This window comes from Xiphophorus couchianus, chromosome 24, assembly GCF_001444195.1.
Source record: "Xiphophorus couchianus chromosome 24, X_couchianus-1.0, whole genome shotgun sequence".
Taxonomy (NCBI): domain Eukaryota; kingdom Metazoa; phylum Chordata; class Actinopteri; order Cyprinodontiformes; family Poeciliidae; genus Xiphophorus; species Xiphophorus couchianus.
The window spans coordinates 16035037-16177738 of NC_040251.1; the positions used below are offsets into that span (position 1 = coordinate 16035037).

The window sequence follows — 142702 nt, forward strand, 5'->3', positions numbered from 1 at the left end:
CTAATCCCAGGAAGACTTCTGATCCGTTTTCAAAGCGTTCTGTGATGCAAGTTTCCATCAGGAAAAAGTGAAAAAAGTACTTTCTCTCTGCATTTTTTCTCCACTTCCTTGAGCCTGAATGAACGTCTCTTTGACATCTGATGCTCGTTCAGCTCGTGGAATATGAGTTAATTGGGAGTTGGGTTAATTAAACGAAGAACCAAATTGCCTCCCAACTCTCTGTCAAGGTAAGTTAGTCATTTTTAAAGGTTACATTTTTGCCCATTTATTTTAGCTAGAGAACTCATATAATTTTATAACCAGCTTTATTTGTAGTGTTTTGTTTATTAGTTTATTTTGCCATCAGATCTACTGTCAAGTTGCTCCGGCCTTAGCTAAGCAGATGTGTTCATCACACTGTGACAGATGGCCAATTCTGATTATGTTAATTCATAGGGGAAAATGGCCAGTTTCTTTCTAAAAAAAACCAAAATAAAATAAAAAAGTCGAATTAAAGAAAATCAGAAATACATTGTTATTTTTTGGCTCATATTTAAGGCTTTTCTTTCACCTAAAGTTAAGTTTTTTTTCTTTTAAATCTAAAAATGTATTTAGTTTAACTTTGACTTATTGTGTATAAAAAGCTAAAAATATTTCTCAATTAGCTTTTTGCTTCTAAAGCATAAAAAATTAGGATTTTTTTTCAAGACAGGAGAACACCCACTGAGCAAAGTTCCCTTGAATAAAAGTAGAAACTGTTTCCTTTCGTTTAAAAAAGGCCAAAATATGACTGAAAAGTGAAAGTTAAGAAAACTTCTTTTAGTGTTTGAATGTTGATCATTTTGTTTAAACAAACTTGACTCTGAACCGGGTTGAATTTAGTCTAAATATATATTTATTTAACATGTTAAATAGTGATAAAAACACGTCCACGTGTTTGGGAAAGCTTTCCTAAACTTTGCTGTAATTCGTTTTTCTGATATTAATCTGATAGGAATTGGATTAGTAAATGTTCTGCAGCATTAATACAGTGATTACTTTTTTAGAATAAACGCTAAAACATTACGCTAATTTAAATGTATATATTATTTAAGTAGATTTTATGATATTATGGATGTACGGAGGCCCGCTGAGAGATTTCTCCACTGGGGCCTCAATGCTAATTAATTTCTATATTAACCACTGTTTTAATTTGATTTATGTGCTTAGATTCTTTTCGATAATTTTTTACTTTTTCCTCCAGGTTTTCCAGGAGGATCGCCCGCCAACACTCCGAGCGTAAAAATGATGCTGAGTCCGGATCAAGCCGAGGCGGACCTGTCGTGGACCCAGTCCGACCCGGAGTCGATGCTCAACGGCCTCAAGTCGGCCGGCTGCACCTCGGACGAGCCGACCGAGGGCGAGGAGCAGCGGGCCAAATGCAAAGCCGAGCAGCCGCTGAGCAGGGAGGAGAAGAGGAGGCGGCGGCGGGCCACGGCCAAGTACCGCTCCGCGCACGCAACCCGGGAGCGGATCCGGGTGGAGGCGTTCAACGTGGCCTTCGCGGAGCTGCGCAAGCTGCTGCCCACGTTGCCCCCGGACAAAAAACTCTCCAAGATCGAGATCCTCAGACTGGCTATTTGTTACATCTCCTACCTGAACCACGTGTTGGATGTTTGAGTGGGAGCGGACGGGCGGACTGGTGCGGCAGATTTCTACAGAACGCGCAGTATTTTCTAAGCCTTTCACAGATGATACTTTGGGCAGACATGCTACACTGAAAAAACCCAACTTAGAATTCAACCAATAAAATTGGAGAGACTATTTAGTTGGGTAGAGTTATTATCACTTCTTAGTCCAAATTTTTTTTTTAACAATGATTAGTCACTTTGAAATTCTAACTAATTAAATTAATTTACCTAATCTGGTGGGTCTCCATGTTAAAAAGAAACCATAACATAGCTAAGATACCGTTAGCTGTTATGGTGGCAGCTGTGTGGCAGCAACCACCTCACTGTTAAAAAGTTCAGCTTGCTAGCAAGTTTGACTGTTGAATATAAACTTATTAAACATAAACGAATTTTTTGAATCAACCATAACTCCTATGAGAGTTTAATTCAACCCATGATAGCCTTACTGGTTTCTGCGCAGCATGCAGGACGAATAAAAAGGAGAAAATGTATGTTTGAATTCAACAGGTATTAAATATTAAATTTGAAACCACATAAGTTGAATTAATTTAATTAATATCCCCTAAAATTAATTTTCCCAGTGGTAGAACATTTACAATCTTAAAGAACTTTTGGCCTTTTATGTTTTTGACAGTTTTCCACTCAAAGGTGTGAAAGTCATCTTACACCAGTTACATAACCATCCATTTTTTTCACTAGGTTTTTTTAAATTGTCAAAAATAGGTTAAATAATAAATATTTCCTCTCAGACTTTGTTTGATGCGTTAGGGAGAGACCAGAGCTGAATATCGAGGCCTTTTAAGCTCTGGAATCAATAAAAATATAATGCATAATTCTGACAAAACAAAACTGTACAAGTTAAATGAAATTGGTGCAATTGTTTGGATTTATATAGTAGATAGATTTTAAACAGTATTTCTGTTGGGAAAATGTATATTTACCACATAAGTTAAACTCTAATTTAGCTTTTAAGATCATTTTGGTGATCTGATTAAAAGTTGCCCTGAAAACTACAACTGCCTCAGGTTTTCAAAACTCCACTTGCTAGCAACTTTGACTTTAGCATTAGCGCTGTTGCTCAACTACCTTAATCTGGACACAATTTTACATTTTAAATTCCTGCTTGAAATAGAACGTAAGCAATAAAACTGCTTAATTAAACTTTAAAGAATTTGTTTTGAAGCAAATTTCACTTTTTACAGTACGCGTTTCCCGTTTTTCACTGTGTCAGGCTGTGGGGGGGCATTTTTCACATCAAAATGAAGGGATGTAAACAAGATAGCTGCTTTAGATCTTATAGTTTAGAAGATGTTTTCCGTAAAAGGAAAAAAAAAAATAATTCAATGCGTCAAGTGCTACTTATGACATGAGAAATTGTGACCTTAATCATTTTAAAGTGTATTTATTTATTTATTTAATTGCGTTAATATTATTGCTTATTTATTTATGCGGATTACAGGTCTTTCTTTCTGTATAAATGTATATTGTTTGTTTATTCAATATATTTTTAGGCTGTGAAATTGAACGTGGTAAGTAATGGTGTTTTCCTGTTTAAAAAAAAAGAAGAAATATGGCACTTTCTGTTAATCCACTGCGTCTCCTGTTTGCTTTTAATGTATGTTGGATGTCTCCTTGTTTTGCTTTGATAATATCTGTTATCGATCGATGGCAACGATGAGCACTTGAACTGTGGGGCCCCACGGCCCCGTAGCTATTTGCTTCCCTAAAATGTTGTGTTGGGACGTCATTCAGTTTTCAGATTAGCCTAGTTTTTCTGTCAAGTTCATGAAAACAAGAGGTTCTGTTGCGATTTCCAGAATGAAACCTCTTCTTTTGCTGTGACCAAAAACAAAGTCTGAATTTACTCTCTTCGATGTGCTGATGTTAGGCTCTTATTTTAGAAAACATTTATTTATTTGTCTCTTCTTTGTATCCTGAAAATTCCAATAAGTAATTTTATAGCAAAAGGAGAAGAAAAACATATCCTCTATCCAAAGATTTTTTTGTCTCTTCAGGGTTGTGTAGGCTTGTTGCTTTATGCAGATTTTTTTAGTAGAGTTACCGTGTGACAGCTGGTTTCTAATGGACAGACTTTTTTCATATTTTCCGGTGTTATTTTTAATTAAAAACAAATGCTGAAGAAAGACTCCCTTTCCTATGTTGGAATACATTTAAAACGTTTCAGTTCATGAAGGTCCATTAAATATATAAGCTAACACCATGTTAGCGGAGACAACAATGCTGTATGGCAAGCCATTAGGGACAAATATTGGTACTCCCAACCTATCTGTTGTAAAACAACAAATTTAGTACGTCAGGACATCCTAAAAACCTCATTTGTAACCCTGTTTTGTGTCTGTAAGGGGTGCTATGAATGCCTTCTTTTGAAATTTGCAATATTTTGTTCCATAAAGGCCTGTTTATGAGTTGCAAAATAAGTGGCAACCAATTCAAACCCACTCCTGCTGGCAGAAAATATTGATTTTTTGCAGCATTTTAACTAAAGTCCCAATTCACTGAACTGCAGTTGTTGGAAAATAGCACTAAGGATTTATTCTCTGAGCCTTTAGTGAAGCTACACTTGTTTTGTCTCAACAAGAAATGCAAAACTACTGATAAACAGTTTATATTGCCAACTTTTACTATGATTTACATGAGCTGTAGTAATATTAAATAATGATATCAAGGTCAGTTGATGACGTTTACCTTTCTAATCATAATTCTGGCTTTTGTACTTGTGCTTTTGCTGAACTACAAACATAGAAAACCAGAATATAAACCAGAGTATACATAAAATGCACACACATCTTCACAGAATGTGAGCGGTTTCAGGTTTATTTTATACAAGCAAACAATAAATGAACTTGGAGATCAAGATTGAATGAAAATTTTATATTTTCATTTCTAAAATGTTACATATAAACTTGGCATCCTTCTTAAAAAATGTCTTCAATCATAGAAAAATAAAAACAAAATGCAGTTTTTATATATTAATCAAACAGCAACTACCATCAGCTGTTTCTGATAACTGCTAATAGATCATAACTGGAAAAAAGTTCAATCTTTGACTAGTCCACACCAAAGCCTTTTTTCATTGGATAAAAAAACTCCTGGACTTACTGGCGCATGTTGGATCATTTTTCTGCTTCATAACCCAAACCTGCTTCAGTTTAAGGTGGCGAGCATAATTCATGGTTCCACCTATGACTGCTGGTTATCCAGGTCCCAAAACAGAACAGTAGCCCAAACCATGACACTTGCACCACCATGTTTGACTGTTGGGAAAGTCTTGGATATTAATATGTTTTTCTAAAATGTGAGATGGACCTTTCTGATGTTTTTGGTCAAGAAAAACTATGGATATCATTTTTGACAAGTTGCTCTCATGAACCACATGGTCTTTTGGGGTTTGACCTCTTGGATGAGTTGTGGATGTAATCTTGGAGTAATGTTTTTTTTAGGATAGACACTCCTGGAAAGGGTCACCACTGTTGCATGTTTTCTACAGTTATGTATAAAAGTTGTCACTCGAGTCTAAGGTCTTACGAATGGCACCTGATGTTGTCAGATGGGTTTTTATTTAGGTTGTACTGTAGGGGGTTAGGTTTGGTCCAACGGGGGACTGTGGTGTTATTATTTTCAAATGGTTACAGAGTTTCCTCCAGAAAACTTGCTAAACCTGATTGTTGGAGTGTTAGGGCAGTCCACCATCGTCTCATTGTGTTTTTGTCTTATAAAATGTTCAAAGTCGACTGGAAACATATATGCTCTCAATGCACTCTGAGCCTCTAAAAGCAAAACTAAGCATTTATAGTTGCACTTTGAGGTTTGCATACGCGTCAAGGTTCCTTGGTGCAATTCTCACCAAAAAAACAGCCTTCAGAGAGGAATCAATGCAGGTGAAGCTGTTATGCAAGAAGGCTTTCCAAACAGACCATTGTGAGTGAAAGATGATTACAAAAATTCAGAGGTACACACCTATACGCTACAAGTGTGTGTAAGGACAGAACGATCGATGCGCCGTTCTTGCACGGTATATCAATCGCGTCACTTCAGTGTTTTAACTATAAACCATCTTTGCTATCATTGTTACTGGTAAGACAGATTTTTAAAATAAAAAAGGAAGCAGTGCTTAGCCTGGCTGGTGGCAAGCAAAGCCTGGTGGCCTGCCAGGCTTACAATACACAAGTGGAAACCCTGCGTATTATAAATCTTAAACCAATAAAATACCAAACCAGAACATGTGATAATAATAATAGCCCAAAACCCTCCTAATGTCTCGCCCAGCACACTTACATTCGGCAAGACGTGCAAACACACATGCTGAAAGGTGGAATAAGTGCTTCACATTTTAGCATACTTATGATGCATCACCCCTTGTTCACTCTACTGTCCAAACACACATTCACAGCAAGAAAGAAAACCCGCACACACAAACCCACACTCAGTGGTCAGCAGCTAAAGGCAGTGGTAGGCTACATATATATATGCTGCTGGCTGAAAGGCTCTCTGCCTCCCCAGAGAGGGGGCAGGTGTTACTCCAGACGAGCCAAGACAACCAAATTACTGGCCGTCTGGCACCTCCCGTGGGAAACCCGACGAGGAAGAAGGGATGGGAGAGATGGAAATTTATGAGAGAGCGAGAGCGGAGATGTAATATTGCCAAATGGTGTGAGCTGCAAAGATCCAAATATTTATAATGATTTGTAAGATATCTACACGCCTATTCTCATCGATTGTGCCAGAAAAGGCTTGTTGAGTTAGACTGAAAGAGATGTGTGAATGCTTTTATCCAAACTACATCGGATTATCAGGAGTTCAACCTTTTTTTGTGAAGCTTGGGTGGCCCAGTGGGAGCTGAACCTTCAACCGTGGAAATGCCACAGGCTGCCTTAATGCAACAGAATGCATTATATAACAAAATATGGGATTGAAACTGCATCCATCCATAAATGTACTCAAAAAATAGGTTAAGTTTAAAAATATTTACAATGTAGAATTGTAAAATGTCAAACCTAGAACAGAAAAATCAAAACAACTCAAAAACCCAAAACATTTAAGAGAATGAAGAAATACTCTGAAATAAACCCACTTAGCTTTCACACTAAAGATTCATATTAAAAAATCAGAACCAAATCATATTTGTGAATTTCTTGCTGAAATTCTTTAGACATTGTATTAATTTTATTTCCTTTATATATATCAAAGCATTTGGTCAGTTCTACATGACTGACCAAAGTTATTTTGAGCCAATTTGAAGGACCTAAAGAGCCACATGTGGTTCCAGAGCCACAGGTTGGAGATCCCCTGTTTCATTGGACAATCGTTAGGTGTCAGTTTTTACATGACGGATTGAACTGCTTTAGTTTCACACATTTACACTGAGATTGAGAAACTTCTAACCTCTGACGAGTGTCACAACTTCTCTGTTGTGTTGAGCTGTACTTCGGGGTCACAGGTTAAAAAGGGCAAAATTCAAAGGCAAACAATGTATGTGCAGCTCTGCAGTCCTGGTTTGTGACTTTCGGTTTGTGACTCATCTGTCTCGCTTTCTTCAACTTTTACCTTCATCTGTTGCAACGCCTGCTGTGAGCACTTGCTGGGCAGTAGCGCTAAAACGAAACCAATAAACCAATTTGATCTTCCAAAATACAAAACCTCTTGTTAGATGATGAACTTAGGAGTGTTGAAAAACCTCAGTACTGGTAGCAGGATTACTCAATTTGTGTTCAAAGTTGGAAAAGCCAACTGACATGACCCATGGAGTCAGAATTCCTAACCTTAAAGTTAAATATGGCTGCTGCCTCACATAAACAACATAGGGTGTGTCCAAATTCAGTTCCTGGATCTTTCGAAGGCCACATTTGAAGGCCGACTACGTCACAGCGATGCAACGAAGGTTGTCCAAATTTGAAGAGTCTTCCAAATGAGACCAACAATTGTGTCCATGTCCCCGTATTGGTGGTCTAGTGTACCTAGTGTATTAAAAGTTGATGGAGGAAATCAGTTTGAAGCTCTTTTAATTGGAGTTTTTGTCTATTGTGATCTACGGAAATATTAGGACAACCTTTGTGGTGACTGTTTGTCTCTCTCTGGTAGATGTGAAAACTGCTGAAGACGTACCCAAACCACTTGAAAGGTGGATTATTGTTTTGTTTTTTTAGGAACATTTATAAAATATTCTCTTGCTTCCATTATCATCTGCTTCTTTGTAACCTCCTACCTCATGTTTTTGTGTTTAATTAGTATAAACCAGATTTTACAGGCCCATTGTTCCGACCTGACAGGTTCTGTATTTTAGGCGACTTCTGTCAAAGAGAAAGAAAAACCAGTATGTTTTATCAACAGATTGTCCTCTTCAGAACACAAAACAAGCGCTGTGATTCTGGCATGGCGGGGTAGACAGACTTCTGCTCAAGCTTATTGAATGGACGGGTCCATCTGTACGCTGCGATGGAGCACCACCAGGCCCATTTGTCCCGTTCATCCCAGAAGCTTCCGTAGCATCGGTACTCTCCAATTTATTCTTTAGAAAGACCCTCAGAAAGAAAAGTGACAGGCGAAGCCCAGAGCGCTATGGGCGCTGAACAGCCTGGCCGACAGTGTGGCCTCTGTGTGTGTGTGTGAGAAAGTAGCACGTTTCCACCCCCTACCCCACCCTGTCTGCGCGGTGTGGCTTATGTAATGGTGGAGGCCGAGGACTGACCATATGTCAGGAGGTGTGTGCAGACGGCAGGGGATTATACATCGGCCATTAGCAGCATTTGGACATCCTTCTCCTCATAATCATTCAGGTACAGGCCCACTCAAAGCCTGGAGGAGAGCGCACACACATTGATCCACGCTCATTTGATCCTGAGTGCTCTGTGTAAATTGGACAGGGAGAAAGAGTATGACAACAAACAGCCATATGTTCGCAGTACGAGCGACAACATTCGGGGCTTTTTGTGTTTCCGCCCTCTCCTTTATTCTCTGCGTCGCTGTGTATTATGGAAGCAGGCAAGAAGTCCCCCGTCAATATCGCAACTCTGTTTCCCTTCTCTGGCGCTCACGCCCCGGTGTGTGCGTTTTCAGTTTGAAGGGTGTTCGTGCTGCAGAAGTACAAAGCCAGGTCCATGTGTTGAAATGCAGCCCGCGGGATGGGCCGTATTATCCCTGCCTACTTCACCAGCAGGGTCCCGGGGCTCGAGCTGGCTCGTGGCCCTTTGTCTCCAAACAGATGGAAATGGGCAGAGGAGGGAAGAAGTGGGGGAATCAGGAGGTGGAGGGGAGAAAGAGTCAGTCTGTTCTCATTAAGTGCTGCATTGAAGAAGACGTCCCCCCACAATGCGTCAGCAGCCGCGGATGGTCCCCCTCTCATTCAGCCTCACGCTCTGACCATCTGTATCGCATGGGTCTGTCATAAGGTGTGCGCACGCATGAGGACCCGGCGCACGGCCCAATCTGGAGAGTTAAAACCGAGATATTCATTAGGTTTCAATTTGGTTAAGATTTTTTCTTTTAAATCCAATTGTTGGAGCTTTGTTGAGGAAATCCCACTGGATGCGAGTCACCATGAGTCAGAAAGGGAGTTTATTCAGCATCCTGCTGTCCCTTTTTCCAGTCCCAGAGGACAACACACGTCCAATCAGGATGTAGAACCAGAGTTAGTCAGTCATAAAGGAAGAGCTGTTTCAAAATGCATGATCTTGAAAGGTATTAAATGCTAACCATTAAAATTACTCACGTTTTATATAGCATAGTAATTTAGATGTTCAATAGTAGGTGAATCTTTGTGACCTGTTACACTATTACGTCTTCATTTCTGAAACTATTTTAATTCAGAAACAAGAAAACAATGATTTTACATAAAAATAAGGATGTAAATTTAACCAAATTGCTTCAACAGAGAATTTGTTTAAAAGTGTGACATAAGTTTTAAAGTAAAACTTTTTGAGAAACATTTGTAGAACATAAAACTGTCGCTAAATCCAAAATGTTAAACATATGCACAGGTATATGTGAGTTAAGCGACTGCTTAGGGCCCCAAGCAAGCATAAAAAAAATATATGTATATAACATTGAATAATAAAACTAAATGGTATAACACATGGAAAAATTATTTCTATATATATTTTTATAGCTGGTACACAAATAATGGATTAATCTTTTCCTGCTAAGATATCAAACTATTGTAAATTATTGTTTAGCTGATGTTAATTTGAAAATGGTACTCTTAAATACCACTCTGAGACTCAAAATAAGTTGTTTTTTTTTTTAGTTAGCTACTCCTGTAAGGTTAAAATTGATAGCCAAATTAACACTGGCTTAAAAATGAACTAGAGTCATTTTTAATTGAAACGAATAAGTAATGTAACAACCCCTCCCAACCCCACTAGGGACAAGGGTGTACAGAAAATGGATGGATGGAAGTAATATTACACACTTAGAGCAGCTTAAGAAAAGTATTTGCTGTTGATATCTTGGTATGGGGGCCCCCAAATGATATTCTGCTTAGGGCCCCAAAAAGGCTTGGTTCGGCCCTGCATTCGGCCTGGATCATGATGTGAAAACCAGCTGTGGACCCCCTCCCTCTGCATGTATGCGTGGGGTCTCATAAACTCCATCTCTTCCCACTTTGTCTTCATTTTTACACGCTTCCATTTTTCTCCCCTATTTACCCAAAAACCCCGCTAAACTCATAAACTCCACGTCGTTGAGGGGGGATCCATCCATCTTCCGGACACCAAATCGAATTGATCTCCGGAGGGGGGTGGGCGGCTCGGCAGCGCCTCGCTATCTCAACACGAGCCATCTGCGCGCGCTTCCCGCGTGAAAAGTGACAGCACGCGCTCCTGCTTCTGCTGCCGCTGGTCGGATGTCGCTCGTGCCTCCGAGCCTCGCGTTTCCATTCAGTTGCTAACAAGATTTCAAAGCTTTCACTACAGCTAATCGATCCTCCCTTTTCTTTAAAAATAAATAAAATTGATATAAAACACACAAGGGATAATTTCAACGATAAAAAAAATAACAGCTAAACGTCAAACTTTAAGACAGATGTCGAAATTCTATCTACATCTGTCATCCGCTTCTGATGCAATGGCGGACTCTTGCCACATGGTGGCACGCTAATCTTAAACTAACATCCTTTGGCATTCATTTTTAAAGCAGCAGTAACTCTCATCTAGAATCTCCATTGTTAAACACTTGAAAAATTAATAAACTAAGCAAACATATTCCACAAATATAGCTGAACTTTACAGTGAAAATGGGAAAGAATTGCTAAATTGTTACAAGAGTAACAAGTTAACAACAGTAACAATTTAATAAATAAAATTGGCCAATTTACCTAATTTCTACAGTATATTTTAATCTGTTTCTGAGTTCAAATTGTGTAACTTTAGGAACTTAAAGATATTTAATAAATTTTGTTACATTTAAGCCAGTTTTTGAAATGTACCTATGGAGAAAAAATACTCAAATGTTTACATTTTCTCATATTTTACTTCATTATTTCAAATTGGTATGTTTAACATCTAAAAAACATTTAAATAAATTAAATTGTAACCAGTTTTTTAAATGTACTTTAATAAAAATTATCAACGTTTAAGTAGAAAATCAGGATAAACGGCTAAAAGATGCTTCAAAATAATTACATTGAAATACATTTCAGAGCTAATAAAACAGCAATATATGATTTTACTAAGTTAATGAGGAATGCTCAAATTTTTAAAGACAAAGTTAAGTGAATTAAACAGCTAGGAGATGCTAAAATAATTGGTTGGAATTGGACAAATGTATTAAATTTTAGTAAACAAACTGAAGCACAAAACATTTCACAATCAACAGTTTGGACTGAACAGCAAAATTTCTCAATCCAGAATAATTTTTCTAAGTAAACATTTAAGCTTATATCAATATCACAAATAAGGATTTTTGGTTAAAGAACCATGACTAGCAATGGAAAAACTGACTAACCTGTAATAGTCACAAAATTAGTTCTAATATGGAAGTCAGTCTCTCACCTTTATATAAGATGGGTGTCCTCTTGGGAATATAAACATGGAAGGTCAAGGGTCATGTTCCAGTCATGACCTCCACTATGCTGCAGCAGATCAGATGTATTGAAGTGTTTGCTTGTGAGTAATGGTAAAGAGGCAGTTCAAAGGAGGAGAAAAAATTGATTTTTATACAGGCATGTAAATGCTGGAGGCATCTGTTGTCTTGTGTTTTATAAGCAGGCTGAGATTTGTTTATTTTGTGACAGAATAAAGAATAAAAGAAATATGAGAAATTAAGAAACGTCAGATTTGTAGTGTACTCTTGCACAATCTTCAGGATTTAGTTAGGCAGATGCAAAGTATTCAACAACAGAAAAAAAAAAGCTAAAGTAAAAAGTTAACTGAAACAGCGACTTAATTAGTCTACTAAGAAGTACAGCATTCTGTTTATCTTTACTAACAGGAAAAATCAAGCAGAATATTGACATAGTCAGATTAAAGTAATGCTACATCATCTCAATTGGTTTTAAGTAGGAACTTTGACTAGGCCATTCCAAAACCTTCAGTTTATTATCGTTCTGAGGAATTACTGGTGTGCTTTGGATCATTTTTCTGCTGTGTAATCTAAGTGTCCCTAAAATGGTCAGTAGGCAAATGGATCAGAATCCTGAGTGAGAAAACGTACAGTCCAGACTAAATTGGGTCAAGCGGAAAAGCAAACATGATGTTGGGCCAAGTCAGAATCCCCATCGTCCAAATGGTTAATCCAGTCGTAGCTAGTACGAAAAAGAAAGCTTTCTAACTCACCCTTGTATTTTATCACTTCTACCTACTTGAATCATGTATATTTAAAACATCTGAATGACACAAACATGAATTCAGAGCAGAATCTTACACAATGTTGCTGTTTTCATACTATCAGAGGAGGAGAATAAAGACTAATATGTTAGCTCTTAAGGCCTCGCTGGCTTCATTGTGTCTCTTTCAGTGACTGAGTCCAAGCCAGATTGTTATCGCTCAACTCTTTGTTGTGCTGCCGTGGAGCGAGTGTCAACTGTTTGCTTTATTCTGCCTCATGGACTGTGACGAAAACATGGAAACATGATACATGTGGATTGTTGCACTTAAGATACAGTTCCTTGGAATGCATTTATCTTTGCATTATAGTTTAGTTTTGTTGTGATTTTTAGTTAGTTTTTAGAGTGTGTTTGCTAGTTTTTATTACTTATTATTTGTTACATATCGTTTAGTTTTTATTAGTTATACTAAAAGTTTTTAGGTTTTCATACTTTGGTTAAATTTTAAGTGCAGAATTTATCTGTTCCAGTTTTTAATTTTTATTTGGAACAAATGTTAAATATTATTGTTTTCCTCCCTCTTCACAATTATTGTCTACTTTTGTGTTGATCCATCACTTAACATCCACCCAAAAACGCTTTAAAATTTGTGTTTGTAATGTACCGTCCTGTAAAAAATAAAATTTGGAGGTGGATAAAGCACCCAAATATGGCACTCAAGTAAGAGTAGCACTACTTCAACATATTTTTATTCAAGTAAAATTAGAAAAGAATTTGGTAAAAAGGCTACTGAAGTAACTGATTGAAACATCAGTCATTTAATGTTTAAAAATTACATAATCAAACAGACCAAAATATAAAGTTATGTGGAAATTATGTTATTTTAAAGACCAAAATCTAAATAATTCATTTATATGACATAATTACAAAAGGTCTATATAAGGCAAATGAAACATAAAACTTATAAAACCTTAAAAACTGCAGGCGTGTGTCTATGTCTGGTGTATTTCTAGTTAAAACATGTTTGTTTTTCATTCAGTGGGTAGAAAATCCAGAAATTTTACTCAAGAAAGAGTAGAGATACTTCATAATAAAATTACTCAAGTAAAAGTAAAATAATTTGTTCCCAAAAGTTACTTAAGTAAATATAACTGGTTATTACCCAACTCAGAGTATTAGCTGTTGGCGTATACGTGAAACGCCCCCTACCGCCGTGTTGTGTTACTGCACCCCTCCGGCTTCCCGAGAAGCTCTGCCCCCTGTGAAATTCCTGACTGCCAGGGTGATTCCTGGTTTCCACGGGCTGCTTCCTACTGTACCTTACCGCGAACTATTTTTTACAACCACTGGATACATTTTTAACTACGGCACTGATATGATATCTCCGCCGATAAGGGGTGAGTTATGTTTTTATAGCAGCTGATTTACTGTCAAGCGTGTTCCTGCAGATGTGTGTGAAGCTCAGCCTTGTGTGTTATAAATGTCCATTGTTAATTCCCAACGCGTTTAAAAATGTGGGATAGCTCGACTAGCTGCTTGTGCTAACATAACATTAGGGTGAATTTAGGCTCAGTGTGTGTTTTTAAAGGAAAGACTTAGGAACACGCCCTTGGTGTGTTTTCCTACCTGTATGAAAGGGAATGCTTTCAACTTCATGTGAATGCCTGAAACTGGAACAGAGCGCACAGGCAGCGGCGATTAACCGTATTTATTCACATTTAGACACATTGTTGAATGTCTTGCTAACACAATATGTAGGTTTCAAGCTTCTAAATCGAGAAGAAAGTGTTAAAAGACACTACGACACTAGAGGAAAAGTGAACAGTGCTTCTTCTTACGGTTGAATGGATCCGCATAACCCCGGCTGGTGCGCCGCAGCTCTGCTGTAAACTGTAACCTGCGGCGGCGGAGTTGACGCTAACTAACGCAATGTAGACCTCCTAGTTCCCGAAAAGCAGCTCTAAAACAATTTGAACACGACAATGTGATGTAAAATATTTTTTAAAATTGTAGTTGGTGTTATAATTGTGTTATAAAGAAAAAAAAACATGTTTGTGGTGAGAGAAACCACGAAAGAGGTGACGGTGGGGGAGGCGGAGGGGTACCGGAGGCCACGGTGAAACCGGGGAGTTTCCTGCCTGCAGGTTCGCCCGCCACCGGGTCACAGGTAGGGTAAAGCAGGGTTAATCTGCCCCGGTTAGACAGTTCAACTCTTTAAAATCCATATAACTCACCTATAATTTGTTTGTAACCTTTATAACTACACATCATGGTCAAATTCTCAATGTATTTAGTTATAATTTTGTTCATATAAGGCGTAATGCAACAAGTGTTCTTTCTAAGTAGTAGAAAAGTCACTAATCGAGTCCTTATCTAGTTTGTATAGCTTCAAATCTTTAGGGTTATATAGTGCTGTGAAAGTATTTACCCCTTCCTAAATCTAGTTTTAATCTAAGTAAAGCAGTTTTTAAATTATTAATTCATTTATAAATGGGAATAGGATATCCAAACCTAACTACTGGCCTAGTGCTCTGTGTAGAAATTATTCTCCTCCTTTGTGAATCATCAACTGACCTAAATTATCCAAAATGTTTGAGTTTAGTCTCACAAACCACACGCAGATCTAATGAATCAAAACCCATCACATAGAAACACGTTAGTGATCGGATGAAGCTGGCAAAAAGAAGCCGATCTACTCTGATCTAAACGATTGGAAGGAAGTGACACAGAATTTTCTATTTTTCTTTCTGAATATATTTACAAGTGTGACAGGCATTTGTATTCAGTCCCTTTTCACTCTGAAACCCTCAAGCAGCATACAGTGCAACCAGTTGGCTGCAGAAGAAGTATAACTTGTAATTTATAATCCGTCAATCTGAGAAGTTTTCCTACCAATGTTAATGTCCATCTTAGATTTTGTCAATCTTTTTTTTTTTTACCTGAAATCTTTCAAGACGCTTTTGTTATCTGATAAAAGTGAGTGAATATGTGGATTGCGTTGGAAAATCAGTCAATCACCCTTCATTTTGATTGACACTTCACAATTCAATTACGCTGCGTTTTCAATGCTCTTGATTTTAATTTCTTTTGGTTGCAATTTAATATATTTGCTCTGAAAAGAGGAAAATACATTCTCTTTGCCATTTTCTTTTAAACACTTGCTCATGCAGTCATCAACATCCGACCTCTGAGCAAGGATCAGCACTCACTAGTTGCCTAGTAACGGCTGAAAAATGCAACAGGTAGAGGCCGACTGTGAATGGAGCATCGGGTTTGGATCGAGTCGCCGTGACATGGCTTTTGCTCGATCTGTAATTAACATTAGCACAGGTGCATGATAAGGAACAGGCCTAACTGGTCAGATGTGGATTCAGAGTATCCAGTGTGAGCCCCTGCTCTCTTTGGCTTCTACAGCTTTTAATCTGGTGACACTGGAGAATGTTGATTGAATTCCACAGAATCGGCGGCCTTCATTACCTCAGTGTCCCGTAGAGCATGTGACCGGGTCAGGACTTCCACAGTGACTCGTCCTGGCATGTCTTGTGACCGCTGCCGTTGGTGAGTTACGATCTCCCCCCGCCGCAGCCCCCATTCGCTCAAGTGAAGGCGTTGTTTTGCATGTGCTGGTTGTGTCCTGTTACAGCGTGAGGAGATGTGTTATCGGTGTGATAATAGAGGCAGCGCTATGAGGGTGTTATGGGGGCAGGAGGTGAGAGGGAGAGCTGTCACTGAGACGGGCAAATGAACTGCATGCTGGGAGCTTAGAGTAGAGTCTTTTCTCACATCGGGTCCTAATTATTACGCCAGTCAATAACTACAGGAGAGATTTTTCAATCATTTTGGCATTTTACCAGCTTCCCACAACTAGAAACTGCATTTGATCTGAGAGTTTGTTTTATAAACGCAATATCAATATTTATAGATCATACGTCCGATAGAACTTTCCATAATTTCACTGAACTCCAAACCAGAACCGCACAGCATTCTGGGAGATGAAGGCAGAGGAAAGACTTTAGCTGCTCAACCTCTCAAGCTAGGGTGATGGAATCAACTAAGGCTACGTTCACACTGCAGCATTAAGTGACCCATTTCTGTTTTTTTGTCAAATTGGATCTTTTTAGTTCGGATTTTGGTTCTCCAGTGTGAGCTGAAAGGGTCCCGCATGCGCAGTAGAGGACGCAGTATCATCACACGTGGAGAGCGTGCTCAGTGTTTTGCCAACCGCCATAAAAAAATGTAACGCTCAGTGTTAGCGTAAGTAAACATGGATGCTAACGATGGAGCATAGCTTACGATTTTGAAGTTGTTGTCCGACTGGAGCCGTCATATTAACAACTCAATCCTCATTATAGTACGTTATGATTGTTTTCCTTCCCACTTGTGTGCATCAGGAGTAGGGACATTTGTCGAATATCAATGACTTTCCAGTCTGAAAAATACAACTTGGACGTTCAGATTCAGGTCACATTTGAGAAGATTGCATATGAATCGGATATCCAAGTGGCCTGGGGTCGCATTCGAATAAAGTCCAACCTGTGTTATGCTTCATGCATATTGGATGTTTCCCTTTGGGGAGTTCGAAGACATGCTGTTGTAAAACGCCAATTTTGTTTTATTTTTCTATGTAGTTTCAAGTAATCCCACACTTTGACACTTTTTGTCACGGTTGAGTGGCTCATCTGGTTCGTTGGATTCCTAATATGCCACTGTACACCAGAAAACCGGAGGATCTCTTCCTGTCCTTTCTGTGACTCCTTCCCAGTTAGAGTGTGCACCTTCAAATGTTTAGGACCGGGTCAACTTCCATGGTTCAGTAACTCCCGATCATGTGACCTGCACTGCAGCATGAGCGCTGCATCTCCTGTCTAGCCTGTAAAAGTTCATCGCTGCTTTTAGGGAGTGTGGGTCAGTAAGTCCAGCAGGGTGTGACCGAGCCATGTGCCTCCTGAAGTTTTCCCGGAACGGTCTTTGGAAAGGTCATCCTCGTAAATTAGTCCCAATCAGCTCAGTCCGAAGTGCTGCCAGACACATTTAAAATAACAAGGATGTTTGAGTTTGACTATTTTCTTGGTTCATGTTGCTGCTTTTGTCATATTTGATTTTGATTAGAAGAAATAAAATAGGGTTCTTCTGGAGTTAAATGTTCAGCTGTAATTTGTTGCGAAAGCATAAGAAAGTCATAATTGGAGGTTTCTTTACAGGAAGATCAAACCGGTTCTTCATTCCAGAGAGTTTACAGCTTGAGCCTGTCGTAAAGAGCATTTCAACCAAAAATCTCCGAACAAGTAACTGGTCCAACACTGAAAATCACTTTAGAAACTCTGCACTTTCTTTTTAATGTAAAAATCATCAAAAGTGCTGGAAAGATTTGTATTAAAAGTCAGTTTTAATGCTCTCTTGTAGCATCACTTTTTAAGATCTGCTTTAGATTTATTTAAATCCAAACATACCATAAATCTGCTCCGTTTTGTTTGATAGAAGTCTCCAGTAGGGCTGCGTCAAACAATTATTTCATTAATCGATTATTCTGACAATTAAATGATTAATTGAATAAAATAATTGACAAATTTTGCAGATTTTTCATTGAACCACCCAACTTTTTTCTGCAAGATTAGAAATATATAAAAAGATGCAAATAAAAAAATAATTAAATTCCATTTTTAATTAAGTAAATAAACATTTTATAGCCTAAAATGCAATTCTTTGATTATTTGTAGCAACGGATGCTTCTGCAGCTAAAGAAACAAGTGGTTGTATTATCTTTGCACAGTTTTGGCTTAATTACTGCTCTGTAAATAGGAATTGTTTGAGTCTTTATACTCATATTAATGATTAATTGATTGCTAAACTAGTTGACAATTAATTCAATAATCGATTAATCGTGATTAATCGTTTCAGCCCTAGTCTCCACGTTCCGCCGTTGTGTTTTGTTGTTTTGGGGGGGGGTGCAAATGTCACCAGATTATCAATTTGAAACATCTTGATTCTATATTTTTCTAATCATTAAGTCTGACAAGCTTCCCCACCCTATCACACATCCGACACCGGACAGGAAAAAGTAACAATTAGAAACATGTGCACTAAGTCGTTGTTTCACTACCTCCAGGTATCAGTCGGATTAGTCTCTAACTCCACTTATCTTCAGGTCAGTTGGTTTGAACAAGCCGGAGAAGATCCTCATCTCTCGTTGCAGCAGTAAAAGTAGTCAGACTAATTGTGTCTGATTGAAGTTGCATGACAATTTGCCAGCATGTTGAGGTGTAAGGTGAACTCAGTTACATGAATCCACTTGAGCCGCTCTAATCGGACCTGCCAGCTGCTTTTATTCGTAAAGTGAAGTTGTGCAGGACTGTTAGTTTACGGTCGCTGACAGCAGATGGCCCGTGGCTCTGGTGTTGTTTTCCCTCTCAAGATGAAAGTATTTCCTTGTACTTCTGTTAGTGGAAGGTTTTCTGAAGGTGAGAGAGAACATTTTCTCCAAAGAAAGTTTACCCAGAATCTTGAGCCTAATGTTGTGATTAAAGTAGGGCGTAATTAAGTGTGTTTCAACATTTTTATAACAAAAAATCTGCTCCCTTTTACTTTGGATCAACTAGTAAGATCCAGCAGGATCGCTCAAGCTTGATATCTGGCCAATCATTTTGCTAGTCTCCTTTTCCTCTACGCCACATTTGTCAAACTCGAGGCCCGGGGGCCAAATCTGGCCCATCAGAGCTAGACTCCAAATTACATCAATAATTCCCTCCAGTTTTTCAACAAATCACAGAATCCTGATCAGTGGGAAAAGAAACACATATTGAATGCTGAAACAAGCAGTTATTTACTAATATTTTAACAGTTTAATGGGTTTTATCAATACATTCTGGCACAACCGCCCCTTTAAGAACATTCAGATTTTTAACACGGCCCAAAATGAAACTGAGTTTGACATCTCTGCTCTACAGGCTGCTGGCGCTACTCTCCTGCAGCTCAGCGGGGGGCCTGGGTTGGTTCCAGGAGAAGGAGATTCCCTTTTCAGCTCCCGATTTACCAACTTGAAGTGGTTCCACTTACCAGACCACATGTGAGAGCTCTGCTGTATCCTGTTACACTTCAGTGTGAAGCTCACAGCCAGATCTCACTGCATTGCCGTTTGCAGAACGAGTTGAAGCATCTAAGATGGTCAGCTCAGGAAATTCATCGTGGCAGATACAGAACCAGCTTTTAAACAAACTGCTATTGTTGACACATGATCCTGCACTTATTTAACCTGAATAATCCCTCATTTAGAGGTGTGTTCTTGCTTTTAAAAGGATTAAATCAGATGTTTATATTGGAAATTGCTTTGATTTAAACTTTCACACCAAACCATGGGCTCTGGGAAGAGTTTTCATTTGGCAATTAAAAAGCTATCGTTTTAATTCCAGCTTGATGGACTCCATTTAAGAATGTAAGAATGTGTGATCATCTTTGAGTGTGAGTGGGTGACTGCGACTCTCGTCTACAGTGCTCTGATTGGACCGACTTTGGGCGCCCCTGGTCTAAACACTGCAAAAACACAATCTTGCGAAACATTTTTGTCTAGTTTCTTGTGAAAATATCTCAGTTCCCTGTAATAAGACAAAACTGACTTAGAAGCAACTTTTCAGCAAGATATAAGAGCTTGTTTTAAGTAAATAATTCTCTAATATTGCTTTTGTAAAACTACTAGTACCACTGGCAGATTATTTCACGAGTATTAGTACTTTCAGTAGTGAAGATTTATTGACTTAAAACACGTTTCTATACCTTGATGAAAAGTTACTTGTAAGTTAGTTTTGTCTTGTTCCAAGTGTATTAAAATATTTGCACTGAAACTTAACAAAATTTAGTGCATGACTGGAGAGAGAATATACAAATTCAGTCCAATTACCAGTAACTTAAGATCATAACCAGATATTTTCTTTGGACTGATTCTTTTTTCTCACCCTGAACCCAAACTGATCTTGAAGTGTACGAAGCTCTGAGCAGGACTCTCTGGGATCCCCAGTGAGACTGCCTGTTAAGAACCAGTTAAGGGTGGATTTCTAAACATGTGAGCATGAATCATCCATCCATCCATCCATCCATCTTCTTCCGCTTATCCGAGGTCGGGTCGCGGGGGTAGCAGCTTCAGAAGGGAGGCCCAGACTTCCCTCTCCCCGGCCACTTCTTCCAGCTCTTCCGGGGGAATCCCGAGGCGTTCCCAGGCCAGCCGAGAGACATAGTCCCTCCAGCGTGTCCTGGGTCTTCCCCGGGGCCTCCTCCCGGTGGGACGTGCCCGGAACACCTCACCAGGGAGGCGTCCAGGAGGCATCCTGACCAGATGCCCAAGCCACCTCAACTGGCTCCTCTCGATGTGAAGGAGCAGCGGCTCTACTCTGAGTCCCTCCCGGATGACTGAGCTTCTCACCCTATCTCTAAGGGAGAGCCCAGCCACCCTACGGAGAAAACCCATTTCGGCCGCTTGTATCCGCGATCTCGTTCTTTCGGTCATGACCCAAAGCTCATGACCATAGATGAGGGTGGGAACGTAGATCGACCGGTAAATCGAGAGCTTCGCTTTTTGGCTCAGCTCTCTCTTCACCACGACGGACCGGTACAGCGCCCGCTTGACAGCAGACGCTGCGCCAATCCGCCTGTCGATCTCCCGCTCCCTTCTTCCCCCATTCGTGAACAAGATCCCGAGATACTTAAACTCCTCCACTTGGGGCAGGACACCCCCCCTGACCCGGAGAAGGCACTCTACCCTTTTCCGGCTCAAGACCATGGCCTCGGATTTGGAGGCACTGATCCCCATCCCGGCCGCTTCACACTCGGCTGCGAACCGATCCAGCGAGAGCTGCAGATCACGATCTGATGAAGCCAAAAGGACCACATCGTCTGCGAAAAGCAGAGATGAGATCCTGAGGCCACCAAATCGGATCCCCTCAACACCTTGGCTGCGCCTAGAAATTCTGTCCATGAAAGTGATGAACAGAATCGGTGACAAAGGGCAGCCCTGGCGGAGTCCAACTCTCACCGGAAACGAGCCCGACTTACTGCCGGCAATGCGGACCAGACTCTGACACCGGTCATACAGGGACCTGACAGCCCGTATCAAAGGGCCCGGTACCCCATACTCCCGGAGAACCCCCCACAGGGCTCCCCGAGGGACACGGTCGAACGCCTTCTCCAAGTCCACAAAACACATGTAGACTGGTTGGGCGAACTCCCATGCACCCTCCAGGACCCTGCTGAGGGTGTAGAGCTGGTCCAGTGTTCCACGACCAGGACGAAAACCACACTGCTCTTCCTGAATCCGAGGTTCGACTATCCGACGGACCCTCCTCTCCAGGACCCCTGAATAGACCTTGCCAGGGAGGCTTAAGAGTGTGACCCCTCTATAATTGGAGCACACCCTCCGGTCCCCCTTTTTGAACAGGGGGACCACCACCCCAGTCTGCCAATCCAGGGGAACTGCCCCCGATGTCCATGCGATATTGCAGAGTCGCGTCAACCAACACAACCCTACAACATCCAGAGCCTTAAGGAACTCCGGGCGGATCTCATCCACCCCCGGGGCCTTGCCACCGCGGAGCTTTTTAACCACCTCGGCGACCTCGCCCCCAGAGATTGGAGAGCCCAACCCAGAGTCCCCAGGCTCCGCTTCCTCAGTGGAAGGCATGTTGGTGGGATTGAGGAGGTCTTCGAAGTACTCTGCCCACCGGCCCACAACGTCCCGAGTAGAGGTCAGCAGCACACCATCCCCACTATAAACAGTGTTGGTGCTGCACCGCTTCCCCCCCCTGAGACGCCGGATGGTGGACCAGAATCGCCTCGAAGCCGTGCGGAAGTCTTTCTCCATGGCCTCTCCAAACTCCTCCCACACCCGAGTTTTTGCCTCAGCAACCGCCCGAGCCGCATGCCGCTTCGCCCGCCGGTACCCATCAGCTGCTTCCGGAGTCCCACAGGCCAAAAAGGCTCGATAGGACTCCTTCTTCAGCCTGACGGCATCCCTCACCGAAGGTGTCCACCAACGGGTTCGAGGGTTGCCGCCGCGACAGGCACCGACAACCTTGCGGCCACAGCTCCGATCGGCCGCCTCGACAATGGAGGCACGGAACACGGTCCACTCAGACTCCATGTCCCCCACCTCCCCCGGGACGTGTTCGAAGTTTTGCCGGAGATGGGAGTTAAAGCTCCGTCTCACAGGGGATTCCGCCAGACGTTCCCAGCAGACCCTCACAACACGTTTGGGCCTGCCAGGTCTGACCGGCTTTCGCCCCCGCCACCGGAGCCAACTCACCACCAGGTAGTGGTCAGTGGACAGCTCCGCACCTCTCTTCACCCGAGTGTCCAAGACATACGGCCGCAGATCCGATGAAACGATGACAAAGTCGATCATCGAACTGCGGCCTAGGGTGTCCTGGTGCCAAGTGCACATATGGACACCCTTATGCTTGAACATGGTGTTCGTTATGGACAATCCATGGCGAGCACAGAAGTCCAGCAACAGAACACCACTCGAGTTCAGGTCGGGTGGGCCGTTCCTCCCAACCACGCCCCTCCAGGTCTCACTGTCGTTGCCCACATGAGCGTTGAAGTCCCCCAGCAGAACAAGGGAGTCCCCAGGAGGAGCACTCTCCAGTACCCCCTCTAAGGACTCCAAAAAGGGTGGGTAATCTGAACTGTCGTTCGGCCCGTAAGCACAAACGACAGTCAGAACCCGTCCCCCCACCCGTAGGCGGAGGGATCCTACCCTCTCGTTCACCGGGGTAAACCCCAACGTACAGGCGCCGAGATGGGGAGCAACAAGTATGCCCACTCCTGCCCGACGTCTCTCTCCCTGGGCAACTCCAGAGTGGAAGTATGTCCAGCCCCTCTCAAGGAGACTGGTTCCAGAACCAGAGCCATGCGTCGAGGTGAGACCGACTATTTCTAGCCGGAACCTCTCGACCTCACGCACTAGCTCCGGCTCCTTCCCCACCAGAGAGGTGACATTCCACGTCCCAAGAGCCAGTTTCTGCAACCGAGGATCGGACCGCCAGGGTCCCCTCCCTTGGCCGCCACCCATCACACAGTGCACCCGACCCCTTTGGCCCCTCCCACGGGTGGTGGGCCCATGGGAGGGGGGGCCCATGTTTCCTCTTCGGGCTGAGCCCGGCCGGGCTCCATGGGTAAAAGCCCGGCCACCAGACGCTCGCCATCGTGCCCCCCCTCCAGGCCTGGCTCCAGAGTGGGGCCCCGGTGACCCGCGTCCGGGCGAGGGAACACCAAGTCCAAGGTTTTCCTTCATCATTGGGGTCTTCGGGCTGCACTTTGTCTGGTCCCTCACCTAGGACCTGTCTGCCTTGGGTGACCCTACCAGGGGCATGAAGCCCCAGACAGCATAGCTCCTAGGATCATTGGGGCACTCAAACCCCTCCACCACGATAAGGTGGCAGCCCATGGAGGAGGAGCATGAATCAGGTAGTTAAAATGATTTACAAGTACAAGGATCCCAGTATGCAGTTACACAACCCTCAAAGCCCTGTGATAACCATGAGAGCGACAGACACAGAGTGACTCAAATATCTGAACCTGCACCAGAGTCTTAACCCATGCTCCCTGTACTGACTGATTAAGGTTTGTTTTTGGGACTAATCGTGGGACTAACTCCAGGGTGCAGCCGAAGGAAGGCGTATCTCTGCAGAAACTGCATTCGGTTCTTATTTTGGTTGGATTTTAACTACCTCAGTGCAGTAAGAGGCTGTGATTATGTGTGTGCATGTGCGTCCCGCACCCTCACTACATCAAAGCATGCCTCAAGGTATCTGTGACTCACGCTTTGCCATCCCTCAGAAATATGCAGTTAAATTTGACCCTGAGCCAAATGCGCCACTCGAACACCTCTTCCCAGCTCTCATGCTGATCTTAGTGATTTACAAATCATGTTTACCCACTTCCTCTGATTGCAGCAAAACCAGAGCACTCCTTAACATAGTTTTGAACACTATGGCGAACAGAATTAAGGTTCTGCTTTGAGTCTGAGTTGTTTAAAGCTGAGGTGGGGCTTCTGGAGATCCTGTCTAGGTATTGACTTGTTGGAGATTTAGACTATTTGGATACGAAGGTTCTGGCATAATTTTTCTTGAATATTTCTTTCTAGTGTTGGGCAAGTTGATTTAAATTGTTTAGTATCTTAGCATCATAAGAGGCCTTCACACCAGTCAAACGCTCGTCTGTTTGTCAAGAAAGTCTTGTTTGTTTGTGGAAGCATGAATTCACCATCGAACTGCTGTGAAAACTTGGTTTCCATTCGATTAAAGTGAACTTACGCTCCAAAAGCAGGACGTGAACTACAGCGCAGGACAGGGTCAACAGAACCAAAACTAATGTGAGACTTTAGCGCTAGCAGGAGAAATGGGTCGGGGTGTTTTACCAAAGAGAAAAGGGAAATCTTACAGCTGCTAAATTTGGACACCACAGCATTTTTGTTTGCATTTTGTGTTGCCTCTTGTCTTCAGAGGTTGTTTGTGTCGTTTCCGTTGGTAGTTCTTGGTGCAGCAAACTGGACAGGAGTTGCCCTGTGCAGCTATCATTGCAGATTGATGATGGTGGTTGAGATGATGTGGTTGACGTTAATCAAGAAGACAGTCAATGAATGCAGGCTGCTGCCATTTGGTCCGGCTTGTACAACCACTGAAGTGGTTTCAAATAAAAGGGGAATAACAGCGCAGAAAACAACGGTGCTTCATATTTAGAATATAGACTTGTTAGAGTTACTGCAGTGAAGTTGTGCCTTAGATTTTACGTACAGTCGTCCGTTGGTCCTGATTGTCTTCGTTTGCATGAATTGGAGGAACTTTTCTTTTCTTTTCAGGACTCGAGTGTTTATTTTATCTGAAGTGCTCAGCTGGAGCTGCTGTAACATTTCTGTCAGAACAGGAAACGCTGATTGATAATGCAGCTGCAGAGCAACATCCTAGCGTTTTGCATGAGAGGGAATAAACAGGCGTGATGTGGACAGATGTGAGTTGAATGCTTGATTTCATCTTTACTCCCATCGGACGCCGTTTCCTCCTCCTCACCTCCCTTAGTCTCTGACGGATTCTTTTCGCGTTGTGAATTGAAATTTCCCCCGTCCTGGTTTTCCCTCTCTGCAGGTTGATGTTTCCGCAGCGGGCGCCCGCAGGGTCGCTTTCCAGCCTGACCGCTGCCACCAGCTCTCCGCTGCCGAAGCCGCCGGCCTCCTGAGCGGGTCGATCGATCGCCTCGGAGCTTAACGAGACGAGCGCGCCGGGTTCCGCCGCGTCTGCCAGCGGTCGAGCGGAGCGACCTCCGCGTTGCCTGGAGCCGGCCGGCCTCCGTTGCCATGGATACGGAGTCCACCTACTCCGGCTATTCCCATTACTCCGGGCGCTCCCGGGGATCGCACAGGCACGGGTAAGACTAAATCCTGCTGGTTAATTATTTACCTCCAGAGAAGCTGGGACTGATGAGCTTTGATTTGGCACTGATGTTGTTGACAAGTGATTATTTATTATTGATGAGGGGGGAAAAAAATCCACATTTCTTCAGCCATATTGATGTTTGGGACATAAAACAACCACCAGGTTCCTCTGCAGCCTGGAAAAGCCTGGAATTTAGTTTGTAGTTCCAGGTCTGGTAAATGGAAAACAAAACTGTTTATGGAAACCGAACTTTCACTACTGAGAGAATAAATGAGTTTTTAAAAATTAGAAATCTTTCTCTCTTTCTATTAACGATGTCTCTCCTAGTGTCCTTACTCATTTTTTTCAGTTCCTTGTTTGTTGCCTTTCTTTCCTTTCTTCATTTCTATCTGTCCTTACTTTCTCAGTTGTCTTCATTCATTCCTGTTTCTTTCTTTCTGTCCTCTGATTGTCTTTCTTCATTTCCTTACATTTATCGTTTGTTCCTCTCTTCATTTTTTCCTTATCTGGTGATGTGAATCTGAAAAAATTACAAAGTTATAAAGAAAACACACCAAAGTCATACACATCAAATATGTTGGTCAATGTTTAATATATTATTAGAGGTCGCGCTGATTGCAGTTTTCTAGCCTATCGCCAATTACAATCTTCAAAAATCTTGACCAGCCGATTCCGATTTTCACCGATACTGAGATTTATTTTTGATATGTCGCTAAATATAGCAAGACAGTCGACGGACTTGCAACAGCAGGGTTACTATTGTTAACTGCAAACTAACATTCAAACCTCTCACTGCAGAAGAGAAGATGACAGCGGTTGATTTTAGACCTTTAATGAGGTAGAAAAGATCGGCTTCACATCTAAGTATCGACCAATCACCGATCTCCCAAAATGAAGGAAATCAGCACTGATAAATTGACTTTTGAACCCCTATGATGATTCAGAAGTGATTCTATAAACAGGTGGATTTTTAGTCTACATTTAAAGAAACTCAGCGATTCGGCTGTTTTGCAAAACTAACTTACAAGTAACTTTTTAGCAACATATATGAGCTTGTTTTAACTCAATAAAATACCTGTTCCATTGGCAGATTATTTCACTTTTAACAAGACATGTTCCCCATGTTATAGGAGAAGTAGCCTGCAAAAAGAACTAGTAGTTTTTCATCAATATTAAGAAATTATTTACTCCTATATCTTGCTGGAAAGTTACTTGTGAGTCAGTTTTGTCTTATTTCAAGTGTACAAAGACAAAAATACTTGGTAAGATTTAGTGTTTTTGCAGTGTAATAACTAAGCAGACCAACCAGACTAGAATCAGAGATAAAACCAAGAAGTTCTTGATGATCAACCAGCCAGAGTTTCTACTTCTCCTCCTCTCTCACGTCTCTGCAGACTCATAGTCCCATGAGGGACATCAGTCTGTCAGAACCCAAATGGACGTGGTTGACAGGTTTGGTGGGGGGGAACAGGGAGGACAGGTGCGGAGGAGGCCTCACTGACTGACGGCGCTGCCGGATTGCCTGTCGCATGCCGCCCTGCTTCCCTCCCTCTCCTACTGCCACCTGTTGCCTCTCATGTCGTCTGCAGCTCCTCTTTCTCCTGAATCTCCTGCCACGTTCAGCAGGACAGACCGGGTTGTAGTGGTTTTGGGTTTTTCATTATAGTTTACTTTGTTGTGACTTTCCAATTAACCAAATCATAAAAACACAAAAAAAACGACTAATATTAATATTTCAAAAGCAAATCTAAACAGGTGGATATTGAGTCTGGATTTATAGGAAGTCAGTGTTTCAGCTGTTATGCATTTTTCAGATTTGTGGAACATAGAAGCTGAATGCTGCTTCTCCATGTTTTTGTCAAATTCAGTTAGCTTTACTTTTTTTGTGTGTTTTATAGCTATTATTGGTCAAATATTGTTTAGTTTTAGTTCAGTCCTTATCAGTTATATTAGTAGTTTTATTCCTTTCATACTCTGGTTCATTTTTATGTGCAGAATTCAAACAGGTGAAAGTATTGTGATTATGTTTACATTGATTAGATAGTGAATACTCAACAGACGATACCATTAAAATATATATATAACATGTGATCAATTATTGTTGAACAACCAACTGACTCTGGCGTTTTATCCCAACTTTTGCTGTCGCCATTTTGCAGACTAGTTTAAATGGTAGGATATGGAGAATATGTGCAAATATGTGTGAGAAAAAATAATAATTTTACATCAGTTCAAAAGGCTAATAAATGGATTCATAAACACAAAAATGAAGGATGTTATATCTATAATTTCAGTATGTTTTAGATCCAGTTAGTTACACTTTCCCCCCATTAATTACCAATTAATTAAAATGTTTTCTCAATTTCAGTTTTCATTATTTCATTGGTTTTAGTTAACTATAATAACTTTGCTGCAGGTGTGTCACTCACATTCCCCAAATACAAGTTTTCCTCTGAAGGTGCCCTTCCTCTCACCTGAAAAGAGCATATGGGCCCCACATCCAGGCTCCATCGCTCTCCTCTGTTCTTCCTCCCGGTGCCAAAACCTCGGGCTGTCCCCTGATTTCATAAACAAAACCTAGATTGTTTCCTTTGCTTGCTCTTCTGAAGGTAATCTCTTTACACTCCAGATTGCTGCTGTCTAATTACTCTGATGCCAGATCCCGACAAATACGAGCTGCTACATTTCTTATTTCTCTTTGGTGCCTTTGGATGTTAAAGTTTTTCTATATTTTGTCTTTTTACAACCACAGCCTATTATTTGGAGCATTAAAAAAACTAATGTAGGTTTTTGTTTTTTGAGTCCTTTCCTCCTTTCAGTAGTGACTCTTTAAATAATTGGTTAGTTGAACATCTCATATTAGCAGCTGCTCATGTGGAAAATTAGTTCATTTCATTGGTATTAGTCCAATTTACAGAGCAGGACTCAGCGTTGAGATGGGGCCGGGAAGCTGTGGCTAATTTATGCATCTGCAGCTGTAATGGCACCTGCAGGCTGAGGAGAACCTGTTTTTAAAAGCTAAATGTTTCAGTTGGTTGATTTTTAGTTTGGAAGCAAATTGAATTAAAAACTCTCTCTAACTAAAGACAATACGTAAAGAACAGGGACTTCTTTGTGTCGATAGGTAACGTCTCATCTGATCAGATAAATCACATGTTGGATTCCACAAGGTCCAATCCTGGCATCCCTCATATTTAATATCTACATGCTCCTGCAAGCCCCTGTTATAACAAAAAGTTTGATTAGTTACCATAACTACGCAGATGCTCTACATCCAAACACTGAACTGATGCTTAGAACAAATCAGAAGAGAAGCAAAATTGAAGGGATGATCTACAATCAGCTCATAGTTTTAGTTATTACAGCTGGAAACTAAAGATCAGGTCTGAAATGTGACTGGAACCTTCAGGGACACATAAAGACAGTTACAAAGTCGGCCTTCTACTACCTGAAGAACATTTCTAGAATTAAAAGACTTAATTTCTAAGCAGAAAGAAACACATCAATGCATTTATATTTAGTTACATTGATTACTGTAACAGTGTTTTCAAAGGTCTGGCTAAAAAAAAATTAATCAGATACAGAACACTGCTGCTGGCGTTCTGACTAAAACCAGGAAGATGGAGCACATCATTCCATTTCTAAAGTCCTTAAGCTGAAGAACCAAACATGGTGAAGCAACATTCAGCTTCTATGCAACACAAGTCTGGAAGAAACTTACAGGAAACACTGAGTTCATGTGAATTAAGGCTAAAAACCCACCTGTTTAGAGATGACTTTGATTCATAATAACTGGAACATTGATCAATATATTTGCTTGATGATTGTGATGATGGTATTAAACAAAATGAAATGTTGTTTTACTCAATCTTTAAAAATAAAAAAGAGAGAAAGTGCCATCATTTCCAAAGTTTTCATTCAAATTTACCCAAATGCATGAGTTTAGATGATTGTGTTGCCCTCCAGTTCTGGCTTGCAGGTGTCCTGGTTGCAATGCCAGAGAAGAAGAGATGGACATTTTGATCCACAGAGAGTCTGGCATGTCACCCTGGTTGGCCGCGCTATTTCAGGAGTCGGCCTCAGATCGTGGAGGAAGTGATGCTTCTTCCCCAGTTTGCCAGGTTTTTCCAGCTCTCGCAAAGCCCCTTCTCTAATTCTTCCACTTTAGCCTTTCCAAGAAGCCACAGTCATTTCCGGGATCCACGCCGAAAAGTCAGGATCCATTAATCAAACCGGAGCTCGGCATGGTGGCAAACCAAAGCAGCCAGCTGCATGCTGATGAGGCTGTGGGAAAGGTGGAGAGGTGATTTTATAGAAGAGATTAATATGCGCAGTGGAGAAGGTGAAGGTGTGGCAGATTGTTTAGGCAGAACAGGGTGTTTTTAAACCGTGGTGGTGGGCTTGTTTTTATCAGATGAATCATTTTAATACACTCATCTGAAAATGCAACCCAAAAATGACTCAACAGAAAAATTACCTGACGTTAAGCTGTGTCCTGCTGTTCAAATCGTATCTGAAGCATTATGCTTGAAGGCCAAACTATAGACCCGTTGCAGAGTGATGTCACACATGCACAAGATCTCCATCTTCCTGCTGGAGGCAAGAAGCTGCTCGCTAACAATGACTAGCATTGGTTATAGCTGTTAAGTTGCCAACAGAACATGCTAAATTTTAAATGTACATATGATATATAAACAAAAAAGGGACAAAGTGCTTTGCTACTAATTGCCAACACTACAACAACTAAATAACAAGGTCAAGAAAATGTTTTAATTCAGAAAACAATAGTGAGGAGGAGGGAAGTAGCTCACTTATGCTAGCTTGACTATGACAACCTTAACATGTAGATGTGCTGTGGAATTCGGTTTCAGTTCAGTTACAAAATAAAAAAAGATGACTTAAATACACCAACTATGACAGATCATCAGTAGAGCAGGTGCTTAAATTAGCTAGCCTGCCACAGCAGTGTTATATTAGCTAATAGCAGCGGCAGCTAATCTACCACCGCTGTGTTAGTTTAGCTATAAGTGCGCAAATATAGGCTGCATGTGTATATGAAGGTTTTATAAAAGAAAAACTTCATTCTGAAGGTGTTTTGACTTTTATTTTGCGCCTCGATCAGTTACATGCAGAAGGCCAAGTTGAATCCTCTTACTCGGGTATTTTGAAGTGTCTTTTGTCACTTCCTCCTCCCTGATTCTCCTTGGTAGCAGCTTCCTGATGTTCCCCAGCGTTTCTCCTGATTTTCATATAGACTTTGAAGTCTTCAGCGAGCGCCGCTGCTGCTTCTTCCACAGCGCTCCGCTCCAATTAATCAGCAACAATCAGTGCCAGCGTTTGACTGATGATCTCTCCCTCCAGAATAACCATCACCACAGTGATTAGGGCAGTTGTAATAATATTTAAAGTAATAATGAAGGTGGTAACGTATTTAAAGGCTTCCATCACCGTCCTAATCTGCTGGATTTATATGATAAGAAAATGTCAGTCCGCAGCTGCAGGCTGTTCAAACTCTGCTCCCTTTTTCTTTCTTTCTTTCTGTGTGAATGTATAACAGCGGCTGAGACTTTCTGTAGGAAACCAGGAGCGTATTCATAAGGAAGTGCAGGAAGAGAGGCTGGAAACGCCCTGTAGTCGCTTCCAGAGCGGCTCTGGTGAACTGTTGTATTTCCACTGCTGTCAATCACCCGGCTTCCTCCACTCTCCCCTGCAGCCAGGATATCCTGTGTGCTTTGGAGACTCTAGATGTTTTTATTGATGGTTGCTGTTTACAGGCAGCTGATCTGATTATTTTAATGGGTTTTTCAACTTTGACCACAGTAATGGCTGCACAGGCTTTCATAGTCAGACTTGATGGTAAGCTAGGCTACGTTCAGATTCTCAATTCAGTTTTTTTGTTTTTGCTCAAATCCAATTTTTCTTCTTTTATTTTCTGCAGTTGTTCAAACTACTACAATAATTAAATGCGACCGCAATCAGACTTCTGTTACGACCCCAAAGGACGGTGGCCCTGAGGTGCAAACCACTTCCACAAATACTAACTACACTAAATGTTATTGTGTTTTTGTAATTTGTAGATTTATTGATTTGTTGAAGTGGTTTGAACCTCAAGGCCACCGTAGAAAAAAACCCATAAACGGGGTGTTTACAAAATGTTTACAAAATCACTTTTATAATTATATTTATTACGATTTACCCAACACTCATAGTATCTTGTTTATGCACTTGTTTTTATTTATAATTGGGGTTTTTTTCTTTGTGTTTTACAATTTCTGTTGTAGGAATAGAATGACAAATAAAATGAACCGATGTTAAAGTTTCAAAGTAGCGACGGAGGAAGCTATGAAAAAGAAAGCTCAACTTCTTTTTATAGCAAAGTTTGACTTGCATCTTTCTGCAACTTTTGTAGAAAAGTCAGAATCAGCAGTGACATAATTTCAGTTTCAAAGTATAGTTTTTATAGCTGCTGTTTAAAAGCAAGTAGCTCAATAATTTCCTTTTAGACTATCGGCAATTTTGTTTAGGGAGAGATTATAATCCATTTTATTTATGGTTTTGGTTGTTTGTGGATTTTATCTTTTGTTTTTTGGTTGTTGTGTTTTATTTTAGATATTTAAAAATGTACAATTTTGGATATTTAAAATCCAAATTAAATCTGGATTTGGCAACAACTGGATTATTTTCTAGCTCCTGCAGCTTTTCAAATCAAAAGCATCAATCCACTCTAAACTGCATTCGGTTAGGTAGAAATATGGCCACTCAGAGAAACGCTTCATTTCGGTTTCACAGAAGTGAAAAAATATCTCAAAAGATTTTAAAATATCTAAAAAGTGTGGCGTGCTTTGCAGAAAATTTTAATTTACAGCGTCTAGCATGTCTCAGGTCAATAATGTAAAAGCCGGATAAAAAGCGACATGCCTGTTCAGATCGTACCACAGCTGGACAGTGGTGCAAATTTCTTTTTTTTTTTATTTCGGTGAAAAGATCACAATTTGTCACAAAAAAAATCATGCTGGATGATTGTAGCTGTATCAATTTTTCCTGCACTTATCTCCGTTTTCCCATTAAATCTGATGAAGAAAGGCTTCCCTGCACCATCATACTGCCACTTCCGTGCTTCACTGTAATCCTTTTCTGATATTTGGTGGTTTAGTTGGTCAGTCACATACAATTCCAGAAAATTTATTAGGATCTGTGGTTGTAATGAGACATGGAGCATATACTGTCCTACTCAGACAGTTTTTTAGTTTATTCTGCGCCGTAGCTTTACCTTAGAGCCTGCAGGCGAAGGAAACAGATGAGGGATTAGCGAGGTTTTCCTCCGCTAATGGAACAAGTGAGTGGGGGAATCGGGCCACGTGGGGATCAGGTTACCTGCCGTTCATGCTCTATGCTGGATTAATGACTGGAGAGGCACAAACTCCACCAGAAACTGTATTTTAATCATAACTAATTAATTCTTCTAATAGGAAGACAGATAAAATAATATTTAATAAGGTCATTTTCTTTCATTTTCTGACAGATTCTAAAATCTGGCTGCCAAAGAGAGCAGCCTTGAACGGTTTTGTTCCGTCTGTACTTTTAAATACGTAGAAGAAGAGCACTTGTTGCTTGTTGTGTCTATTGGGCTCAGCACTGCCCCCTATCAGTGAGGCACGGTACTTTCTGCCGCATTTAAATATGTCACACACATTCATGAAATATATCAAACAGACTGGAATGTCAATGTGTAATTAAACAGGTACACATGTACCAAATGCTTGCTTCATTCACTTGTGTGAAACAGCACCCCTAGAGGTGAGGCACAGTACTGCACTGGCTCATCTCGGTTTTTCCAACACAAAATGCATAAATTCTGAAATTTTGACCATAAAATTGTTGAAATTACCAATAAAAAAAACAATTGATAGAAAGTTCAAATTGATTTTCTCTCATTGTTGTTAGCATCTACTTTGCTTCTCTCGTTGTTATTCTTACTCATCGGGGTTAAAGGTCACACAGATGGAGTGAAACAAGAGGAACGATGGGGCCCAACAAGATTCTTTTGTTTTTCTTCTTCCAGGGAGCGAAGTCGGGACCGGCACAAGTCACGCAGCAAAGACAGTCGTTCGGAGAAGTCCGTCACCATCAACACGCCGCCCGCCGAGCCGCTGCTGGGCGATTCCTCGCTGCGGGGCGAGCAGGTCCAGGTAAGATGGCGCCGTTCACCCACCAACCGCTGTAAGCTGCATGAGCCGGCCGCTCTGATTTAGAGGGGATTTGAGGAGATTTATCGGTTAAATGAGCTGGAGGGAGTGTCGGGCTGCGACGGGCCATCTGGTGCGTCGGGCCGGCCCACTTTCCGGTGAACCCAACAGGAAGTCTGGAGCAGACAAACGGGATCCGCAGGCAGAACGCCGCCTCGGCTGATAGCAGATCTCTGCTTGATCCTGTTTGTGGACTCAGCAGATTCTGGGTTTAGCTGCAGGAACCGGGTCAGTGTGACACCAGGCGACCAGTTAGAACCCCTGTAGAATGGACCAGGCCAAGCCAAAGCCGAAGCTGCAGCTTTTTGCCATCAGTCTAATAGAAAAACCCTGAAATCATGTGGACTCGGGTGTCTGCAGGCGCAAATGATGGATTATGTGATGGATTATTTGGAAAAGAACACGTTTAAGGTAGGATTCTGGATGTTTGGGATTGGCATTTAGTTTCTACCTGCTCGTGTTTAAACTTAAAATCTGGATCAGATTGTGTTGCTTGGACTGAGATAAAAGCCAGCTGACAGGTGGATCAGAGAGCAGCGCCTCGGCCGGCGTGTTGAGACGCGACTGCAGAGGTTTCACTGCAGGGCTACAAACAACCTCAGTCCAACAACAGCAACTCTGCAAACCTGAGAGCTGCTAGTCTGTCCTGTTTTCAACCTTTAAAGCGCTGCTGCTTAGACACATTCAGGTATGATGGATGGGGAAAAAAGCTTTTAGAAATCAGAATTGTGTTTCTATTTCAGTTCAGTCAGAGTTTAAGCTGACCCAGTTTTGTTGCTGCTGAATAATAATCTTCTGATCCTGAATCTTAGATCAGTTACACTCACGTTGTTGTGGCTGTTTTAGTGATAGTTGCTCCTGATGTGATGGTTTTTCTAAACTTTCCTCTCACTTGGCCAAAATAAACAGACTTTCAGATCCAGGGATGTTTCTGACGTAGTTTGGCCTTCATGACCTGAGCAGTGGAGAGAAATCCTTCCTTTTGTTCATTGAAATTAAATTCTTTCTGAGATTAACTGTCTGAAATTGAATAATATTAATTTTATATTTTTCTCAGTAGTATTCTGTCTTTCTGACTGTCTTTACTCGTCTTTTTCTCTGTTGTTTTGTCAGCCTTTCTTTCTCTTTATGTCTTTCTTTGCATTTCTCTTTTCTTTCTGTCTCTTTGCTCATTTCTCTTTCTCTTCCTTTCTTTTCCTTTGTCTTTCATTCTGTCTTTTATTTCTGCTTTTCTGTTTTATTGTCTTCCTGTCTTTATTCAGTTTTTTCTCTTTCTTTTGTTTTTTTCATTTTTTCTTTCTTTTGTTTTTTCGTTCTTTCTTCCTCGTCTTTCTGTCTTTTTCTTTCTGGTCTTTTTCTCTTTTTTCTCTTTTTTCTTTATCTTTTCTGTCTTTTTCTTTTCTGTTTTTCTTTCTTTCTGTTTCTTGTCTTTCTCCCTTCCTTTCTGTCTTTTTTCTTTGTCTTTTGTCTTGTTTCTATCTATCTTTCTGTTTTTTTCTCTTTTCTTTTTCATTCTCAAAGCATGATGCTGCCACCACCGTGTTTCGCTGTAAGAATGGATAGCATCCAGTCAGCGTTATATTTCCAACACACACAGCATTTTGCATGTTGGCCAAAATATGCAAAGTTTTATGAATTGGTGGTTCCATCTACCTCAGCATCTGGTGCCAAACTTAAAATGATCATCTTTTAGCAAATACTTCACTCTTCTATATTCTATATAGACGCTGAGTTTGCTGACAGATCCTTCCACTTGAGCAGTACATCTCAGCAGCTCCTCCAAACTCACTATTGGTTGTCATTATTATTTTTTTCTAAAAATTAGCCCCACCTATGTGCGCTTGTTTCATGTCTAACATTTGCTGACTCATGCGGTCTGTTTTGGATGAACATCTGCTTTCGAGTCAGTCTGATTAGTAACAGCGTCAGCAGACAGACTCCCACACAACATTTAAATAAGACATGACATCACTTGTGTTCATTTTGGCAACTGGAGGAAATATTTTTTATCCAGAATCAACAAATGCTTTAGTGTGTCAAATAAAAAAGTAGAACAGCTCCATCCTTTTCATCAGACTTGTGTCTACAATCATAATAAACTAAAATCCTTGTCTGTATTCACAACGATTGCAAACTTTACATTAACAGACCTGACTACTGGTGGTGACTGGAAAAATATTTAAGATCGAGAGTTTTGACGGTTTCTGATTTCCAATTTTTTTTTAAATCTTTGACCTGACAGCAAGAATTTAATTAAGTCTGATTTAAAAGCGTTTAGATTATTTACCTTGACCTTCTGGTCATTAAAAGTTTAAAGGTAGATCATTAATGACCCACTTCTAGGTCAAAGCATGAAATAGGTCATTACTTCTAGATGATGTCACACTGTGTGTGTGAGAGAAATTTTTGCTTAAAGATGCAGTATTTTGTGTTTTCCAGCCAAATAGTGTCATTTTATAGTATAATCAAGTGATTGTTACCTTCACTTGTTGTAAAAATGTTATCAATATCAAATATGTCTTCAAAAAGATATTTTACTTCCTGACTTGCTACCTGAAAATTGGGCCTCGGTTTGTTTAAAAACTCCAAATTTTTTTGAAACTCCACCTTCAGGAAGTCACCCCAACATGGCTCCTTTATTAACTCTTTAACAATGTTTTTACCATTGAGACGTAGCTCCTATAATGAGCTCAGCAGTTCCACCAGGTGTTTGCTAATGGCTGCTGGCTAGTCTGAAGGAGCTGAGTGGGGGAGGGATACTCTGTGAGGCGGAAGCTTTGAAACTTGAAAACTGCCGCTCTGAGGAGGAGCTTCATCTTGAAGTTTGGGCTAGGACCAACCAGACGTTTTGTACAACTGATTGGTTGCCATGGCGATTAAGTAATTCCTCAAACATGCATGAAAGAGTCAAAACAACTCTCCATGTGTTTTTTGATAAGGGGATAACATAATGACATGATGTAAAACTGAAACATAGTTTTTCTGTTTTAAACAAATAATTCAGAGATTTGACATTTTAATAGGTGTTTAGCATCCTATGCTAACCATTAGCACCAATGTTAGCATTCCTAACTGAACTTGATCTTTTCCCAGCAGGCTTCCATCAAGTGTTGAGATGAATGGACTGTTGAGAAAACATGAGGTTTACTGACCCACTTGGCTCACTTCCTCTTCATAGTAGATTCTTTGTATGTGTGTCGAATTTGAACACATAACAGGATTTAACACACAGCACAGACGTCCTTTATTATTTTATTCATCATGTCTTATTCACGCTGCAGCGTCTGGGACTCGCATATGCTCCAGAATGCTAATGTTTCTCTTTTGGTCCGTCTGATCTCAGCGTCTCGCTGCTGGGTCTTAATCAGAGTCTCGGCTGACAAAGCATCACGTTGCTTAAGGCAGGGATGTCCTCACAATCCGGCAGAGAGCGTTCTCATGACTGTGTCTGTGATGTTTCGCCGCCGGAATTGTTAAACAGACAGAGATGGGAGGGGACTGCATGGGAATGTGTCGGCTGGGGAGTGAGTTTTTTTAACACCGGGCGTGCTTAGATTTTGGGAGGATTTGCTTGTAGATTGGTTAAAAAAAGGAAATGTTGGGAAAAAATGCTCAGCTAAAATACATTGACACAACTAATATACTTTAATTTTAATGTCTCCAATTATTCAACTCCTTCCTGACAAAGCATCTATTTGTTGGAAGGAGCTGCTGCAAACTTACAGCTTTCTTAAAAACTCCTCCAGGCATGGGCAGTCCTAGAAGGGGGCCAACCGAGGCCAATGCCCCAGTAGAACTGGTTCTGAACTCAAGAGAAAATACTAAATCAATTTGTTATGATGATATGCGCTGACACAAAAACCATAGCTCATTGGTTCCTTTTGATAAATATGGTTTTTTACTTTATAAATGAATAAAAAAATTAAGGTGTGGCAGTTTTAGCTTCTGCTCCAGAGCAACATGTAACTCTTTGCCTCTGTGGCTCATTTAATATATTAATAAAATATCTTCCTGTAATTTTTTTAATCATTAATTTGTTCTGAATCCCCATGAAAAAGCAAACACTGCCGCCTGGTTTCTCTCAGAAGCTGCAAGTCTTATGGGGAATAACGACATCAGCTTTTTACATGTAGACTTTACATTTTTTGCCTGTTCTAATTTGGAAATTAGCTCCATTTCCCTCAGATTGGACCATCTATGCACATCCGTTTCCAAGTCTTCCCAACTGGAAGTAGGTCCAGATTGTAATTAGGCCACTCTATTCCATCATTATGCTCTGATATAAATCAGGGTCAGGATTTATTTAGCTCCTTTCCTTCTTCTAAATAATATTTTTAGATACCTTAAGGTAAACTTGTACAGCAGTTTCATCTGTCTTGTAATCTTTAACAATCTTTCTCATCCTCTATGTAACTCTATTCATCTTTTCCATCTTCTGTCCATTTATAACACACTCTCCGCTTCCTAAAACGGTTCGATCCGGTAAACATTCCCCAACATGTCACGTGTAAAACAAACAGCAGCCTTCGTCTGGACCTCCATGAGGGGAAAACATCTGATACTGTTAAGAGATGATGAATAAACTTGAATAGAGCTGTTCTAACAGGTTCCTCTGTTTTCAGGATCCGCTCCAAAGCCCCAAGCTGAATGCTAATGTGTGTGAGTTTGTTAAAAGACTCCTCAGCAGCAGAACATGTTGTTCAGTCTGTGGCGCAGCTAGTTGGATGCTAGCAGACGTATTGACTCTATTGATGAGTTGATAGTCAATCTATTGCCCTGTTGTTGCTTGTTTTACTGGAGATTTGATTTGGCGTTAAGTGGCGGACTGGCAGTTCCTCAGCTTACACTACAAAAACACAAAATCTTAAGTATTTTGGTCTACTTTCTACTGCAAATACAGCTCTGGAAACAACTATGAGACCACTTAAAATGATTTGTTTTTCTGATGTTACTTTTTGTAAGTTTATGTTTGACTAAAACAAACATTGTTCTTTTATTCTATGAACTACTGTCTACATGTCTCTGAAATTCCAAGCAAAATGTTGTTTTTATTTGTAGAAAATGAGAAATGGTCAAAATAACAAAAATGTACAGTGCCGTCAGACCTCAAATAATGCAAAGAAAACAAGTTCATATTCATTTAGAAACAACAATACTAATGTTTTAACTCAGAAAGAGTTTAGAAATTAATATTTGGTAGAATAACCAGGAGGTTTTCAATGCGGTCCAGTTCAGTGGTCTCTTCATTTTTTCAAGAGCCGCATCTTAGTACACTTGAAATAAGAAAACTAACTAACAAGTAACCTTTCAGCAAGATATATTCTTAATATTGGCAGATTATAAACTGTCGTGTTTTAAGGGAAATAATTTGCCAATGGAACAAGTGCTATTTACTTAAAACAAGCTCTTATCTCTTGCTGAAAAGTTACTTGTAAGTTAGTTTTATTTTATTTCAAGCGTAGTAAGATATTTGCACAAGAAAGTAGACCAAAATACTTGGTAAGATTTAGTGTTTTTGCAGTGATGTGAGTAAGAAATGGGACTAGAAGTAGCAGATGCAGAAAGGAAACATCATGCTAAGGACAGTCATGCTTTTGAGTAAAAATCTTTTTTAAATTGACAGGAAATTTGAAAATGTCACAAGGTAATTGTGTTATTGGAAGACATTACTAACAATTTATTAGCACTAACAATAAAGCCTTAAATTCAAGCTTAAAGAAAAATCCTTAGTCTGGTGGGAACTCAAGTACAGCCTGATGGCCCACCAGGCTTATAAAACACTGGGGGAAACCCTGATGTTGTATGAAGCCGTGTTATTTTACTCATTTTCTTTGTTGCTATTTGTGGCAGTGATCAAATTTGGGGGCAATCTGGTTTGAATTGCTTGTGTTCTTTGAATTGCTTCCAACTCACATTCTCCAAAGGATGAAATCCAAATCATATCCTCTCTTACTTTCTTTCTCGCCAATCTCCATTGAGTCCCATAATTCCCAACTCTGCTTTCTCGTTGACCTTCCTCCCACCCTGCCTGCAGTTCAGTTCATTGTCGCTAATTAACCTCAGCTGCTCTGTGATCTCAGCTGTTTGCCAACTAGAGCTGAACGTTGCACATGGACCATACGGTACAAGCAACACAAAGCGCCCTGCACTCCTCTGCAGACGGCCGCACAGGTAGGTTCACCTCCGTACGCTGGAAGAGCGCAGACACGGACGCAGAAATGTCCAGGACGTGGAAGAGGCAGAGAGCTTGCGTTCATGTTTGGGACCCCTTCTTTCTGGTGAGTCTGACCTGGCTCTGATGTCAGAGCGTTTACGGATAAAGCTACACGTAATATCGGGTCTCCAAGGTTTGTAGTTAAGTAGATGCCACGTTTCCCGCTTTTTCTTGTCTTGGTTGAACATAGTTCAATGAGTTGGAAGGAATATTGAGTCAAGGTGGCTTTGAATGACTTTGCCTTTTTGGCAATTTCTCCACTAACCTTGCTGTTTTGGGACTTTCTACATCCATCTTGAAACTACGCGAGATCATCTATTAGGAACATTTTGTGCGATGTCCTACGGTTTTCCTCTATTTTGTAGCCAGCTTCCGTAGTACTGAAGCATGAATCAAGCTATTATTGTACGGTTAGAGTGCAAAGAAATATGCTCCTCAGTGTTTTTGATCGGAATGGGATGCCATATAAGAAGAAGCCAACCATTAGGGCCATGATAATTGATTTTCCTGGATGATAAATTGTCCTAGAAGTTATTCCAATAAACAATGATATTGTTGCTTTGAGACCATTTTAGAGCAAGATCAATAAACTTCAAATTCTAATGAACATTGAACATTGGAACTGCAAGACATTTGAAATATCCAGAATAAATAAACTAAACCACAGAAACAACAAATAAAATTAATTATGAAGTCTCTGTTAACAAAATTGTCCCTCAAAATGGAGCTAGTTGAGACCAAGCTGAAGAAGAAAAACGATAAATCATGACCTTCTTATAATTTATCATTTGATTAATTGATTTATTAAGCAGAGCCATGAGCCACGAGTTTTTCCAATCAGATTTAAGCAGGAGAAGATGAACTCTAACTTTGCACAAAAATGAAAATGAAATTAGTGAAAGGTGACAAACAAAACAAGCAGAAATTGCGCTTCCCTAGTTTTTAGAGTATTTGTAACCTGATCTGAACTCTGGTTGAAACTTTGAGAAATCTAAATAGTTCATAAAACAAGAGACCGCGACCTGACTCTGATGACATCGAGCGTTTGGAGCGGCTGTGTTTTACCTCCCCAGAGGCACACACACATGGACACGCACGAACACACGTGAACATACATGTGACGGTTCTCGTGGCGGCACGGAGACGCCGCGGTGCTCACTGGGTCAGAAGCAATAATCGTAGAGTGGTGCTGAGGAGAGAGACGAGCGCAAACTGTGATTGGCTCTTCACCCCCTCCATCCCAACTCCTCTTCATCTCCCCATGCTCCCTCGCTCCGCGTCTTTCCTCACAAAGCCCCTCACATTATGTGCCAAGTGAGCGCGCCGTTCCATACAATACCTCCTGAGGCATGATGGGAGAGGTTTCTATATAAAGACGGATAAAGCGAGGAGTGGGGGGGCGAATGGACAGTCGGTGAGGTCACACTCCGGGATGAATCGCCATGGTTTAGTACCGGCTGGAGCGCCAAGCTGAAGTTCAGAAACAAGATTAATTCGGATGCTGTCGCCAACGGTGATGGAGGAAGGGGACGAGGTTTTGCAGGTGCTGGAGGTTGGAGAGGCAGTAGAGGCAGTAAAGGAGGTGATCATCAGCACCATAGAAGAAGAAATCCGCAGGAGTTCACCTCTAAACTCTAAAACGAGCCAGGTACGATTGACACGTCGGTTGGGCTAATCTGATTACCGCCGTAGCGACCGGAATACGCGCTGGCTGTTAATTCGCTGCCAACAGATGTTGACTTTTAATTTTCAGAGTTGTTTTAGTTCCTAATGAAATCATCTGCATGATCTGGAATGCATTTGCTCTCAGGCATAAACTTTAAACGACTCTGTTCACATGTGGCGCTCTTAGATCCAACGCTGCTGCATCACAGGATGTTTACGAAAGCAGCCAGAGTGGAAAGAAAACACAGGTGTCTCCTGACGACAACCCATAAACATATTTACAGAAAATGTATCAGGTTTTTATTTAATTTTTTCCAGTATTTCTCGTCCCAACTCTCCAAACTGTTTCAGTTCTCCATTGTCTATCTGAACGGTCGTGTTTTTTTCTTGTTTCCTTCCTTGTCCTGACACGTTCCTGGCAGCCGCAAACATCATCCACTGTGTTGAAGCTGCAGTGAGGAATGCATGTTGCTATATTTTTCACAAACAGACACACACACCTTGCCGGCCTCCCAGGAGTAAGCAGCGTTCCTGCACTTAGAGCTGAACAACAGAAAACAGGCTTTTAGTGGACGCTTCATTTACTGTGGCGGACAATAGATGTTATTTATTCTCCAGCGGAGAAAGAGCCATCTAACCCTTCATACATATTGGTTTTTTAAAAGATTTTCTTACATTATGGTGACTATTATTTATGATTTGTGTGAAATAAAAACATAAACGCTTTTAAAAAAAAATTGGAGTATAAAAATTATACTTCAGTTAAATCAGGGGTGTCAAACTAATGTTTGTTTTGAACCAAATCACAATCATCAATGCTCTTAAAGGGCCGGTAGTGCCAGAGTGTATCAATAAAACCTGTTCACAAACTGTTAAAAGATCAATTAATTCTTAAAATTAAATAATATTATTGAACATCTTTCCAGTACCTCCAGTGTTTTCTGTTGATTTTGTGTGATTTTTTACAATAATTCTCAAGAAACTGGAGGGACTGATTGTTATAATTTAGCAGGAAACAGATAAAACTGCATTAATTTGATTTATGACATAATATGTAAGCACAATTAGTGTTTAGTCTAGAATCTAGAGGGCCACTTAAAAGCTACAGCGGGCTGGATTTGGCCCACGGCCCTCAGGTTTGACACATGTGATGTAAATGCTATTTGGAAATTTTCTGGATGAGTTTTTGCACATCTAGAAACTGAAATTTCCCTCAATTTTACTCAGATTCATTCCTCTGCATCTGGAAACATGCTTTTTTTAAAAGTCAGTTCAATCTTGACTTTGACTAGGCCACTCTAAGCTATGGATCTCATGCAGGTTCCTCTGACCTGCTGTCCTGTCTCTCTATTAACTTGTTATGTTAATAGAATAGAGGCAGTTTAAAGTTCACCCAGATTAAGATCTGTAATGCAGAACAACTGAACAGTAAAAAAATCACACAATTCTTAAAATAAATAGTGACAAAGCTGTTTTTTTAACCAAAAAACAACATTTTACCTAAATGTTGTTTAAAAAGTTGCTTTTCTTACATTTCTGAACAACTCGAGTTTTAAACGTTCGCATGGTTTTTGATTTGAGCTTTTTAATGTAGCGTAAAGTTGGTTTAAATGAGTGTTTAACGCTCAGCATCAAATTCCCCATGTTGAAGCATTTAGTTTACAGTTTTTAGGGATTTTTATCAAAGAACCTTTTACATCTAATCTGCCCCCTTCTGTTATGCTATTGCTCTGACGTTGGAACATAGTCTCTTGTTTTTGTTATGGTTGTTTGCCTCTCTGCTGAATTAGAGACATTTTTTATGCCTTTAGTTTGTAGAATTTGTCAATCCTGCGATCTAAAGATATTCTGGCATGTGGTCGCTTACTCTGAACACTTTTTCACTGAATTTAAGAAAGAAAGTTGAGACAAAGGTGACATTCTATCATCTTATAGCATGCAAAGTTTATTCTATTGATAAATCTTTTGTTTGACATCATCTGATTATCATTATGTAACATATTTTTCAATGTTTAAACGTTTAAAAGCCTTAAAGAGGCTTTTTAAGGCGTCAGATTGTGTCATTAACTCTTTAAAAACCAGAATCTAAAACTGAAAACTGTTTGACTTTTCATGGCTGAAGCAACATCTTCACCTCTGTTTGAACTGTACTTATCTAGGTCTTAATCTTCGTATGATTAATGCTGAGTAAATCGGTGAGGCACATTCTCTCTCTTTCTGTTTTTAAATCTTTTTATTCTTCCTTTCCTGTTGAATATTTTATTTAATTTCAGCTCCTTCCATAATACGAGCTGCTGGGTCAAATTCCTCACTGCAGCTGTAGAACAAGAGCAGATCTGACAGCTTCTGGGTAGCGGTGTGTGTTTTCACATGCACAGTGTGTGTGTGTGTGTGTGTGTGTGTGTGTGTGTGTGTGTGTGTGTGTGTGTGTGTGTGTGTGTGTGTGTGTGCAGAAGATTTCTCATGTCTGTACTTCCCTGAATCAATTGCTTTTTTGTCTTTAATTGGCCGTCTTGTTATTGAACATCCACACCAAACTAACAAGCGCGCAAACAAACGAATAAAATGAGCGTTGAGACAGGGCCGAGCAAAGCTCTTTTGGGGCGCTGGGCAGATTTTCATTTGGGCCCCCTATGCCAACATGTCACCACCACAGTTGGGTTATGACTCATTACATTTACTCAGTTACATTTACTTGAGCAACTTCTATGACTATTTCTGGATTTTCTCAGATTTTTATTGAAAGACATTGATTTGCAAAAATGTTCTTTTGTCTTATGTTATTTTTGTTATTTGTATAAATTATTGTCATTTTAATCCTGAAAATACCAACATTTCCACTTAACTTTATGTCTTGGTCTGTTTTTTTTCTTGCATATTCTGAAATAATTATTTGGTTTAAATTGCAGCATTTAGTTAAGTTTAATGACATTTAGACAACTTGTCTAAACCATGAAGAAGAAAACGACAGGAAGTAGTTGGAGGATGACGTTTTTTAATCACTTATCATGTGAACAAACTTATTCATGCCGCGTTTATTCTTTGATAGAAACACAGCAATCATGAAATAGTGTTCCCTTGACATTAGTAGAATATTAACCAAAATGTTTTTCCTGTTTTTAGGAGACGAATGGCCAACATGCTGCATGAATCTGGCTGATTGCTCTCTCATATTGTTCTCTTCTGCAAACTCTCTCCTCCATATTTGGCTCAAGCAGAAATAATTTATTTGCTGCTTAATGAGATCTCCCTTTGCCTCGCAGCTGCAATTCCTCCCCTTATTTGTTGAATCCTATGAATAAATTGCATGTTTGGCTTAGAGTTTAATGGGGCTGAGGTTTGATTTAAAACGGCCAATGTCAGGAATGTGGTCCCACGTGAACTCTGACCCTGTGAACCCCGGTCCTGCATTCCAGAGCCTAGTTCAGACCTCATGAGGTCGGTTGGTGGACATTTCTCTCTCTAGAGAAATGCAGACGGTGACACGGAGATTTACAACCGCAGGTGAAAACCCAGATGAATCTGAGGTGAAGAGCCGACATGTCAGCAGCTCTGACTGATATTCTGCTGCACCTATAAATGGAATAAAATCCTCAAAATATTCACAAATCTCAGAAAACAAATATATATATATATATATATATTTAATTCGTACAATCCATTGTGGGTTTTGTTTCTCTCTTTCTGCAGGTGTAGAAGCAGACCTTTCCTGTTTCCCTCTTTAACTTTTAACTTTTTGCTCCAGTCCTTTCATAGAGCATCAAAGCAAACGCTGCAATGCTCCACTTGTGAAAGTAAATCTCAGGACAACAGACCATACAGATGCAAATTGGCTTAAACTCTAAGTTTGTCTTCTTTTTTGTTATTTAAAACAGAGACTGAGTAACAAAATCAGGTTTAGAGACTCAACTTGACATCATTTTACTATAGTACATATTGTACCACATGTCACTTTTGTTTTTTCATTTAATGTTCCATTTTCAGCCGCTTGCAGGCCTCCATTACCCCGTTTTGTGGTTGCTGTGTAAAGGTTCCTTATCTCTGTTGTTTTAAGCGTCGTTATCTGCGGATGCAGTCAGACTCAGACGTCAGCGCACGGCCCACTTGGCAGCTCACTTTGGTTTTCTTTTTCCACGTGAACCACATTTCTCCTTTCTTTCTTGTAGGCTTGGATATATCTTAACGCATGTCGGCTAAAATGGATAAAGACACGTCTTAATGTGTAGAAAATGCATTTAAATTCAAAATAGCTTCTTAAAGAGTGAATCAATTCCAATAGTTAATTGTTTTCTGTAGCTAAAATTGACTTAAAATATCTAAAAACAATAAAATGTTGTATCTTTTACTAACAATCATTATGTCTGACGATGAATTGTTCCAGAAATTACTGCGATAAATTATATAATATTGTTATTTTGAGACCATTTTCAAGTAATATAACGGTAATGGCATAAAAATTGATTCTCAAAGATGAATAAATTTTAAATTCTAATGAACGTTTAACTCTCCAAAATAACCAAGGCGGTGATTCACATCATGAAACACAAAAATCAACTATTTAAACATTAGATTTTGCTAAATGCTGTCATTGCACATCAAAATGTTGGTTAGTATTTTATCTGTTATGGTTAAAAAGCAAATCTAAACAGGTCTAGATTTAAAGGGACTCAGTGTTTTGGCCGTTTTACAGTTTTCTGGAAGTTTATGTAAATAAACGAAACAACAAATAAGTCTCTGTAGACGAAATTATTGGGACTAAAGCACCAAACTGAAGACTTTTGTATCCAGTCATTGTTAGAAAGAGAAAAAGCGATAAATTGTGCAATTAATTGATTAATTGATTTATTGATTCAGGATGATAACTGGGGGGAGACCACCACCGCCATCACCGGCACCTCGGAGCACAGCCTCTCCCAGGAGGACATCGTCCGCATCACCAAAGACCTGGAGGACAGCGTGGGGCTGGACTGCCGCCGCTACGTCGCCCGCTCCATCGCTGTGATCCTGGGCCTGCTGGTGTTCTTCACGCCGCTCGCCTTCCTCGTGTTGCCTCACATCCTCTGGCCGGAGAAGCTGCAGAGCTGCGGGACGGCCTGCGAGGGGCTCTTCATCTCCGTGGCCTTCAAGCTGCTCATCCTCCTCCTGGCGGTCTGGGCGCTCTTCTTCCGGCCAGCGCGGGCAGGCCTCCCGCGCGCTTTTGTCTTCAGAATCCTGCTGGCGGTGCTGGTGCTCCTCTTTGTCATCTCCTACTGGCTCTTCTACAGTGTCCGGATACTCGACTCACAAGTACGTGAAAAGACTTACAGCTTTCTCTGCTAAAACTAAAAAGTAGATCTGGAAATGGATGGTATTCTTCAGAGACATTTTAAGAGGTTTGATACGCTGCAGACATATTTATTTTTAATGCCAAGCAAAACACAGATTTCTGCTCCCTGCAGTGATGTTTATTCTGAGTCATAATTTTAAATCCCATTTGGTGGAGGTTTAAAAGGCTGCAGATGCTCTACATCTAGTCTTACACCGCTTCTTCTTGTACTGCATATTCAGACATTGATTATCTGGTTAAAAGTGAGCCATGTTTGTTCCCGTAGGACGAGAACTACCAGGGAATTGTGCAGTACGCGGTCTCCCTGGTGGACGCTCTGCTCTTCATCCACTACCTGGCCGTTGTCCTGCTGGAGCTCCGGCAGCTCCAGCCATGTTTCTCCGTCTGCGTCACGCGCGCCACAGACGGCGAGACGCGGCACTACAACCTCGGACAACTCAGGTGAGGAGAACACCTGCGAAGAGTTCCTCTGCTTTTCTTCCATACCATGTGAAAACATAACTCACACTCTTCTGAAATTATGAAATAACTATAATTAGGCTCAGTTTTGCTAATCGAACTGATCGTTTTTCACACCTGTACAATCAAGAAATCACTTAAACATAACCTGGCTAACAAAACATTGTTTTCTGATGAGATGAGAAAGGATTAACATTTATACATTACAGGGTTACAGTGTTGGGCACTGTAGCTAAAAAACTAGTTGTGCTAACCATAAACAGTAGTTATGCTAAAGCTAAAGTGCTAATTTGCATTAGTTACGCTAATGCATTCTTGCATTCTCACTCATTAGCATTAGTATGCTAATGCTAGCTAGCATTAGCAAGCTGAAGCTAACTAGCAATAGCATGCTAGTACTAATTGGTCATATTCAACAGGCTAAGTTCAACCATGTAGATAAGAGTACCAACAAAATGGCTCTCAAAAAATTAATTTTTTTATTTATGTAATTAACATCCTTTGTTATTTTTTCATGTATTAATTTGTTCATTTATTGTATACTTGCCACTTGCTTAATAGTGTTTTTTTAAAAGAGAGAATATGAGGAGAGGAAACAGAACTGTCATAATAAAAGCATGACTATAAAGGTCTAACTGCTTGAAGAGTTCTTAGCAATCAATAACCAAAACTTCAACACAAATAAAAGTTTACAAAACCCAAAACTAAATTTAGAGTTTAGAGTTTATCTGGAACCTTTTATTTAGTTATTTCGGAGAAGCTACGTTTGTGCAAAGCTAGCCAAAATGCAAAGTGAAAAAATAGCTACGCTATTAGAAAATTAGCTGCTTTGGGACTCCTGTGGACAATCAGTGTTAAAAGTTGAACAATTTTTAAATAAGATTATGCCCTTATCTGAGAATAAAACATGTTATTTTAAAGAAATTTTGCATTGTTCACTTATTAACATTCTGCGTGTGCTCAGATAAAAAATCAACACTCTATTTGTCTGGTTCACATCTGTACAGATTGGTTTGGATAGCTTTCTATGTGAGAATGTATTTTCTCAGTTAGTGAGTGAGAGGCCTGGAAACCTCAGGACTTCCTGAAACAACAAAATAGAGGAAGAGAAGTGTGCTAATATCGACGAGGAGGCAAAAACAGAAAACATGTGAAGGAGACGAAGGCAGAATAAAACCCAGAAACTGGGACACCTCAAGTCAAAGATGGTTGAATATTCCACAATGAGAGGAAGGATTTCATCGGGTTGAGCCTCAGAGACAAAATGAAAAATGAATTTTGCAGTTCAGGATGAGACGGGAAGACTTCAGAGAGGAAGAAAGAGGAGAAAACACTGGAGGAAGTTAAAGGAGGGTGTAAGAGAGAATAGAAAACAAGAGTTTAATAGTTAATGCAGGAGTCATGTTGAAGAATCCAGCAGAGTCCCGTTTGTTGAGCTGGAGGAAAGCAAAACCTTGTTTATGTCAGCTCTACATGAAAACAGCATTTTTAGCTGAACGCAGCAGCTCTGGTTTCCAGTTTCTCACGCCCCTATTGCTGATGGCTTACAATAAAACCTGATGGATTTATAGATGAAGCTTCTTTTTATGACGGCAACGAGAAATCTGACCCGAATTCTTTGCTTCATAACTTAAAGCGAACATGCAGGTGCATTTCTCATGTTGCTTATTCGTTTTGTCACATTATGAGCATTGCAAAAACATTCATGCCTGTTGGAGATTCTAGTGCAAATATCTTAAATAAACAACTTAGAAGTAGTTATTGTTTAAAGTCAATAAATCCTTAATATTGATGAAAAAGAATCTTTTCAATTGGCAGATTATTTCACTGACAATATAGGAATAGTGTCTTGTTATTAGTGAAATAATCTGCAACTGAAACTAGAACTTTTTCATCAATATTAAGGATTTATTGACCATTATTAAAACAAGCTGAAAAGTTACTTGTAAGTTAGTAAAAAAACACCTGTCCATTGAAAGCCTCCTGGGTTTTCCACCAAATATTGATTTCTAAACTCTTCCTGAGTTAAAACATTAGTATTGTTGTTTCTAAATGAATCTGAACTTCTTTGGGGTCTGAGAACGCTGCATCTATGTTGTTATTTTTCTGCAAATAAATACAAAAACATTTTTGCTTGTAATTTCGGAGACATGTTGTCAGTAGTTCATAGAATAAAAGAACAATGTTCATTTTACTCAAACATAAACCTATAAAAAGTAAAATTGGAGAAACTGATAATTTTAAGTGATCTCTTCATTTTTTCCAGAGCTGTATCTAAAATAATTGAACTAAAAACTAAACCAAAGCTACTTAGACTTTTTTCTAAGTGTTTCTAGGGTATTTCTAAGTCTGAAATTTAATCAGATTAACATTTTTGTTTTAAAACATTTGTTTTAGTGATTTGCCTCCATTTTTTTGGCTCCTCTTTGTTAAACTGACACTGAACGCGACAGAAGGAGTGAGATTGTAATGTTTGTGATGCAGTAAATGAGCCGTCGCTGAAAGCAGAAAGTGGAAGCAGAAGGAGGACAGAACGCGGATAAAGAGCCTCCATCAGTGGATCAGGGGTCACGCTGTTATCCTCATATAGGATAATAGGAAGCGCATGCTGCAGGCTGGTGATATTAAGTTAGCAGACAAAACGCTGAACAAAAACCTCTGCATAGAGTGTGTGTTTAATATCTGGACTAGAATAAAGGCGGTGCAGCGTTAAGCAGTCAACTTGGATGGAAATTCCTCATCCAGAGCCGATTTCTACTGCTTCAAAAATGCACAGTCATCTTTTGTTTTGTGTTGAAAGTTTCCACACCAGCCCACGAAGCAAAAGAGCAGGATTCTCTCATTTCCGTTTGGAAAGGGTGGACCAGGGTTTCCTGTACTTAAAGGGGGTAGAAAAGATTGAAAGTACTTCGCCTGATGGGAAAGAGCAACACAATGTGGAGCATTTGTAGAGAAACTCTTAATGGTAACTTTACTGTGTGAAACATGCCTCAGTTTGGTGCTCAAACCTTTTTATATACCTGTTTTCCGTTTGGCGCTTTTGCTAACTTTGAAAATATTTAGCGCACTTGCATTAATTTTTCCGTATCAATTGTGAAATGCTAATTTATTTATATTTACATATGAGTTGAAGTTTTGGTTACCAAATCTTAGGAATTCTTTGTTTATTTTCATGCTCTTATTTTGAAGTGTGTTTTTACGCCACAGTTCTGTTTCCTCTTTATTTCAAACTTAAAGGAACCAAATAAAACAGACAGTAGAAAACATAACGTTAACATAAATACAATATCTAATATAATCTTAATTAAAGTTAGCACTTTAGCATTAGCATAACTTATGTTTATTATTTGTGCTTTAGGTTTAGTGCAGCTAACCTTTAGGTAACTGTTTTAAATACTACAATAACAAAAACTAGAACATTTAAAGCAACAACATTTGTATTAAACTCGGCTATTCAGAATTGTCGAAGTTCAGCTACTAATTATAAACTGCTGCTGTTACCAGTTGGAAGTGATTAATTGCGCTTCCTGGAACATGAGGCAGCTTATTACATTATAAGAGCAGATGATTTATGGAATATAACATGTGAAAACAGCCTGCTTGTGTACAGTCGGTTTAATCGTCCTGGGCTGTGAAAGACAAGACCTGGCACGCAGCGACGCCGATCCAAGCTGCAGCTGCCGACTTCTTTCTCCTGTCATGACATCAAGTTTCACGTTTGAAAACATGGAGGGTCATCCTGTCATCTGGGCAGAAAGTAGATTCACAGCTAATTCCAGTCAAATCTTAGAAGAAGAGCTTGTTATTTGGAAAAGTTAATGACTTTTTGAACTACAGCTCACCTGTCGCCAACCTGCGTTTTGTCAGGAAGTGCTGCGACTGCGACCTTCATTAAATAAATCTAGAGAAAATACATGAATCGGTTTCCTGTTGATCCTTCTCTTTGAAATGTGACAAACATGGTGGTGCTCTGCTGCTCACAAAGTCATTACTTTTAGTGCTGCAGCAGCATCAATCCACTCTGAACACGTCCAGGTTTTATTATGTTACAACCATAAACTAAATATTTGATACAGGCCTTTTGATTTTAGTCTTTATTCTCACTTAGATATGTAGATAAATATCAGTCAAGCTTATTTGTAAAGCATGTTTCAGCAACAAGGTGGTTCAAAGTGCTTTACATGATAAAAACACAAAAATCAACAATTCAAACATTACATTTAGCTAAATGCAGCCATTACACATCAAAATTTTTAAATAAATAAAAGTATATTTAGAATTAGTTGTTCTTTTAAGTCCATATTTGTGGAGAGCATAACTGATTGTTTACTTTCCAGTAAAAATTATAAATTATTTTCCAACCACTTGCACTGAAAAAAGTTTATTTCTGTTCAGTTTTTTTTCCAAATATCTTTGTACGCTTGAAATAAGACAAAACTAACTTACAAGTTACTTTTCAGCAAGATATATTAGCTTGTTTTAAGTAAATAATTCCTTAAAATTTGGAAAGAAGTTCTAGTTCTATTGTTTCATTTATAATAAAACATTTTTGCCTTTTCATAAGTGAAATAATCTGCCAATAAAACTAGTAACTTTTGATCAATATTAAGAATTTACTTACTTAAAAAAGTTAATAAATCTTGCTGAAAAGTTACTTCTAAGATAGTTTAGTCTATTTCAAGCGCAACAGACAAAAATATTTTGTGTTTTTTCAATTTAGGAATTACACTATATTTTGTGTTTTATTGAAGTTTGTATTTTTTTCACTGATTAAATGTGAAAAGGTTGAAGGAGTGCGAATACTTTCTAATTTGTTTTTCTTTTCGTGATTCCTCCGTTAGAAGCAAACATCTCTCTTCATGCTCACTGCTTTCTCTTCTTTGTGTGAGTGGCGCTTGTTATCCTCAAGAAATGCTTTTTTTTGAGTCATAAATATTTGAAAGTGAGCCAAAATCTCCTCCATCTGTTATTTCGTCTTCCTCTGGAGCATTTTCAAACCTACAGCAGGTTTTTAGAACCTTACACAGAAAGAAAAATGTCTTGTGGCTTGTTTTTCTGTTTCCTTCTCCATCAGTCCAGAGCAGCTTTGGGCTACAACGCCTCTCTGATTTGCTTCCCCTTGTTTCCTCCAGTATTCAGCGGGCCGCCCTGGCCATCATAGAGCGCTACTACTGCGACTTCCCCATCCACAACCCGGCTCTGCTTTCTGCCTCCAAGTCCCGGGCGGCCAAGCACCTGGCCGGCCTCAAGGTCTACAACGTGGACGGTGAGTTCCCTGCATGTCTGCTGTGTATTTGGGCTTTTTCTAATACTCCAGCACATACGTGTCAAACTCAAGGCCAGTGGGCCAAATCTGGCCCGCTATGAGGTTTTATGTGGCCCAGAGGGACACGTAAACAGAACCTTGAAATTAGCCATTGTATGCTTAAATAATATTTTAGCAATTACATGAACGCCATTTTCAACGGAAGACAATTAGGGCCTCAGAAATTTTCTTATTATTATTTTTTCACAGAATTCTGACTTTTTTCTCAGAATGTACCAGAATTATTCTGAATTTAACTTTCTAGGATTAAAAGTCAGAATTCTGGGGGGGGAATCTGATAGAAAAAAGTCAAAATTTTGAGAAAAAAGACAGAATTCTGGGAAAAAATCTGAGAATAAAAAGTCAACAGTCTCCCTCTAGACTCTAAAGACACATAAATAGAACCGTCAAGATAACAGCATACTCAAATATTATTTTATCAATCAATTCAAAGCTGTTTTTATCTGTTTGCTGCCAAATTACATCAATCAGCTCCTCCAGTTTCTTGTTTTTATTGTGGAAATTCACACAAAATTAGCAAAACTGTTTCACCTTTTCGCACTAATGCACAATTTTGAGTTTATTGCAGATGTTTTACAAAAATTATGAAAAAGTTAGGCTCTAAGTGATAATTAATTCCCACCTGCAGGTGGCAGTATTTCTACTAAACACTTTAGGTCAAATGATAAAAACTCACATTTACCATTATATTAAAAAAATCACAAAAACAAGCGTGAAATCCTGGAGTGACTGAGAATATGTTCAGTATTATTTAATTTTAAGAATTAATTAATATTTTAACAGTTTTATCAATACATTCGGCCCTTTAAGAACATTCATCATCTTGATTTGACGCTTCGGCTTTAAAGCAGTTCTGTGCTTTATTTTTAAACACATTTATGCTGTTTTCCTCCCTCAGTAACAACTCCCACGCTGAACAGTGTTGCCAGCACCTTCTGTGATAAACTCACAGTTTTTGATGAAAAAAAATATTAATGATTGCCTTATCAGCTTGTATTAACTCATTACAGGACATTTGGATGCTGGAAGGCAGAAATCGATTTCTTAATGCAACATAATTGTGAAATTGTGGACAGTTGCATGAAGCCCGGATGATTTATAGTTAATGTGCTGCAACGTGTAAAAACTGCAAGCAGACTGAGTTGATGTCCTTCATAATAACTTTATTTCTCCTCATTTGCCCCGACGCTAACCCCTTTAAGACGTCTTTGAGGCTAGACTGAAAGCCTACCTGTGGGACAGTAAGTATGTGAAGATGTTTCTGCTGCTGATTGAGTCACTGGCTAAAACACACAGCACTCTACTGTCTGCATGCCACAGGTTGAGGGAAAAGTTTCACGCTGGTGTCAGCTGGCAGGAATGTAACACAACCCATCGATTAAATTATTGCCGTTCCTCAGGCGTACTCAAGATTCATTCAGGCGCTCAAGTTAGCCGTTTGTCTTCCACCTTAAGTCACTAGCTGGATCGCCGACAGTTGTCGTTCCTCCCTCGAGTGTCGCTATTCTTCATTTTTATTCTGCAGCAGCTGCTCAGAGGCTTCCTCTGCTTCTCTTTCTGCTGCATTTTGAGAGAGAGACCATAATCTCTGCTTGATTAAATGTTGTTTCTAAGCACCCAAGTGACTTCAAGTGATTTTTACAATGTCTGACGAGCTTTTTCTTTGACTTCTCTTCAAGTCTGTTGATTTCTGCTGATCTCAGGTCCGGGGAACAACGCCTCAGCGGGAATGGCCCAGTCCCAGTCCAGAGCCATGATCGCAGCTGCAGCCCGGCGCCGCGACACCAGCCACAACGAGCTCTACTATGAGGAGGCCGAGCACGAGAGGCGCGTCCGCAAACGCAGGGCACGGTGAGTGTGGAAGCCACGGAAATTAAATTTATGCGTAAAAAACGAAGAAGGAAAACATACTCTGTCTGAAATTTGAATGCAGGTATTTTTATATAGCTTAGGGTTCTAAATACCTGATTTGAATCAGAGGAGGAAAGTTTGGTGGAGGGAAAACAACTCTCCCTCCATCAAAGGAGACAGGGAGAGTTAGTGAGTAGTAGTAAATCTTAACCTGTTATAGAATGCAGGTTCAACGAATAATAAAAAAACAAAATGATAATAATGGACTTAATTTTTTTAAGTGTGGTAAAGTTCAATATAAACAGCCAGACATAACAGCTTCAGCGTTCTAAACATTGGTTTTCACAATCTCAGGAAAATCATCTGGAGGGAAAAAAATATTTCCGCTTAGTTTAAAGGAACAGTATTTTTTTTTTTTTCAAGACACATAGTACAGCATGGACAAGTAACTGTAATATTCAGTTGTTCTAAAAATGCTTTATATATCAAAAATGACCAAAAGAAATTGGACTTTGTAATTTAACACCTTGTATTTGGGTCTCTGTCTCTTTAAAAACGCCTGCTCTTTCTTTATGACAACATGGCTCCTCTATTAACCCTTTAGCAACATTTTTAAGCGTTGCTCTGAGAAGCAGCTCCTATAATGAGATGCGCAGTTCCACCAGGTGTTTGCTAATTGCTGCTGGCAAGTCTGAAGGAGCTGAGTGGGGGAGGAGCTTTACCTCCAAGGCGAATCCTTTAATTTCCAACCAGGCGTGGAGATTAAAGGATTTCTCAAACATGAATGAAAGAATCAAAGCAACACTCCAGTGAATAATATAATATGATGTAAAGCTACAAAAGTCGATTTTACATAAAACTGCCCCTTTCAAATGAAGTCAGAGTTGGAAAGGTGTGCCATGAATGTTCCTCATTTGTTTGCTGTGCTTCCTCCTAGACTGGTGGTGGCAGTGGAGGAGGCCTTCACCCACATCAAGCGCATGCAGGAGGAGGAGCCGAAGAAGGCCCCGGGGGACGTGATGGACCCCCGAGAGGCGGCTCAAGCCATCTTCCCCTCCATGGCGCGCGCCTTGCAGAAGTACCTGAGGACCACCAAGCAGCAGCACTGCCACAGCATGGAGAGCATCCAGCAGCACCTGGCCTTCTGCATCACCAACAACCTGACGCCCAAGGTCAGCGCCTGAAGTTCTGAGGGTCCAATCAGGGATAGATATCACTGGATTCATATGTTACGGGATGTATCGCGCGCCACACTAGCAGGAAAATTACACAAAGAATCTAAAGAAAGGATGCAATGTCTTGTTATAAGTTTTCAGGTTTGATGTTTATTTTACAATTATTAATGTGATCGCTGTTAGATCAGCTACTGCTGCTATTAGCTAATCTAACACAGCTGCGGTAGGTTAGCTAATTTAAGCACCTGCTCTACTGATGATCTGTCACAGTTGGTGTGTTCAAGTTGCCTTTTTTAAATTTTCTAACTGAACCGAAACACACAGAATTCCACAGCACATATACATGTTAAGTTGTCAAAGTCAAGCTAGCATAACTGAGCTGCATCCTTCTCCTTTGATATATATTTTTTTAATTAAAACTTTTTCTTGACATTGTTAACTAGTTATCAGTGTTGACAATTAGTAGTAAATCACTGGGTCCATTTTTCTTTTATATATCAAGTGTACATTTAAGATTTAGCGCGTTATATGGACTACTTGCCAGCTAGCAGCTAGTCATCGTCAGATAACAACTGATGTGCGCTGCATCGGGTCAGTATTAATGTTTTCATTACTCCTGCTTTGTGCCGTTTTCCATCCAGGCATTTCTGGAGAGCTACCTGTCGCCGGGGCCCACCCTGCAGTACGGTAAGGACCACTGGCTGGGCCGCCGCTGGACGCTGATCAGCGAGGCGTCGGTCACCAGCGGCCTGAAGGACGGAAGCGTCTTCTTGCTCAAGTGTGTGGACTTCAGCCTGGTGGTGACGTCCAGGAAGATCCCTTACGTCCAGATGTCGGAGGAATACATCGACCCCAAATCTCACAAGTTTGTCCTGCGACTACAGTCTGAAACCTCGGTGTAGGACACCAGCTATTTTTCTGTTTTGTTTTTTTTATTCCTCACCATGTCACATTGCTTTCAAATGTTGCTAATTAGGGTTTGAAGTTTTTTATATGTACTTTTCTTTGTTTTTAATATATATGAATATATATATAAATGAATTTATATATCACATGTCTGAAATTATTGCTATTTTAATGTTTGACTTGGTGAAAAGAAGAATTGTTGCAGGATTTCGCTCACGGGTTTGATCGAGATTAGGTTGTGCACAATACTGTATGTATGATTATACAGTCCCTTTCAAAAGTATTAAAGGGGCAGTATGATGTATTTCCAGGTACATGGAACCATTTTATAGCACAATCTGGTAACTATGTCACCTTCAGTTGTAAAAATGCTTTACATTTCAAATATGATGTAAGAGAAATTGGATTTTGCAAACTTGGGATTTTATTTGACAAAACCAACATAAATAGGGCATAGAAGGAAAATCATACAGATATTTAATTCTGAAAAATATACACCTAAATAGGAGAATGAGTAAAAGGGGCTGAAAATAAAAGCACACCACACTTTTCAGCTTTGTATCGGTTAAAAACCTTATTTTGTCCTTCTGAAAAAGGAAAAAGATTTTCAGGACATGGACAATACAATCATGTCCTCCTTCATGTTGGTTTACCACATAAAGTCCTAGTTAATGTAAAAGTTTGCGCTGTTTGTCATGTTTGATGTTTCTTTTTTGAGAAACCGAAGCCAAACGAGTCTGGAAAAATTCACTCCAAAGTTCCCAACAGAGACTCAGAACTGATGTCTTTGTTTGGAACTGGAAGACAGACTTAAAAGAAACAGTTTTGAATTTAATCTGCAGTTCTCCAGGTGCATCGACATCATCATCATCATTGGCGGCGGCGGCGGTTTGGATAACCAGGAAGTGAAAACGAACTCGCGCCCAAAGACGTGAACTCTTCCACAAAGGTTCAGTAATCCTCTCAGGGCTTTTGTGTCTGCCGCATCTGCCTGACACGACGAGACAGAGCTGCTGGTTCTGAAATATAGAAATAACTACTGATTTCTGCAGAGCGGCTCTGCATCACGTAGCAGCACATTCTGTCAGTTCTACGTCTGCTTTGCCCCTTCCAAGCAAAAGTTTCCAGACTTTAAATGACAGATCTTCATGTTTTTTTACACATTAAAAGCGCTTTTATAAAGAACTGGTTTCTATTGTGAATGAAAATGGCGGCAAAATGTAGCAGTCTTCTTGCTCCTGTAACATTTTGTCCAGTTAAAACTACAAACCGGAACATTTTATTGGTATTTTATGTAATTAACAACAGAGGAAAATCTGAAAAGTGTGGCATGCACTTATTTTCCACATCTTGACCGTTATCCCTCTACAAACTGAACATTTTGCACATTCTGATTTGGTTATTAGCTCCTTTTTCAATGGAGAGCTTCAGTTTGACTTATTCTGGACTTTGACTGGGCCATTCCAACACAACAAAATTCTGACTTTAATCTCAGAATTACAAGTTTTGTTCTCAAAATTCTGACTTTAATCTCAATTATAATTGTTTCTCAAAGTTTTGACTCACTTCAGAATTATATTTTTTTCCTCAAAATTCTGAGTTTATTCTCAGAGCTTTGAGTTTAATCTTAGTATTATGACCTGTTGTTTGTGACTTTAATTTCAGGAGATTAAAGTCAGAATTCTGATTAAAATAAAATTCTAATGATGGAAAACAAATTCAGTTTTTTTCATCTATCAGAGTTTTTAAAAAAAACTATACGCCACACTTTTCAGATTAAAAAAAAAATTATTTTTTTTTTTACTAAGGTGCGAATACATTTCCACAGTAGTGTAAAACGTTTTCACCCATCCTTTGAGCTCAGCAGTGATTTCCATGTCAGCGCTTCTCATCGCTTCGTTGTATCAGACCAGGAATCGGCGGAGGCGGATCAGCAGGGTGGAACCGCCGTCCCAACTGGTTTTTTCTTCTACCGCCTGACGTCTCATAAACATCCAATCTTTGGAGGTCAGTCCCTTTAAGTAGGACTTGTGTTTTGCATAATAACAACAAAAATACTCCTATATAAGCTAAAAATCCCAGCAGCACTTTGCAGAGTGCAGCAGGCACTCTGCAAAGTGGCACAAATCACAGAGGTCAGGAATCATTGTGGCCTCTACTGCCCCCTGGTGGTTCCACCAGGATTGGCACAGGTGTATAAAGCTGAAGAAAAACAAAATCTGTATGGTTTACCTTCTGATCGTAACTTGACGGTGCCTCATGTTTTTACATTGTATTTATGTAAACACGCACATCTGTGTGTGTGTGTGTGTGTGTGTGTGTGTGTGTGTGTGCACTTACTTTTATCACCATGGAGGGTCCCAAGCACACTATGGCGTCTAGAAAGGGCGGGCCCCACAACTCACTAAGCTACCTTTGGGCCCCCTGAAGGATATTAAGGCTGTGTGTGTTTGTGTGTGTCCTGCCTTTTCTTCCCCATCTGTCCCACTGTTGCCTGGTAACGGCCCTCTCTGTCCACAGTCGGGCTTCTGACTATGAATTTTCAGGTCCTTTTCAGTTGCACAACATTAATATTTGTAAAAAACTTTATGAACATTTGTAAAACTGCTGTGATGCTGCTTGTTATTTAGGATTGCAGCTTCGCTTCAACCAGTTTTATTTTATGCAGGTGCGTTTTATTTTTGTAATTCAAAATTTCCACTGTATGTTGGGCTGTTTTTGACTGGAAAACGATGTGTGGCAGAGTGGTGCTCAAATGTCCTGAAGCAACAAACGCACCATCTGGACAGCTGCAGGTGCAGCCTGGTGTATTCTGATTGGCGCCACTTTTAGGAGAAAATGACCCGAAGAGGCCGTACAGAAGCTTTTTAACAATAAAAACATTAACAAATATGGTCTGTAGCCTTTATATACTAAATGATGTTTTATAGTAGAAGGAGAATAAAGTCAGATGACATTAAAAGCTGAATATTGCGCGACTAAAGTCATAATATTAGGAGAACTACAATAACAAAAATTAAAACAACTTATCAAAATTTTAAGATTTTCTTCAAGTAAAATTAGGTCTATAATCTGCTAATATTTTGACTATTCTCATAATTATTCCATCGTACAAATCACAGAAAAGATGATTGAAATCAGCCACTTTGTAACAATATTTTCTTCTGTTGTGAGATAAACAAACATCGCTTAAATGGCATTTAGTTTTTGCTCTTTTAAAGTTGACTGAGCTCGTTGTTTTCCAGAGGACGGAGTATTTTCACGAAGGTCGTTCACTTCTGCTGTAAACTTCAACATCTTCCCTTAGAGAGTTTGCTAAAAGGAGAAATTGGAGGATTCCTGAGTAGTATGCAGGAGTCGGAGCATTTCCTAACGAAGCGACCCGTTCTTCCACTCATTTGAAGTCGACAGATAACGGTGGTCAGACGTTCAGGGAGGGAGGGAAAGGCTACAGCAGCAGAAGACCACACCGGGTGCCACTCCTGTCAGCTGAGAACAGGAAACTGAGCACCTGTGACTATTTTTAAAGTGAAATTAACTAAATAAAAGCAATTTTTGTCTATCTTTATACTGGCTTTAAAGGTTGCATTGGTTGTTTTAACGTCCATCATAGCAGAGTTCTGGAGAGCGTGACGTCACGTGCAATCCGTCACTCTAAAATAGGCCATTGTTTAGCTAATCATCGTCTCCATACGGGTTTACTTCCTGTCTGGCTCGCCAACTCTCTCCGCCTGTCGTTGTTTGTTAAGCGTCCCGCTCTGCTGGATGACACGTCTGGACCAAACATCCTCTTCTGTCTTTTTTTTTTTTTGTGGTTTTCTCGTCGTCATGGAGCTCAGAGGTAACTGGCTCGCCGCCGGCCCGTCAGAGCCGCGCGGCTAAACGAATGTCGGCTCTGATTGGAGAATTTGCATCTAAATGGAAAGCTGCCTTCCCCTCGTTTCCATCTCTGTGATGACCTGGTTATGTGGCGATTGAATCGAAACAGGAAAACCCGCCGGTTTTTGGTTTGGAGCAAAAAGCGACTCCTTAACAAATCTCACACACCTCGTTTCTTTTAATTCCCACAAACGTCAGATTTAGATTTTATGACCTCAGTTTCCTCTAGAGAGAGTGTGACATGTTTACTTGCCTTGTCTGAACTAACATCCTGTTTATCACGCATAGCGATTCTTGAGTAGCTTTGCATCTTTTATTCATGTGGAGTTTTTTTTATTTTTTTTTTATCTGTGGCTCTCATTATGAAGTTTTCCGGGCCCCAGGGGCCTCAAAGTCCAGGTGTCCACTACCATTACAGAGCTGAATTATTTACCAATGTTTGAATAATTCAGCATGAAAATGTTCACTGAAAGAGGAAGAGATTCATTTTGCTTCAATTAGGACTAATTTGTGTGTGTTTGAAAAACAACAAACACACTTACCTTCAGAAATTATTTTTTGTGCTTGACAATCTAAAAAGTGTGGCATGCATTTACGTAAATTCAGCCCTTGTTAGCTAACATTGCATAAAACAAATTGTTTCCTAATTATTTCAGCATAATCTTGTCACAGGTTCTTAATTGATCTGAAACTATTTTAACATAGAAATAAATCAGAAGTTCCTGATCTGAATTTCAATGCTAGTAGATAACTCGAGTGGCGTGAGAGTTAACTAAACGTTCATTTGTGGTTTTAAAGCTAACTGAACGGTCAGCACATCAAGAAAATAGGAGATTTTCTCTTTTATTTTGGTCGTTTCCAAGGAAATATTAAGAGTTTGATGTGATTGGAGTCGATTTATTAATGATTACTTTTGAAACAGATTGGATGTTTCGGTTTTTACTTAGGGGAATCCGACTAAATGGGGCTCAGTTTTAAGTGGTGCTAGGTGGTATAAATTCATGAAATGTCATTCATTGAAGAACGATATTTATTGGTTAGAGATAAATATACACAGGCTCGGTACGTCATTTCTTTTATTCTTCTAAAACTTGTTTTCATTTGTTGCACAAAGAAATTTTTGTCCTTTAAGTAACAAAGAGGAATTAATCAGAAGAAGAACTACAGCTTCAGGCATCTACCATCTACATATTTAATAAAGCCACTACCTTAAATGTTTCTTTAACGATTGAACCCAAACTTTAACTCTTGCAGGCTAATAGTCTCTATCATCTCCGTCGTTCTCGTCTTCCGGATTTCCGTCGCCGTCTTCTGAGACGTAGACCTCGTCTTCCCGCTCATCGGCGAATTCGTCGTCGTCTTCGGTGTTCACCCTGCCGGACAGGACGTCCTCGATCCAGTCCTCCAGCTCCTCCGCCGTGGGCAGGTCCTCGTCGTTGGACATATCCAGCCAAACGCTGTCCGCCTGCAACAAAGGCCACGCCGTCTTACTAAACGTCAACATTTTCAGTCGTTCTAACCTGAGCGTTGCTTACGTCTGTGACGTTTACTACGCCGATCTGGGGCCTGAACAGATCCAACTTGAAGGTTTTTTCCCAGTAAGTGGTCAGCTGTAGGGACAACACATGTCAGGTTTATGTTTTATTTCACGTACTTTAGGGTTTTTGTGGAGGAGAGGAAATGCGATGGTGAGGCAGAACCAGAGGAAAGTCGTCAGGATCGATCCAGACGATACTCAGCTCCGGATTGTTGGTGTTGTCTCTCGCCACGTCTTTCAGGATCTCCAGGAACTCGTAGCCATCTGAAGAAATGAAGCTCATTTTACAAGGAAAAAGATACACAACTCAAGACTTTAAACTTTTACAAAAATATGTAAGGGATAAAACACAAACTTTGCCTCGCTGTGGAGGAATTTTGTTTCACTCTTCATTGCAGAAATGTTTTAATTTGGCCATATTAGATGATTTTTAAACATAACTGGCATGTTTAAGATTTTTGTATAGCAAATAAGTTTGGACCTTGATGAGCTATGTAGTTCTGAAGCCTTAAAAATTCCTTTGTAATGCTTTCTAAACTGATAGATAGTTTTCATTATAAACGTGCGAAAAACTTTCTTGCCATTCTACAAACGTTAAAAAACATAATTTCACAATGGTAGTGTTTCTATTAAATACAAAACGTAATTAAAGTTACATATGAATAAGTTTGTTCACATGATAAGTCATTAAAAACATGATTCGCCATGATTATACAACCACTTCCTGTTGTGTTCTTCATCGTTTCTGCCAGTAGTAACATCCAGTTGTTGATCACATGGCGCAAAATAATTCCTTTGCAGTTTTCTAAATTACACTAATTTTGAGACAGATGACAAACTGTCTTTTCATGAAAAAAGCCCTTTTTAAATTGACGTGTTTTCATTAAACAAATTTATTATCGTAATTTAAATTGATGAAATTATGTGATCAAAGGAAACGCAGCTACTAGAGATTGGAGCAAAATTAGTTGCCTTTTGAGCTCTTTCAGCCTACTTCGTGTTGTCATACAGGTCTTGTGGATATTGTTTATTGGTTTTAGAGTTCTGGCAGTAATTAGGTCTATTTGAGGCTAATTAGTTATGTGCTTAATACATTTTTTTTCACCTGATGCCAGGATCAATCAACATTTGAAAGCCAAATTTAGCGATTTTATAAAGTGTGATGAAAAAAACTTTTTCCCACAACCCTGTGCAGTTTGAAACAGTACAAATCTTTGAATAGATGAATACGGACCTGGATCTTCCTCCTCGGCGAAGGCAACAATATGTATCCCGTCCATATCGTCCTCCTAGAGAACAGAAGTAAAAACGTTTTACATCAACTGAGGCTGCTATAATAGACAAAAAAGTTCGTTTAAATACCAAATATTTCATTGCTCACCCAAATCTCAAACATATTCTCTGCCCGCAGCTTCCTCAGTGTAGCCCTGTTGCGATAACACTGTAAGTCACGCTTTACTTCGTCTGAACTCTGACCTCTACAGAACTTACCTCCTGTGTTGGTTGACAAACTCAACGATGTCCAGCTCAGACAGAGGTCTCCCAGGCAAGATGGCCGGCTCCTCCATGAACGGTTCGTAGAAATTCACTTCATTCATCTTTAGGGAGAGATGTTTGGCAACCTAGAGCAACGCAATGCTGTCAATGTAATACGATTAGAAGTTCTTCTAATGCGTTAAATATGTTAATTGCGAATATTTTTCATTCTACTGTACTAAAACCCCATAAATATTTTTGTGGAGACAATTGAATGTACATTTACATCTTAATTCTTCAATAAACAATTAAAGCAGCTGGCATAAAAGGGAGTCTTAAAAAAGCTAGCGAAAACAGGTAACAAAAATGGGTAAGTTGCAACTGCTGAAGCTACTTTAAATCCACTGGAATAAGATTATTATAAGGTTTTAACTTCAACTTTAAAAGACAAATTGACTTTTGAGTTGTTGCTACATGTTTGATTAGCCTTAAAGGTGCTAATAATCTAATTCTTTTTGAGAAGTTGAACATCCAGCAGTTTTTTTTTGTTTTGTTTTGTTTTTCCAGGCCTTCACTCACATCACTAGCTCTAACTTTAGCCATTAGGTTAAGGCTAAGTTTAGGTACTGCATCTGCAGTAAGATATTATTGAATTATTTTGTTCTAGTCGTTGTCAAAGCAAGCTAGGTTTCTGTTAGAAGAAATAATGTACTATTGCTAACAGTTGCTTGTTTGGTTCCTGAACAAAGAAATGAGCAATCCCACTAAATCAACATAGATCTGGAACACAGAAATGCTGGCTGTAGCATGAGAGGAACACAGCAGTAATGTAAAGAAGAATAAGAAATATTAAACATTTTAACTCCAAGGTAATTAGTGATTACTGGTAATTAAAAATAAATTTTATTGGTAAATTGCGGCTCTTTTTATCCAGGGTTATCATACTAGAAAAACAATATTTACTCTGTTCTGCTACATTTTTCGCTTACTTCTGCTATTTTGTCTCAGTTTAAATTTGTAAATCTGAAACATTTCAGTGCAACAAAAAAAAGATCAAAGAATTAATTTTAAAAATCCACAGAGGGAAAGAACGGCACTATTATTACTTACAGATTTATCGAATGTTGCAAAGAACTTGATGTAAGGTTGAAATCTCTCTGAAGCTTCCTGGAAAGCTTTGTAGTCTGGCAAAACAAGTAACAGAGAAAAATTAATTAGCTAAGAATAAATAATAGAAGCATAACTAAAAGAAGCCTTGATGTGGGAAGAAAGTAGCAAACCGCTTCATCTTTGCTCAGTTTTCTAAATTTCGGGGTTTAATAAAAATCTGTGCCAGGATCATTTGTCTCTCTCTTCTTTTTTTGACTATAATTGCAGTTTGACCTACTACATGAAAAGCTGGGCGCTATTAAAAGCGTCTCCTGGGACGAAGTGAGAATGTCTGGAATCAGGTTTCTCTTTAACAGGCTTCATGGTGATGTAGCATCATTAGCCTCTGGATCCATTAGCATCTCAGCGGCTCACTGGGGCACCAATGAGACGCTGGCTACTTTTTTTAACCCACTCAACCTGCAGGATGCTAGTTTTATACAAAATATTTAAATATATATATATATTGATTAAATCTGTCACCATATAAAGTTCCCAAAAATTGTACTTGGATAAGACTAGAACTACTTCAACATGCTTTTATTCAAGTAAAAGTAAAAAGTAATAGTAGAAATTACTCGTGTAAAACGTCTGCTCAAGTTCTGAGTAACTAATCAAACTATCAGTCATTTAAAATTTAAAAATTACATCATCAGGCGACCAAAAATATAAAGTAAAGTGGAAATTTTTGGTATTTTAAGGACCAAAAATGACAATAGTTCACATAAGTAACAAAAAAATAACAAAATTAGGAAAATAAATTTGTCCAAATCAATAAAAAACTGATTAAACTTTAACAACTTTAAGCACATTTAGCACAATGTTGATTGGGAGCGTTAAGCCCCGCCTCCTAGCTCTGATTGGTTGTTTTTGATCGGGTGTTGCAGCTCAAGGAGACATAACAAGGCGACCGTTTGAACAAGTAAAAGGTACGAGCTGCAGCTTTAAATACGTCATTTAAAACGTGAATTTTCTCAGAGTTTAGACGGACTGACAGGAGTCCTCTCCTCTGAAGTAGCCGATGAGGCGGATGTCCTCCTCCATCCTCTCGAAGGCCCGCAGCTCCATGGCGTTGTTGATGATCTCCACCGGATCCTCCAGAACCTGGAAGCAAAGTGTGACAGTTTTCAGTCCAAATATGGTCTGAATACTAAACATGGTGGTGGCAGCATCATGATGCGAGATTCTTTTCTGGAAACTCAACCAAATGGAAAATGTGCATTAATTATTGAAAATCCAACAGTTATTTACGTATTTATGTTTATAATATCCCAATAAAACACATTAAAATGTCATTTAGAATTTTTGTGATTTGGACAGCAACGTTTTCTTTAACGTCCTTTAAGTAAGGAATGAATTGTTTAAAACTTCTGTAGTTCGGTTTCACAACCCTTTCAACGTAAGTTGAGTGTAAATTAAACTACTTAGATCTGTTATTTTATATTAGGAAGCAAAAAAGTTGTGTTTTCATGGACTAATCGTGAGATAACTGCCGTATTTTCCCACTTACATCCAATAGAAATTCCACTAAGGTGTCTGCTGAAAGCTCCCCGTCGAACTCAATGACGCGGTCGTCCTTAAACACATAAACACTTCCGACTTCCTGCAGACCTGATGGGGACCAAGGGCATTATTTAGCCACATAATCAATGATAATCATTATCATCAGTGTTAGATGCTAAGCCGTACCCAGTTTGTTTGCTACTTTGGCGTCTTTCTGGGAGTCCACCATCCCAAAACCAATGTCCCTATTCTCCAGGACTTGAGCTGTGAGCTGGAGAGTCGGAGCAAAAAGAATCAGCAAATAAAATGTGAATTTTTAAATGGTTTTAAGAACGATTGTAATTAATAAAATGACGCAGAAACAACAACTGAATGTGTTCAATCCACCGGAGATCACATAATACGTTTAAGTTAAAAAAAAAAAACAATTAGTGAATTAATCAAGTTGACAATATTAAAAGAATTTCTTCAGGTTATACGAAAGCAGACAAACACAAGGATAAAGTCACATTTTGGTTTCAGCTGTTTTATTTTTAAGTAATATAACGCTAATAATGCAAAAATCAATAAACTTTAAATTCAGATCAGTATTTAACACTGGAAGACATTTTAAAAATCCAAAATAAATAAATAAAACTGTAAATAACATGAATTCTCTGCCTCACCTCCAGCACCAGCTCCGTCATCTGGAAGCGTTTCTGCAGGCCCTTGTTGTTCGGCACCGGCTCGTGGAAGAACAGGCACAGCAGGTCGTACCTCTTCAGGGCCTTCTTGTAGTTGCGCTCGTTAATGTCCAGAACCCGATCCTTCCCGTCAAAGTTCGGGAACTCCAGACCTTCCTCGGCTCTGCTGTGCAGAACCAGTCGGAGGCTGAGGCCGGACCAAAGAACGGCCAGCAGGATGTGCTTCATCGCTGAATGATGTTTAGTTGAATAAAAACGTTTAATTTTTTCGCTTCTCTGTAGCTCCAGCTCTTCTTCTCTTTTTGTCCTATGTCTCCTCCTCTTCCTCACCTCATTCCAGTCCAGATCTCAGGAGGATTTCCTTTTCCCCATCCTCACTAGAAAGCTGATTTGACTGAACTCATTTACAGAAGATTCACCTGACATACATATTGTATTAATAATTTGTCAGCCATTAGAGCAGTGATGTTCTTATACATTTAACATAAGGAAAACATTTATAAATCCCTTTTCATAATTTTTAACACAAAGGACGCCTGATTGTGAAGTCCACAAAACTATTTTATGGAAGAATGGTAAAAATAAAGGAGAGGAAATAGCTTGTTTTATTTTTAGAATATATGGTAATACTGCTTTCCGTTTTCATTTGTTTCATATATTACTGGTAACTGTAGACTGATGATGTTAATTGCTGTACTCTTCCTATCGCCAATTTAGATCTTTCTTTTTTTAGCACACCTTATTCTCTTTTACTTTATTACATTTTTTTGTTTTTCTTTTAATTCGGGAAACCAACATTCAGGACTTGAATAAATCTGAAGTGAACAGGTGAAAAAGGTGTCATTTAAATCTACAGAGGCTTAAAAGGGATTAAATTAATATAAATTGTCTATAAAAAATAAATTCTAACATTTGTTTATTTAATAATTGAGTGATTTAATAATAATAGATTTTATTTATATCTTTAGATCTTAAAGAGCAAAAACAAAACAAGGAATTGCAGTGGATTAAAAATAAATGAATTAAAGAGATTAAAACCCAAATAAAAATAAAATTTTGCTTAAAAGAAATGTCTAAATGGTGTATTTGTTTTATTTTGTCACTTCTGACCCTCCATATAATTCATGCATCGGCATAGTGAATAATGTGGGTATGTCCCTTTAAAGCTTCCTTCTTCCAGTGCGCGTTACCATAGTGACCGTACTCAGGCAGAACTAACAGAGCGCAGATTGCTGCTTTGTTCTCAGACAGAGCTGGAGGATAGCGGGAAATGGAGCGCTGGTTTCTGAGAGGCTTTCTGTTGCTGCTTCAGGTTTACGGCTTCTGTTCGGCTGGTAAGACGCATTTAAAGTTACCGTAAAGACAGAGAAAAGGTTTGGACAGTCTCATTTAATCTCGCTGCGGCGCCTCGCGATAACTTTTGATCACGGAGTCATCGATCAATTAGCATAGGAAGCTAGCTGCCTGGAAGCTAGCTGTTCGAGCAACTTTGTTGCTAAGTTTGCAGCAAGTATTTCCACTATAAATTTACCTTTATTACTTTGTAGTATTTACTTAACATGTGGGAAGGTTCTGAATATATTTGATACATCGAGGTCTGTTGATTTTAATTTACTTTTCATTCAAACTGGATTTATTGTAGAATAGAAAAAAAGTCTGTCCTGAAAATCTGTATTTTAAATGAGGAAAAATTTAAAGGTTCCGTTTTTACATCTAGAACAATCTGAGTTTCTATTTTGATAGCTACTATTAGCATATATTATTTGTGCTTCTCTCTGACTCTGCTCATATTTCTCTCTTTTGAAATTAGTTCAAAGTGTAGAAATGAAAAATATTAGCAGTTTGAGAACATATCTTTGACTATTATAAAGTTTTACTGTGGTGGCTGGTTTAAACATTTTTCCTTAGTTGACTCAGGTAATGTAACGTGGCAAACTGGGAAATCACGGAACAAGAATACAAAAGTTAAAGTGTAAACTGACAACATCGGCCTCAAATTTCTGTTTTTTTTTTTTTAGAAAACAGGTGGAAGGAAATACAAGAAAAGGTCTCAGAAGCTGTTAAAGGATACAAAACATGTAACCCTGTTAACTGCAGCTGCCATCTTGGGTGAGTAACATCAATAGAATATAGATTTATAAATAAGGGAAATATATAAAATATGTGGTGTGTTTCCTTTTTTCCCCTAACTTGTACCTCAGTGTCCTCCATCATGACCTGAAGCCTTTTGAAAGGGGAATCTCTCAGGATGTCATGGCAACCACGGTTCAGAAAGGTGTGGGCACCCACTACCAGGTCATCGGACACAAGCTGTACCGAGAGCACAACTGCATGTTCCCTGCAAGGTGCATGAAAAGTGTTTGTTTATTTACATAAATACTGTGTTTTAGGGTTTTATTAATGTGAAAACTTTCCTAAATCTGGTTTCTTGTGTTTTTTAGGTGCAGTGGAGTGGAGCATTTCATCCTGGAGGTTGTGGACAGGTTGCCTGACTTGGAGATGGTGGTGAATGTGAGAGATTACCCTCAGGTGCCCAACTGGGTGCAACCGATTCTGCCCGTCTTCTCGTTCAGTAAGGTCAGTATCTGGCCAGTGTTTGTGGTTTGAAGACGCTGAAGCGTTTGTGAGTTAAACATGTTTTGTTTTTAGACGCCAGACTATCTGGACATCATGTATCCGGCGTGGACGTTTTGGGAAGGCGGGCCCGCCGTGTGGCCCATATACCCCACCGGACTGGGCAGATGGGATCTGATGAGAGATGATCTGAAAAAGTACGATAAAACACCTTTTATTTTGAATATTAAACTTAATATAAAGAAGTTTATGATTGTTTTGTTAGTCTATCAAAAAAGCAAACCTTGCAAATGCGGTTTTACTCTTAGACCTGTTCAAGCTCGTAAATATACAAAAAACTAAAACTATTTTGGGCAAAAAAGACAGCAAAATGTCTTTGGAGTCCTGCTGAATTTAAACAATAAATTAATTAAACACATGAAATGATAAAAGGTAAATATAATTCACACAACACTCGCTCATTTATTCATGATCATTTAAAAAGGGCTCAATAATTTCCATTTTTATGATTTGTTGTTTTTCTTTCTCTACCAAAACCTGGATGATAAAAGTCTTGAATCTGCTGCTTTGGTCTCAACTAGACCTTTTTTTAAAGGACAATTTTGTTTACAGTGACTTCATAATTAATTTTATTTGTTGTTTTATTTATTTATTTTGGATATTTAAATTTTTTTTCCAGTTCCAGAGTTAAATGTTGATTAGAATTTAAAGTTTATTGTTCTTTGAATATGCGTTCTTTCATTATTAACATTATCTTTCTTAAAAATTGTCTCAAAACAACAATTGAAAAAACTTCTGGGACAATTTATCACAAGCAAAAAGAAAAAGTCATATCAGGTCTATTGACGTTAATTTTCGTACTTAAAATACATTAAATATAAATGATATTTTAATTTATTTTAAGTTCCTTGAGATTGGTTGTGTCTCAAATCGGCCACTAGGTGTCAGTAATGTGCTTACTTAAAAATCATAGGGAAATGAGACCAGCTGCAGAATAATTTTGGTGTTTTTGGAAGCAAACTGTGTGTTGTTTGTTCATTTTCCTGAGATGCGACACGAAACGTAATTCTGACCTTTAGGTCTGCAGCTCAGTGGCCTTGGGAGAAGAAAGAGACCAGAGGATTCTTCAGAGGCTCCAGGTAAGGAATATTTGCTTTCTCCATCCAGGATGCTTGATGGTTTTTTCAGGAGCTTAAATTTAAAACGTGTTTGAATGTATCCAGAACAAATTTGTGTTTGTCTTTGCAAAATAAAATCCAAGGAAGTTTGTGATTTCAACATGGAAAGAAAAGATGTCCAAGTCATCTTGTGTTTTGTTTTTTTCTTTCTGTAGAACCAGCGCTGAGCGCGACCCACTAATCCTTCTGTCCAGAGAAGCTCCAGATCTGGTGGATGCTGAGTACACCAAGAACCAGGCCTGGAGGTCCGAAAAGGTCCGACACGCAGCCACACCGAATCCGATGCCTCTGCGTTAAGATCTGCTGTTTACCCTTTAGTTTTCTGTGTTTTAGGACACACTCGGCAGACCTCCAGCTAAAGAAATCCCTCTGGTAGATCACTGTAAATACAAGTAAGCATCTTTTTTTAAGAGCATAAACGGTACAATCACTGAAATAATTGTCTGAATGGACGGTTTGGTGTTTTCTGCTAGATATTTATTTAACTTCCGGGGTGTGGCGGCGAGTTTTCGCCTCAAACATCTCTTCCTCTGCGGCTCGTTGGTGTTTCATGTGGGCGACGACTGGCAGGAGTTTTTCTACCCTCAGCTCAAACCCTGGGTCCACTTCGTCCCGGTCAAACAGGACTTATCTGACGTTAGGTACTTTGTTATTTTATACATATTATTGGGGAAAGAGACACAAATACAGTAAAACTCTCTTTAATAGTGATGTCACATCCTGTGTTTGCAGAGAGCTGCTTCAGTTTGTCAAAGAAAACGATTCTGTCGCACAAGATATCGCCTCCAGGTAACTGAAAATGTTTGATAATTACATGTGGGTCTAATTAAGGAAATACGTATATTGAGCAACTTTTCTCCTCACAGAGGTCAGGAGTTCATCCTGAACCACCTTCAAATGCGAGAAATCACGTGTTACTGGGAGAAACTCCTGACCGAGTTCAGCCAGCTGCTCACCTACAAACCCAAACGGAGGAGCAACTACAAACAGATTGTCCAGAAATCCATCAAAACGGAGCTTTAAACTCTGATACGAAGGAGAATCAACAATTATGATTGTATTTTCTGTGGTACGAATTTTTATTGAATTGTTTATTTGTATTGATTCTCATTTTTGTGGGACAAAATCACAGTTTCAAAACTTGGTCCAGATCTTTCATGTATTTTATAGACAGTTCCCTAAACGGCCAGTAGAGGGCTTGCACATCTACAGTATATTTGAGATAATTTTCTGTTTTCTATTTCTAAATTTTTAAATCAAGTTTATTTGTGCAGCCTATTTCTGCAACAACAGCTCAAAAATAAAAAAATAAAAATGAAAACACAGTTTAGAGACGAAAAAAGCAACTGTAAACAGGAAGTACTTGATCTCAACGAGGTTTCTCAAGCAATTATCAGCATAATGCTGCCACCACCAGGATTCACATTGTCGTGATCTTCAGTGTCTGTCTTGTAATCAAAAATGTGAAAATGTGGAAAAATGAAAGATTTCAAGCAAACTGTTGATGATTTTTTAAAATGAATCTAACTGCTATTTTTGGCAGGTTTTTAGAACTTGAAGAATAGTGTTTCCTTTTTCACAAAGTGTCAAAAGATACCAATAGTTTCCATATTGGCATTTTTTATAACATTTTAGGTTTTTTTTTAAATAATAAACAGTATCAGGGTTGGTGTTTACCAGGATTTTACTGAATATGTTGTAGTATTCGTACTGTCCTGTCAGCTAAACACACGTTAGGTTAATTAGTTTGTGAATTTGTTTTACATTATGGCTAATTTGTGATCAGAAATCGCCCTGCGACAGACTGGCGACCTGTCCAGGGTGTGCCCCGCCTCTCGCCCGGAACGTAGCTGGAGATGGGCACCAGCAACCCTCCCGACCCCATTAGGGACAAGGGTGAACAGAAAATGGATGGATGGATGGATGTGATCAGAAATCACTAAAGATGCTCTGATTATGGTCTGAACATAATCATGGTTGGCTTCAAAGTTTCTTTCATTACAATAAAATATGAAAAACAACTTTCAACCTGACTTTGCTTCTTTTATTTCTTTTTAGATTGGTGTCAAAAATCACTTTTCATTTCACTTTGCGTGTTATTTGTTTTATTTATTTTTTAGGCAAAATAAAATTTCAACCAATCTGCAACCACTTAAAATATACTTTCCCATCCTCTGTTTTGAAAGTTGTATCATGACTAAAACATTTTAAAGTGCTGTCCAGAGCTTTATTGAATATGTAAAAATTAGTCAAATGGCCAATGTTTTTTCTCATGATGTGTTTTTAGTGAATAAACTCAATTATTTAAACAGGATGTTGTAAACTTAAACTGAAAAAACACAATATCTTACAGAGAATTTTTATCTAGATATCTTAATACACTTGAAGTAGAAAGAAAAACTCACTCAAAGCTAACTTTTCAGAAAGATATAGGAGATTGTTTTAAGTCAATTCCTCAATATTTATTACAAAATCAGTACTGGCCAATTATTGCTCTTATAATATGGGAAAGATGTGAAATAAAGGAATGAAACTGGTGCTTCTTTATTAATAAAAAGGGATAATTTACATAATGCAAGTTTCTGTATCTTGCTTAAAAGTTAGTTTTGTTTAATTGTAAGTTTAGTAAGAAATTTTAATTAAAAACTAGACCAAACTATTCTAATATTTTATATTTTAGCATGAAGGTTGTTGCTGCGGTAGGGATTTAACACTCCGGCCACCAGGGGGCGCTGCTCTCCGGTCACTGCATGTTTCTTGAGCCAGAGTCAGAGGTTGTTTTGCTGCTGTAGTAGTTGAGCTTTCAGAAAGTCAATGTGAGATGACGATGACCGTCAGAAGGACACATGTGAGAGGAGAAACACTGTCATTCATGTTCGTGTTTTCCGGGCGTCTCCAGTAAATAAGACCCACATTTTCCTGCTGCTGAATCCCTCCGCGGCCGCATCTCAACCTTCATAGATGAAGCTAATGGGAAGCTAGCACCCAGATAGCTTAGCAGCGCAATTGGCTAGACTATGTAAGTGTCTTATAAAAAGTTACGAATTAAAGCATTTATGTTTTTGTTGTAAAGACAAATTGTGTTTTTACGTTACAATACGGGAGAATGTAGCATTTTTCTCGCGCAGCAGTTTGACCTGGTGTTGATTAGAAACTGCTACTGTAGCTAAATAGAAACACAGAGGTAGAAATATACTGAAGTAGCAAAATGAGATTTAAAATGTATTTAGAGTAAAAGTGGATTTATTTTCTTAATTGTAGCCGTTCATTTTTATGTAGTGGTGGAATAGAAATATAATAATTTATTGTCCCAAATTGGGGAAATTCAGGTGAGATGAAGGTAAACCAAAGCATTCATATTTAAACTAAGGTAAAGTAAAATAATAAGAAACTGTACAATAAAGGTAAACTTACCATTTATAGAAAATATTACTATACAGTTCATAAAATATTATATGCTAAGAGAAATGTGAAATTTTAAGAAGTGTACAAACTGTATTTTTCCATAAATAGATTACAAGAAATTGGGGCAGTTAAGGAGTAACCCTGGTAACAACCGCAAGATGTGAAGACCTTTTGAGTTTGTTACTAGCAGTAATGGTTACAGATTTAACAGCTGCTGGGAAGAAGAAAAGTGTCTTAAAGAAAAATGTTACATTTCTGAATTTGAAAAGTGGAAAAAAAACTTGAAAATTTCTGAGTTTCTAAAGTAGAAATTATGATAGCAAAAAACCCCTCAAATTTTGAGATTAATCCCAGAAATTTTCTATTAAAAACATGGAAATTTTTGATTTTCAAAAGTTTAAAATTAGCTTGGAAAAAAAAACCTTACAAATTTCTGAGTTTCAAAAGTTGAAAATTTGCTTGAGAAAAAAAATACTTTAACATTTCTGAATTAGAAAAGTGCAACATTTGCTAGAAAAAAAATCAGAAAATTTCACATTAATCTTAATTTTTTTTTTTACATACGAAAGCCTTCAAAATTTCCAAGTTTCTAAAGTTGAAAATCTGCTAGAAAAAACCCCTCACATTTTGAGATTAACCCCAAAAGTTTCTTGTAAAAACAGACATTTCTGAATTTAAAAAGTTGAAAATTTGCTAGGGAAAAGCTCAGAAATTTTGAGATTAATTTGGGAAAATGTCAAGAAAAAACAAAAACATTTCTGAATTTCCAAAGTTGAACATTTGCTAGAAAAAAACTCATAGACTTTTAATATCATACATTTTGAGAAAAAAACTGGGAAATTTCATAGTTTCAAGCTTTGAACTATTTGAAGAAATTTTGTTGTTTTTCTAGAAACATTTTGAAATTAATCTAAAAAATGTTTAATTTTGATGGAAATTAACTTATTTATTTATTTATTAGCACAGAGCGAATTTTCTGACTAGCTTATCTAAAATTTTAAGCAATAAAATAGCTATTTGTTATACTATTTACTATTTATTTTGTTTTCCTTTATGTTTTCAAGTTACAACCACAAACCTTAATGCATTTAGCTGGGATTTTATACAATAGAGAAACATAAAATATCATATTTTAGGAGAAATGTGCGGGAGAGTAATGTTATTCTCTGTGTAAGCACACACTAAGGAGCAAATAATGTTGAACCACATATTTTTAAAGCTTCATTAAGAAGCGCTAATGTCTAAAATATCCGTTTACTGTCCACTTCTGCCAGTAGGCTTGGATACATTGCAGATTTTTCATGTTTTCTGCTCTCATTTAGCTCGTTCTCGTTGCGTAACTGAGTGTTTCTGGTTCTGCTGCAGCCAGAGATCGAGCCTCATCCTGCTCAGACAGACTCCAGCCTCCGGGGCCTGATGAGCACCGGCCCGTTCCAGGGCCTCGTCCAGACCGCCATGCCTCGCTTCTTCTGCTTTCTGCTCCCCAGGGTGGATGCAGCTGATGTGGCTGCTGGGCAGACGCCCCCCTCCTCCTCTTCCTCCTCCTCCTCCTCTTCCTCTTCCTCCTCCTCCTCCACTAGTCCTGCAGCCGGTTTTCTGCCAAAGATCATCGGCAAGCCAGAATTTCCAGATACGGGATGGCAGCGCATCAGGGACCTCTTTGATCGAGAGTCAGTCTGTTTTCACTCTGTTTGATTATTTTGTGGTTTTGTTGTCTGTTAGCATTATTTAAATGGACAGGACTCTTTTTGTGAATTCATAATCATAAAATAATCACATCAGGGTTTTCAAAGAAGCTTACCGAACATATTGGGTTATTAAGAAAAACACAGAGAGACTTTGTGTTTATAATAAATAAGGATTATAACTCTTATTTTAAAAATCACTTATCATGATGCTGCCACCATTTTTTAATGCTATTTAAGTCATAGATTTCCTTTCTTCCTTCGTTTCTCATGTTCTTTCTGCTTCCTGTCTTGCCCTCCTTTCCTTTCTGGTATCTTTTATTCTTTTCATTCTTCCTACATCCCTCTATTTTTATTTTGAACTTTCCTTCTGCTTTTTTGCATCCTGCATGTTGCCTTTCCTTCCTTATTTGATTTCTTCTATCTTTTCTTCAACTCTTTTTTTTAATATGGAGGAGAAATTTGACTTTTTGAGTTTAAAAGATTCTGGGGAAATCTGGTGGAAGGTTATTGATTATTCTGACGATTAATCAGAGAGCAATAAATTGGCACATGCTACAGATTTTTCATTAATCCTTTTAAAGAATGTTGGAAATACATTAAAAGATGTAAATAAACAAACATGTCATCTCATTTTTTAAGTATTGCCCACATTTTTTAGTGAATTTGAACCAAGTTTTCTTGGATAAAATGGATTTGCAGACAAATATGTTTTTCTCTTTAATGCAAAATATATATATATTTTATTTTTTTAAAGTTTTCTGTTCTGAATGTGTAGTGTCTTTAGGTCTCTATACTCTATTTAGCGATTAATCAATTACTAAACTAGTTGATTATTATTTCAAGAATCGATTAATTTCTGGACGATTTTTTCTTTTCTGATTGTAGTGAGAGGCAAAGACCCCCAGAGGAGGTGATCACTGTGATGAAGTGTGGCATTCTGGGAGCGTTCACCGGCTTCCTGTACGGCGGCCTGCCAGCCGCGCGCCTCGCCAGGCAGCGGTACATCCAGATCAGCCAGGCGGAGCTGTACACGAGTCGCGTGGAAGCAGTGGTAAGTGTGTGAACCATCCTGACTAATCGGTTTTGATAATCTGAACATCTAAAAACACTTTAGGGGAGATTTTATGAATTTCCCAACTTCCCCACATAATTTTGCCAGGAAATTGCTGCAAGATTAATAAGAAAGTGTATTTTTAAGACGTCATAATCTGTGATTTTTGCACTGACGGGTAAAAAATAAAAGCATCGTTGTTGTGTTTCCTCTTAGCGCTCCGCTCACAACGCAGCGATCCGAGGTTTTCTACGGTACGGCTGGAGATGGAGCTGGAGAGTTTCTGTTATAGTCACTTTGTTCAGGTGAGCAGAATAAGTGGATCATTTCGTAACACCTGAGGGTTTAAAGAAGGAAATCGATTTTTAATTAAATCCTGCAGGATTCTTCTCCTTTTTCAGTGTTTATTAAAATCTACCTCGAAAAAGTTATTTTTGCAAACTTCAATGTATTTTATTGAGAAAACAGAACAATTATGTTAATTATGTAGACAACAAATGGTTGCTGGTTGAAATAAAAAAATCAAGCAAGAACAATTAAAGTATCTGTAAACATTTGTTTCTCTAAATGAAACAAAGTAGGCCTGTTGCGATAAATTAATTAATCGCATAATAAATTAGAATAATGTCCATAATTTCCAATTGCATGATTTATTTTTTTTTTCTTTTTCTAAAAACTGGGTGATAAAACTCTTCAGTCTGCTGCTTTAGTCTCGGTCGTTTTTTGAAAGACGATTTATACTTTATAACTCATTTTATTTGTTGTTTTGTTTATTTATTTTGGATATTTAAAATGTTTTCCAGTTCCAGTGTTAAATATTCATTAGAATCTAAAGCTTATTGATCTTTGAGAATCTGTTTTACTTAGCATTATATTATCTGAAAATAGTATCAAAATGACAATATCATCGTTTATCGCTGTAACTTTTGGGACAATTTATCGTAATGAAACTTGCAAGCAATTTTTCTACAAACTTCACCCTTTTGCTGCAAAACTGCTGCATTAAAATTACAATTAAATGCATTTTTTGTTGTATTGCGACAAAATATTGAAAAATCCAAGAGCTGTAAATGCTTTACCAAGATGATGTGTGATAAATAATGAGGAAAACTTTCTAACTGATGGGTTATAACAGACATTTTGTGTTCAGTTTGTGACTCTGTTCACTCCTCTCTGCTTTAGCTCCGTCAGCACCGGCCTGTCTGTGTACAGAAACAAAGACGCTGTCAGTAATTACGTTGCAGCTGGAGGTGATTTGCTTCGTTTATCTGATCTAACGTCAAAATAAAACCGTCCACTGTTGCATAACTTCATATTGAAATCAGTTTTTACATCACTGAGGGTTTAAGTAAAAGAAGCGGTGACTGATGATGAAACTCTCTCTCTGTGTGCAGCTGTCACGGTCGGCCTCTTCAGGCTGAACCTGGGCCTGAGAGGCCTGCTGGCTGGGAGCGTCATCGGAGCCATGCTGGGGTTAGAGCCGCTTCCCGTTTCACAATGTTTTTAACTTGACACAAAGAAGAAAGGACAAATAATTCAGTCTGTAGATGTGAAAAATGTGTTTCCTCAAACAACCAGCAAGAAAACCGTGTAGCTGTGTTTACGTTTACTGTAAAAAATGAATTTGCTTAAAGAAAACACATCAAATTTGAGACTCCTTTTACTAAAATGCACCACAGGAAATCATCAGACTTTTAGTTATTTATTCTTCTTTTCTGGTATATTCTTTTATTTATTTACTTATCTATTTATTCTCTCTCTCCCTCTCATTTTTACTTCTATACAAAATATCTGTGTCCCCAGGTTGATCCAGGAACATTAAAATTGGAAAATAATAAAGGAAATCAAAAATAACTGCTAAAATTGGAGGAAATATGCACACATACACACATACATATAACTCACTTATGTTAAGTAATTTAATTGTTTTTGTTGTGACATAATTTGTGTTCTTTCCCTTTTTTTGGTTTTATTTTATTTCTGTTTATTCTCTTACTGGTTATTTTGCACTAATTTGTTGGAAAGTAATATTTGTTCTGTGTGCACTAATTGGTGCTAAAAAACACAAAAACCAAACTTTACAACGCAAAACTCAGAGCAACTTAAATCTTCTCTGCACTATTATGCAATTTCCCCTTGAGATCAATAAAATGTATTATTTTCTGTTATTCTAAAAGGTTTTTGAGAATTTAGCTGTGTCGTAGTAGATGTATTTCACAAAACGGCGATTGAAACTCTTTTTGCATCACACAAGTCATGTGATCAACAGCAGGATGTTACTACTGGCAGAAACGACAAAGAAGACGACAGGAAGTTGTTGGATTATGAGGCTTTTTGTCGCGGTTTATAAAAAGTTGAGTTGAATCCAGCGCTCTTCTGTAAAATGGCCGACTATAATTTCCCCAAAACGCTTGTCGCTCCAGCGCCTCAATGTTTTCTCTGAAAATCTCATGTAACTGTTTTTAATAACGTATCACATTTAATGTAATTTCTTATTTAATGGCAACACCGCAACTGCAAAACTGTGTTGTTCTTGTAACGGAGACGCAGCGAATGTTTTCATCCCCGTACTTGCTTGTCGTATTTCCACTCGCGCTTGTGAACAGTTTTTGCTTGAGAGCAGACGGCGCTCTGGCAGCCAGCTGCGCCCCTCGGCAGCCCTCTGCTGCCCAGCTGCAGCTTTGCCTCCATGTCTGCTCCCGCTGCCAGAGGGACTCATCTGCACTGCAGTTGGCCATATTTTTTTGGGTACTAGAGTAAAAAACGCCAGCCAAAGCATCATCTGCCCCCTCAACATGGACATCATTAGCGTATCCTCCTTCACTCCCGTCTTCTGATTTACATTTTTGTTGCCGACTTCACTCAGGTTGAAGCAGGTTGTGAATTAAAGGTTTAACCGGAGGATGGATTGTTTGTAGTTATTGTTGCGTTGGCTCAGGCCTGCTGCGTCCTCGGCTCTCTGTGCCCGAGCGGGCAGCCACCTGGAGCGTTTGATGTGAAGTAGGTGAGGTGGAAACGGGGCTGAGGAGTTTATGGGAGGTAGCCGACTGCATCGCATCACGCTCCAGAGCTCCGCTTAAAGCTCCCGACATTCATGGTGGAGAAGGAAGAGAGGAGAAAAGAGAAGTCTGGGTGTTTACTTGCTCTTATAATGAAATGTTCATTTCAAATTCATTGTTTTAATATGCGATTTTACATTGTTTTGGTTTAAACGGAAAGGAAACAATAAAATAGGTTTCTTAAAGGGGCAGTAAAAATTTTTTAAGTCATGTTTCATATATATAACATTTTCATAAAAGCATGCAATGTAAATAAAAAGATACAATGTGGCTGGAAAATACATAATTATGCCCTTTTAGCACTGAGTTTCCTTTTATTATTTTTTCTACAAACACACCATATCGTTATTCACCATATGTTAATTAAAAGGCATCTCTCCACAGGATTCCTGCAGGTGCCATGATCATCGGCTTGCAGTCTCTGACAGGAGAAACCTTTAGAGAGCGGAGACGGCGAGAACGACGAGAGCTTTACGAACTCAAACTCACAGAATGGTAAGGAAAATATTCACACATAAGAGTGGATGAAGATTTTCACTCTTGCGTGGCCCAGTAGGTTGACTTCACATGCGTACGAAACCTTAAGCCTGTGTTTTCTGTGTTGACCCGATCAGGTCGGCCCGCCTGCAGCTGACCGATGAGCTGATCGACAGTTTGAACGTCAACGTTCGGCCAGAAGAAACCAATATGGACCAGGAGAAGATCGAGGAGCTGCTCGGTTTACCTCGCAACGACGACAAAGACTCAAGCAGCCAATCACAGTAGCCGAATCACTTCCTGGTATTTTCCACTCTTTAAACGTTGGACATGTTCTCAGTGAAGCGGTCAAAGGTTCCCTGGACTCTGGATTTGAAGAATCAACATGGAAAACTCTGTCCAATGTAAAAAAAAAAGAACATTATGGTTTAAAAATCCTTTACATACACTGGTGTAATTAATCACTAATAACTAAGAAACGTCCAACAAGATTTCAAAGTAAATGAATATATTTACTTTTGCATCTTAATAAATTATTTTTAATATTGTGAGAATCTTATTTACTTGTAAAACGTACAACAGTTTACGGTCTTAAAGTTTGTACTTGAAACTCTGGCTTTGCTTCACAAAACATTAGTCGTTTCATGTTTTCCTTCCACTCAACTTTCTTTTAATGTATTTGGAAAGCATAGCATCACCTTTTAGTACCTTAATCTCCTCGTGTTAGATCAGTAAAAGTCAAAACTCTGATCTTTACTACAACTGTGTGCCATAACTTTTGATTAGCAAGAATCTATTTGGGAATATATTTGGAATTTCTTGTTTATTTTAAATATTTTCCTTACTAACTTCTTGATCAGCGTCACTGCGTCTCATAACTGCTTAAAACTTCATGCAAAGTGAAAACTGTGGATAAAGTAGTAAATGTCAACCAACAGTTTGGCAGTATTTTAGATATTTAACACCAAAAAGCTAATAAATAATGTTGTGTTTGTCAGCCACATCGTCCAGCCTTCTAAATGTCAAATTAGCTCATTTTTAGATTTCTGATATTTTTTAATTAAATTTTGCTCATCAATCATCATATTACTGTTTTTAAACAATACGCAGCTTTTCCTGAAACATTTGTTTGGTCTCTTCTTTTCCTTACGTGTCTTAAAACCTTTGTAAACTCATGTTTTCGCAGTTCGCTTTTCTTTCCCTCCTGGGCTTTTTTAGCAACTAGGTCACACAAATCTTCGGCCCCTGGTGTAAACAAGATGCGACTAATCAGCAGCTGTGGCCCCGGATGCAGCGGCAGCAGCTGACGGACCGATGTTTAAAGCTTCATCTGGATGGAGATGTTGACGTAAATCCTTCACACAGCAGGTATTTGTTTATTTACATCTCCTACATATAGGAACCTGTATTCACTTCTTTTGTCTTTTAGGATTATAGTAATAATTAACAAACTACTGTTGTTTTAAAAAAAACATGATTCTTTGCATAGTTTCCACCTCTATTTCATTTTAAACCTCGTATTTTGAAGAACATTTGAGGGAAAAATTGCAAAAAGTAGCAAGAGTAGTTATTGTTGATAAATTAGCAATGAGCGCCCTCTGGTGGTGGTTCTCTGGAACTTGAGCATCGCTTTAATTTAACTGCTTGTTAATGTGGTTAAATAGAGATGCGTTTGCTTTCTAATGAATGAATTAATTTGTACCTTTGGTATAAAATTTGTATCAAATCTTAAAATGCTTTTAATGCAGTGAAAAGCATAGAAAATCCCATTTTATCCCAACTTTATTCTGTTTTTATGACTTGGGACATAAATTATTACAACACAACCCATTTATTTGAAGACTTATATGGATGGATTTGTAATATGTGTAATTTTCAGAACAGTCAGGGATTTAAAATAAAATCAAATCTACTTTATTGATCCCAAAAGGAAATTAAATGTTGATGTAACTCGAATTAATTCAGATTCTTCAAAGAGTTATTATAGATAGCAATGGCTTTTCTCTTGTAGCAGTCGAAAAGGTTTGTTGCTAAAGAAGCTACTTGTTCACAAAGTGCTGACATCCACCTTATTATAGAAAGTTGAGTGGAAGAAAAAAAATGTGGTTTAAAAAAAAAGAAGGTGTGCCATCATCCAAGAGGCTTCACCTGGAGTTAACTGAGGCTGGAGTCGACGCATTAAGAGTTTTGAAGCCAAATGTGACGTTTCCACAGTTGGTGACGGACTGGGTGCCGGATCATCTACTGGTTCTGGTCCACTGGGTTTTCTGAAATCCACAGTCAACTCGGACATCTACCAGGACATCCCAGAGTTCTTCAGTCTTCCTTCTGCTGAAAAGCTTTACGGAGATGCTGATTTAATTTCCTAGCAGGCCCACACTGCCCAAGATACCAAGAGCTGCTACAATAACCTTTCAGTTAATTGATTGATCGGTTGATTGATCTGACCTGAACCCCATAGAAGTATTATCAACAGGAGCAATGCAGATGACCTGAAGGCCGTAGTCAAGGAAACCTGGGGTTTAATACATAATTCTCTCGTGACATCACACTTCTGGGAACTTTTTAAGTGGCAGCCATCTTAGTAGGAATTTGCTATGGAGCCACAAGCTTAGAGCTAGTTCTCACTTTGTTCCTATCTAACTTACAAAGTAAGCAAGTGTAACCCAGGGTAAAAACTGCCTTAGTCCCACCTTTGCTACTTCATTGGTTAGAGTGACAGTCAGTCACACAGTGCAATCAGCCAATCACTGCACCTGAAGTAGGTTTTTCAGGCCTGCTCCAGCTTTCCCAATCAGCTGTGAGAGGGAGAGCTGGAGACAAAGGAGCTGCAGGTTTGTGCTGTCAAACAATTGGTTCTTTCTTTGTTTGTATGCACTTTGTTTAAAAAACTCACAATATAAACCATGTAGATCTGAATATCCAGTGAGCTTGGAGCCATGAAGCTACCATGCACTGATCTTTAAAAGGAATTGGTGAGTAGTGAACATGAATGTTTTGTTTGTTTGACATATTGATGGTGATAGCCAAATTGTGTGATCATCAAACACACAACCTAACTTTTAAATGCAATATATGTGTTTAAGATGATGTGATAAATGTTAAATATCTTTGTCTTAAATAATTGATTGTAGATATAATTGCATTTATTTATGTGTACAACTGAAACAAGTCTAGTTAACTAGCAGGCTGGTAAATGACTGGTCCTGTTTATTTTAATACAGGCCAGGTGATTTCCCCTTTTTGGGGTTAAAGGATGGCGAGCTTCTAAGATCTGGCTGGAGCCAGGAGAACCGAATTTCACTCCATACTGGTCTGGTAGGAGTTTGATGGTCCATGAACTTTCCCCTCCTTCTCATTACACAGACACACTACCCATTATTCACCCTTTCCATCAGAGCTGAATTGCGCTTGGACATTTTCCCTTAAAGTTTCTGGATAAACAAACTATGGACTTTTAAATGTGTGTCGGTCAGACACTGTGTTGACCAAGCGGGGAAAAGTGAAGGACTCTGTGCACATTAGAACATCAACTGCAGTATTGTGTATATATTTATTGTATTTTGGTTTCCATGTATGTTTTGTATTGTTTATTTAATTTTCTTCTTTAAAAAATACATAGTATTGAAAACAGTTACTCTCTTGTATTGTTTTATTGATTTCTGACGACAGCTCCAGCAGACGAATTTAGTTTTCTGATGTCAGAAGCTATTTAGTCCTTCAGTGCTTTAAGTACTGCTACATTATAAACATCAAATAGTGCTACACAAGGTAAAACCTTTACATGAGTGCTGGTAACATTTATGTTTTCAACTAATACAGTTTTGTAGGCTTCATATATAAAATAAAATATGAAAAGTCCCTTTTGTAAGAATGGCTATATATTATTCTGTGGTTCCTCCTCAGGACAAAATGAAACGTCTAAATCAAATGTTACATTGTAAAAACATTTTACCAAGTATTTTTGTTTAGTTTCTACTGCAAACATTGTATTACATTTAAAATGAGAGAAAACTAATTTACAAGCAACTTTTCAGAAATAAACAGGAGCTTGTTTTAAGTAAATAATTGTTAATATTGATTTTTTTTGTTTCACTTATAAAAAGACATTTTCCCGTGGTTTTCCAGGCAGGTGTTTCACAATATAAAATTTTGCAGGACAATACATTCTCCCAGAAGTTATGATAAATAATATGGTTGTTTGAGATCATTTTCAGGTAATATAAGGAAAGAAAACATTCTAAATAAACTTTAAATTCTTATGAACATTTAACATTGGAACTGGAATATATTTTAAATAAAACAATAAATACAATGAATTATGAATTCTCTGTAAACAAAACAGTCCTTCAGATAAAGGTTCAGTTGAGACCAAAACACCAAACTGAAGAGTTTTATCATCCAGTTTTGGATAGAAAGAGAAAAACAATAAATGGAGAAAATAGAAATGTTTGGGTTTCTTTTATATCAGTCAGTCCAACAAATCCCTGAACTTTTTTTGCGCCAACACATAATTTCATGCTTCTACTAAGTACGATTGTCAGAAATGTCAGATTATAGTCCAGGATCTACAGCGAGTAATAAAGTCAAATTTACCGTAATAAATAAGCACAAATATTTGAAATATTATAGTATCAAACACTTAGATTTTTTTATTGTAAAGATCCCAGAGGAACTGAGAAGATGTTCAATAATATTTAATTTTAAGAAATAATGTATATTTTAGCAGTTTGTGAACATATTTTATCACAACCGGCCCTTTAAGAGCATTCATGTTCTTGTTTTGGCCCAAAACGAAAACACTTTCGCTATGGAGTCTAACGGGTCACATAAACACCTATTGGGGGCCGAATTTGGCCCCTGGACCTTGTGTTTGCTACGTTTGGCTTATAGTGACAGACTTGATCAGAAGATAAAAAACTGTGTTGATCTATAAATGAGAAATACACAATTAGCTAAATTTCTTTGGACTCTTAATATTTTCTTCTCCTCGGTCAACAGTTAAGGGAAATTAAAAAAAATAATAAATTATATTCTCTCACACAAAATCCCAAGTAAAAAAACTTTGCATTACCAAAACGTTGAATCCTTTAGCCACAATAAATACAGTTCACATTTGGACTCATTTACAGGGAAATAAGATTCCTGCTTCTGCCAGAGAGAGTAAATTAAACGCTAAAGTAAACCTGGTAATGACAGGAGACTAAACCGTTCTCTTAATATTTTGTTTTCAGCTTGTAGAGACGTTTTCCTGAAGGAATGGAGCGTCTCGTACGTAATAAAGTGTTAGGACAGAACCTGCACTGCAGGTATTTCAGTTTGAGCTCATTAAGACGTCCTCTTGTCTTAAAGTCACATTACATCAGACCTCACAGAGCTTTATATGTCACAACACATCTGCTGTAATCACTCCTGGCTTCCTCACGTCAGGTTGCAGGTATTTGCTCAGCTGAAGCGGTCGTGGCGATATGTAATGCCTCTATGATGTTACAATTGACTGACGCAGTCCTGTCATTTTATTTTCAGAAGTTGGTTTTGCAGGACAGTTTTGTTTTCTGTCTCAACCAGAACCAGAACCAAAGTAATATGGATACATTTACAGACAAATGTTAAATAATCTCAATTCGCATTTGCGATGTTAAGCTGTTATATTGATGTTAGCAGGACAAAACTCCTGCTAACAAGAGATTTTTCACTTTTTACACTTAAAATAAAACAAAACTAACTCACAAGTAACTTTTCTGCAAAATATAGGAGTTTGTTTGAAGTAAATAATTCCTTAATATTCAGGAAAAAGTACTAGTTTCCCAGCAACCCCAGCAGAGCCTAGTCTGTCACCTAGCAACCCCGGTGGTGTCTCTAGCACGTTTGGTCAGCTGGTTTTCTGGTAACCTAATCTACACATAAATTAGCTCTGCCTGTACAATATGTGTTTTAGTCCAAGAGCCTTTTGGTTACTGCCAATGATGTAAAGTTAATTATTGTTCTAAATACATCAGCCTTAAGGTGTAAAACATATTTTCTGTTTCCTGATTTTAATGTAAAATAAGAAGAAAATTAAAACTACGATTATTGAAATACCAGATTTGTAGCACGGCTGTTAGTGTTCTGAAAAGGAAAGAGAGACAAATAGCATTTTTAAGATTGCACCTATATTTATTTTCTCAATTGACTTTTTCAAATCTCAGAATGGCAAAAATCTATTTTTTTGTGGCTATCCCTGTGTGTTGTAATTGAATAACCAATGTGAGTGATTGTTTAGATGCTTCTTGTTTAGACTGCAGTCATATTTGCTAAAAGAAGCTTTGATCCCATTTGGATATTGGAAACCTAAAATCAAAAGTCATAACATTGATTAGCTCGTTTCAGTTGCAGCTTTATGCATTTTTAACGCATTTTTGTTTCATTGATGCAGTATCAATCAATCAATCAAATTTATTTGTAGTTTCAGCAACAACTGTCAACAAAACGTAAACATTTGGAGCGTCTTTTGTTTAATTTTGTTACTGCTATAAATTATTGTTATTTTTGTCCTTGTCAGGATCTGCGGCTTCTGCAGTTCCTCTGGTTTCCTTCTAGGTGGCGTTCGAGAGCTCGCTGGCGTATACACACCCACTCCACAGGTGTGTTTCGGCGCACCTGTCGATCATCAGCGGGAGCGTAATTGGAGCGGGTTCCCGGTACTTCGTGTTGTCGCCTTTGTGGTGCGTCTGGTTCTGAGATCTCTAGAAAGACATCCAGTCTGTTTCGCCGCTTACCTGTCCTGTACCTTTCTGTGATTCCTGGGCTCCTGTTGTCTGCACTCTCCATAAGAAGTACGGGGTTTGCAGTTCCATCTGAGGATTCGGTGAAACCCCTCGGCTCCCACTCCGCTGCGCTCCCTGACGAGTTACGCCCACCCTGATCACGCTGATCCGCTCACCCTGCCGGGCTGACCACCCGAATCCCGCTAATCGCTCACACGCCCGGCCCGGCTCCCGCTCCTGATCAGACGCTCCTGCATTACACGCCATTTAAATAAATCTTTAATCTGATCTCCTGACAGTATCTTTGCATGTGGGTTCGGAGAGTTCAGCACAACATGACAGTCCTTGAAATACCAAATTTCCTCTTAACTTTATATTTCGGTCTGTCTGGTTACGTAATTATATATTAAATGACAGTTTAATCAGAGTACTTGAGTAGACTTTCTACCAAATACTTTTAGATGGTTATTTTTTTACTTGAATTAAAATATGTTGACGTAGTGCTACATTGTTTTGCTGCGCTATCTGTGTAAAATATTCCTTTTCTGAGCCGGAATTTGAAAAACTCAAACGCGGTGAAACGTTTTTCATGTGATTTTCACGACCGCAATCATTGGCTGGATTCGGGTCACGTGATAAGAAATATGTAAACACGAACCCAGAATCCATAGTTCGCTACAGAAAGACAACCGACAGTGAAGCTAATTGAACTATCTCACTTTCCCTTCCAGCTTTCCTGCGCCATTTGCGCACCAGCTGCAGCTGCGCAGTTGCAGCTGCGCAGAGTCCCCGCCTGCCTGTCCTGTCAGCGATTTGCTCCAGGGCCGGACATTAGCGCAGCCTGCTGAGCCGATGACAGTCCGAGCATGGAGAACCCGGAGAAAGGAGGCAGGAGGAACCCGCTGGCCACCGCCAGCCTCTTCTCCAAACTCTTCCTCTGGTAAGAGAAGCAGCGCGGCGCGTTACTGCAGCCAGGAAATGTTTAGATGTTAGTATTACTGCAAACGAACCGTGGATCGGTGCTGATCAGTTTTGGTTCTGCATTAAAACTTAGTGAATAACTGCAGACATTTTCTCAGGCCGCCGCTAAAAATATTCCAAATGAAAACAAGACTGTAGGACTGACGGCTGCGCTGAACGTTCCGTCTGTACATGACGGATCTTTGTAAGAGATTATTGACTTTTAAATCTGTATTTAATTTGATCAAATGAAAAAATGGCAATACTTTTTGCTCATTTTTTTCTGAGCATATTTTGGTAAATTGTAATATCAGGCTAAGATGATGTTAAATTTGATTTAAAAAGAAAAAAGTCTCTTAAATAACTTTATTTACGTTATAAATGTCCTCTACTTTTCTAAAGAGGAATTTTTACAAGCTCGTGCAGGAAAACTATATTTTGTCCCCTTTATGTGTTTTTGAGCTTCTTTCATTTTACTCTACTGGTCTCATAGTTACTATTTTACTTAGTTTAGATGTTTGTTTTGGCTTCGTTTCTTAGATTAATATTTTTTAAAAGCTTGCATTCAGTTATTGTTTTTGCTGCATATCCCAAGTTTGCTTGAGCTTAAAATCAACAACTTATTGATTTAATTTGATCAAAGTTTAGACTTTGGTTTCTGGGTTGGATGTAAACTCATAAGTCTAGTTTGCCTCTCAGGATCCATAAAAACTACATCTGAAACAATTTGTCAGATTAATTGGGATGAAGTGATTAAGTCATTCAAGTTTATTTGTAGCTCATATTTCAGCAACATGGCACTTCAAAGTGCTTTACATCATGAAGACATAAAAATAAAAACATCACACAGTCAGCCATTGTGGAAAAACAATAACAAACGTAACATTTTGTCAAATAAGGTCATTAAAATCTACAATAAACATCAAATATGTTGGTCAATATTCCATTTATTGTCAATCAAAGGCAGCTCTGAACAGGACTAGAGTTAAAGGAACTCTGTGTTTCAGCAGTTTTGCAGTTTTCTGGAACTTTGTTCCAGATTTGTGGTACGTAGAAGCTGAATGCTGCATCTCCATGTTTGTAGATTATTGGAATAACAGTCAACTAATTTAGTAATTTATTAATTGTTAACTGGAGTAAAATGACTCCAAAAAAAATTCTAATCTGTAATTGAGCTGAAACTGTACAAAAAAGTGGCACAATTCAAGTTTTTATCGCATTTTAGGCAATAAAAATGTTTATTTTTTATTTAAAAGGAGGAATTTGTTTATTTGCCTTTTTTAGGATATTTTTAATACTGTATTACAAAAACGTAAGAGGTTAAATTAAAAATTTGCAGAATTAAGATAAATAGTCAGAATAATTGGTAGCTAGTATAGCGGTTAGTTGCAGATGTATAAACAGCTGTGGTGGTTTCGGTGTTGCTGGGTTGATTTGGACTCTTTGTGGTTCTGGTTCAGTTGGTTGACGCCGCTGATGCGCCGCGGTCGCAAGCAGCGACTCAACGAGAACGACATGTACGACGTTCTGCCAGAGGATCGCTCCGAAAACCTGGGAGAAGATCTGCAGAGGTACGCAGACCCGGTTACTTCACTAATGAATCTAAACCACTGAGTCGGTTCAAAACGTGCGGAGATTTATGGGTGGGTCCAAAATGGAAGCTGAGTTTCCACCTGATCTGGAAGATCCGGACAGGTTTAATCTGGATTAGTTTCGCTCTTCAAACCGTCCTGTGGCTCTGAAAGTTTATCTACTCTTGTTTAGGGATAATAAAATCCTTTTTCTTGATGGGTTTTAATTTAATTTGTTTTTATCTTTATTCTGAACAAAACCCAGTAACTGAAATATACTTCACCCTCCCAGTATAACACACAACTGTGTTTGATTTGTTACGGCTGCAGTGGGTCTCTGCCCTTTTTCCTTGTAGGGTTCTGGATCCAGGCCTTCTGCAGGTGTTATGTTTTTCCCTGATTGGTGCTCTGCTGCTTTAAAAGCTGCCATGCTGCAACAGACTGGAGGCTTTTCCCCTCTCCCTCCTCAGAACCCCATTTGGTTTGGTTTGTATCTTATGGTTGAGATTTGTTAGGTTTGTTTTGCATTTGCTTATTTCTGGTTGCCTATGGGTTTTGCATTAATTTATTTTGGTTTCTCATTTCAAGTAATTCTCTTTTCAGGCTTTATTTCTTTAGTATAATTTAATAAATTCAATTTTCATTTAATCAGAAAATCTTTGTGTGGTTTCCTTTAATGTTACCCCACCAAACGAGCCTGGTGGACGTAACAGATTGAACCACGCGTAGCTTTGATTGCGGCGTACGTTTTCCCTGGAAATGTTTTTGTTGCGACACAGAAAGTCAAAGCTCTCATTTCCAGTCTGAGTTTTAGGATTGTTATTGGCAGCTTGTTCAGGAGAAGAGATGAGCTGCGTAAAGATTTCTCCTTCTTAACTAGATCTGATCTCTGTGGTCATGCTTCCTGAAGCACTATTTCTATAATAAGAGTCTGTTAAACTCTACTGTTGTCATGCCCTGTGAGATGAATCATTTATCCACCATGTGACATGAATAAGAAGCAGTTTATTGTATAAGTTTAAAGTAAAGCACTAGTATTTTTGCTCATTTAAATCCGTCCATTTGGCCTAAATATAGGGAATAAGCAGAATAGCTGACTGGTTGCAATTGAAGGCCTATTTCTAATTCTCCCTGTGTGAAGCTGAGCTGTTCTGGTAACACCTTAGTTATTTTGTGAGAGAACAAATGGCCTCATAACAGACAGGTCAGGGTGAAAGATAAGACGTTTAAACAGGATTAGCTTATAAATATTAGCTCAAGCTCTGAGCAACTTGCAGAGTTCTGTTACATCCTTTATCTGAGGAGGCAAAGCGAGAACAAATAGTCGATTAAGAGTCGATCAATAGTTATTATCGATTGTTTTTTTGTTTTAAACAGCTTAAACGAAGCCATACTGGTGGCCTGACCTTTCCTGTTTTCACTCCACAACGTTAAGTAGTTATTAGGCACAGTAGCAAAACCTTAAAATGCTGCTGCGCAAGTTACTCAACAGGTTGTTGCTAGGTAACCAAAGAATTAATGGGTTGCTAGGTAACCAAAGAGTGAGCGAGGTAGTTGACTAAACCAACCTAGCTTAGCGCGCTGTGAGAGTTATGTATTATCTATTAATACTTATTGCGTCCAGCTCTATGTTTAAGATAATTGGAGGATATTCTAACAAATATGTGCCCTTTTACTGTTGCATCATAATTATTTTTGTGCTGATAAAATGCATTGAAGTTTATTTATTTTACTTGAGGAACTGTGAAAGTTCAAAAGGATTTAATAATTTTGTGTGCTGTGAAATTAGCACACCAACTTCTTTGCCTCGTTTTCTTGTCTGGGTTTGGTCAAGAGTTGTACCTCTGACAAAAACATTGGGGATCCATGCAGGCATCAACAGTGAGCTGCATTTCTACTGCTTGATGTTCTGTCAGACTTTGGACTGCAAGTCGAGCTAAAGATTAGCTCTATTGCTTAATGCATTAATTAAGCCCTAAGGTGAGAATCTGCACTGCTCAGGAAAACCTCCAAACACTCAACAACTAATGTCGCATCAAACATTTCAAGCTTCATTTAGCGCGTACAAAAACCTTTGAAGAAAGAAAACCAGAACAATTATTTGTTTATAGGAGAAGACACAAGTTCACATACTCTGAAAGACCACAAGTTGTTTGGAATATTGTCTTTGGAAAAAAGTGGGATGAATGAGTCTTGGCAATTGTTGGTTCTTACCTTTACATTCCTACATTTACATTTTTATGTCCAACAGCCGTTTTTACATTTTGACAGATGAGTGAGCTCTCGTTTTTCTTGTAGATCCAGTTCTTGACAACATCACCAACGTTGGGTAGCCCTGGTTAAGTCCAAAGATAACTGAAAACAAGCTAACATAAGGAACAGGTCTTATCTTGGTGATATGAAAACTGGTTAGCACCTCTATTAGCGTCTCTGTAAATCATAGAAATGCCATATTGGGAGAAATTTAACTTATTTTTGACTATGTAAAAGCCAAGACAGGTAATGGAGTGAAGTTACAAATATGATCTGATAAGACTGGTGATATGGAGTTTGTTTGTTCTTGAGGTGAATCTCCAGTCTAGTTTATTTGTATAGCACATTTTAGCAACAAGGAAGTTCAAAGTGCTTTACATGATAAAGATCATTAGATGATATTTAAGCCCTTTAGCTTGTGTGAATGATAAAGTTGAGATGTACTCATTCAGAAAACTTTTTTTTTTCTGGCTGAACAATCAAAACAGATTAATAAATTTAACTGGCAGCCAATCAGAAAGATATAATAATGTAAAAATAATGTTTTCCTAAATTTCCTGTTTGTGAGATAATAAAACATATTTCTATCTTCTATTGCCATCTTGCAGAAGAGATTTGAAATGTTGTCTAATTAGATCCTGGTATGTTAATGTTTGACCTGCTCTGAGTAAAGATTGACCAGTTTCACTGTTGCTGCATTTACCTCAGGACTTAAAACTGGACGCTGAGTCAGCAAATAAACTCACATTTATTCACTCTATGTAAACATGAAAGGCTTTTGTTGGAGACTTATTTATTTTAATAAAATATTAATCCATTTGTTTTCTCCTAGAATTTGGACCCAAGAAGTAAGAAGTGCGAGAAAGGAACTCCGGGATCCAAAACTGACCCGAGTTCTCGCTAAGGCTTATGGGAAATCTTACGCTCTGGCTGGACTGTATGTATTCTCACTGGTATGTTCTGGAAGTTATTTATATTTTATTAATAATTGAATCACTTCTGGACTTATATTTACACCATAAATTATATTTTGTGTCCTAAATCACAGATTGAATTTAAAATGTGTTATCAGAAACAGATTTATTTATTTATTTTAGTTGGATACGGTCGCTAAATTAAATTCTCATGTATTGTTGGGTTCTAAACTTTAAAAACAGGTTATCACACTTACATGTTTAAGATCATAAAACCAACTTTATTCTCAGACTAAGATCAGCTGGGTAAATACAGACAACAGCTTTTAAATGATGATAAGTTAGAAAGCAAGATTCAAGTCAAAATGGCTTCTTACATCTGGCACCAAAGCTTTTTATCAAAAAAACCTTTTTTTAAAAAAAATATATATATTGTCTTATATTATAAGGCTTATATTGTACGACAATATAATTTCACAATTATATTTTCTTACAACTTCTGGATCCGTCACTGCATCAACACACCTGAATTAAAGATGTGGTTGACCAACATTTAATCTAAAGGAGGTAAAGGAGCCAATTGATGAAGAAAAGGTGAATCCAATGTTGGTACTCAAGAACGAGAAATGGAGTAATCTTTTAAATAAATGTTTATGTCATTAAGTGGATACATTTTTATAGATACAAGGCTGTGAGAACAAATGTGTCTAGAGTTAATCTCCAAATTTGAACCATTTCACAGCTACGCTTCTGATGCGTTCAGCGAAACAGATAAAATCCTATTTATTTTGTGTTACATAGGTAAATAGGGTTAATATTACAATGTAAATAAATTGGAATATTATCATAAATTCTCTCTTTTAATACTTAAATGTTTTCCCATTTTAGCTTCAAAAGGTTGCATGTTTAATTAAAAACTAACAGCTTCTTTCTTTCTCTTAAAGGAAGCCATTAAGGTCGTCCAACCTCTTCTTCTGGGGAAAATAATTGAGTATTTTGAGAACTATAACCCAGACGATGCTGCTGGTCTTCACACGGCGTACGGCGTTGCTGCTGCCATGTCCATCTCCACCTTCGCGCTGACGATCCTCCAACATCTTTACTACTATCAGGTTCTCCGAATTGGCATGAGGATTCGAGTGGCCATGTGTCACGTGATCTACAAGAAGGTCAGTGAAATATTCAGACAATCTGCAACAGAAATAGTGAATTAAATTGTTCCAGTTTCCGTCACCTGACAGTAAAATTTCTCTCACCAGGCTCTGCGTCTCAGCAGCGACTCGATGGGACGAACAACCACCGGGCAAATCGTCAACCTTCTTTCTAATGACGTAAACCGCTTTGACGAGGTAAGCTAATGCTAAGCTAAGCGGTCCAATGTGAATTCATGTTTTCGCTCACTAGTGTTGTCCGTCCCTGTAGATTATACTGAACCTGCACTACCTGTGGGTTGGACCGCTCCAGGCGCTGGTCATCATTGTTTTCCTGTGGTCTGAAATCGGCCCTTCCTGTCTGGCCGGCGTGGCCGCCATCGCCCTCATGATGCCGGTTCAGACGTGGTTCGGAAAACTGTTTGGCATTTTCAGGTGAGAAACAGAAACACTCACTCTTCATACCTATAAAATGTGATTTTAATAGTTTAGGGTTTTTAGTTTACTTTTATTTTGTTATGACATTTTTGTATAATTCAGTTAGTTTCATTTTTTACAGTGTGTTTTAGTTTTTTCATGCTTTGGTTCATTTTTAAGTGCAGAATTCAGCTGTGATTATGTCTCAAGGTTTCCACGGTGGTTGGGCGCTAGGGCGGTCATTCATCCAGCGGTTTGTCCTGTTTTTGAGTTAAAAAATGTTTAAAGTTGACAGGAAATTTGAAAATATCACTTGATAATTTGTTTTTTTGGAAGAATAATATCTGAACACCAACAATAAAGTCTGAAAAATGAAAGCATTTAAAAAGAAACTTACATACATAAGCAATGCTTAGCCTGGTGGGGGCACAAGTAAAGCCTGGTGGCCCGCCAGGCTTATAATACACTGGGGGAAACTCTGTGTTTATATCAATTTGGTTATGATTGCTCAACAGAAGATAACATTTTGAAAATAATCCTTCAGTTATTGTTGAACAGCCATCTCCCATCTTTTGCTGTCGCCATTTTGCGGACAGCTGACGTAAACTGCTTGTGTGGAGAAGAAAAATAAATTTCACATCAGTTCAAAAGGCTAATAAGGCTAGTAAATTAATTACCGCTTTTATTTCAGTTAATGAAAATGTTTTCAGTCACTTTACTAAATTATTCAACCTCCTTTCTGTCACATTACAACTGAAAACCTTTTGACATCTTATTGGGGTTTTTGCAAATGCGAACCGGATACAAACGTACGCCACACACACATTTTAAAGTTAAAATGTGATGTTTGTAAAATCAAGATTAGCATTAACCATTAAAACCCTGAGAGCCATTTTCACTTTCAGTTCTGACAAATATTATTTCTCTGGAGCCGCAAAAAAGCTACAATTCCCTTAAAAAACTGATTCTAGAAATATCAACTCAAAAAATTTGTATTTAATGGTTTAAAGGAAACGACAATTTTAATATTATTGTTGGTTTTTAAGAAATTTTCTATTATTTCAGGAGATAAGAAAAAACAACTGCAAACAGTAATAATTGTAGGAATAACAAATATTTTTCTGAGCCTGAAAAGCAGCATATATAAAGGGAAACTACAAACTCAACATAGTTTTTGTGGAATCCTTTAATGTGAAGCTTTCTAATGTTTTCTTTCTCTCCATTTTTGTTATGCCGTGTTAAATCCTGGCATTGAATGTGGACAAACTCGCTTTAGAGGTTATTCCCATTCAAATGTTGTGAAACTATTTTGTTTTTCTGTTTAATTGGTCGTCGCTGCATAATAATGAGTCATAATAATGCATGTTGGGACTGAACCGGATTCCTGTAAACACCAAAGAAGCATCTTGGGAAGTTTTCTTTTTTTCACATTTGAAATGGAAGCATTTTCTTCCTGAGGAACCTGAAGAGCTTCGCGTTTCCGCAGGAGCAAAACGGCCGTCCTCACCGACAGCCGGATCCGCATCATGAACGAAGTGGTGTCTGGCATCAGGATAATCAAGATGTACGCCTGGGAGAAACCGCTGTCGGCTCTCGTCACTGAAGTCCGACGGTAAAAATCGATTTCACGGTGAACGGAGCGGCTTTCGTAGAAGTTAATTTAACTGTTTTCAGTGTGGAATTAAAAAATTATGTCCTCCTTTTATCTCTTCACACATAAACATTGATTTGAATGGTTAGAAATGTTTTTATGTAGACTTCCTAATAAAAACAAATTCAATAAATTGGATTGTAGTGAAACAAGACGAGCTTTAGTGTTACGATACGATGTTTTAGTCCAGAACGATTTTAATAAGTTCATGTTTTTCACTGGAGTTTAAAGACAAAAAAACAATTTCTACCCAAGAGCTGTTCACAGCAAATCCATCTAAAACCAGGTCTTTATATATGTATTTGTTAAACTTTTAAGTTTTATTTTTATTCTTAACATCCCAGTTGTTCTGTGACTCTTTGAGAAAAGCTATTTTTTATTTTTTTGTGCTTTATTCTTGCACAATGACATTAAAAGGAGTTCTGACTTTGAATTTTTTGTAATATGTATTTTAAGATATAACTAATCAACAGCGTGAGTTAAATATCTTAAATGAAAGATTCAACATTGTCACCTAAAAAAAAGTTATTATTTTTATCATAAATCACTTTTGGCAAAAAAATGATTTCGGCCATTGTTTTAGGAAGGTGATCAGAATAAATGAATATATCTACATGTTTCAACATTGGAATAATTGATTTAATCTGTAGTTAAGATGTTTGTTGCCCTAGTTTTGTCTAATCATCCCCTAAATCTTTTAGACAGAGCCTCAACTTTGACCTCTTGAACTCATTGACCAACATTAATTACTAATTAACAGAAAAACTCGTTTTATGAAACTCAGATGATGTGAAATCCTCCACGGTTGCTGCTGACATTTGAACTTTTACATCTCCTCTGACCTTTGAACCTGTGAAATTCTTGCACAAAACTAAAATTCCTTATTTTCATTGTATCTGAATGCGATTTAATCTGCAGTAACACATAAAACTCTTGTGAAGGTGCCACTTAGAAACAATACTAATGTCTTTTAAAGGAATGATTAATACTTGAGAGGAATTTCACTTTGTGTGTTTACTGGGAGTAAAAGTACGTGAGGAATCCTGAATGTTCCTCTTTGTTGTTTCATTTTCCTTCACCCTTTAGATCTTCTCAGACGTTGCCGGAGGAAATCTTCAGTTTCTGTCACGTAGCTCAAGATTCAATAGAGTAAAGAAGCTTCTGCAACAACAAATTGTTTCCATTTATCCTCAGGAGTCTCAACCAGAGTTGATGGAAGTGGAAAACTTGATAAGAAATCTGTTTTGTTAATTAAACTCTTTAATTAGGATATTATAACTTATTTGAGTGATTATTGATCAAATTTTGGCTGGACGTTTTTTCAGAAAACTGGATTTAGAGACTTTCTCCTGAGCAAATGAGAAAAAAAAAAAATCAGTTTCTAGATGTTACAAATATGATGACAACCAACCAAAACATACCCTCATAATAAAATCATAAATGCTCATTTTTGGCATTAATGGATGTAAGTTTATCTCATCAGAAGCTCTCTCTCTACAGACCAGATATGATCCGTTTTAGATCGGAGGCTCGGTTTTCTTTAAAGCTCCAGGGAAGGAGAATAAATCTGTCCTTAGATCTGTGCTTTACAGCAGATTTATATTTGAAATGTGCAGGATTTGTTCCTGATCTTATTTCTGAGAAACAGCCTTGGGTAAAGCTGAAAACTGAAGCCTGCAGAATCACGTCAGATTGTTATTTATTTAGTTGAGTTCACTTTAACTTCTGGTATCTACCAGCTGAGTTTTCCAGCCTTCACTCGCGGCGTTCTGTCCAATATTTCCAGGAAAGAAATCCGCCAGGTTTTGAAGAGCTCCTACCTGCGAGGACTCAACATGGCTTCCTTCTTCGCCAGTAGCAAGATCACGGTTTTTGTGACGTTCACCGCCTACGCTCTGCTGGGGAACGCCATCACCGCCAGCAGCGTGTTTGTCACCGTGTCGCTCTACGGCACCATAAAGCTCACCGTCACGCTGTTCTTCCCTCTCGCCATCGAAAAGATGTCAGAAACCATTGTGAGCGTTCATAGGATTAAGGTAATCTTCAACTTTACTACAAACTGGATTCAAACATTTTATTTAGTGGTTAACTACACCAGTAGGTTGGTTAAAAACATGTAAAAATCTGTTCATTCAGGATTTGAGCAGCTTGGATCGTTTATATCCCCTTAATGCTGATTGATGCATATTCTACACATACCAAGGATTAGAAACACTATTCCAGCCATCTAGTGATCGATTTTATACCCAGTCATGCTAAAATTAGCATATTTTCAGATGAAATACCTGCATTTATGTCTGTTTTGGGTGCAATAGCTTGTGCCATCCATATTAATGGATATTATTGGATTTGCAAATCGATTTAGGCAGTAAAGGGTAATTTCTGCTCACTAAGATAAATTTAACAGTGCAAATTAATAAACATGATTTTCATCTCTACTAAGAACTGTAATCAGTTGCAAACCAGACGTGTCTGTGACATAATATTTTTAAAAAAACAAGATACTTTTAAGACTCAACATTCGGGTATCGGGGTCAAAAGACGGCGCAGTCGATGTGAGCAGGGATCCGTCTTGCTTTGTATTAACAGTTCAGGCTGGTGGTCGTATTTTTTTGGGCCCCTTTGCAACAATGCAACTTTGTTAAAAGTCAACAGGCCAAGCCGTGTTTTGTTGCAGACCCGGTCCGTCCCTTTAAATTCTCCTGGTGGCCTACGCAAATCCCGTCACAAAGCTTGAACATGCCGATGACCCGTCTGGACTTCATTGGCTTCTGCAGTCACGTGATTGGATTTAGTGGAACATCAGATTTGTTTCATATATCTGCACAAAGAAATGAGGCATTTCTGAACGCAAAGACTTCCATCCAATCAAGTTTGGTAAAACAAACATTTTATTTACGTATAGATACACATCAGGAAGTTGGCTCGCTCGCAAGAAAATGTTTAAAGCTGTAAAAAGCAAAGAATTGGTTAGTACTTTAGTTAGAAACCTCTCTCAATAATTTAAAACAAACTCAATCATTTCCATTTGCACGATTTACTGTTTTTCTCTTTTTCTACCAAAAACTGGATGATAAAAGTTTTCAGTCTGGTGTTTTGGTCCCACCTTAGCATGTTTTATGAAGGAAAAAATTGTTTACAGAGACTTTATAATTCATTTTATTTGCTGTCTTGTTTATTTATTTTGCATATTTGAAATCTTTTCCAGTTCCAGTGTTAAAACATTCTTTAGAATTTAAAGTTTATTAATATATTACTTGAAAATGGTCTCAAAACAACAATATTATCTTTTGTCATAATAACTTCTGGGACAATTTATTGTCCAGTATGATTGATTATCGTTCCAGGCTTAAAACTAAACGTCCTGCGCAACAAAAACCAAGACAGCTTCTGGTTTCGGTGGGGATTTTCGTAACTTAAGAAGCGGGGAATAAAAAACTGGAGGAGAAAATGTCTGCTGCGTTTTGTTATTGGTGAAAATCTTCTGTTTATTAACTTCCTTCCAGAATTTCCTCACGTTACAAGAAGTCGAGAGAAGAACCTTTGAACTGCACCTGGAGGAAATGAAGGACAGCGCCGTGGCGATGGAGAAGCTGAGCTGCTACTGGGACAAGGTTGGAAAATCTTCCACAGGGATTTAAAGCTTTTAGAAAATGTTTGGAGGGAAGAAGTTCATCTTTTGTTGTTGGTTTTTCCAGACTTTGGACTCTCCGTCTCTGCAGAACATTTCTCTCTCGGTGAAACCGCATCAACTTTTAGCTGTGATTGGACCCGTAGGGGCTGGAAAGGTCAGTAATGGGGAGGTCAGAGGTCAGACGATTGGACAGGTTTTGTTTGGCCCCCAAATGCAATTAAAAGATTTTTGGCCCATGTGACAAAAAGTTTAAACACCCCAGAGCAGGGGTCGGCAACCAACAGCTCCGGAGCCACGTGAGGCTCTTTCATCCTTCTGTTGACTTTGGGAAATAGAATATTTTATTAAAATTAAATCATTAAAAAAATTATAAATTAAAATCATTTTAAAATAAATTTCTAAATCTGAAGATTATGGTAAACTTGTAACATTAAAACAAAAAGTTTTGAACATTTTTAGCACCCAAAATATACGTCATGTCCGCTGATGTGGCATTCCTGGCGAACCCCACATGTCTGGCAGACGGCGTTTTTTTATCGCACTGATTTATTGACTTTTTGATCCTTGCCTGGAAGATACATCATGAATAAATCCAAGAAAAGGAAACATTCTTTAGATGGCAGAACATTTAATGCTACGTGGACAGATCATTTTGCTTTCACCGCTGATGAAACTGGTTCACCTTCTGCTTAATATGTGGCGACAGACTGGCAAACAACAAGAAGTCAAATGTTGAAAGACATTTCGAGAACAAACACTCTGTCTTTGCTAAAAAATATCCCGAGGGAGAGGAGAGGCTGTTTCGGAGCTGATGCGGAAGGCTGAAGTGAGCAGGAGTCACTTTTTTTAATTCAGGAGGACACCGAAGCAGACTGCGCATTTTTTGGTTTGCTTGGTTCGTTCAGTGCCGGTGGATAATATTTGGATAAGTTTTGATTTTTATCTCCTGAATAAGAGGAGAACAGGTGACTGCATTCTGTTTCTATTTTTCCTTCAGTGCGGGTTGGGTAAGTTTCGATTTTTATTTCTTAAATACAAAGACCCAAATAGACAGAGGGTATTTTGTTTGAAATTGAGCATCAACAAAGTGTAAAATGCGTTTTGTAAGACGCAGAAATAAAATTTTGTGTTCTCTGAAGCAGTTTGTTGATTTCATAAACGCAACATAGTATCGATTTTTGTACATAGCATATAGGTTTTATATATATGACGTCAAAATAGGTTGTGGCTCCAAGTGCTGTCTTTTTATTGGGAGGCGGTCCCAAATGGCTCTTTGAGTAGAAAAGGTTGCCGACCCTTTCCCCAGAGTTATTTGGTCAAACTTTTCCGCCTTCCTGTTTCTAACTTTTTCTTCCTCACTCAGTCTTCGTTGCTGAGTGCCATCCTGGGAGAGCTGCCGCGCGACACGGGCGCGCTGATGGTCAAAGGTCAGCTGGCCTACGCCTCGCAGCAGCCCTGGGTTTTCCCCGGAACCGTGCGCAGCAACATCCTGTTTGGGAGAAAGCTGAACCCGAACAAGTACGAGAAAGTCCTGCGCGCCTGCGCTCTGAAGAAGGCGAGACGCGTTCACATGTTTGCATGAGAGTAACAGGGTTTTATTTGAACAATACTATAGATGTGAAGTATGTAAGAATGTATTGATTATTCTTTGAATTTCTTTAGTTTAGTCAACAAGTAGCTTCTCTAGACAGTTATTTCTATCTGAACAGAACTGTAATACAGATTTTTGGCCGTCTTACAGCTCAAACCTTTTTATTTTTTAAAATCTTGTTGCTTTTTAGGATCTGGAGCTTTTTTCTGACGGAGATCTGACTCTGATCGGGGACAGAGGAGCCACTCTGAGCGGAGGACAGAAAGCTCGGCTTAACCTGGCCAGGTGTGGAGACAGTCGCTGACATCATCAAGCTTCATAAAGAAAAAGAAACCATATCAGACGAGATATTTTTTATGTTGCATTTAGTTTCACACAGAAACCACAAATTGCCTCATTTCCTAATAGGAAGACTGGACATTTCATGGATACTTTCTCTTTAAATCCTTCTGATTCAAATATTTGTTGATATTTTTATATATTTGCACTAAATTGATGGAGTAATTAAAGCAAAATGTTTGTTTCAGGGCCGTGTATCAGGACGCAGACATCTACCTGCTGGACGACCCTTTAAGTGCCGTAGACGCAGAAGTTGGAAAGCATCTTTTTGAACAGTGAGTGAAACTTTCTCTTTTATTCATCAATCATAAATGTTTTTAGAAGAAGCTCCAATTTTCTTATGGAAGAAATAGGTTATTAAAATTCAAAATGAACAGTAGTTGACAGCTATTAGTAAATCATTCCTAGATGTTTGATTTTTCTGTATTAAAAAGCATTTTTTGTGGTTTTATAGCCGAGTTTTAGCTTTTTTTATGTTGACTTGTTGCAGCAGAGTAACAGGAAATGCCGGAGGGCCGGATTATGACTTGTCTGTGTTTGTTTCTGGCTGCCACGCTCCTTCGCCCCTTCAGGGTGAAATAAATACACCTTGGTTCATTTCTCTAAATCGCTGTTAATCGGTTGGCTGTCGACGGGCAGGTGCATCTGCGGGCTGCTGCAAAACAAATGTCGTGTCCTGGTAACGCACCAGCTGCAGTATCTGAAGGCCGCAGACAAGATTCTGGTCCTCAGGGAGGTAAGAATGGTGAAACCACTGCTCTCTTTTTGTATAGATCCGTTTCAGTGTGACGTCATGCACCCAACTTCCTGCTGGAGGGCAAAAAGTTGCTCACTAACGATCACTAGCATTGGTTTTAGCCGTTACGTTGTCAACATTACACCCTAAATCGTAAATGTATAAACATATAAAAGGAAAAAGGGACGCAGAGCTTTGCTACTAATTGTGAACGCTATGAAAACTAGATGACAAGGTCAGGAAAAAAAATAGGGAGGGAGTGAGAAGTAGTTTATTTATGCTGGCTTGACTTTGTCAACCTTAGCATGTAGATTTTATGTGAAATTGGTTGTTGTGGTTTAGTCACAAAATAAAAAAGGCGACCTAAACACCAACTGTGACAGATCATCAGTAGAGCACCACTGTGCCAGATTAGCTGCTTATTAATAATCACACATTAAACATAAAGCCTATAAACATGAAACTGTAACAGACTGAATGCTTTGTTGTTTGTGTGGGAAATATTTGAGTGTTTTTTGGTGTCGCTGTTTCAGTTGCTATGGCAACGAGTCTTTGTGTAGCACAGCCGACACAGAGAGCGCGAGAAAAGAAGTGGTTTTGAGTTGTTCTTCAACTGTTTCTTTTCCCTTCGCTGTGGCGCGTAGCACGGGTTTCAAAAGAATGCGCGGGACATCTGGATGGAAACGATTCAAGGGTAAAAATGAAACGAGCCGGTTGTGTCGGCTTCCTTCCCTGCAGGGTCGCATCACGGGCCAGGGGAGCTACGGGGAGCTGCAGCGCTCCGGCCTGGACGTGTTTTCACTGCTGAGGAAAGACGAGGAGCAGGACTCCGATAAACTGTCTCTGCACAGTCAGTGGACCAACTCCTCCCACAGCTCCCACAGCAGCCTCCTGCCAGCGGACACCAGCTACTCTGACCAACCTCCTGTGGGTATATTTAAAAAAATGACAGTTTGATGATTGTATAAGGGAAAAATGTTTTTCATGTAACTTTGGATTATCGACACTTTAACACATGTGATTAATCAGCGTTAATATGACATAGCACAGATTAATCTTTGACCTAAAAGCCTCGGTGGGTTACCTAGGTAACAGCGACGAACGACAGCGATAGATGACAGCAGAAAGCAACAAAAGGTGAACATTTTCCAGCTTTCCTGTGTTTTATCACCAAAACACAAGATAATTTGGTGCCTCGTACACGTCTGTGTGTGCGAGGTTGAAATTTCACTTCCACAAATTACGGCGGTCGCTAGGCCGGATGAGGAGTTTCCAAAATAACTTCCTTTAAACATTCCTGGAAAACAGAATCTTCAGACATGTTTGGTTTGAGACAATAAAACGTTTTATTAAAAACATGAATACAGTCACAGTTTTTGATATGGGCACTTACCCAGGGCGACATCAATGGGCGGTGCATCCAAGAACTAGAAATGAGAATATATCTTATTTCCCTTGAACAATTTTGTTATTACTTGTATTCATGTGTAGAAGAGTGAACTTCCTTCAGTTCTAATTCATGGTTGCATTTTGAAAGTGTTGTGCGTCGTCGTGCAGGCGGAAGCGGCTCCAACGCTCGCAGAGGAGAGTCGAGCAGAAGGAAACGTCAACAGCCACATTTACCTCAAGTACTTCACTGCCGGCTGCAACTCGTTGGTTCTGCTGCTTATTGTTGTCATCAGTGTCGTAGCAGAGGTTTGTGTTGTCATAGCGATGCTAAACGTGATTCCTGTTGAACTACAGTATTGGTGAAAAATTCACTGTTTAGGTTTTATGGTTTGTATGTAAGCTTGGAGTTTTGACATAAAACATGGAGGAAACCTGGAGATTTGGAGTGAAGACTGAAGGAATAAATTAGTCATGTGGCAAAATACGGTTAATTTGTGAACAAGACAAGTAGGACTGGAACGATAAATCAATTATTGGAATAATTGTCAACAAATGTAGTAATTGGTTAATCATTAACTGGGGAGTACAGACTCCAGAAAGATAAATTCACCAAAAGAGCAACACAGTCAGAGCTGTGATTAAGACAAAACATTTAGTATTTTACATAAAAATAAAAAGGTTTATCTGTAAATATCTTTTACCCAGAACTCAAGTGAGATAGTTTTAGCTTCACCTTGATCAAATTATGTGTAATAATAAATAAAATCTCCATCTTTTTTACAGAAAAGGATTAGGGTCAGTAAAAATAAATAAGTCACACTTTTTCCTCAGGATTCTTACTTTAAATGCAGAATTATGAGATCAAAATCAGATTTCTGTGAAAAAAAATCCGAATTCTGAGAAACATGTCAGAAAGCTGAGGAAAAAATATAGAATTATAAGGAAAAAATTCAAAATGATCAGGAAAAAGTCTGAATTATTAGGGCACAAAAGTAATAATTATGAGGAAATTTGAGGAAAAAATTCTGAATTATAAGGAGAAAATTGGGAAAGGAGGAAAAAAGTCAAAATTATGAGGGTAATAAATTAATTATGAGGAAAAACATTACAATTTTTTATTTTTCAGTCGCCCTAATCATCTTCTACACTTTTAGCATTTAATAATCGGTTAATCCAGAAAACAATCACTAGATCATCCGTACACCGTATCGATAAGTGAAGCAGAATGGGTCGAGCTTTTCACATGTTGACGTTTGATGTATTCATTTAGCAGCAGATGGATCCTTTGCTCATTTAAAGAAGGAATTTTATTAATCATTTTCATCTTTTAATTTATTTTTAATACTTAATAAAACACGCACCAAGAATAATACATAGAATGACAGTAACATAATTGTAATAATTTCCTGACGAACTTGTTGCTGATCCACAGGTTGCGTACATCCTGCAGGACTGGTGGCTGGTTTACTGGTGAGCGTCACCGTAATGTTTGTGCCGCGAGCCGCTGTGCGGCGTGTTTCTGATATTTCCGTTCCGCGTGGCTCCCAGGGCGAGAGCCGACGTCTTCAACAGCTCGGCTCCCGTCGTCGGCATCAGAAACGGCGTCAACGCCACGCCCGCAGACGCCGAGTTTCACCTCGCCTTTTACCTCGGCGTCTACTCAGGTGAGACTCACCGTCTGTGCGTGTAACCACGGCATCAGACTCACGCTCACCTCGCCGCAGGTCTCACCGCGGCCGCCGTGATCTTTGGGTTTGTCCGGAGTTTACTCGTCTTCCACGGTTTGGTGAAATCGGCCCAGAATCTTCACAACAACATGTTCAACGCCGTCCTTCGCACTTACGTTCACTTCTTTGACATCAACCCCATCGGTGAGCCTTCCCTCTGCAAAAACGACAAACAGTACAACAGTATTTTTCTCTAGTTTTAGTGCAAATAACTTACTACACTTGAAATAAGACAAAGTAACTTTTCAGGAAAATATAGTAGCTTTTTTTTTTTTTGATAAAAAGTTGTAGTTCTACTGGCAGGTTATTTAATTATTCCTGTCAGTGAAATGTTTTCCCATCATTATTGAGGAAGTATTCACTTAAATTAAGTCAATTATTCCTTAATATTCACTTGTAAGGTAATTTTCTCTTATTTAAACTGTAATAAGATAAAAACTAGACAAAAATATAAGGTAATATTTAGTCATTTTGTTGTGTAATGTTGTTTCACAGACATATTCACATGCTTCACGGTTAAAACGTCGTGTCTTGTTTTCTTTTGCTTTAGGAAGAATTCTCAACAGGTTTTCTAAAGACATTGGCCAAATGGACTCCATGCTGCCCATAACATTTGTGGATTTTTACCAGGTGAAGAACTTAATGAATACGTCAAAAAACTTTCATTAATGTCGTATTTTTAATCTTAGTCATGGATTTTTTTTTTTAGAAAACCAGTCTAAAATGAAACATTATTAACTTTCCACTGAAATGTTTCACAAAAACATTAAAACATAAAAAACTATATATTTTATCATTTGTTTCTCCTAAATGAGAAATTATGATGAAAACCTCAAATTTAAGTTTCTTGCAAAAAGTCATGCAACTAACTATTCTTATAGTGTACTGTACTACAATAATCAATAAAAACAAAAAAGTCAATTAAAAAACTAGTAGGGGAAGCCAGAAGAAAATTTTTTTTATTCATAATATGTATAATTATTATATATTTATATGAAGTTAATAGAGATTTAAATCTTTATAGATAAGATATTGTAAGAGTCACAGGAAATTATTCAAAATGAGTTAAATGTCAACGAGTCAGTCAGGATTGTGGAGGTAAATTGTGAAATCTAGTTAAATGTATTTGTTTTTTAAAACCTCCACGGTTCTCATCACCGTCTGGTTATGTTTTTTCTCCCAGCTGTTTCTGCAGAACGTCGGCGTGGTGGCGGTGGCCGCCTCAGTCATCCCTCTCATCCTCGTCCCCGTCGTCCCTCTGCTCCTCTTCTTCCTTTACTTGAGGCGCTACTACCTGCACACGTCTCGGGACGTCAAGCGACTCGAGTCAACGAGTACGTCCGCCGACCAAAACAAATCCCAATAAAACAGTAAAAGATTGACAAGTTGTGTTGGTATTAATTTAATGTCTGCAGCTCGCAGTCCCGTCTTCTCCCACCTGTCGTCGTCTCTTCAGGGTCTGTGGACGATCCGAGCGTTCGGAGCCGAGGAGAGGCTGAGGATGACCTTTGACTCCTACCAGGACCTGCACTCAGGTCCTTGGCGCCTTCCCCATAAACCTGCTGCCGTGTGTCAGTAAATCTGATTTTATTGTAAATTTTCTGCGTTTCAGAGGCCTGGTTTCTGTTCCTGATGACTTCCAGATGGTTCGCTTTGCGGCTCGACAGCATTTCTTCCATATTCATCACTTTCACGGCGTTTGGCTGCATCCTGTTCAGAAACGGTGAGGTTTAGGACGGGAATCGCAAACCGGTTCTCACCTGAATCTGAGGAACCGGTTCTAAGGATTCAGTTCCTTAGAATCGTTGCGCTCCGTTCAAACCTGTCTCCTGTCTTTTGTCGCTAAGCTGCCCTTTAACACTTAAACTAGAAGTTTTCCCTTCCAAATAAAAGCTTGAAACCTTAAGCATATCCACAGTTTGTTACATTTACTTTAGTAACTGTTTTGGAAAAAATATACTTCAAGAAATATTTGTAAGAGTTTCCCAACTCAATGAGAATAGAAAATTGTCATTGTTCACAGGTCTGGAGGCCGGGCAGGTGGGACTGGTTCTGACCTACGTTGTGACCCTGGTGGGAAACTTTCAGTGGAGCGTGAGACAAAGTGCAGAGGTGGAGAACATGGTACGTAATGTCCTTTTCTTAAGACGCAAACTGCTGTTCATCAAGTCAAAATGAAATATCCTAAGAGCTTCTGCTGCAGAATCTCACAGCAAAGTAAATTGTAAACCTTTTCTGTTTGCATCCCAGTATTTAAACCTGCAGACTTGTTTCTCTCCAGTCTCAGGATGGAGCAACAGAGCCTCTGCACTCCGGCCGCGACACCGGATCAGAAATCTTAGGAAATGTAGGAGACGCAAAACAAATCCAAGTCTCTTAAGCTTTTCCAGATTCTCTCAAATTGAAACGACAACCATCAGCATATTTTATTGGATGCCGGGAGATCGTGTCGCTCATCTTGAAGAATTTATTTATTTTTTTAGATTTGACTCAGTTTTCCAAAGGAAATAGAAAATCTGAATAATCTTTTCTAAATATTCCCGGAGCACGACGCTGCCACTGCTACGCGTCACCCTGGGATCAAGGTTTTCATCCTTTTCACAATTAGACTGTGATGGGAAACAATTTGAAAACTTTTCCAAGGGATCTTGTTTTGTATTTATCACATTTTTAAAGAGGAGGAGTGACGGCAACTTTTCCTGGAGATTCTCTGTGAAGTTTGTGTGATATTTCCTAAAAATATCACATTTTTATGATCTCTGCTTCGGTTCAGGTTTTGTTTTTCTGTTTTGCTACAAACTTGTTTTAATTTGTCAAAATCTGATGTAACTGTGAATCTGGAAAACCTGCATAAACATTTATTTCTTTTCTCTTTTTAATCCGACGTTCACCAAATAAAAGTCACGGATGGAGCGGCGGTCCTTTTAGCTGCGCTTTCTAAAAACAGGATGTTTTATATCTCATCAGGTTCTTTATTCTTTGACACTGATTTAAAAACGTTTGTCATATTTCCAGATGACGTCGGTGGAGCGAGCGGTGGAGTACACGGAGCTGGAGAGCGAAGCACCGTGGGAAGCGTCCTCCTCCCGATTGGCCGAGCGAAGGCGCCGTGACCTTTGACACAGTCAGCTTCTCCTACACCGCAGACGGTCCTCTGGTCCTCAAAGACATCAGCGCTACAATTAAACCGAGTGAAAAGGTTTTGTTATTTACCAGAAACTGCCTCATTCTTCTTTATCGAAGTGACAAATAGGGCTGAAGAACTTTTCACGACACAAACGTTTCATATCAGACGATTTATTTTAATCGTTGATAGTTTTTTTTTGTTACCTGTCAGCCATTCAGAAAAAATACAGACATATCCAGCACTTTATGTTTTTATTTGTATAAAGAATCTTTGTTCCAGTTCACATAGATTTTACATCAAACCTATAATCCCAGTTTCTTTCTCCAAATGATGTTGTTCCAGTTGGGGATCGTCGGAAGAACCGGAGCCGGGAAAAGCTCTCTGATCTCGGCTCTGTTTCGCCTGGCAGAACCTCGCGGGAAAATCTACATCGACGGCGTTTTGACCTCTGACCTTGGCCTCCACGACCTGCGCCAGAAGATGTCCATCATTCCTCAGGTGATTGGAAACGGACCTCATCCAGCGATTATGTTAGAAAAACAACCAGTTTAAGCCCAGTAGTGAAGGCAAAGATACCAGTTTGACTGGGAGCAGCTTGGTGTTGGACTTTGGACCAGGTTCTTCAGGACCCAAACACACACGCTGTGTGTTCAGCCGGTCAAAGATTTACCACCAAGAGTTATCTGCAGTCTGCTCTGGAAATTATTGTTGTCAATGCTGCTTTAAGCTACTTAAAATGTAACTTTTTAAAATCAGTGTTGCTGTTTTTGTTTGTCACCATTTTCTTTGACTTTAGTGGAACTGGACAACATTCAGGTTTAAACAGGGAGGAAGTACACAGAAAAACACAACGAAAACCAAAAAACTCAACCAAACAAACAGTGACATTTACAATTACAAGCAATACTTTTTCATTTTACTTGAGCAATTTAATAAAAATATCAGAATTTTCAATCCTTAAACATCTTTTAACCAAATATTCACCAAACACAGACAGTTAGTTTTTCTTAAAGCTTCATCAGGTTTAAATTGAAAGAAACTGATTTTTGTAAGAATGACTTTGCCTGACGTAGTTATTTGTTGTTACTCCCACAAGAAATTGGGCTGGTTTTCCTTAAAATCTACATGTAACTTTAAATTTTGGTTTCTCTGATGATGTAATTTTTAATTATTAAATGATTGATAATTTGATCAGCTACTCAGTACTTGAGTAGAGTTTGTATCAAAAAACAATTTTACTGTGAAATAATTTATTGGACGTCTATTTTTTACAGTAACTTGAGTCAAATATGTTGAACCTGTGCTGCTCTTACTTTAGTACATTATTGTGAGCTCTTCCCTCTGAGTAAATCTAAAACTAAATAAAGTGCCAAATAGTGACACAAACAAAGAAATGAGTAATTTTAGGGTGATTTACAGTAGATATTGTGTTGCACATCAGTGCATCAGTTCTGTTCTTGCAGCACAGAACTAGAGAGGATCATTAACGGTTCTGTTGTCTTTGTTTTCCCTCCGATCTGAAGGACCCGGTGTTGTTTACCGACACGCTGAGGAAGAACCTGGATCCCTTCGGCCGGCACTCTGATGAGGAGCTGTGGAAAGCTCTGGAGGAGGTGAGTGTTCACCACGTCTTCTTTAGTAACCGCGTCACACCACGACCGTCGGCGACGTTCCCGTCTCCCTCAGGTCCAGCTGAAGTCCGTAGCCGAGGATCTGCCGGGAAAGCTGGAGACAGTTCTGGCCGAGTCCGGCTCCAACTTCAGCGTGGGTCAGAGGCAGCTGGTGTGTTTGGCCAGGGCCGTCCTGAGGAGGAACCGCATCCTCATCATCGACGAGGCCACGGCCAACGTGGACCCCCGGTACGCCACGGAGAGAAACAAACACACACACACACACACACACACACGGAGGCCCGATCAGATCATCTTTGTTGTTGCAGGACAGACGAGCTGATTCAGAAAACCATCCGGGACAAGTTCAGGGAATGTACCGTTCTCACCATCGCTCACCGCCTCAACACCATCATAGACAGCAACCGGATCCTGGTGAGACTTCTGATTGGTAGATCTCTCTCTCTTTCGTTTCACCTGGGCCGTTTGGTCCTCTTGAATCCAGCTGGAGTTCATCTGGGAAGGTGTAATCCAACTGTGGTTTTCCTATGGAGGTCATTTTCAGTTTGGTAGAAGTGAATTCTGGTGCAGTTTGAAATCATTTGTGAATGCCAAGTGGACCAGACACCACTCCAAAAGCAGGAAGTGGACTATAGCGCAGGGTATTCTGGGTAAATACAACCTAAACAAAGGAGTGAATCTCCAATTGATGAAATCTGATGTGACATTTAGTGAAGAAGGAAGTTGTTTTCATTTCATCTTTGGAGGTTTTTATGTCGTTTCCTTCAGCGGTTCTTGTTGCAGAGGCACATTAACCGACATACTTGATGTTTCTTTTCTTGACGATGGCGACTAAATGTAAAGTTTCAGTTGTTTATTAGTTTTATTTTCTCATATCAATCACTTTGAATTTTCATTTAGCTGAAATCTGCTTTACAAATAACTTTTACTTTTATTGTACCTGAAGGTTCTTGACGGTGGCATCATCCAGGAATTAGACCGACCCTTTGCTCTGCTGCAGAACCAAGACGGCGCCTTCTACAAGCTGGTCCAGCAGACGGGCCGGGCCGAGGCGGCGGCTCTGCTGGAATCAGCCGGACGGGTGAGTTGGAAATGGTTTTCTTTTTTTACCTCTCGGTAAATCTTCTGGCTCCCAGTTTACGGAACCAACGTTTCCACAGTCTGCACAGCGAGCCGAACCGAGCCACTCCCAGGACCCGAGAACGGAGCGGAGCATTCCAGAATCCAATGAAATGTGATGCGGACGTACAGGTGTTTCTGAGAAAAGTGTGAACAATTCAGTTCAAAAGGAGAAATTCATAACACACTCACACGAATATCATATTGATATTTTTAACGTAGAAACGACGACCAATTTAGACAGTTTCTTCTTGCGATGCACCGATCTGAGGTTTAGTATTTGCTGCTTGAAATCAATAAAAATAAATTTTTTAACACAGGCATAAATATTGTGATGTATAAATGTTTTTGATGACTCTGCACCAGTGCAGCTCATTGAAATACACCAGTAGCTCCAGTAGTTTAAGAAAGAATGAAGTCAGACTGATGAAAACAACAAGTGGACTATCTCAGTTAAACATGTGGACAAACGCCGGCAAATATTAGAAACGGTGCAGAAAGTACGATGAGTAATTGTAAATAGAATTTAAAATAAATAATCAAGCAAGACGTTGCACACAGCACCAAATTCTTACCGAGGTAGAAAACTAACTTTTCATCGACACTCGATATGTTTTCTGTCAGAACCGAATCTGGTATCAATATTTCTGGAGCCAGTTTCTCAACTTGCCAAATGGTGCATGGAGTTGAAATGAAAACAAAGAAATAAGACGCCTGAAGGACATCATTAGTAGAAATTACTTCTTGAAGATTTTGATGTTTGATGAAAACACATCCGTATGTATTTAGTAGTAATAATCTGTCAACAGAAACCCCGTCTGGCTGCTGTGCAGCGTTTGGTCAGATTAGCTCCAATAGTTCATTCATTGAAGTATCTTTAATGCTGAGGCGTCGCTCTTTTTGTGACACGTCCTCTTCACTTTACAGCCGAGTTTATTGTAAATAAATCTCTTTAAAGTAAAAGCAAAATAGATTTAGAGTATGAAATGGCCAGTATAAATATGTTTTCTGTTGTCTTTCAGTGTTTATTTGTCTCTGTTTCAATTTGAAACGGTTTGCTCATGTTCAGATTTTATGTCTTTTTGTATCTTTACACTCCAAATGCTCCTTTAATTATTAGCAAGGAAGAAAGATAACTGTTGGCCGTCAATGTAAAGTTTGTAATTGTTTATGTATTCTCATAAAGTAGAGTTTAGAAAATGTGAAGTTCAGTGTTTTTCCGATGGTTTGGTGAATTAATTTGAAGAGAAACTCTGGACTCAAGTGATGAGATAAATCTGCTAAATTGGAACATTTGAAGGCCAAACACCTGGCTGATGTTCCTAAAAAGAATGAAATCAAAAGAAATCTTCCTAATAGAAACACAGCAATGGAGAAAAAAAACTAATGTTGCTTTGTAGTGAAATAGAAACATGTCAGTAATCACACCAAAAAAACAACTAAACAAATGGAAGTATATGTTTCTCTAACGTAACCAAAGACTATGTATATATATTTCTCTCAATGTGGTCATTTTAATTTAATCACCACTAAAGAGAAATATGTAAAATGTCGTGAGAAAACCACAGAAAGGACATTTCTTCCAAACTCCTGGAAGAACGACAAACAAAAACAAAAACAAGTTTGCGGTAAAGACGATGTGTGGGATCCTCTGTCGGAGATGGCCGGTCTGTTTCTTCCACCGCGTTTATCTAGGAGACACTGTTGGAGCCTATTAAGAATTGGATTAATTTATTTTTGCTAATGTATTAAGGTTACAGATCTAAATTTATATAAATAATATATCTATTGTAACTTGTTCATTTATTTGTTTTGTTTAGACCCTCCTCCTTATCAGGTGGCCTCCTGCTGTGATTAGGGAGCGGAAGCAGCTGCTGCAGGGCATCTGATTGTTTGGTTAAGGAGCGAGGGGTGAAATAGTTTTTCCACCGCACCAAATAAAGTTTAATTTTACATTTTTTGGAAAGTCAACTCGGAGAGTGTTTCTGTTATTTTTGTACATTGAGAAAGTCACCTTTTGCCACCAGAAAACTTTCCAGCGAGTGCTTTGTTTTGGATGAGTCGGAAAACCCTCCTCCTAGAAACTACTCTGGCACCTTTTGAGTTTTGTTAAAATCCAAGAGTAGCCGTAACAGACACCGAGGTGCCGGTTTGTTACGTATCACAGGATTCTTCTATGTCATGATTTACAGCACGCAACCACAGGAGGAGATGAATGTATTATTGGTGTACAAACATCACTTGGTCTTTCTTAATCAACATTATGTGATGTATTTGTTGGTGCCACAAATGGTAAAGATTGGCATACAACTTATTTATATAGAAAAGAGGAAGTAGTTTTCAATGTTTACTTCCATAAAAAAGGAGTCATTTTGTTCTGATCTGGTTTGGAATGCATGTTATGTTGGAGTTATGACCGTAACCATGCATTATGTATGTTAAAAAAAACTCATACATTGGGATTTTTTTGTTAGAATGTTTAGCAGATCAAATATTCAGATGAAAGAATGTAAACATTTTCATGCGTTCGCTCGGTCACTTTATGTAATTAGCGCCTATCCAGAGAGAGGTAGCCATATTGACTGTTATGAAGAGCTAAAGCTGATCATGTACAATAGATTTATGTATTAAAGTAAAGCTTTCTAAAAAATATATTTGTAGTGTTTTGACAGAAAGCTAAAATGCTGCATTTTTAGAAGAAAGGAGGTTTAGAGTCTCTTGTTTTAGAGCCACCGTCTCAGATCCAGGGACACGAAAAGGCTCAACAACCCGAGAAACTAGACCTGGATGATGATAGAACTTTAGGATGTCATCAAGTAAAGATGTTACATAAAAGGCAGAAATTATGTGCAATATTCACAATCCTTTGAATGAAAGTAGTAAAAGTGATTTCTTCAGTCAGTTGCTTACTCAAGAGAACTCCTGCAAGTGTTTGAAGGAAATGCAAATAATTTACTTTCTAAAAGTATATCAGAATTTAACAAATTATATGAATTTGAAGGAATGTAGAGCACTAAAAATTTTTAATTATCTGAATGTATTTGATGGGGAAAAAAAAAAATCGTTGTATTTCTCTGTTTTTCAGAAGAATCAAATTATGCAGAACGGCGAATCTTCCACTTTAATCCAGTTTCTTAAACGGTGGTTTACGGTTCTTATAATGGACATGAAGACTGGCAGGTTTAAGCATCACCGTAGCAGTTTTGGAAATGCGGCCGCTCTTGTAATGTTTCCTCCTGGGCGGCAGGTGGCGCTGGACACCAACGAAACGCTCCACACCAACACATGGTTTTTGTTTGGCAGATCACAGCCGAAAGCGTTTATAGAGCAGAACTAGTGTTGGGTTATTCAGGGTTTTCTTTACATGACGTGGCTAACATGAGCAGCAGCAGCAGTTACCCCACGCCGGTTTACTCCCACGCCGGACGCGGAAGCTTCCAGGACGTTTACGAGCCCGCGGAGGACTCGTTCCTGCTGATGGACGCGCTGGAGAAAGATGCAGAGACGCTGCAGCAGATGAGGCACGGCTGCACTTTCCCCTGTGGATGATGTTTGTTTCCGTGATCGTTGTGTAACTGTGGGCCGTCCACGCTCTTTGCAGCCCCTGCGTGTGCGTGGAGGTGGGCAGCGGCTCCGGAGCGGTTTCTGCTTTTCTGGCGTCGGTGGTCGGATCTTCGGCTCTTTACCTGTGAGTCACTCTGACACTTTATGACCTGCAGACACGATAGTAGGAAAAACGCACGACTGTTTACATGTTATTGTCGAAATCAGCGCAAAGAATCGTCTGGTAATTTAAATAAGGTTTGAATGTGGGAAGCTTTCAACGCGTGTGGAAAAGTAAAGTGTTGAGAAAATCATGTAAAAACTCACGAGGTGAACCACGAAACATCCACGGGGGCCGAATCAGATCCTGAATGTTAGTATTTAGTGAAAAATTTACTTTTATGGGGACAAAACAAACATTGTGTTTTGTAAAAAGCAATATCAGCATTCCCAACTGTAATCCATGTAATCCAGAAGTTTCTGTAATCGTTAGTAATTAGAATTAATGAAGACCAAAAAACCAAATAAAATAATGAGTGGTGTTTATGGGCAAATACTGAAGATCATAATAATATGAATGTAGGTAGTTAATGTTAATATATGTAGCCACAGCGCAGCATTTTCACTATGAATGACAACTGATTCTCTGTGTATTTAGGATTAGAGCAGTCTATGTATGTATGTATTTATCTATTATTATATAAAAGTGTAGTGTCATCACAGTAGAGTGTGTCTTTTACATACATAAATATGTAGTGAATTTACCACACATTAAGACTCAATAGACTTGGTCCACAGATGTTTCATGTGACCTCACAGCTTGTCAGTAGTAGCTCTATGGTGGCAGGCAACAATTAACACAAAGCCTGGGGTTAGCAGACAAACTCCTCCCTCTTGAGAGTCATCAGGAATCTGTATGTAAAGTTGTTTAGGCCATGGTGTAAATATATTATTTTGTCATTGATCTACTTTAAAGTATGTTTCAAAGTCAAATGTGATCTCAGCTCTTTCTGTGGGCCTCTAGACTCCAAATGAGTTAAAGAGATACAGTTGAAGTTACTGCTTCCTTCACCTCACTTCACTCTGTTATTAATACATGTAGTAAATAAAAAGAAATTCCTCAAATGGAGTAGGAATAACCAGAAAAGGTTTCAGGAAGAGCTACATAATCTGCTCTTTAAGAACATGGAGATTATTTTGTGAAATGAAGCCTACTTTGATAGGAATCATCGAAGAGACAGTGCCATGTTCTTAATGCAGATAAAGAATGACATAGTATGATGGTTTGCTTCAGAAAAGAAGAACGTCATTACAAAAAATGAAGATGTAGAAACTCACTAAAAACGTAAGCAGTGCTGCATGATGACAGTAAAGTCAAACCAGCTCTTGTAATGTTATTTGTGACTTGCAGCTGCACCGACGTGAATCCAGCTGCAGCTCAGTGCACAGCCAGAACCGCCTGCTGTAACCGGGTCGCCCTGCAGCCCATCATCACAGACCTGGTACAGATCACGGAGAAAAGTTCCAGAAGTTTATGCATATGTTTTTTAATGAAAGTGTGACTTTAGCAAAGCATTATGAAGGAAAGAGTTACACAGTGTCATTGTAAGTCCAAGGAAGCAATTAGTAATGTTTGAAATAGTAACATGATCTCTGTTTTGCAGGTGCAGAGTCTTTTGCCACAGCTTAGTGGGAAGGTGGACGTCGTCCTCTTCAATCCTCCATATGTGGTCACTCCATCAGAAGAGGTATGTATGTATGTAGCTAGCTAGATAAATTCTTAGATGAGTATCTAATGACCTGTTGAACCGTTCAGGTGGGCAGCAGAGGCGTAGAGGCGGCCTGGGCCGGAGGAGAGCGAGGCAGACGGGTCACTGACAGGTTCCTCCCTCTGGTTCCTCAGCTGCTCTCCAGTAAAGGCCTGTTTTACCTCGTCACCATCGCCGAGAACAAGCCAGGTCAGTAGAATAGCTTAGGATGCAAAAACTAATCCTAATGAGAAACTAAAGGCTTTGTTTCCCCACAGAGGAGATTATCAGTTTAATGAGCCAGTTTGGGCTGGAAGGAGAGACCCGTCAGTCAACCAGAGCTGGGAATGAGAGGCTGTCGGTCCTGCGTTTCCATAGAAACCAGCGGAGGTGACAGGTAAGAGTCCTCAATGTAAGGAGTACAATTGACAGTGATGTACTTTATTGTAAACTATGGTTTCTGATCATTAGTCAGACATGCATTAGTAGAGACAGTTCAACGCTGTTGCTTCCAGACTATGTTTCCATCTGGTCCCAGTTGCACCGCTCCACTGGCCACCAGCTCCAGAGCTTTAGGGAACGCTTTGTGCTCGGCCTCCCTGATTCTGGCCGACAGACTTTCCTCTGTGTCTCCAACCAACACCGGAACGGCTTCCTGGACCACGATGGCGCCTGCATCAACCTCTTCCTAGAAGAACAGAAGAGCTTTTATTGTGTGGATTTATTTGATGAGCTTTATATGTGTTAGCGCAACACTTACAGCTACAAAGTGGACGGTGCACCCAGTTATCAGCACTCTGGCCTGGAGAGCCTGTTGCTGGGCATTGACCCCTTTGAATGAAGGCAGCAGGGAGGGATGAATGTTGAGGAGCCTCCCTAAAGTTAAAGTTACAGTTACTCGGGTACAAAAGAAAAAACCAGCACAAAAATACATTTTATTTTTAAACACAATAAAACTTTACACATGAACAGACTTTTACCATGCCATTTTTTCACAAAGATCCCAGTCAGGATCCTCATGAAACCAGCAAGGCAGACCAGTTCCACTCCAAACTCTTTAAGGAGAAGGTCAATGGTGGCATCAAACTCAGCTCTGCTGCCATACAGCTTGTGATCCACAACCTGTTGGAAGACAAAAACAGGGATGAGTAAAACTTCACATTAATTAGGATGAATCCTAACCTACCCTGGTCTGGATGCCGGCCAGCGCTGCTCTCTTCAGACCCTGAACTCCAGGTCTGTTTGAAACCACCAACACGATCTCTGCTGAGCTGCATGGAGCTTTAGCCTGATCAATCAGGGCCTGCAGATTGGTACCTGAAGACAAACAAAGATGCACTTGCAGCAGGAGCCTCACTGCTAAACATGACATAAAGACTTCTAACACACCTGTACCAGAGATGAGAACTGCTACTCTGCTCTTCTTGGGTGCTGTGATTTGATTTCCATGGAAACCATGTTCCTTTACTTCCACAGTCCCAGCATTCATCAAGCTCTGCTTCAGGTTGAAAACCACCACAGAAGAAACATCTGGAAAAAAGGATGTTTAATATGCATTAGATTAAACATAACCTTAAGATGTTAACAAGTGCATTTGTTTTCTAACCTGGTTGCTTAGGAACAAGAGAGCCCACCACCCAGGCTTCATCATGGACCTGCAGCTGAGACAGAACCTTCTGAGCATCAGCCGGACCGACCACCAGAACCGCACCGAGCCCACAGTTGAAGGTTCTGCTCGTCTCCTCCTCACTCAGAGATCCTTCTTCATAGAGCCAAGAGAAAACAGCTGGAATCCTCCACTGGGACGCATCTGAAAGAAACCACAATAAGACTTTCTTCCTTCCATTAAACTCATTACAATGAGTCTGTCTGCTTTCCTCTCACCCAACTCTGCTGCCAGACCCTGGGGCAGAACCCGGGGCAGGTTCTCCAGAAGCCCCCCACCGGTGATGTGAGCGTAGGCTTTAACCGCCCCGCTGCGCAGGACGGGCAGCAGCAGGCGGCTGTAGATCTTAGTAGGAGTCAGCAACACCTCGCCTAGAAAGAAATGATTAAAATGTAGTAAAGGTTTTTCTAAACTCACAACATTGACATAAAACTTTATTTAAAAAAAACTGACCGACAGTCTGGTCCTGGTTCCCAAACGGAGCAGCAGAGCTCAAACTCAGTTTGCTTCTCTCCAGAACTTTACGGACCAGACTGAAGCCGTTGCTGTGAATCCCAGAGGAAGCCACGCCGATCAGCACGTCTCCCTCCGAGATGTCCTGTAGCCGTGGCAACAAGGCGCCCCGCTCCGCCGCGCCGACACAGAACCCGGCCAGGTCGTACTCTCCGGCAGCATAAACACCGGGCATCTCTGCCGTTTCACCGCCTGTCAGATGGTTCAGAATCATCATGAAGTCCGTTTGGTTGACAGACCGGCTGCGTCGGGTCGGTTTTTACCCAGCAGGGCGCAGCCGGCCGCCTCACACGCCTTGGCGACGCCGCCGACGATGGAGGCGGCAACTTCTACATCCAGACTGCCGCAAGAGAAGTAGTCCAGGAAGAAGAGCGGCTCGGCGCCGTGAGCCAAAACATCGTTCACACACATGGCAACCAAGTCCTGACCCAGACCGCCATGACGGCCACAGGCCTGGGCGATCTGGGGAACAGAACCAGGAATCACTCAATAGAACTCATTTACTACATTTGACTGAAAAGCTTGAAGCAAAACAATAACACTATATTTCTCCATGCAATATTTTATTTGCAGTAGAACATTAAATACATTTATCCTTTGTTTTAAATAATACACTTTAAACACTTCTCTACTCCCACCTTCAGCTTAGTTCCAACACCGTCTGTCCCAGAAACCAGGATCGGGTCAACAAACCCGGCCGCCTTCAGGTCAAACAGTCCAGCAAAACCTCCCAGCTCTGCATCGCAGCCTGAGAAATAGAGATGAGTGGAGCAGAAACAAACACTCCCTCTGTTACCAAACAGCAGAGCGTTACCGGGTCGGGTCGTGGCTCTGGCCAGAGGCTTGATGATGTCCACCAGCTGGTTCCCAGCAGCGATGTCCACTCCGCTGTCCTTGTAGGTCAGACGCCTGCTGGAGGAAAATAGTTTAAATGTTGTAAACCTGAACGATCTTCACTGCATGTCTACAAACACTAAACTACTTACAACTGGAAATAATTACTGATACACACCAAGTCAATTTTAAGAGCTTTAATCTTTATTTCGAATATTTATAACCAACACATTTCACTACAGCAGCTCCTTAACATCAACAGACCGGTTCTGGTTCTGGTGAGCGATGGCCCGGTGGCCGATGTCTCGCCGGTACACGGCGCCCGGGAATCCAACAGCAGCCACGCCCCGATTGGCCGCCTGCAGGGCGACCTCCAGGCTCGACCTCACCGCCGTCACGGCCAGCACTCTGCCGCCACTCGACACCACCCGGCCGTCCTTCAGGGCGGTGCCGGCGTGGAACGCCTGGAGCCCGGCCTCCTGCAGCCGGGTCAGACCTGCAGCACCAAAGATTAGTCACACAAAACACTTCTACATGTGGTCCAGAACCAGAACCCTGCAGCAGGCCCACCTGTGATCTCGACCCCTTTCACGTAGGAACCCGGGTATCCTGCGCTGGCCATCACCACGGTAACAGCAGAGCTGCCCTGCTGCCACACGGGGACGTTGGAGGCCAGGTTCCCGCTTACGGTGTTCATGATGACGTCATAGAGGTCGCTCTGCAGCAGAGGAAGCAGAACCTGGCATTCTGGGTCGCCAAAGCGACTGTTGAACTCCAGAACTTTTGGCCCCCGATTGGTCAGCATGAGGCCCGCGTACAGAACGCCTGGAAACACAACACAATCTTAAAGACTTTACTTTTCCTACATCACCCTTTGACTTCCAATTCAACTATACAATAATCTCATTTCACAACCCTTTGATCTGTTAAGAACCGTTTTACCCATATAAGGAGTTCCTTCCTGCCTCATCCCATCCACAGTCTTCTGCAGGATCGACTCTCTGATCTGCTGCAGCAGCTCCTCGCTCACCTGCGAGGGACAAATCAGCTCTAAACCAGAGAACAGATAAATGACCCTAGCTAATGTCTCCTAGCAACCTGTGGGGTGGGGCAGTAGGCTCCCATCCCGCCCGTGAGGGGCCCCGCGTCTCCGTCCTGGAGTCGCTTGTGGTCCTGAGCCGGTGGCATCGGAGAGACCCAGGTACCGTCGCTGAAGCACAGACACTTAAAAAAAATAAAACCAAAACATTTAGTTAATACACTTTTTAGTAAAGGCTATTAAATAGACAAAGTCAAATGAACTCACAGACACTTCCTGTCCCTCCAAAAGCTCCTCAATAACAACCGTTGTTCCTGCTGACCCAAAGGCTCCGTCCTACAAGAACAGAACTAGGATTTTAGTCCTACACAAATTGTGTATTTTTGGAATTAACACAAACTCTTTAAAGTTGCATTAGTTCGGTGTGGAGTGCTTTGGGTATTTTCATACCTTCATGATCTCCATGACGGCCCGGCAGGCTTCGTCCCGATCCCCGGCGACGATGACTCCCTTCCCCGCCGCCAGCCCACTGGCCTTCACCACCAGAGCCGGAAAGTCGGCGCTGTGAAGAAAATCCAAATGGATTCAGAACCAACATTTACATTTGGGTTTCAGTAGAGAACTAGACTCTGAGCGGACCCGCGGATGAAGCTGCAGGCGTCCTGCGGGTCGCTGAAGGAGCCGTAGCGAGCCGTGGGAACGCCGTGACGCTCCATGAACGCCTTTGCGAAACTCTTACTGGACTCCAACCGAGCCGCCGCAGCCGACGGTCCAAAACACAAAATGCCCGCCGCCGTCAGATCGTCCACCATACCTGCAGAGACGATACGGGTCAGAACCGCCTGAGGTTTGATCCCACAATAAGAAACTGGAAAAGACTCCACCTGCTGCCAGCGGCGCCTCGGGTCCGACTACGACCAAACCGACGTGGTGGTCCTTACAGAACCGAGCCAGGATGCCGTGGTTGCTCACCGACACCTCTGCAGAAACGCAACACAAAGCTACAGATGCTCACCTCTGTTTTTCAATTCCGTCAAGTGACTTCAGCTAAAATACATCCTATGTTGAGCAGTTAGCAGGTCCAACAGCCCCTCAGGTACCAGAGTTGCTGATCTTGCCGCAGCTGGCGGTTCCTGCGTTTCCGGGAGCCACCAGAACCTGCTGGACCCGGGGCGACTGGGCCAGCTTCCAGGCCAGCGCGTGTTCCCGTCCCCCGCCTCCTACCACCAGAACCCGCTCCGCCATCGCAACTGGAACCACAAGAGATTCGACTTGAAGGAGGATTTCCTCTCACCGTGTGAAGCCACCGTGTAATTATGCAAGCGCTGACCTTTAGCAGGAAGAGCCGTGACCTTTTCCAGGGGATGGAGGTCCGATGAAATCGTAGAGATCAAACCAATGAGCTGGAAGAAAAACGAAACTGGACTTTTAACACAATCGGCATTGATGTGGAGCCCCAGATTACTGCAGAAACAGAGTAAAGATAAACGGGCCAATCTCTGGGATAACAGAGAGTCCAGTGTTGGACCCTGGCTGAACATGTTCAACTCTGATTGGAGTCACTGGGCTCATGTGACCTCCTGAAACCAACTGATAGAAAAGTACATCTAATAAGCTGGGAGCAGATTTAAAATGCCGCTAGAAAATAATGAAGGTTTTATTTGCATCCATCATTTTTAAGCGTTTCTTTTTTAAATATTGTTGACTTTAAAGTGAACCTAGCAGCAAAAAGACGTCGACATGCACAACATTTACCAACCTCTGTTGGTATGAACCAAGAATTACTCGCAGCCCGTTTCGCCTGCTGTGCTTTCCCCGCTCTCCGTGGGTGGACTGACCCTCCGTGGAAGCTGCGGGGACACATGTGACGCAACTAAACATTAACACACACACACACACACACTGCGTGGAGTCACAGTGAGAAAAACATGCAAAGTTTGCACACAAACTAAATTACTAACGAAAAAAGAGAGAGAGAACAGAGAAGCTAAAACCGTCGACACGTGTGGAGTCTTACCTTCACCAAATGATGGGAGGAACACTTTTTGGATTCCACTACTTCCTATGGGAGAGAAAGCGCAAAGCATCACGGGAGACGTAGTTCGTTTACCGCTGAACTGTAAAATAAATAGTTAACATTTACCTTTAATACACTTTCTAAAGCAATAATGAAGCTTCAATCATCGTTAGAGCTAAATTAGGATTTTAACTATTTCACTACCATAGATGTGGTTAAAATCTATGGCCAGCAAACAGCAAAGGGAAGAAGTTTATCAGATTTAAGAGTTACTACTAACAACATTACTTCCTGAAGTTTCTTAGGAGACCACTCAGATGTTGCTCTGATGAAAACCACCCGTGGGATGAAAGTGCAGAAAACCTTCTGGTCGATGGATTCACCACTGAGCAGCTGTGCTGGTTCAAACACTTTAAACATCTGGAAGCACCTTAGGCTCCTCCCCCTTTCAGGTGACAACAAACACCTTTATTTTAATGTTTTCCTTTGTATGAGTTGAGCTGTAAAACTTTAGGTCAGATTTGAACTTTTTCAGGATTTTCTCAGTTTTCTGCTCATTTCCAACCAACATTTTATTGCAGGAAATCATTTCAGGAAGGAACCAGAAGATTCTGGAGTCTGGGAGATGAGACTGTAACCGACCTGAACACTGAGGCCCCAGAGCGCCCCCTGCAGGATCTGCTGCACCATCACCGTTTCCAGCAGCAAATCAATCATCTGTTGGTCCAGACAGAAAAGCTGAAGCTGTCAGTGAAGCAGATCAGAAGCTGAGCAGCAGAAACCCAGAAGAACTGGAAGCATCAGCAGGAGATGAACTGGACCTGTGCGAGGACGCCGCCGGTGGTCCATATGGTCGGCTGTCGTTTTCTGTGTGTGTCCGGCTGACTCACGCAGAGAGCCACCGACGCTGCGGCTGCTCCCACCGCAACAAACCGGATCAGATGGCGGTTTTCCTCTAATGCTGGAGATCTGCTTCAATCTACAGTGTGCTGCTTTAGATTTGACAGGCAAGACGCACAGAAAGAATAGTTGTAGAAGAATATGTTGATAAACTCAGCTTTTCAAAAATTGTGGCTAATTATGATTTAACAAAAGAAGAAATTTCACTTTTTCTGCAACAAAAAGTGAAACAGTTTGAAAATTGCTGTGTTTACTCAGGTTGTATTTGTCAAATAAAATCTGTTAGATATGAAATATTGAAGTATTAAAAAGAAGAGAAAATCTTTAATGATTTAGAGATGCTTTTACAAAGCAACATGCTATGTCCCTGCTCTGCCTTAGTATAAATAAAAAAGGACAGAAAGGAAAAAGTTATATATTGATTTATTTTTTATTAAAATAAAAAACTTTGTTTTTTATAAATTGTTTTGCTACTTAAACCACTTTTTTCAGGAATAAATTACCAACAATTCTATTTGAGATACTCCGGTGTGTAATTTTTTTTAAAGTACATGTTTCATCTGTTAAAGAACAAATACTCAGGATGTCTTTTTTTTTTTTAGTTAGGACTTGTCAAATGTTGTTTCTTTCTCCGTTTACGACGTAGCAGTGAGCTGCATGCTTCTATAAAATGTAAGCGTCCACATTTGCCTCCCATCCAGGCCCTCCTGCTGTCGATAACAACAGAATTTACCGCGCCTCCCCCACAACATTTTCTGCTTAAGACAATTTTTTTCTACTTGTATTAAAAGAATAAAAAAAGATTTTGCACATCTGAGGAAAGTGCAAAGGCCTAGAATGAAGCCCAGTGATCACTGTCAAAGTGATTGATTAGTTGCTCAGGTGTTGTAACAGCATCAAAGTTATTTTTTTCTATTAAATGGCGAAGCTTTGATCAAATGGATGTTAAGGCTGACGAGTGCTCAGCGCCTGCTTTGTTCACATTCCTGTGTAGCTTCTTGATCTCATTTTCAACCACTCGCGATGCACAGATTCCTTTATTGCCTTTGTATCACTTACAAAAGACTCCACAGTCTGAACTGTAAAGAAAAAAAACCCAAGTCTTTCAAGTGAACAATAAGGTGTTGTTGGATTTTCCTTTAACGTCGACAGAATTGGTGCGACTCTTTTTTTTTCTTAAGCATTTGGAGGATAGAACAAATTATTATGGTGGTATTTGCAATGTATGTAGTGGACAGTTTATTGAAGATCTTAACTGTAATGTGCCAGGTCTCTGGCAACTCTACTGTTGCCTTTAATCATAGCCTTACCCAGTCAACTGTGTGGCTGTTTGGCGCCAGCAATATTTCTAAGTTGCGTCCTATTTTTCTGCTTGGCTTTGAAAATTGTAATATGTGTTGTTCAGAATAGAGCACATTAATCTGGGTTTTCAGTCTTTTTCTCCCCTTCATGTTATTAGGAGAAGGAGAACCACAAAAAGATATTTGCTGTTAATTGAACTAACTTTTTTTTTGTTTTCGTTCATTTATTTTTCTCTCCACAGAAGCTGCACCTGATGAGGCATTCAGTTTCGGCTGTGGGGCCGTACTGGAAGAGGACATTGGTTGAGATAATGCTGTCATCAGCAAATCCTTCTTCATATTCTGCTCTTAACTTTTTATGAACATCAAAAATAATCCAACATCAGTTCTACTTTTTTTGTTTGTTTGTTTTTTCGGGTGTGTGTGTATCTGCTCCAATCCCCAGTCGGTCGTCATCGCTTGTATTGAGCCGGGTTCTGCTGGAGGTGTCTTCCAGTTTAAGGAGAGTTTTTCCATTCCACTGTCACCACTTGCATGACGGACCACTTTAAAGTCAACAACTCAATGCGAGCGGTTTCCTGCTGTTGCTACGTGCTCATCCAGGAGGAGTGAATGATAAAAATCAATAACTCAATAGCATCTGCCAAATTAACCTTGCTGTATTGTTTAACTAAGATCAATTGAAATGTATCTGTGATAGAACTGAAATGATTAATGTACTTTTTGTGTTGCAGATGCTGCCATATCACAGTGCAATTGGAGCTATCTGAACATTGCACTGATCAGATGGAAATAACGAAATGAGTTGGTCCTTTCTGATCAAACAAAAACATAAATTTCTTCTTTTTGTAAGCAGAACAAGCAATGTAAAACAGGCCACTAGCAATATACTGCTAAAATCAGAGTCTGTAGCATATTTTATGTCACATGGCTGCAGGCGGGATGGGAACTCGGGTGCCAACACTGCAGCTTGAGAGAATAAGGTGATGCCTGTGCCTGGCGGGTTTTGTCTCTCCAAAGACAAAAACTAAAGCTGTTTGAGAATATTTCTAATTGTTTCACACCAAAGAAAAAAACTGCTGCGCTCTTCAGTTAAGTTTGATTCTATGTATGTATGTAATCAATGCTTGTTTTTTTTTTTTGGTGCAGGGGATCATACCCAAATATAGCTTTACCAACCTTCTTTTTACGATGACGTTTCATAGAATTGAAGATGCTGCATCCATCCATCGACTTACCCAATGCTGGAGCCCTTCATCATGTCGCTGATGGATCCGCTACCAACATCAATAATCTATCTACAAATCAATGTCACAGACGTTTGCCATATAGAATATTTTTTAATGTTTTCTCATGTTGAAAAACCTAAGGTTTGTGCTAACCATAATATGTACACAACCCACAACCCTGTGCATGTTTTGTTCTAACTCTGAGCATGCGTATGTGTTAATATCTAAATTAAGTCACCAAGAAACCAGGCCATACATGTCAAAATGAACTGCAGAATAGCATGGTGCCTCTCAACTTTGCTGTGATAATAATATCAAGTCTTTTTTAGCAATTACATTGACTGCTTTGAGTGTGGTAAGTACCAGAATAGCAGTGGTTGTCAAATTTGCTACTTAAGGTATTAATGAGCAGTGACTCTTTTCTCCAAGATAAGTGCTCAACCATAGTTACAACTTAAATGTTTAAGCACATGTACACACAAATGCTCCCCACTTTTTGTGAACGTAAGTGGGAAAACAAAAGGTAATTTGTTGTTTAGGAATGGTGCAGTATGAGCATACTTCAGCCAGGGATAGAACTTTACATTTTTCCAGTGGAAAGCAACTTAATGAACAAAACTATCCTAACTTGGATAGCGCAGTGGATTACATATGTGCTTAGTACCTAAAAATACTAGGTTCAAGTCCTGTTTCTGACCTTTAAAAGTTGGAGTTCTCCCAACTTTTTTGTAAACAGGACAAACAAAAAGTCATGTTTTCATTAGAAATGCTCAAATTTGCACTCCCAACATTGTGGAAAATATTTTCAGGAGAGATGAAGATGTAACGGGTGGGTCAGTGACATTAAGCATTTGTTGTAAAAATTGGGTGTTATTTGCATTGTAACTAATGTCCTCATAAAGAGTCTAGTATCTTTTTCTACAACCCAGGATGAAAAAAAAGTCAATGTGTAGTGAAACTATACAAAAAAATACAAAACCTTTTTACTTGCTGTTAATCGCCATAAAAGCATTTCAGCCAGAAATAAAATCAAAGGATGACAGTGAATCACATTTGTGGTATTTGTAGAAGTTTGAGCGTCTAGGTTGCCAGGTGCTTGAATAGCACACTGGATAAAGACTGTGCTTTGGTCCTGATGGTTCTTAGTTCAAGACCTGCATGGTTTTAAACTCTCCCTCTACTTAGGTTGAGGGAGTGACCCTGGGACTCTCCCTCTACTTAGGTTGTCTACTTAGCATGTCGTTTTTTTGACATTTTCAACCTCATAGTATAGCATGTCATTTTTTTGACATTTTCGACGTCATCCTATATAGCATGTAGTTTTTTTTGACATTTTCGACGTCATAGTATAGCATGTCGTTTTTTTGACATTTTCAACGTTATAGTATAGCATGTCGTTTTTTTGACATTTTCAACGTCATAGTATAGCATGTCGTTTTTTTGACATTTTCGACGTCATAGTATAGCATGTCGTTTTTTTGACATTTTCGACCTCATAGTATAGCATGTCGTTTTTTTGGACATTTTCGACCTCATAGTATAGCATGTCGTTTTTTTGGACATTTTCGACGTCATAGAATAGCATGTCGTTTTTTTGGACATTTTCGACCTCATAGTATAGCATGTCGTTTTGTGGGACATTTTCGACCTCATAGTATAGCATGTCGTTTTTTTGACATTTTCGACGTCAAACTATAGCATGTCGTGTTTTGGGACATTTTCGACGTCATGTCATTTTTTTGGCATTTTCGACGTCATAGTATAGCATGTCGTTTTTTTGACATTTTCGACGTCATAGTATAGCATGTCATTTTTTTGACATTTTCGACGTCATAGTATAGCATGTCGTTTTTTGACATTTTCGACGTCATAGTATAGCATGTCGTTTTTTTGAAATTTTCGACGTCACAGTATATAGCATGTCGTTTTTTTGACATTTTCGACGTCATAGTATAGCATGTCGTTTTTTTGACATTTTCGACGTCATAGTATAGCATGTCGTTTTTTTGACATTTTCAACCTCATAGTATAGCATGTCATTTTTTTGACATTTTCGACGTCATCCTATATAGCATGTAGTTTTTTTTGACATTTTCGACGTCATAGTATAGCATGTCGTTTTTTTTGACATTTTCAACGTTATAGTATAGCATGTCGTTTTTTTGACATTTTCAACGTCATAGTATAGCATGTCGTTTTTTTGACATTTTCGACGTCATAGTATAGCATGTCGTTTTTTTGACATTTTCGACCTCATAGTATAGCATGTCGTTTTTTTGGACATTTTCGACCTCATAGTATAGCATGTCGTTTTTTTGGACATTTTCGACGTCATAGATAGCATGTTCGTTTTTTTGGACATTTTCGACCTCATAGTATAAGCATGTCGTTTTGTGGGACATTTTCGACCTCATAGTATAGCATGTCGTTTTTTTGACATTTTCGACGTCATAAGTATAAGCATGTCGTTTTTTGACATTTTCGACGTCAACTATAGCATGTCGTGTTTTGGGACATTTTCGACGTCATGTCATTTGTTTTGGCATTTTCGACGTCAATAGTATAGCATGTTCGTTTTTTTTGACATTTTCGACGTCAATAGCTTTTTTTTGGGACATTTACGAAGGCATAGTAGCATGTTTTTTTTGGGACATTTTCGACGTCATAGTAGCATGCTTTTTTTGACATTTTCGACTCATAGTATAGCATGTCGTTTTTTTGACATTTTCGACGTCATAGTATAGCATGTCGTTTTTTTGACATTTTCGACGTCATAGTATAGCAATGTCGTTTTTTTTGACATTTTCGACGTCAGTAGCATGTCGTTTTTTTGACATTTTCGACGTCATAGTATAGCATGTCGTTTTTTTGACATTTTCGACGTCATAGTATAGCATGTCGTTTTTTTTTGACATTTTCGACGTCATCCTATATAGCATGTCGTTTGTTTTGACATTTTTCGACGTCATAGTAATCGCATGTCGTTTTTTTGACATTTTCGACGTCATAGGATATAGCGTGTCGTTTGTTTTGGACATTTCGACGTCATAGTATAGCATGTCGTTTTTTTTGGACATTTTCGACCTCATAGTATAGCATGTCGTTTTTTTGACATTTTCGACGTCATAGTATAGCATGTCGTTTTTTTGACATTTTCGACGTCAAACTATAGCATGTCGTGTTTTGGGACATTTTCGACGTCATGTCATTTTTTTGGCATTTTCTACGTCATAGTATAGCATGTCGTTTTTTTGACATTTTCGACGTCATAGTATAGCATGTCGTTTTTTTGACATTTTCGACGTCATACTATAGCATGTCGTTTTTTTTGACAATTTTGACGTCATAGTATAGCATGTCGTTTTTTTGACACTTTCGACGTCATAGTATAGCATGTCGTTTTTTTGACATTTTCGACGTTATAGTATAGCATGTCGTTTTTTTGAAATTTTTGACGTCATCCTATATAGCATGTAGTTTTGTAGACATTTTCGACCTCATAGTATAGCATGTCGTTTTTTTGACATTTTCGACGTCATAGTATAGCATGTCGTTTTTTTGACATTTTCGACGTCATACTATAGCATGTCGTTTTTTTTGACAATTTCGACGTTATAGTATAGCATGTCGTTTTTTTGACATTTTCGACGTTATAGTATAGCATGTCGTTTTTTTGAAATTTTTGACGTCATCCTATATAGCATGTCGTTTTTTTGACATTTTCGACGTCATCCTATATAGCATGTCGTTTTTTGGACATTTTCGACGTCATAGTATAGCATGTGTCGTTTTGTGGGACATTTTCGACCTCATAGTATAGCATGTCGTTTTTTTTGACATTTTCGACGTCATAGTATAGCATGTCGTTTTTTTGACATTTTCGACGTCATAACTATAGCATGTCGTTTTTTTGACATTTTCGACGTCATAGTCATTTTTTTTTGCATTTTCGACGTCATAGTATAGCATGTCGTTTTTTTGACATTTTCGACGTCATAGTATAGCATGTCGTTTTTTTGACATTTTCGACGTCATAGTATAGCATGTCGTTTTTTTACATTTTCGACGTCATAGTATAGCATGTCGTTTTTTTGACATTTTCGACGTCATAGTATAGCATGTCGTTTTTTTGACATTTTCGACGTCATCCTATATAGCATGTCGTTTTTTTGGACATTTTCGACGTCATAGTATAGCATGTCGTTTTTTTGGACATTTTCGACGTCATAGTATAGCATGTCGTTTTTTTGACATTTTCGACGTCATAGTATAGCATGTCGTTTTTTTACATTTTCGACGTCATAGTATAGCATGTCGTTTTTTTACATTTTCGACGTCATAGTATAGCATGTCGTTTTTTTTACATTTTCGACGTTATAGTATAGCATGTCGTTTTTTTGGACATTTTCGACGTCATAGTATAGCATGTCGTTTTTTGGACATTTTCGACCTCATAGTATAGCATGTCGTTTTTTTGACATTTTCGACGTCATAGTATAGCATGTCGTTTTTTTGACATTTTCGACGTCAAACTATAGCATGTCGTGTTTTGGGACATTTTCGACGTCATGTCATTTTTTTGGCATTTTCGACGTCATAGTATAGCATGTCGTTTTTTGACATTTTCGACGTCATAGTATAGCATGTCGTTTTTTTGACATTTTCGACGTCATACTATAGCATGTCGTTTTTTTTGACAATTTTGACGTCATAGTATAGCATGTCGTTTTTTTGACACTTTCGACGTCATAGTATAGCATGTCGTTTTTTTGACATTTTCGACGTTATAGTATAGCATGTCGTTTTTTTGACCATTTGTTCGACGTCATAGTATGATAGGCATGTAGTTTTTTTGACATTTTCGACGTCATAGTATAGCATGTCGTTTTTTTGACATTTTCGACGTCATAGTATAGCATGTCGTTTTTTTGACATTTTCGACGTCATAGTATAGCATGTCGTTTTTTTGACATTTTCGACGTCATAGTATAGCATGTCGTTTTTTTGACATTTTCGACGTCATAGTATAGCATGTCGTTTTTTTGACATTTTCGACGTCATAGTATAGCATGTCGTTTTTTTGACATTTTCGACGTCATCCTATATAGCATGTCGTTTTTTTGACATTTTCGACGTCATCCTATATAGCATGTCGTTTTTTTGACATTTTCGACGTCATAGTATAGCATGTCGTTTTTTTGGACATTTTCGACGTCATAGTATAGCATGTCGTTTTTTTGACATTTTCGACGTCATAGTATAGCATGTCGTTTTTTTGACATTTTCGACGTCAAACTATAGCATGTCGTTTTTTTGACATTTTCGACGTCATGTCATTTTTTTGGCATTTTCGACGTCATAGTATAGCATGTCGTTTTTTGGACATTTTCGACCTCATAGTATAGCATGTCGTTTTTTGGACATTTTCGACCTCATAGTATAGCATGTCGTTTTTTTGACATTTTCGACGTCATAGTATAGCATGTCGTTTTTTTGACATTTTCGACGTCAAACTATAGCATGTCGTTTTTGGGACATTTTCGACGTCATGTCATTTTTTTGGCATTTTCGACGTCATAGTATAGCATGTCGTTTTTTGACATTTTCGACGTCATAGTATAGCATGTCGTTTTTTTGACATTTTCGACGTCATACTATAGCATGTCGTTTTTTTTTACAATTTTGACGTCATAGTATAGCATGTCGTTTTTTTGACACTTTCGACGTCATAGTATAGCATGTCGTTTTTTTGACATTTTCGACGTCATCCTATATAGCATGTCGTTTTTTTGGACATTTTCGACGTCATAGTATAGCATGTCGTTTTTTTGGACATTTTCGACCTCATAGTATAGCATGTCGTTTTTTTGACATTTTCGACGTCATAGTATATAGCATGTCGTTTTTTTACATTTTCGACGTCATAGTATATAGCATGTCGTTTTTTTTACATTTTCGACGTCATAGTATAGCATGTCGTTTTTTTTACATTTTCGACGTTATAGTATAGCATGTCGTTTTTTTGGACATTTTCGACGTCATAGTATAGCATGTCGTTTTTTTGGACATTTTCGACCTCATAGTATAGCATGTCGTTTTTTTGACATTTTCGACGTCATAGTATAGCATGTCGTTTTTTTTGACATTTTCGACGTCAAACTATAGCATGTCGTGTTTTGGGACATTTTCGACGTCATGTCATTTTTTTGGCATTTTCGACGTCATAGTATAGCATGTCGTTTTTTTGACATTTTCGACGTCATAGTATAGCATGTCGTTTTTTTGACATTTTCGACGTCATACTATAGCATGTCGTTTTTTTTGACAATTTTGACGTCATCCTATATAGCATGTAGTTTTGTAGACATTTTCGACCTCATAGTATAGCATGTCGTTTTTTTGACATTTTCGACGTCATAGTATAGCATGTCGTTTTTTTGACATTTTCGACGTCATACTATAGCATGTCGTTTTTTTTGACAATTTTGACGTCATAGTATAGCATGTCCGTTTTTTTAGACATTTTCGACGTTCATAGTATAGCAATGTCGTTTTTTTGACATTTTCGACGTTATAGTATAGCATGTCGTTTTTTTGAAATTTTTGACGTCATCCTATATAGCATGTCGTTTTTTGACATTTCGACGTCATCCTAGTATAGCATGTCGTTTTTTTGACATTTTCGACGTCATAGTATAGCATGTCGTTTTTTGACATTTTCGACGTCATAGTATAGCATGTCGTTTTGACATTTTCGACGTCATAGTATAGCATGTCGTTTTTTTGACATTTTCGACGTCATAGTATAGCATGTCGTTTTTTTGACATTTTCGACGTCATACTATAGCATGTCGTTTTTTTGACATTTTCGACGTCATAGTATAGCATGTCGTTTTTTTGACACTTTCGACGTCATAGTATAGCATGTCGTTTTTTTGACATTTTCGACGTCATAGTATAGCATGTCGTTTTTTGACATTTTCGACGTCCATAAGTATAGCATGTCCGTTTTTTTTGACATTTTCGACGTCATAGTATAGCATGTCGTTTTTTTGACATTTCGACGTCGATAGTATAGCATGTCGTTTTTTTGACATTTCGACGTCATAGTATAGCATGTCGTTTTTTTACATTTTCGACGTCATAGGTATAGCATGTCTGTTTTTTTGACATTTTCGACGTCATAGTATAGCATGTCGTTTTTTTTGACATTTTCGACGTCATAGTATAGCATGTCGTTTTTTGGACATTTTCGACGTCATAGTATAGCATGTCGTTTTTTGACATTTTCGACGTCATAGTATAGCATGTCGTTTTTTGACATTTTCGACGTCATAGTATAGCATGTCGTTTTTTGGACATTTTCGACGTCAGAGTAGCTATGCATGTCGTGTTTTTGACATTTTCGACGTCATGTTAGCATGTCGTTTTTTGACATTTTCGACGTCATAGTATAGCATGTCGTTTTTTTGACATTTTCGACGTCATAGTATAGCATGTCGTTTTTTTGACATTTTCGACGTCATCCTATATAGCATGTCGTTTTTTTGACATTTTCGACGTCATAGTATAGCATGTCGTTTTTTTGACATTTTCGACGTCATAGTATAGCATGTCGTTTTTTTGACATTTTCGACGTCATAGTATAGCATGTCGTTTTTTTGACATTTTCGACGTCATAGTATAGCATGTCGTTTTTTTGACATTTTCGACGTCATAGTATAGCATGTCGTTTTTTTGACATTTTCGACGTCATATATAGCATGTCGTTTTTTGACATTTTCGACGTCATAGTCATGTTTTTTTTGACATTTTCGACGTCATAGTATAGCATGTCGTTTTTTTGACATTTTCGACGTCATAGTATAGCATGTCGTTTTTTTGACATTTTCGACGTCATAGTATAGCATGTCGTTTTTTTGACATTTTCGACGTCATAGTATAGCATGTCGTTTTTGGACCATTTTCGACGTCAAAATGTCGGTTTTTTGACATTTTCGACGTCATAGTATAGCATTGTCGTTTTTTGACATTTTTCGACGTCAAAACTATAGCATGTTCGTGTTTTGGGACATTTTCGACGTCAATGATGCATTCTTTTTTGGCATTTTCGACGTCATAGTATAGCATGTCGTTTTTTTTGACATTTTGACGTCATAGTATAGCATGTCGTTTTTTTGACACTTTGACGTCATAGTATAGCATGTCGTTTTTTGGACATTTTCGACGTTATAGTATAGCATGTCGTTTCCTTGACATTTCGACGTCATAGTATAGAATGTCCGTTTTTTTGACATTTCGACCTCATAGTATAGCATGGCGTTTTTTTGACATTTTCGACGTCATAGTATAGCATGTCGTTTTTTGACATTTTCGACGTCAAACTATAGCATGTTGTGTTTTGGGACATTTTCGACGTCATGTCATTTTTTTGGCATTTTCGACGTCAAACTATAGCATGTCGTTTTTTTGACATTTTCGACGTCATCCTATATAGCATGTCGTTTTTTTGGACATTTTCGACGTCATAGTATAGCATGTCGTTTTTTTGGACATTTTCGACGTCATAGTATAGCATGTCGTTTTTTTGACATTTTCGACGTCATAGTATAGCATGTCGTTTTTTTGACATTTTCGACGTCATAGCTATATAGCATGTCGTTTTTTTACATTTGACGTCATAGTATAGCATGTCGTTTTTTGACACTTTCGACGTCATAGTATAGCATGTCGTTTTTTTGACATTTTCGACGTCATAGTATAGCATGTCGTTTTTTTGGACATTTTCGACCTCATAGTATAGCATGTCGTTTTTTTGGACATTTTCGACGTCATAGTATAGCATGTCATTTTATTGACATTTTCGACGTCATAGTATATAGCATGTCGGTTTTTTTACATTTTCGACGTCATAGTATAGCATGTCGTTTTTTTGACATTTTCGACGTCATAGTATAGCATGTCGTTTTTTTTGACATTTTCGACGTCATAGTATAGCATGTCGTTTTTTTGACATTTTCGACGTCATAGTATAGCATGTCGTTTTTTTGGACATTTTCGACGTCATAGTATAGCATGTCGTTTTTTTGACATTTTCGACGTCATAGTATAGCATGTCGTTTTTTTGACATTTTCGACGTCATAGTATAGCATGTCGTTTTTTGGACATTTCGACGTCATAGTATAGCATGTCGTTTTTTGGACATTTTCGACGTCATAGTATAGCATGTCGTTTTTTTGACATTTTCGACGTCATAGTATAGCATGTCGTTTTTTTGACATTTTCGACGTCATAGTATAGCATGTCGTTTTTTGACATTTTCGACGTCATAGTATAGCATGTAGTTTTTTTGGACATTTTCGACGTCATAGTATAGCATGTCGTTTTTTTTGACATTTCGACGTCATAGTATAGCATGTCGTTTTTTTGACATTTTCGACGTCATAGTATAGCATGTCGTTTTTTGACATTTTCGACGTCATAGTATAAGCATGTCGTTTTTTTGACATTTTCGACGTCATAGTATAGCATGGTCGTTTTTGACATTTTCGACGTCATAGTATAGCATGTCGTTTTTTTGAAATTTTCGACGTCATCCGATATAGCTGTCGTTTTTTTTTGACATTTTTCGACGTCATCCTATATAGCATGTCAGTTTTTGGACATTTTCGACTCATAGTATAGCATGTCGTTTTTTTGACATTTCGACGTCATAGTAATAGCATGTCGTTTTTTTGACATTTTTCGACTTCAAATAGTATAGCATGTCGTTTTTTGACATTTTCGACGTCATAGTATATAGCATGTCGTTTTTTGACATTTTCGACGTCATAGTATAGCATGTCGTTTTTTTGACATTTTCGACGTCAAACTATAGCATGTCGTGTTTTGGGACATTTTCGACGTCATGTCATTTTTTTTGGCATTTCGACGTCATAGTATAGCATGTCATTTTTTTGACATTTTTCGACGTCATAGTATAGCATGTCGTTTTTTTGACATTTTCGACGTCATAGTATAGCATGTCGTTTTTTTGACATTTTCGACGTCATAGTATAGCATGTCGTTTTTTTGACATTTTCGACGTCATAGTATAGCATGTCGTTTTTTTGACATTTTCGACGTCATAGTATAGCATGTCGTTTTTTTGACATTTTCGACGTCATAGTATAGCATGTCGTTTTTTTGACATTTTCGACGTCATAGTATAGCATGTCGTTTTGGGACATTTTCGACGTCATGTCATTTTTTTGGCATTTTCGACGTCATAGTATAGCATGTCGTTTTTTTGACATTTTCGACGTCATAGTATAGCATGTCGTTTTTTTGACATTTTCGACGTCATAGTATAGCATGTCGTTTTTTTGACATTTTCGACGTCATAGTATAGCATGTCGTTTTTTTGACATTTTCGACGTCATAGTATAGCATGTCGTTTTTTTGACATTTTCGACGTCATAGTATAGCATGTCGTTTTTTTGACATTTTCGACGTCATATATAGCATGTCGTTTTTTTACATTTTTCGACGTCATAGTATAGCATGTCGTTTTTTTGACATTTTCGACGTCATAGTATAGCATGTCGTTTTTTTGACATTTTCGACGTCATAGTATAGCATGTCGTTTTTTTGACATTTTCGACGTCATAGTATAGCATGTCGTTTTTTTGACATTTTCGACGTCATAGTATAGCATGTCGTTTTTTTGACATTTTCGACGTCATAGTATAGCATGTCGTTTTTTTGACATTTTCGACGTCATAGTATAGCATGTCGTTTTTTTGACATTTTCGACGTCATAGTATATAGCATGTCGTTTTTTTGACATTTTCGACGTCATAGTATAGCATGTCGTTTTTTTGACATTTTCGACGTCATAGTATAGCATGTCGTTTTTTTGACATTTTCGACGTCATAAATAGCATGTCGTTTTTTGGACATTTTCGACGTCATGTCATTTTTTTGGCATTTTCGACGTCATAGTATAGCATGTCGTTTTTTTGACATTTTCGACGTCATAGTATAGCATGTCGTTTTTTTGACATTTTCGACGTCATATATAGCATGTCGTTTTTTTGACATTTTCGACGTCATAGTATAGCATGTCGTTTTTTTGACATTTTCGACGTCATAGTATAGCATGTCGTTTTTTTGACATTTTCGACGTCATAGTATAGCATGTCGTTTTTTTGACATTTTCGACGTCATAGTATAGCATGTCGTTTTTTTGACATTTTCGACGTCATAGTATAGCATGTCGTTTTTTTGACATTTTCGACGTCATAGTATAGCATGTCGTTTTTTTGACATTTTCGACGTCATCCTATATAGCATGTCGTTTTTTTGACATTTTCGACGTCATAGTATAGCATGTCGTTTTTTTACATTTTCGACGTCATAGTATAGCATGTCGTTTTTTTGACATTTTCGACGTCATAGTATAGCATGTCGTTTTTTTGACATTTTCGACGTCATCCTATATAGCATGTCGTTTTTTGGACATTTTCGACCTCATAGTATAGCATGTCTTTTTTTGACATTTTCGACGTCATAGTATAGCATGTCGTTTTTTGACATTTTCGACGTCATAGTAATAAGCATGTCGTTTTTTGGACATTTTCGACGTCATAGTATAGCAATGTCGTTTTTTGACATTTTCGACGTCATAGTATATAGCATGTCGTTTTTTGGACATTTTCGACGTCAGTAGTATAGCATGTCGTTTTTTGACATTTTCGACGTCATAGTATAGCAATGTCGTTTTTTGACATTTTCGACGTCATAGTTAGCATGTCGTTTTTTTACATTTTCGACGTCATAGTATAGCATGTCGTTTTTTTGACATTTTCGACGTCATAGTATAGCATGTCGTTTTTTTGAACATTTTTCGACGTCATAGTATATAGCATGTCGTTTTTTTGACATTTTCGACGTCATTATATAGCATGTCGTTTTTTTGACATTTTGACGTCATAGTATAGCAGTGTCGTTTTTTTGACATTTTCGACGTCATAGTATAGCATGTCGTTTTTTTTGACATTTTCGACGTCATAGTATAGCATGTCTTTTTTGACATTTTCGACGTCATAGTATAGCATGTCTTTTTTGACATTTTCGACGTCATAGTATAGCATGTCGTTTTTGACATTTTCGACGTCATATAGCATGTCGTTTTTTTGACATTTTCGACGTCATAGTATAGCATGTCGTTTTTTGACATTTTCGACGTCATAGTATATAGCATGTCGTTTTTTTGACATTTTCGACGTCATAGTATAGCATGTCGTTTTTTTGACATTTTCGACGTCATAGTATAGCATGTCGTTTTTTTGACATTTTCGACGTCATACTATAGCATGTCGTTTTTTTGACATTTTCGACGTCATAGTCATGTTTTTTTTGACATTTTCGACGTCATAGTATAGCATGTCGTTTTTTTGACATTTTCGACGTCATAGTATAGCATGTCGTTTTTTTGACATTTTCGACGTCATAGTATAGCATGTCGTTTTTTTGACATTTTCGACGTCATAGTATATAGCATGTCGTTTTTTTGACATTTTCGACGTCATAGTATAGCATGTCGTTTTTTTGACATTTTCGACGTCATAGTATAGCATGTCGTTTTTTTGACATTTTCGACGTCAAACTATAGCATGTCGTTTTTTTGACATTTTCGACGTCATAGTATAGCATGTCGTTTTTTTGACATTTTCGACGTCATAGTATAGCATGTCGTTTTTTGACATTTTCGACGTCATAGTATAGCATGTCGTTTTTTGGACATTTTCGACGTCATAGTATAGCATGTCGTTTTTTGGACATTTTCGACGTCATAGTATAGCATGTCGTTTTTTGGACATTTTCGACGTCATAGTATAGCATGTCGGTTTTTTGACATTTTCGACGTCATAGTATAGCATGTCGTTTTTTTGACATTTTCGACGTCATAGTATAGCATGTCGTTTTTTTGACATTTTCGACGTCATAGTAATAGCATGTCGTTTTTTTGACATTTCGACGTCATAGTATAGCATGTCGTTTTTTTGACATTTTCGACGTCATAGTATAGCATGTCGTTTTTTGGACATTTTCGACGTCATAGTATATAGCATGTCGTTTTTTTGACATTTTCGACGTCATAGTATAGCATGTCGTTTTTTTGGACATTTTCGACGTCATAGTATAGCATGTCGTTTTTTTGGACATTTTCGACGTCATAGTATAGCATGTCGTTTTTTTGGACATTTTCGACGTCATAGTATAGCATGTCGTTTTTTGGACATTTTCGACGTCATAGTATAGCATGTCGTTTTTGACATTTCGACGTCCTAATAGCATGTCGTTTTTTTGGACATTTTCGACGTCATAGTATAGCATGTCGTTTTTTTTGGACATTTTCGACGTATAGTATAGCATGTCGTTTTTTGGACATTTTCGACGTCACTTAGTATAGCATGTCGTTTTTGGACATTTTCGACGTCATAGTATAGCATGTCGTTTTTTGGACATTTTCGACGTCATAGTATAGCATGTCGTTTTTTTGGACATTTCGAGTCATAGTATAGCATGTCGTTTTTTTGACATTTTCGACGTCATAGTATAGCATGTCGTTTTTTTTACATTTTCGACGTCATAGTATAGCATGTCGTTTTTTTGACATTTTCGACGTCATATATAGCATGTCGTTTTTTTGGACATTTTCGACGTCATATGTCATTTTTTTGGACATTTTCGACGTCATAGTATAGCATGTCGTTTTTTTGACATTTTCGACGTCATAGTATAGCATGTCGTTTTTTTGACATTTTCGACGTCATAGTATAGCATGTCGTTTTTTTGACATTTTCGACGTCATAGTATAGCATGTCGTTTTTTTGACATTTTCGACGTCATAGTATAGCATGTCGTTTTTTTGACATTTTCGACGTCATAGTATAGCATGTCGTTTTTTTGACATTTCGACGTCATAGTATAGCATGTCGTTTTTTTGACATTTTCGACGTCAAGTATAGCATGTCGTTTTTTTGACATTTTCGACGTCATAGTATAGCATGGTTTTTTTTGACATTTTCGATCATAGTATATAGCATGCGTTTTTTTGACATTTTCGACGTCATAGTATAGCATGTCGTTTTTTTGACATTTTCGACGTCATAGCTATAGCATGTCGTTTTTTTGACATTTTCGACGTCATAGTATAGCATGTCGTTTTTGACATTTTCGACGTCATAGTATAGCATGTCGTTTTTTTGACATTTTCGACGTCATAGTATAGCATGTCGTTTTTTTGACATTTCGACGTCATAGTATAGCAATGTCGTTTTTTTGACATTTTCGACGTCATAGTATAGCATGTCGTTTTTTGGACATTTTCGACGTCATAGTATAGCATGTCGTTTTTTGGACATTTTCGACGTCATAGATATAGCATGTCGTTTTTTTGACATTTTCGACGTCATAGTATAGCATGTCGTTTTTTTGACATTTTCGACGTCATAGTATAGCATGTCGTTTTTTGACATTTTCGACGTCATAGTATAGCATGTCGTTTTTTTGACATTTTCGACGTCATAGTATAGCATGTCGTTTTTTTGGACATTTTCGACGTCATAGTAGCATGTCTTTTATTGGACATTTCGACGTCATAATATAGCATGTCGTTTTTTTACATTTTCGACGTCATAGTATAGCATGTCGTTTTTTTGACATTTTCGACGTCATAGTATAGCATGTCGTTTTTTTGACATTTTCGACGTCATAGTATAGCATGTCGTTTTTTTGACATTTTCGACGTCATAGTATAGCATGTCGTTTTTTTGACATTTTCGACGTCATAGTATAGCATGTCGTTTTTTTGACATTTTCGACGTCATAGTATAGCATGTCGTTTTTTTGACATTTTCGACGTCATAGTATAGCATGTCGTTTTTTTGACATTTTCGACGTCATAGTATAGCATGTCGTTTTTTTGACATTTTCGACGTCATAGTATAGCATGTCGTTTTTTGGACATTTTCGACGTCACGTCATGTCATTTTTTTGACATTTTCGACGTCATAGTATAGCATGTCGTTTTTTTGACATTTTCGACGTCATAGTATAGCATGTCGTTTTTTTGACATTTTCGACGTCATAGTATAGCATGTCGTTTTTTTGACATTTTCGACGTCAGAGTATAGCATGTCGTTTTTGGATCATTTTTCGACGTCATAGCTACATGTCGTTTTTGACATTTTCGACGTATAGTATAAGCATGTCGTTTTTTTGGACATTTTCGACGTCATAGTATAGCATGTCGTTTTTTGGACATTTTCGACGTCATAGTATAGCATGTCGTTTTTTTGGACATTTTCGACGTCATAGTATAGCATGTCTTTTTTGGGACATTTTCGACGTCATAGTATAGCATGTCGTTTTTTGACATTTTCGACGTCATAGTATAGCATGTCGTTTTTTTGACATTTTCGACGTCATAGTATAGCATGTCGTTTTTTTGACATTTTCGACGTCATAGTTAGCATGTCGTTTTTTGGACATTTTCGACGTCATAGTATAGCATGTCGTTTTTTGACATTTTCGACGTCATAGTATAGCATGTCGTTTTTTTGACATTTCGACGTCATAGTATAGCATGTCGTTTTTTTGACATTTTCGACGTCATAGTATAGCATGTCGTTTTTTTACATTTTCGACGTCATAGTATAGCATGTCGTTTTTTTGACATTTTCGACGTCATAGTATAGCATGTCGTTTTTTTGACATTTTCAACATCATCCTATATAGCATGTCGTTTTTTTGGACATTTTCGACGTCATAGTATAGCATGTCGTTTTTTTGACATTTTCGACGTCATAGTATAGCATGTCGTTTTTTTGACATTTTCGACGTCATAGTATAGCATGTCGTTTTTTTGACATTTTCGACGTCATAGTATAGCATGTCGTTTTTTTGACATTTTCGACGTCATATATAGCATGTCGTTTTTTGACATTTTCGACGTCATAGTATAGCATGTCGTTTTTTTGACATTTTCGACGTCATAGTATAGCATGTCGTTTTTTTGACATTTTCGACGTCATAGTATAGCATGTCGTTTTTTTGACATTTTCGACGTCATAGTATAGCATGTGTCGTTTTTTTGACATTTTCGACGTCATAGTATAGCATGTCGTTTTTTTGACATTTTCGACGTCATAGTATAGCATGTCGTTTTTTTGACATTTCGACGTCATAGTATAGCATGTCCGTTTTTTTGACATTTTCGACGTCATAGTATAGCATGTCGTT

General features: G+C 39.0%; 8 protein-coding genes across 20 annotated transcripts in view; 6 read left to right on the plus strand and 2 right to left on the minus strand.

Moving 5' to 3' along the window:
- nhlh2 (nescient helix loop helix 2) overlaps positions 1–3947 on the plus strand; it is a 4812-nt gene extending 865 nt beyond the window's left edge. The window contains exons 1-2 of the mRNA XM_028009989.1: positions 1–227; positions 1223–3947. The exon at positions 1–227 is cut by the window's left edge and continues 865 nt beyond it. Of these exons, the coding sequence (XP_027865790.1) occupies positions 1264–1638 (375 nt within the window). The 5' untranslated portion in view covers positions 1–227; positions 1223–1263 and the 3' untranslated portion in view covers positions 1639–3947. The remainder of the gene's footprint in view (positions 228–1222) is intronic.
- Positions 3948–13671: 9724 nt separating this feature from the next.
- Positions 13672–58191, plus strand: LOC114140870 (vang-like protein 1). Of its 2 annotated transcripts, XM_028011158.1 has the most exons (9): positions 13672–13823; positions 25551–25830; positions 33901–34027; positions 46818–47249; positions 47555–47730; positions 52881–53014; positions 54778–54925; positions 55863–56097; positions 56742–58191. In XM_028011158.1, exons 2-9 carry the CDS (start codon positions 25760–25762, stop codon positions 57000–57002), a joined length of 1584 nt encoding a protein of 527 aa, XP_027866959.1. In that variant the 5' UTR covers positions 13672–13823; positions 25551–25759; the 3' UTR covers positions 57003–58191. The 2 variants fall into 2 exon arrangements, with proteins under 2 accessions (XP_027866959.1, XP_027866960.1); XM_028011159.1 differs by lacking the exons at positions 13672–13823; positions 25551–25830; positions 33901–34027 and adding an exon at positions 41119–41946.
- A 3706-nt stretch (positions 58192–61897) lies between these two features.
- On the minus strand, positions 61898–67568 carry LOC114140227 (calsequestrin-2-like). Its single transcript, XM_028009955.1, has 11 exons — positions 67216–67568; positions 66737–66821; positions 66558–66658; positions 66043–66151; positions 65009–65082; positions 63914–64044; positions 63804–63849; positions 63657–63711; positions 62586–62686; positions 62421–62495; positions 61898–62350 (listed from the first exon to the last, which is right to left on the minus strand). Exons 1-11 carry the CDS (start codon positions 67459–67461, stop codon positions 62141–62143), a joined length of 1233 nt encoding a protein of 410 aa, XP_027865756.1. The 5' UTR covers positions 67462–67568; the 3' UTR covers positions 61898–62140.
- An 868-nt stretch (positions 67569–68436) lies between these two features.
- poglut1 (protein O-glucosyltransferase 1) lies at positions 68437–72776 on the plus strand. Its single transcript, XM_028009933.1, has 11 exons — positions 68437–68567; positions 69252–69342; positions 69435–69578; positions 69675–69810; positions 69883–70004; positions 70887–70946; positions 71141–71240; positions 71319–71377; positions 71459–71626; positions 71718–71774; positions 71852–72776. Exons 1-11 carry the CDS (start codon positions 68504–68506, stop codon positions 72006–72008), a joined length of 1158 nt encoding a protein of 385 aa, XP_027865734.1. The 5' UTR covers positions 68437–68503; the 3' UTR covers positions 72009–72776.
- A 956-nt stretch (positions 72777–73732) lies between these two features.
- On the plus strand, positions 73733–81213 carry timmdc1 (translocase of inner mitochondrial membrane domain containing 1). 2 transcript variants are annotated; one of them, XM_028011628.1, is made up of 8 exons: positions 73733–74004; positions 75756–76060; positions 76964–77129; positions 77346–77434; positions 78312–78379; positions 78524–78602; positions 80573–80683; positions 80803–81213. In XM_028011628.1, exons 2-8 carry the CDS (start codon positions 75807–75809, stop codon positions 80951–80953), a joined length of 918 nt encoding a protein of 305 aa, XP_027867429.1. In that variant the 5' UTR covers positions 73733–74004; positions 75756–75806; the 3' UTR covers positions 80954–81213. The 2 variants fall into 2 exon arrangements, with proteins under 2 accessions (XP_027867429.1, XP_027867430.1); XM_028011629.1 differs by lacking the exons at positions 78312–78379; positions 78524–78602.
- A 6778-nt stretch (positions 81214–87991) lies between these two features.
- On the plus strand, positions 87992–123778 carry LOC114140905 (multidrug resistance-associated protein 4-like). Its single transcript, XM_028011207.1, is given in 32 exon segments — positions 87992–88351; positions 89832–89942; positions 93028–93148; positions 94054–94278; positions 94369–94458; positions 94532–94695; positions 96164–96289; positions 98115–98364; positions 99835–99942; positions 100027–100116; positions 101326–101517; positions 101744–101838; positions 102081–102167; positions 102532–102628; positions 103367–103555; positions 104186–104323; positions 105450–105487; positions 105566–105681; positions 105742–105888; positions 106295–106374; positions 106928–107078; positions 107160–107279; positions 107357–107467; positions 107768–107868; positions 108760–108815; positions 108817–108943; positions 109214–109369; positions 110395–110484; positions 110558–110730; positions 110811–110916; positions 111449–111583; positions 123563–123778. Coding segments are annotated over 32 exon segments (3912 nt in total). The 5' UTR covers positions 87992–88277; the 3' UTR covers positions 123611–123778.
- On the minus strand, positions 109022–123759 carry gart (phosphoribosylglycinamide formyltransferase). Of its 7 annotated transcripts, none has more exons than XM_028011209.1 (24): positions 123624–123759; positions 122982–123026; positions 122724–122837; positions 122295–122367; positions 122065–122214; positions 121849–121944; positions 121604–121778; positions 121415–121526; positions 121232–121300; positions 121024–121149; positions 120868–120955; positions 120496–120750; positions 120190–120421; positions 119906–120003; positions 119730–119839; positions 119355–119553; positions 119032–119283; positions 118797–118949; positions 118519–118722; positions 118302–118442; positions 118099–118229; positions 117893–118034; positions 117673–117788; positions 117333–117600 (listed from the first exon to the last, which is right to left on the minus strand). In XM_028011209.1, the coding sequence occupies exons 1-24, from the start codon at positions 123696–123698 to the stop codon at positions 117409–117411; spliced, it is 3348 nt and encodes a 1115-aa protein (XP_027867010.1). In that variant the 5' UTR covers positions 123699–123759; the 3' UTR covers positions 117333–117408. The 7 variants fall into 7 exon arrangements, with proteins under 7 accessions (XP_027867016.1, XP_027867010.1, XP_027867012.1 ...); XM_028011211.1 differs by having other exon boundaries at positions 122724–122814; positions 123624–123753; XM_028011210.1 differs by lacking the exon at positions 123624–123759 and adding an exon at positions 123108–123388 and having other exon boundaries at positions 122724–122814.
- Positions 113731–142702, plus strand: part of LOC114140929 (methyltransferase N6AMT1-like) — a 53212-nt gene continuing 24240 nt past the window's right edge. Inside the window, exons 1-7 of one of the 5 annotated variants that reach the window (XM_028011275.1) lie at positions 113731–115142; positions 115223–115309; positions 116576–116666; positions 116829–116912; positions 116981–117122; positions 117191–117309; positions 123563–123778. In XM_028011275.1, the coding sequence (XP_027867076.1) occupies positions 114907–115142; positions 115223–115309; positions 116576–116666; positions 116829–116912; positions 116981–117122; positions 117191–117306 (756 nt within the window). In that variant the 5' untranslated portion in view covers positions 113731–114906 and the 3' untranslated portion in view covers positions 117307–117309; positions 123563–123778. Of the gene's footprint in view, positions 115143–115222; positions 115310–116575; positions 116667–116828; positions 116913–116980; positions 117123–117190; positions 117325–117427; positions 117559–118530; positions 118776–123562; positions 123779–142702 lie in introns of those variants that run through there. The other 4 variants (XM_028011274.1, XM_028011271.1, XM_028011272.1 and 1 more) reach the window with 4 other exon arrangements.

Excerpts from the sequence above, each read along its gene's own strand:
- LOC114140870 (XM_028011158.1), top strand. The coding sequence starts at position 25,760 with ATGGATACGGAGTCCACCTACTCCGGCTATTCCCATTACTCCGGGCGC. Across the intron at positions 25,831-33,900 it reads CGGGGATCGCACAGGCACGG|GGAGCGAAGTCGGGACCGGC; the intron begins GTAAGACTAAAT and ends TTCTTCTTCCAG. Across the intron at positions 56,098-56,741 it reads CCAACAACCTGACGCCCAAG|GCATTTCTGGAGAGCTACCT; the intron begins GTCAGCGCCTGA and ends TTTTCCATCCAG.
- LOC114140227 (XM_028009955.1), bottom strand. The coding sequence starts at position 67,461 with ATGAAGCACATCCTGCTGGCCGTTCTTTGGTCCGGCCTCAGCCTCCGA. Across the intron at positions 66,659-66,736 it reads CAAAGTAGCAAACAAACTGG|GTCTGCAGGAAGTCGGAAGT; the intron begins GTACGGCTTAGC and ends GGTCCCCATCAG. Across the intron at positions 62,351-62,420 it reads GCGTAGTAAACGTCACAGAC|GCGGACAGCGTTTGGCTGGA; the intron begins GTAAGCAACGCT and ends CCTTTGTTGCAG.
- poglut1 (XM_028009933.1), top strand. The coding sequence starts at position 68,504 with ATGGAGCGCTGGTTTCTGAGAGGCTTTCTGTTGCTGCTTCAGGTTTAC. Across the intron at positions 68,568-69,251 it reads TTACGGCTTCTGTTCGGCTG|AAAACAGGTGGAAGGAAATA; the intron begins GTAAGACGCATT and ends TTTTTTTTTTAG. Across the intron at positions 69,579-69,674 it reads AACTGCATGTTCCCTGCAAG|GTGCAGTGGAGTGGAGCATT; the intron begins GTGCATGAAAAG and ends TGTGTTTTTTAG.
- timmdc1 (XM_028011628.1), top strand. The coding sequence starts at position 75,807 with ATGAGCACCGGCCCGTTCCAGGGCCTCGTCCAGACCGCCATGCCTCGC. Across the intron at positions 77,130-77,345 it reads CGAGTCGCGTGGAAGCAGTG|CGCTCCGCTCACAACGCAGC; the intron begins GTAAGTGTGTGA and ends GTTTCCTCTTAG. Across the intron at positions 80,684-80,802 it reads GAACTCAAACTCACAGAATG|GTCGGCCCGCCTGCAGCTGA; the intron begins GTAAGGAAAATA and ends TGACCCGATCAG.
- gart (XM_028011209.1), bottom strand. The coding sequence starts at position 123,698 with ATGATTGATTTGCTGCTGGAAACGGTGATGGTGCAGCAGATCCTGCAG. Across the intron at positions 121,945-122,064 it reads CGGCAAGATCAGCAACTCTG|AGGTGTCGGTGAGCAACCAC; the intron begins GTACCTGAGGGG and ends GCGTTTCTGCAG. Across the intron at positions 117,601-117,672 it reads GCACCGTCCACTTTGTAGCT|GAAGAGGTTGATGCAGGCGC; the intron begins GTAAGTGTTGCG and ends CTGTTCTTCTAG.